At 29.2% G+C, this 128,893-nt stretch overlaps 10 protein-coding genes and 1 pseudogene across 22 annotated transcripts in view; 5 read left to right on the top strand and 6 right to left on the bottom strand.

The window, feature by feature from the left end:
* The first annotated feature begins 1,524 nt into the window (after positions 1 to 1,524).
* On the top strand, positions 1,525 to 5,393 carry LOC149889999 (proton-coupled amino acid transporter 1-like). Of its 2 annotated transcripts, none has more exons than XM_090086456.1 (10): positions 1,525 to 1,700; positions 2,815 to 2,868; positions 3,023 to 3,113; positions 3,203 to 3,291; positions 3,366 to 3,449; positions 3,639 to 3,723; positions 3,878 to 4,138; positions 4,462 to 4,628; positions 4,875 to 4,944; positions 5,018 to 5,393. In XM_090086456.1, exons 1-9 carry the CDS (start codon positions 1,567 to 1,569, stop codon positions 4,918 to 4,920), a joined length of 1,011 nt encoding a protein of 336 aa, XP_089942582.1. In that variant the 5' UTR covers positions 1,525 to 1,566; the 3' UTR covers positions 4,921 to 4,944; positions 5,018 to 5,393. The 2 variants fall into 2 exon arrangements, with proteins under 2 accessions (XP_089942582.1, XP_089942581.1); XM_090086455.1 differs by having other exon boundaries at positions 4,775 to 4,944.
* A 14,605-nt stretch (positions 5,394 to 19,998) lies between these two features.
* Positions 19,999 to 55,363, bottom strand: LOC145182863 (uncharacterized). Of its 6 annotated transcripts, XM_090086429.1 has the most exons (51): positions 55,113 to 55,363; positions 54,702 to 54,781; positions 49,786 to 49,875; positions 49,390 to 49,508; positions 46,708 to 46,761; positions 46,415 to 46,556; positions 46,228 to 46,295; positions 44,438 to 44,512; positions 43,927 to 43,978; positions 42,886 to 42,973; positions 42,394 to 42,523; positions 42,254 to 42,301; positions 41,399 to 41,470; positions 41,197 to 41,232; positions 40,691 to 40,726; positions 40,539 to 40,607; positions 40,337 to 40,451; positions 39,970 to 40,035; positions 38,731 to 39,132; positions 38,509 to 38,634; positions 37,404 to 37,565; positions 35,975 to 36,064; positions 35,215 to 35,337; positions 34,467 to 34,628; positions 34,220 to 34,381; positions 33,968 to 34,129; positions 33,726 to 33,887; positions 33,474 to 33,635; positions 31,098 to 31,259; positions 30,848 to 31,009; positions 30,598 to 30,759; positions 30,346 to 30,507; positions 30,094 to 30,255; positions 29,844 to 30,005; positions 29,603 to 29,764; positions 29,358 to 29,516; positions 28,025 to 28,183; positions 27,465 to 27,626; positions 27,220 to 27,378; positions 26,969 to 27,124; positions 26,693 to 26,851; positions 26,432 to 26,593; positions 25,526 to 26,299; positions 25,250 to 25,375; positions 24,772 to 24,975; positions 24,519 to 24,677; positions 21,328 to 21,444; positions 20,998 to 21,100; positions 20,679 to 20,749; positions 20,163 to 20,207; positions 19,999 to 20,073 (listed from the first exon to the last, which is right to left on the bottom strand). In XM_090086429.1, exons 1-51 carry the CDS (start codon positions 55,163 to 55,165, stop codon positions 20,039 to 20,041), a joined length of 6,990 nt encoding a protein of 2,329 aa, XP_089942555.1. In that variant the 5' UTR covers positions 55,166 to 55,363; the 3' UTR covers positions 19,999 to 20,038. The 6 variants fall into 6 exon arrangements, with proteins under 6 accessions (XP_089942555.1, XP_089942556.1, XP_089942557.1 ...); XM_090086430.1 differs by lacking the exon at positions 31,098 to 31,259; XM_090086431.1 differs by lacking the exon at positions 34,467 to 34,628 and having other exon boundaries at positions 55,113 to 55,362.
* A 4,902-nt stretch (positions 55,364 to 60,265) lies between these two features.
* LOC145182876 (pre-mRNA-splicing factor 38B-like) lies at positions 60,266 to 63,394 on the bottom strand. 2 transcript variants are annotated; one of them, XM_090086460.1, is made up of 4 exons: positions 62,967 to 63,394; positions 62,372 to 62,682; positions 61,583 to 61,883; positions 60,266 to 60,956 (listed from the first exon to the last, which is right to left on the bottom strand). In XM_090086460.1, exons 3-4 carry the CDS (start codon positions 61,824 to 61,826, stop codon positions 60,445 to 60,447), a joined length of 756 nt encoding a protein of 251 aa, XP_089942586.1. In that variant the 5' UTR covers positions 61,827 to 61,883; positions 62,372 to 62,682; positions 62,967 to 63,394; the 3' UTR covers positions 60,266 to 60,444. The 2 variants fall into 2 exon arrangements, with proteins under 2 accessions (XP_089942586.1, XP_089942585.1); XM_090086459.1 differs by having other exon boundaries at positions 62,472 to 62,682; positions 62,967 to 63,251.
* Positions 63,245 to 70,591, bottom strand: LOC145182870 (uncharacterized). 5 transcript variants are annotated; one of them, XR_016452231.1, is made up of 6 exons: positions 69,601 to 70,590; positions 69,193 to 69,352; positions 68,418 to 68,830; positions 67,953 to 68,073; positions 67,590 to 67,863; positions 63,245 to 63,394 (listed from the first exon to the last, which is right to left on the bottom strand). XR_016452231.1 is itself a non-coding variant. In XM_090086452.1 (4 exons), the coding sequence occupies exons 1-3, from the start codon at positions 70,517 to 70,519 to the stop codon at positions 67,593 to 67,595; spliced, it is 1,560 nt and encodes a 519-aa protein (XP_089942578.1). In that variant the 5' UTR covers positions 70,520 to 70,591; the 3' UTR covers positions 63,245 to 63,394; positions 67,590 to 67,592. The 5 variants fall into 5 exon arrangements, 3 of the variants coding, with proteins under 3 accessions (XP_089942578.1, XP_089942579.1, XP_079914267.2); XR_016452230.1 differs by lacking the exon at positions 63,245 to 63,394 and having other exon boundaries at positions 67,489 to 67,863; XM_090086452.1 differs by lacking the exon at positions 68,418 to 68,830 and having other exon boundaries at positions 67,590 to 68,073; positions 69,601 to 70,591.
* Positions 64,998 to 65,751, top strand: LOC149889998 (uncharacterized; annotated as a pseudogene).
* Positions 70,592 to 70,701: 110 nt separating the features above from the next.
* LOC145183198 (mitochondrial import receptor subunit TOM20 homolog) lies at positions 70,702 to 74,674 on the bottom strand. The gene is made up of 4 exons (XM_090086464.1): positions 74,445 to 74,674; positions 74,070 to 74,116; positions 71,286 to 71,534; positions 70,702 to 71,131 (listed from the first exon to the last, which is right to left on the bottom strand). The coding sequence occupies exons 1-4, from the start codon at positions 74,569 to 74,571 to the stop codon at positions 71,084 to 71,086; spliced, it is 471 nt and encodes a 156-aa protein (XP_089942590.1). The 5' UTR covers positions 74,572 to 74,674; the 3' UTR covers positions 70,702 to 71,083.
* A 12,017-nt stretch (positions 74,675 to 86,691) lies between these two features.
* LOC145182872 (serine/threonine-protein phosphatase 2A 56 kDa regulatory subunit epsilon isoform-like) lies at positions 86,692 to 97,822 on the top strand. Its single transcript, XM_090086457.1, has 13 exons — positions 86,692 to 88,129; positions 88,291 to 88,487; positions 89,883 to 89,984; positions 92,095 to 92,187; positions 92,620 to 92,750; positions 93,801 to 93,860; positions 94,173 to 94,281; positions 96,101 to 96,154; positions 96,260 to 96,310; positions 96,412 to 96,531; positions 96,641 to 96,768; positions 96,897 to 96,998; positions 97,319 to 97,822. The coding sequence occupies exons 1-13, from the start codon at positions 87,955 to 87,957 to the stop codon at positions 97,413 to 97,415; spliced, it is 1,419 nt and encodes a 472-aa protein (XP_089942583.1). The 5' UTR covers positions 86,692 to 87,954; the 3' UTR covers positions 97,416 to 97,822.
* A 9,267-nt stretch (positions 97,823 to 107,089) lies between these two features.
* On the top strand, positions 107,090 to 110,658 carry LOC145182878 (uncharacterized). 2 transcript variants are annotated; one of them, XM_090086463.1, is made up of 4 exons: positions 107,090 to 107,360; positions 108,195 to 108,533; positions 108,939 to 109,046; positions 109,945 to 110,658. In XM_090086463.1, exons 1-4 carry the CDS (start codon positions 107,193 to 107,195, stop codon positions 110,122 to 110,124), a joined length of 795 nt encoding a protein of 264 aa, XP_089942589.1. In that variant the 5' UTR covers positions 107,090 to 107,192; the 3' UTR covers positions 110,125 to 110,658. The 2 variants fall into 2 exon arrangements, with proteins under 2 accessions (XP_089942589.1, XP_079914276.2); XM_080058150.2 differs by lacking the exon at positions 107,090 to 107,360 and adding an exon at positions 107,778 to 108,011.
* A 999-nt stretch (positions 110,659 to 111,657) lies between these two features.
* Positions 111,658 to 115,974, bottom strand: LOC145182873 (protein phosphatase 1A-like). Its single transcript, XM_090086458.1, has 6 exons — positions 114,810 to 115,974; positions 114,350 to 114,427; positions 114,193 to 114,232; positions 113,595 to 113,700; positions 113,417 to 113,474; positions 111,658 to 112,192 (listed from the first exon to the last, which is right to left on the bottom strand). The coding sequence occupies exons 1-6, from the start codon at positions 115,719 to 115,721 to the stop codon at positions 112,088 to 112,090; spliced, it is 1,299 nt and encodes a 432-aa protein (XP_089942584.1). The 5' UTR covers positions 115,722 to 115,974; the 3' UTR covers positions 111,658 to 112,087.
* A 4,314-nt stretch (positions 115,975 to 120,288) lies between these two features.
* On the bottom strand, positions 120,289 to 126,289 carry LOC145182881 (large ribosomal subunit protein mL66-like). Its single transcript, XM_090086465.1, has 5 exons — positions 125,883 to 126,289; positions 125,595 to 125,713; positions 124,370 to 124,433; positions 123,599 to 123,658; positions 120,289 to 120,418 (listed from the first exon to the last, which is right to left on the bottom strand). Exons 1-5 carry the CDS (start codon positions 125,971 to 125,973, stop codon positions 120,318 to 120,320), a joined length of 435 nt encoding a protein of 144 aa, XP_089942591.1. The 5' UTR covers positions 125,974 to 126,289; the 3' UTR covers positions 120,289 to 120,317.
* A 2,586-nt stretch (positions 126,290 to 128,875) lies between these two features.
* Positions 128,876 to 128,893, top strand: part of LOC149889997 (uncharacterized) — an 896-nt gene continuing 878 nt past the window's right edge. Inside the window, exon 1 of the mRNA XM_090085208.1 lies at positions 128,876 to 128,893. This exon is cut by the window's right edge and continues 233 nt beyond it. The gene's annotated coding sequence lies outside the window, so the exon portion shown is untranslated.

Genomic DNA, 128,893 nt, shown 5'->3' with positions numbered 1-128,893 from the left:
TGAGTTGGCAATAGACCACTAGAGATTTGAATTAGAGACGGATGACATCAAAGCCATTCCGATAGAAGCAGAACGACCTTGATAATAATATCCCGTGGTGTGATCTAACAAAGTCCTATGCTTTAAGAATATCCTAATTTAAGAAATGACAACTTTCGTATATAAAAAATAAACATTTAAGAAAATTAAGTTAATAATTTTAACTAGATATCTAGTTAGTTAAATTTTTTTTCTCCAAATGTTTATTTTTTATATAAAAATTTTTCATTTCTTAAATTAGGATTTTTTTAAAGCATAGGACTTTGTTAGGTCACACCACAGTAATACATAAAGTTTTTAATTTAGGTGCATTAGAATAAAAACTGAAGAACAGAAATCTTTTTTTTAAAAAAAATGTGTGAGTGATGTAAAAATAAAATAATTCTTTTAATTGGTGGCTCCAATAACACTTTTTCTTTTAACTAGGTCTTATTAACGAGGCATCGAAGCCCATTCCAACTTATAACAGATAAAAACATTATATGATTTATTGCTGAACAAATCTACAACTGAAAAAAATCTTAATAAATAATGAATTGGTATTATTATTACTAGTCTGTTACACTCTCTAAAAGGAAATATAAAATAGTTATTTTCCCTGAAAAATACTATTATGTATGTTTTACCAGACAAATAAAGGAAATCAATAATTTTCAATTGAGAGGCACAATTACCACAGATCAGACAAAATGTTAAATTATTCCTATGTCTGTGAAGTTAATCAATCTACTATTATAAATATTTTGTTTTAAATTTGTAAAACGTATTTGTAATAAAGGTATAAATACAAACTTTATGTAAATGCAAAATTTTTAGGAAAAACGTAATAAATTCTAAAAGAAGGTCTGATATGTGGTAGGTGAGCTAATAGTTTGATCAAGGTTATTTTTACTTTATTATTTGAAGGACTCAACAAAAAGATGGTTTATCATATTTTCTAATTATTTTTTCCCCCTCATCTGGACTAGTTTATGTAAGCAGGTTTTGTTAAGGTAACGCAAACAGTTGTCGTGATTAAATAACTTTCGAAGTCTTAATGCTTCTGCTTCAAACAAAAACTAAAGAACTTTGCACGCGGTTTCTAAAATAGAAACTGTGAACAATATAAGACTAAAACCTTAGAATTACCAAAAAAAATCTTCCACTGATGCTCAGAGTCAAGAATTACAAATTATTAAAAAAGATCAAAATTATGAAATGAAATTTTTCAGTAAGATCTTGGTTTAAATTGCGTATCGACAAAAAAATCCATAATGGCGAAAATATTTCTACTGTAATATTGGTTGCAATTATTAATCGGCAAAAAAGGTAAATTAAATTTGGAAACTTGGATTTTTTTTCTCTTCTTTAATATGTTAGATATATGGATATTTAAACCGTTTAAATATGGTTGCCTTTTGTGCATTTTCAAGGGAGTGGGGGGGGGGGGCAAACCTTTTGAAGCGGTTTCGGTTGAACTTTTTTGAGCTGAATGTGCGTTACAAAAGTAACAGACATCAAGATTTTGGTTAATTTGCATGTTGTTAAATGGATAAAAACTGTACTGAAATTAACGGTTCGGCTCAACAAGAGTTTCCCTCAAAATCACCCAAGAATACATATAAAACACAAGCCACGTCGCATTCTGACGCTGCTTACAGCAATGATGTCTCAGGAGGAAGGTATTATCAATGTAATTTAAATGAAAGAGGTTTTGTTACCGAATAGATAAATGAGTAACCAGGCTCATTCACCAAGAGTCCTTCAATATAATTCTTGACGTTTTTGTCAAGTCTCTCGTGTATTTCTCGTGTATTCTCGTTATCTCTCGTGTATAATTTCAAGAGGGTGAATCTTTTACTAAAAAATAGTCGAGAAAAATATCTGTTTTAAATGTAGAAAAATTTAGAGTTGTATTGAGAGTAACATTAACTTTTCGGACTGTTTTAATTTCTTTTTGCGTTTCCGTAAAAAGGTTTTATGACGGGATCACTAAAATTGATAAAATACTTTCTGTCGCTCCAACTATATTCGATGATGTAATAACGAAAAGCTACAAAAGTAACGAAAAAAAAAAGTTCTATATTCGTCTTTTGAAATAAGTTTTGAAATAAGTTTTGAAATAAGTTTTGAAATAAGTTTTGAAATAAGTTTTGAAATTCGTCTTTTGAAATAGCTAAAAGTAATTTATATATTTGGACGTAGTCAAAAAAAATTCAATAAAAAAATATTCGATCAAAACATCCCATTTGTTTGATCGCTTAAATGATCTCTTAAAAATGATGTTTACTTAAATTCGTTAAATTTTCAAAAGTATAAAATATATTTTTGTATGACGATAAAGTTGTCGCACAAAAGACATTTTCTGTTATAAAGTCATAAAAGTTTTGTTTTGATAAACTTCTAATTTTTTAAAATAGAAAATTATATTTATCTTACGTTGATATAGAAGTTTGTATTTTACTAATGATATAACGAAAACGATAAATTATAACGAAATTATTCTTTATTTTACATCATAAGTTATACATTACACGCTACACATTATAATTTATACTTATTAACAATATATTATAACGAAAAAAAAATGATGCTGCTCAGTTGACATACCTTCTTTATGTATTTCATCTTTTTAAATGATCAAAAACAGCGCTCGTCGCCAAGCAAAAGTAGAACCTTTTTTACAAATAAAAAATACTTAACTTTTTTCAAATAATGTTTTGCTGTAGAAGTTGACGGAAGAGGAAAAACTATGACTACCTAGAACTTGTTTATCAGCTGTCGTAATATTTTTAGTCTTGGCGACACGACGGACAACACTGGATCAAAGAAAGAGAGCGAGCTTCTTGAGTATGTCTTTCTGTTATAAACTTTTTTTTGTTTATTCGTTTTTTGTTTTTAAAATCTAAAACTTAGCTCGCAACTCTTACAACATCATAGTTTGAACGTAACTCTTGTTAAACATAAGCTAAGCCCAAAATAATGTTAAATGTTTTTGCGAAAGGAAATGGCAGGTTGCGATGCATATCCTCAAAGGAAATATAGGAACAGGCATTCTTGGTCTACCTTCCGCCATTAAACATTCAGGTCTTCTTGTAAGTGATTTCTTGATTCCTTATCACATTTGCCTAGTAATGAATTAATTATATTTACGATTAACTGAAATACATTTTTCTTTATTCAGGTTGGACCTACTGTACTGGCCATCATCGCTGTCATCTCAGTTCATTGCATGCACTTAATTGTATTATGCAGTCGTTACTTAAGTCACAAGTGAGTAAACAAACTGAGAGGTTCGCTTTCTGAAACACTGAATAAATTTTTTTTTTTTGCGTTTTTGTTTTTAGGAACAAAGTGAAACATTATGATTACGGTGAGGTGGCCGAAGAAATATTTTCAGAATACGGTGAAAAGTCGAAGTATATCGCCAGGTAAGTCAGTACTAAAAATTCATTTTTAAACTTTCACGAAAAAATTTTTTTTGAGCAGATTTTTTGTAAATATAATTTTTTTGAAAGTTTTTAACTTGCATGCACATGCACAAAATGGAAGATGCGGTCTAATGAATTTCTATGCCGTAAAAAGTTTGTTAGATTACAAATTTCATTTACCACCTTTAGGTTAACGATTGATATTTTTCTTGTGCTGACGCAGCTTGGATTCTGCTGTGTTTACTTTTTGTTTGTTGCTGAAAATTTAGCTCAGGTTAGTAAATATCAAATAAAGTTTCACATTCTTTTTTAACTTTCTGTCAACGAAATAATAAACAATCCCACAGTGTAAAATATCCCTTAATACTAAATTTCCCGTAAAATTAAAGTTCTTTGTAAAACTAATTTAGCATCTTTATTGATTTCAGGTGTTTGGCATGTACGAAGTTCGCATTTGGGTGTTGATAGTTTTAGCACCAGTACTTCTGCTATCGTTCATCAGAAAGTTAAATTTCATTGCTTACTTGTCAACATTTGCAAACATTCTATGTTTTTTCGGACTGGTAGGAACTTTTCAATATCTACTATTTAACTTACAAAACCCAGCTATATATCCTGCTTCAAAACCAATCAGAGAATTTCCACTCTTTTTTGGAATCGCCCTATTTGCTTTTGAAGGTATTGGTGTGGTAAGTGCTTTTTACAAAGACGAAGTTTTAATCTGAAATTATTGTTTTATTATTATCAATGATGCTTATTGCTGTCGAGTGATGAGTATTGTTTACTGAATTATATGTTGTAAGTGTTGCCCGTATACAAAACTTTACAGATTTCCTGCAAGACAAGAAAAGTTTTAAATTCTTAATATATATATATATATATATATATATATATATATATATATATATATATATATATATATATATATATATATATATATATATATATATATATTAACACACACACGAAATTTAATAGTAATGGAACTAAGTATTGCAATTACTTTCTTTAGGTCCTTCCCATTGAGAATAAAATGCGAAAACGAGAAGATTTCTTTTGGGTTCTTGATACATCTATGGCAACAGTTGCAATACTCTATATGTCGATGGGTTTCTTTGGCTATGTTGCGTTTGGTGAAGAAATATTAGCCAGCGTTACTTTGAACTTACCAAAGTTACCGTAAGTAAAAGTAATACCTCGAGCAAATAATCTTAAGCAACCAAGACGATAAAATAATAAATCAAAAAAGTAGTTCTAATTACCGCCAAGTACAACGGCTTTTTCAATTTAAGAACAGTTATTCTAAAAGTTTTTTTTACTTTTAGATTTTATGTCATAGTAAAGTTAGCATACACACTTGCTATTTTTCTTACTTATTTCATACAATTTTATGTTCCCATGGAAATCCTTATACCACCTCTTCAGAGAGGAGCAGGCAAAAATTGCAAGCTGGCTTCTGATGCTTTTATAAGAGTGTCTATGGTGACTATTACATGTAAGATTTAAATTTTCTTTTTTAAATAATATAAAACTCAGTATTTTTAAGAACTAATTAGAACTTCTTTTAGGTGCATTGGCAATAAGCATTCCGCAACTCGATAACTTCATTTCACTTATTGGAGCGACAGTTGCTGCAGCATTAGCCCTAATTTTCCCTCCCATACTTTACATAAAGTGTTTTTGGAATGAAGACATCGGAAAATTTGAGATCATCAAAAATTTAACAATATCTTTGTTGGGGTTCATAGGAGCCATTACTGGCACCTATATCACCTGTGAAGCCATTATAGAGGGCTTTAAAAAATCAGAACAATTTAATGAGAGCAAGGGAGAGTTCTTCACGATTGTTATGAACAGTACTTTACCATGGATTTAGGTTTTACAGAAGTTTTAACAAAATTAACATGTACATTATATTTTTTAGAACAAGCGTTTTATAGTTTATCTATTGCGTTTATTCTCATTTCTCTTAATAGAGTACAAGTTTTTTTTTTCCATTTCTCTTAATACAGTACGAGTTGTAGTTGATTTGCTTTTATCAATAACAACATTGATCTCTTAGGTAACTGCTATGGAATGTAAAACAACATAAATGATAAAATTTTTTGTTAGATTTGCTGATAATTTTAACTATTTGGAAAATTTAATCCTTTTATTGCTTCTCGCGAAGATCTTCCCCATATCAATTATCTTATCAATTATCATATCTTCCTTCTGGTTAATGTTTTCTTTGGATTTTTGAGTACTAGCAACAATTAAATTTTTTTTAAGAGCTGATATATATAGGGAAAAGCCGGTTCCAGGACACAGACACTTTTCCATAGTTAATGATGCGTTGGTTAACGTTTTTCATGGATATTTTTCCTGTAGTTAAGGAATGATATCGTTTACCTTTGAATTAAAAAAAAATTCTTAAAATCCAAGATGTCTGTTCAATTTTCTTGCCTTGTTTTGTAATGTCCGATGGCAAGTGTGTGAATTCCGTCATCTAAGATAATTCTTTTGTCGTCGTTAGCGCTGAGTGCGACTTTGTTAATTTCTTCGGTGTAAACGTCATGTTGATGAGATCTGAAAACGTTCATGGTGGCAAGCTTTTCTTGTTTATTATTCAAGCAGTCACCACAAGGTATTGATAACTTCTTGAAAGTCAAGACCTTCATCCAATTTTTTTAAAACGTAAAGACACAAGTTACCGCAATAAGAGGTATTACCAAACTGAACTCTCTCGCTGTTATAATAAACCGTACTTTTTAAATAATCAATGAGCTCAATAAGAGGAGGCTGAGCATAAGAGTCAAAGCTGTATTTTTTGTCTCCGTCTTTATACCAACAGACCCAATGAAATCCATCTGTGCTAGAATCTCCCGTGTTGACAATTCCACATTCTTTTTTCATTGTCTTTTTTGGTAAATCATCCCTCACAAAAACACCTCGAAAGTTTTTCAATTTTAACTGTTTAGCAGCCTTTATCAATTGAAAGTTAGTTAAAGCCTCATTGGGTAAAACAATTCCTTCTACGTCAATCCATTGAAAGTCGATCATTTTTTTAATTTCTTAAAAAGTTTATCCGAATTTTTTAACAAGCGATTTTCATAGAATAGCACCTAAAAAGGGTATGCTATTAAAGGGTGAGTTAGGTCCGAGTAATAATCCAGCTCCAACAGATTGATAACCTTTTCCAGTTTTAATGAAGAGTCCATCACCGTGAACATTTTTAGTCCATGGGGTGATAAACAATCCTTCTCCACCTAAAGTTTTCATCTTCATTCCTTTTCCATTTTTGCTCATGTAAAAAAGACCTCGCCCAGCAATTTTATCAACCATAGCAGAGCCAGCAGAAGAACCTACACCTGCTAGCAATCCAGTAGCTAGAGCAGGAACTATTCTTGTGGCAAGAGTGCTACCTATCATACCTAATAATGGTAAAAGAGCTCCGATGAATCCGCCTTCAATGGTTGAGTTGTATGATAATTGTTTTCTGCTCAGTTTGAGTGTAACTCCTTTACCAGCTTCATACGCTTTTCTAATTTTGTTCAATTGCGCATTAGTGATAGCGAGAACATGTTTACCGTTCAAGTCTTGATGAGAAAGCTTAATGCTAGTATCGGTTTTATCATGCATGGCTTTTTTAATTTTATCAGATTGACTCTGCGAGATGTTAATTTTGATGTTTTGATAATTGCTCATTTTTTATGTATTAAAAATTATTTATTTCACTTCTCGAATATGATATCGTATTGTAATATCCTCTCCACAAAAATCAACCAAATCTCCATTCTGATCAATGATGCGAGTAACCATTGTTGAAATTTCAAACAGTTTAACAGGAAGATAAATCAAATGCATTGGTCTCTCGATGATTTTATAGCCTGGACTAACATTTGGATAAAAGGAGTAGATGCAATTGAGTTGGGTTCCATTAATATAGGATGATCCGATAACGTTGTTAACGATTCTGATGGTGTTAATGCTTGAAATTCTAACGATATGATCCGACTCGTATTCGGAATTGGAATTTAATTTTCTTTTAGTAAACCCTAAAACTGAAGAGATGCTATTCTTCACGTTAAAGTCAATCAAATAATTCAAACCAAGTTTAATGGTTGATTTTAAAGTATTAAGATTGATTCCAATTTGAAGGTTGTTTGGAGAGTAATTAATTTTATTTGCAATAATATAACTTCCACGTTGAGCTGTTTTTATTGTGTTTAAAATAGACCTTTGCAAATACTCATTGATGTCTTTAATGTCATAGCTTCCTGATGGAATGATAATGTTCTCCCAATGAGCTCCATTGTTCATGCTGTATTTGAAAGAATTGTTTTTACTGCTTACATTTGGAATGCTGTTGTAAGTCTCAAGACCGAGAAAAGCCATTTCATAACTTTTTCCTTCGTCAAAAACAATTTTATCCAAAAAATCAGTGGTGATAACACTTGATTTTCCATCTACATCGATGATTATACCTGTCATTTTTAAAATAAGAATTATTTTTTAAATTGTTTTAGAAAAATAAAAAATCGTCAAATCCGCTTCTGTACTTTCCCTCGTTCTTTTTCGAGGATAAATCGATGACAGCAAATCCGTGAGGTTCATTCCAGCAATGATTGCAAAAGGCTTTAAATTCTTCTATTTTCATATCGCTGGATACGTGATCTTGATAAATGTGGTTAATGTTTTTCGAGTCTTGATTAAAGAGACAAATAAAGTTAGCATTTTCTCTAATGGTATGTCTAGGTAGCATGAAATAGTTTTGAGCGAGGTAAAAGCAGTCAACGTTAGAGTGTCTTCCTCGGATGTAGTATTTTTCACACTTGTTTTGATTGGTTAATTGCAAATCGTCAAAGATCATTAAATTGTTTTTGGATGAATCAAGATCTTCTGGTTCAGGCACATCGTCAGCAGTTTCGAAAAATTGACATTCCATATCATCATTGTTGGAATATTTTTTTGAAAGATCGTAAATAACATCTTCATGGATTAAATTCAATTTTTCCATTTCGTCTTGTACATCATCCGTTAACAAATCAACAATATCCTTTTTAGGAAGTTTATTTTCGAATGATCTTTTGAGTATTTTGTATTCGGGTTGGAAAAGGGATTTTCCAAACACTTGTAAATGATTGTAGTCTAACCAGCCAGGTCTTAAAAGTAAATTGAGCAGCAGCGTCGTTTTACCATATCCAGACTTTCCAACGATGATTCCTCGAATGCTTCTCGGTAAAAGCTTGCTGTTGTTTCTTTTGGTTTTCCCAATTTTACACGACAGTTTCATCACTTCCATATTTTTTATATTAAAAAAGTTTTTATATGTTAAAATGTATTGCGTTAAGTGTAGAAGAGAGACTGAAACCATTCACTTGAAAAACGAGATCACAAAAAACAACAGACCTATGCTTAAAGGAACTTGCGTCATCTGCGGAACGATTAAATGCAAGTTTGTTTCTGCGCATGCGCTTAGCGGAGGAGATTTGGTGGAATCGATCAACAAACTCTCAAACAAAATAAAACTTCCATGGGCAAAGTTTCCAGGAGAAATGCACGTTCCAGGTATGAACTTTGCAGGGCCTGGTACCAATTTAGACAAAAGGCTCACTTCCACGGATATGTATCAAGAGTGGAGCAAACCGGTGGATAGAGTGGACAATGCTGCATATCACCACGATTTAGCTTACAAGTATTTTAACGACAAGCAAAACAGAAATTTAGCAGATCGAATGATGCTTGAAGAAATGGATTCTATACAAAATCCGACTCAGAGAGAAATAAGCGAGCGAAAAATCATCAAGCCTATCATCAAAGCCAAAGCCAAATTCGGATTAGGTGTGAGTGATTTGAAATGGACGGATCAACTTGCAGAGGAACTTCATAAACCGGTGATTCATCATTTTAAAAAAAGAAAAGTGATTGTGAACGGCATTGATGAGATATGGGCCGCTGATTTGGTGGATATGCAATCGTTTTCAAAATTCAACAACGGTGTAAAATATTTACTCATGGTGATCGACGTGTTTTCAAAGTATGGATGGATCGTTCCGTTAAAAAGCAAAACGGGTCTTGATGTAGCTATCGCTCTAAGCAAAATATTTGAGGAGAGAAAGTGTGTCAAAATGTGGGTAGATAAAGGAAAAGAGTTTTACAACAAGCACGTGAGAGCGTTGGGTGTGCAATTATACTCCACTGAAAATGAAGAAAAAAGTTCTGTTGTCGAGCGATGGAACAGAACGATGAAAGAGAGAATGTTTAAATATTTTTCAGCCAACAATACCAATAAATATATTGACGTATTAGATGAGATGGTGAAAAATTACAACAACACAAAGCACTCTTCTATCAAAATGACACCAGTTGAAGCTAGCGATGAAAAGAATAAAGGTAGGGTATGGTGGAATCTGTATGGAAAGGATCAAACATTACCAGCAAAACCAAAATTTTCCATAGGTGATCAAGTGAGGATCGTAAAAAAGAAGTCTCATTTTGAAAAAGGGTATACGCCGAGATGGACTGAAGAGGTTTTTACAGTGTCAAAAGTTCAGTATACGAATCCGCCCACGTATAAAATCTCTGACGCTAACGGTGAAGAAATTCAAGGCACCTTTTACGAGCAGGAGATGCAAAAGACACATCAAGACATATTCAGAATTGAAAAAATCATTCGCAAAACCAAGAGCAAGTCGTTAGTCAAATGGTTGGGATATCCAGACTCGTTTAATTCATGGGTAGATAGTAATGAATTGTTAAGTTTTCAAAAATGATCTAAAAATTTATTTTTAATATGTAAAATGCATGCTCCTCACAAGTTTTTTAGAAATGTTGTATCAGCAGAAGTTCACAGTTTGGATTTGCAATTAAAAATTTTGGAAGAGAGGGTTAGAGAGTTGGAGGAAAGAAGACCAAACAACATTATTATATCTACGAAAACGTTAGATCATCCACCTTATTTCAACGTTAATGAACAATATGAGATTTTTGCTCAGAAAGACATTAAATTTGCTGCTCTCTCACATACAATGATAGCTTTATCCATTGGGTTGAATTTGGAGAAAGGTATTGCAGTGATAACATTAATGAATAAAATTACTGATCAATTGAATTATAGAAAAAACGAAGTTATTATTTCAGAGTCTGTAGATGATGTTATTATGGATGTGAATAGTAACAGCAAACAGGACGTGATTGTTAAAAAAGGAGAAAAACTTTGCAAGATTAACTATATTGATTTAAAATAATTTTTTTTATTAATAAAAAATGGAAATATTGAATGAAAAACTTTATCCAGTTCTTCCATCAGCTCCTGTAGATGAAGGAGGACATGTTTATAGGCTTCAGAAAATAAGTGAGATTCAGAAAGAGATAGAGAGTGAAAAAGCAAAGAGAGTTCATCTGAGCAAAAAGTATCATCGCGTGTTTAGAATCATTTCGAATGTGGATAATACGATGCAAGTCTTATGCATTGCATTAGGTGCGACTGGAATAGGGCTTTTGTCTACGATTATTGCCAGTCCAGTAGCGATTGCGTGTGAAGGTGTGGCTATTGGAATGGGGTTTTTATCCATTGTAGGAGGACAAGTCAACAAAAAACTAGCATTAAAAGCGGAGAAGCATGAAAAGATCAAAGTGTTGGCAGAGTCGAAATTGAATACGATTAGCGAGCACATTTCCAAAGCGTTGATGGATGGAAAAATAAACGATTCAGAGTTTCAATTGATTCTTGATGAGCTTCAAAAATTTAAATCCTTGATGGAGGAAATACGAATCAAAACCAAAAAGGGAATAGATGAAGTTACTAAAGAAAACTTGATCCAAAAAGGACGAGAAGACGCGATTCAAACGTTTAACAATTTGTTTAAAAAAGGATCAACGTAGTCGTAAAACCAATTTATGTATTTTTTCCACGTATTTTAAGAAAGGATCAACGTAGTCGTAAAACCAATTTATGTATTTTTTTCCACGTATTTTAAAAAGATGTTTTTCTTTAAAATACAAGACCTGAATAAAAGGGATGAAATTGTGAAAGAAATTAATGACAGACGAAAGAGGATTTATCAGAACAGCGTGAATGACAAGATTTCAGATGCGAATTTTCAAGCTGATGTGAGCAAGCTATTTAAACCTATCATCGAGAGCAATGAAAAGATGATTAAAAGCCTGTCAGTCGATCAAAAAAAGAAAAGACCTTTCGAAGTGAACAAAGTTGGAGATAAAATGTACATTGGAAAAATGGAGGTTGAAATAGATGGAAATGATATCATTGTCGGTGAAGAAAAGTATAATGGAACAAAAGGTCTTTGGGAACTGATGACTGAATTAACAATACCAAAGAGCTATACCGATGAAGATTTGCAAAATTATGAAAAAATTTTAATGGACAGTGATGCTATAAGATCTGATTCGCAACCGCATAAACCGAAATCATCAAGAAGACCAAAGTATCAGCAACTTATTGCTCCTATTTGGGAAAAAATGATGCGTATTGAAAAAGGTAAAAAAGGTCGTGGTGTTATTATTCTTCCAAGCGATCCAAATGCTCTTGTGGAAAAGCTTGAATTGAGTATTGCTGCTTGGCATGCTGGGAATAAAGAATCAAGAAATGTAGCTGTTGCTATTTGCGATGAGCTGTTGAGACAAGGAGAGATTAATAAAGAGGAATATAAATCGTTAATGAAGGCTATTGATAAAATTATTTAAAAAAATTGTTTTATTTAAAAAATGCTCATTGTGAACAAAAGAAGATATGTGAAAAAGAACGTTGTTGGTGGAGGTGGTATTGTAGACATGATTAAAAGTTTCATAAAAAGAGCAGCTGCGTCAAGTGTTACAAAAGCAACAGTGAAAAATGCTGCAACAAGCAAAATTGGACAAGAAGCGATTACAGCTGCAAAATCTGCTGGGACAGAGTTAGCCCTTTCAGCCATTTCCACTGCTAGAGATGTGGCTATTGACAAAGGTAAAAAGACCATTGAGAAATTAAAGACTGGTTCATCTATTCAAAGTAAGAAAATATCCAAAAAGAACGCGATTCGAATTCAAGATCTGGTGAAAATAGGGCAGGGCATGAAAATAGTATGAAGATAGCATTCTGTTGCGATGGCTTGTTATAAACTTGCAATGTCTTGCAATGAGAGACATTTAAATGAATTAAATAATTTTTTTTATTATATAAAATGATAAGTACTGAGCGATTAAGAGTTACTGAGAACCCAGAGTATGATATTGGTATTGAAAAAGTTGATTTTTTTGAGCATCTTCCAACCAATCTCGATTTAAATTCTTCAGGCACGATTACTTTTGAGATTGACTGTCAATCGATTCAAACAATACCATCAGAGGCTTACATTCTTATTGAAGGAGTGTTGAAAAAGAGCGATGGAACCTTTTACAATGCTAAAGACAACATTGCACTGGTGAACAACGCTTTGATGTATTTGTTTAATGATGTGACTTATGACTTGTCAGGAGAGCAAGTGGAAAGAGTGATATATCCAGGTCCAGCCACCACCATACTTGGATTGATGAAATATCCTTATGGATTTCAGTTTGCTGATGGATTAAAACAGATGTGGTATATGGATACGTCAAATCTTGTTGAAAATGAAGGATTTAAAGTTAGACGAGATCATTTGTTTGCAGACACTACATCCGTTGGCGCTTTTTCGTTTAAAATTCCGTTGAAGCACATTTTTGGATTTTGCGAAACCTATGACAAAGTTGTTTATGGGTTTAGACATACCATCACCTTTACAAAGAAAGAATGTGATGATGCGATTTATAGAGCGGAGAGCGTTAGTGCAGGAATGATCAACCTTAAAAAATTCAGACTTTATATGCCTCGCGTTGAATTAGATATTTCGAAAAAGACTGATTTCATGAATTTAATAGCTCAAAAAATCCCTATTCAAGTGGCTTATAAATCAAACAAATGTGAAAGACAGCTTATTCCAGCCGGTCAAACAGAATTTACCTGGTCGCTTGGAAGAGTCACTGACAAAAGCATTCCAAGATTTATCTTGTTCGGACTTCAGACAAACAGAAATTCCAGTCAAACAGTTAATCCGTCACTATTCGACCATTGTGATGTTAGCAATTTTTACGTGACTGTTAATGGAATAAAGTATCCAAATTACAATTACGACTTGAATTTTGGAGAAAAGAGAGTGGTTATGGCTTATTCAGATGCGTTCTCTTTTGATGAAAAATATTACGGTACAAATGAACTTGTTTGTCAATCTGGGTTAAGCTTGCTTAAATATATAAAATTATATCCGTTGTTCTTTGTGGATATCAGCAAGCAAAAAGAAAGAATGACGTCGGAAACAGCTGAATTAGTGGTAAACCTTAAATTTCGAACTTCAACTATTGCAAATACCGTTATTTTTGCAGTGGTGATTTCTGACAAACTGCTTAAATTTGTTTCAGATGGAACTAACATGACTGCTGTTTATTAAGATGCCTTTTCAGGAAAAATTGAATTGACTTAAAAAAAAAAATCTTGGTATAATAAAATGAGATATACAACATCGTATTTGAAAAATTTGCTGAATGAAAACGGCGTTAGTAAAACAGCAGATGATTTAATAACGTTGATGATGCTTGCGGTTGAAAATAATTTGATCAGTAAAGATGAGATTTTAGAAAGAGCAAAAGAAAAAAAAGTAAAGCCTCCTCCAAAAGAAAAAAAACCTGTTGATCCAAAATGGGAATGGCTTAGTTTAGTTAAGAAAAAACCCATCACTGTGAGAATAACCAACATTGAAACGGGTGAGGTGGTAGAATACAAGTCTCTTTACAAAGCGATGGCAGGGACTGGACGTGGATGGAGATATTTAGAGCGTCGAGATGGAAAGGTGGATAATGGAATCAAGATTGAATTTTTAAATTCTGAAAAGCTTGAAAAACGTAAAAAGCAGCAAAATTGATTTTTTAACTTTTAACATGTTAAAAAATTGACTTAAATAAAATTCTTGGCATAAATAAAAAGATGGAAAGCATGCAAAAGGATGATCTTTTAAATGCCCTTGATGATAGCTTTGAGTCAACTTCTGATACGGCTAAATCAAAAAGTTTGCTTAAATTTCTAAAAAACATAAGAAAACTTCAAAGAAATGGTTGAAGTGGCACCTTTTGAAGAAGTGATCAGAAATATAAAAGAAGACATTTATCTGCGTAATAAATTCCTGATCGGAACAAATTGGAAACTAAATGCTAGCGGACGTAATAATTGTCGTAAAATCACTGAACATATTAGAGAGATTAAAAATATGTATTCACGTCTTTCTAAATAATTTTTTAATTCTTTTCGCGGGGAATTAAAAAACGGTAAAAACTTTTCGAAGAAGAAAATATGCTGAAAGTGTGCCAAGATTTAAAAAAATTGAATTGACTTAAAGAAAATCTTAGTATAATAAAAATGAGTATCTATTCTTCAAAACCAGAATTAATTGCTAAAGAGCGAAAACTTGAATGCATCGAAAAAAATTTTCTTTCCCTTAATAAAATGGGTGATAAAACTGATGCTAAAAAGCAAAAAGCTATAACTGTCGCCAAAGAGCGAAAAATTGAAAGCGACATAAAGAAAAATCTTTCCGTAATAAAAATGGAAAGTAAAACTGTGAAAGATCGAAAAGTATCAATGGCATCATTAAGAAGAGATGCTAAAGAAAGAGCTATAAAAGGCTATACCAGAATGAGTAAGGAAGAGCTTGTTGAGGCAATAAAAAACACAAGACCTAACATTGGTCAAACGTCTGTTAATGATCGAAAAGATCGAAATAAAATGACTGTAAAAGAATTAAGAGAGATGGCTAAAGGTCGTGATGGTATCAAAGGTGTCTCAAGAATGAGAAAGGCTGATCTCATTGCAGCTTTAAATATTACCATCATTGGATCTGGTCCTGCTCGTAGACGCACGACTGAGGCAAGACCGTTGCCTGTTAATGAAAGACCTACCGTGGTTAGGTTTGTTTAACCAGCTTTAAAAGTTTCTGTAAAGCCGACAAAAGTTTCTGTAAAGCCGACAAAAGTTTCTGTAAAGCCGACAAAAGTTTCTGTAAAGCCGACAAAAGTTTCTGTAAAGCCGACAAAAGTAAGGTTTGTTGTTGGTTCTGAAAGACCTGTGCCTGCTCCAAGACCAAGGTCTGACGACTTGATTTCATTCGAACCTTCTACTCTCTTGCAAAATAGGATGACAAGAGATGAACCCTCTATTCTTAACACACCAGTTATCGATTCAACAAACGTTATTACACCTAGACCGGTTCCAGCACCAAGACCTGGTTTATCAAGTCTGACAGCAGTTGCAAAAAGTGTGACGTCCTATGTTAAAACTAAGTTTAATGATATTAAAGAATGGATAGATCCTTACGTTCCTGAAGTAGTCAAGAATAAGGTAAGCGAATCAGTGAAACAAATCGATGAAAAAATAAAGTCTATCAAATCACTTGTATTAAAAACAGAGTATAAACAGCCAGTGTCAAAACCATTTACAGTAAAGTTTAAAATGACTGAACATTCTGCAGAGCGTGCTGCTAGACTATTTTCTTACGAGCCTTCTTCTCGATACCAAGACATTGTTCCTTTTTTTAACTTGGTGAGAGAGTCTGCCATTCAAACCATGGAAGGAGAAAGGAATACAAAAGTAAGAATTGTTTTAATCTGTGAAATGACTCGCGTAAGCATCTTAACAGGTGAAGAGACTACTCAGATGGCTCACTTTTCATCCAACTTGAAAATTATATTGGAGGGTACAGATGTAAGAACGGTTGTGAGTCAAATGGAAGAAAAAATCTTGGAGCGAAGCGCTAATTACAACAAGATGGGATCCAATTGCGTCTTGTCAAAGATTTTAAAAATGGATATCAGATTTATCGATTATGAACCTTTCAAGGGTTCTTCCTACATGGAGCTGTCTAACAAGTTGAAAAACAAAAATGCCATCATCAACATGGTAAACAAGGACGATCAATGTTTCAAGTGGTGCGTCACCAGAGCGCTTAACATGAAAAATACGCATAACGAAAGAATTGATAATGACTTGATTCTAAAATCAGAAGAGTTGAATTGGGAAGGAATGGAGTTTCCTTTAAAGGTGACTCAAGTCGAAAAGTTTGAGAAAAATAATCCTGACATCAGCGTGAACGTCTTTCACTACGAAATGAATAAACCTCAACCTATGCAAATATCCAAATTTCATGATCGAAAGCACTGTGTTGATTTGTTGTATATTTCAAACGAAGAAAACAGCCATTATTGCCTCATTAAAAATTTCAGTCGGTTTGCTAGTTCTTCAGCATCAAAACATCAACATAAAAGATATTTTTGCAGAAGGTGCATGCACGGCTATGACCAAGAAGAAAAGCTCCAAATTCATCGAGAATACTGCTATGATAACGCGCCTATGAGAATCGATCTTCCAAAAGAAGGGTCGACCCTTGAGTTTAAAAACTATAGCAAGTCCATGAGAGTTCCATACGTTGTATACGCAGACTTTGAAAGTTTCATCCAACCCTTCGAGGACATTAAGCAACATGGTAGTAAAGAGTCTCATACCAAAAAATACCAAAAGCATGTTCCAAGCTCCATCGTCTATTATATCAAATGCTAAGACGAAACCATTTACAAGGGAAAGCTTGAAACGTATACAGCAGAAAGTGATGATGACGACGCGGCTCAAAAATTTGTTACCATGCTTGAAGCTAACTTTATAGAGATTTGTTACGATAGTTATTCACGGCAAGAACAATGGAAGAATAATAGAATAGAGACGGATGAGGATAAAAAGAATTTTGAGGCTGCTACCCAATGTCACATTTGCAATAAATATCTTAATGGTGATAAAGTATGGGATCATTGCCATTTGACTGGAAAGTACCGTGGCGCTGCTCATAAGAAATGCAACTTGGATTATAAAATTCCAAAATTTATTCCCGTTGTCTTTCATAACTTGTCTGGCTATGACAGCCATTTGTTCATCAAGAGATTAGGTGGAAAAAAAGGAAAGATCACTTGTATACCCAACAATGAAGAAAAATATATCAGCTTCACAAAAAGCATCAAAGTGAGAGATTCTATTGATAAGAAAGGTAAACCAAAAATAGTGTATAGAGATTTACGGTTCGTTGACAGCTACAGGTTCATGTCAAGCCCTTTAAAAGATTTAACTGACAACCTTGTTAAAGATTTGTGTGAGGAGTGCTCAAAATTAGATCCAAAAACATGCAAAAAGGACTGTATGGTTAAGAAAGGTAAAAAATGCAAATGTAAAGACAATTGTGAAGATTGCGCTCATAGAAGATCTAAAAAAGGAGACATCATGTGCAAAAACTTAAATTCATTTCACAGCGGAGCAAAACGAGATTTGCTATTAAGAAAAGGCATTTACCCTTACGAATGGGTGGACTCCATTAAAAAATTCTCTGAAACACAATTGCCACCCAAAGAAGCCTTTTACTCTAAACTAGACGATAAACACATCAGCGATGAAGACTATGCACATGCTCAAAACGTTTGGAAGGTATTTGGATGTGAAACGTTTAAAGATTACCACGAGCTGTACAACATCTCAGACGTGCTCATTTTAGCTGATGTCTTTGAAAATTTCAGAGACACTTGCATAGAAAATTACGGTCTAGACCCTCTTTGGTATTACACCTCTCCTGGTTTGGCTTGGGACGCCATGTTAAAGGAAACTAAAATTAAATTGGGCTTAATAACCGATATTGACATGCTCAACATGATCCAAGAAGGAATACGCGGCGGAATATGCATGATCTCAAACCGACTTGGAAATGCGAACAACAAATACATGCAAGACTATGATCCTTCACAACCATCGAAATTCATTCAGTACTTAGACGCCAACAATTTATATGGATGGGCTATGTGCAAACCTCTTCCTGTTAGAGCATTCAAATGGATGACTGATGTTGAAAATTGGCGTAGCATACCGTGCATCCTTGAAGTCGATTTGACCTATCCTGAAGAGCTTCACGATTTACACAATGACTACCCTTTGGCTCCTGAAAGGTTAACCATTGGAAAAGTACCCAAGCTCGTTCCCAATTTAAACAACAAAGAAAAATACGTCGTTCATCACGAAAACCTAAAACTCTATGAACGATTGGGTTTAGTCATCACCAAAATTCATCGTGGCATCACCTTTGAAGAAGAACCCTTCATGAAAAAATACATTGAGCTCAACACAAATAAAAGAAAAGTCGCTAAAAACGACTTTGAAAAAGAATTCTTTAAACTCATGAACAACTCTGTCTTTGGGAAGACTATGGAGAATATTCTAAAGCATGTCGATATTAAACTGGTCACCACAAGAAAAGAAGCCTTAAAATTATCCAAAAAACCTCGATATAATCGGTACACCATTTTTGATGAAAAACTCATCGCAATTCATATGAAGAAAACACAAGTCACTTACGACAAACCCGTTTACTTAGGAATGAGCATCCTCGATTTGAGCAAAACTCTCATGTTTGAACACCACTATGACTATATCAAGCCTAAATACAACGATCGTGCAAAACTACTCATGACCGACACTGACTCGCTCATTTACGAAATCAAAACAGATGATTTTTACGAAGACATTGCTGGCGATGTACTTGAAAAATTTGACACGAGCGACTTTCCTAAAGATCATCCCGCCATTCAAAACGCTGGATTCAAAGTAGGCGAAAATAAAAAGATCATTGGCAAGTTCAAAGATGAAACCGGTGGAAAGCAAATCACGCAGTTTGTTGGTCTTCGACCCAAACTCTACTCTTACTACATCCCTGAAGAAATAGATGATCAAGAACATAAAAAATGCAAAGGTGTTAAGAAGTGCATTGTTAAAAATCACATCACTCATCAAGACTACTACGACTGCTTGAATAATAAACAAGAAAAGCTTGCCACCATGAACGTTTTCAGATCTCATCAACATGACGTTTACACCGAAGAAATTAACAAAGTCGCACTCAGCGCTAACGACGACAAAAGAATTATCTTAGATGACGGAATTCACACACTTGCCATCGGACATTACAAAACAAGGCAAGAAAATTGAACAGACATCTTGGATTTTAAGAATTTTTTTTTAATTCAAAGGTAAACGATATCATTCCTTAACTACAGGAAAAATATCCATGAAAAACGTTAACCAACGCATCATTAACTATGGAAAAGTGTCTGTGTCCTGGAACCGGCTTTTCCCTATATATGCTGATAAGTTTAAATTAGCTTTTAATATTCTCTTTACAGAAACAAAACATCTAACACGCAAAAAGTGGATGGGTCATCAGATGTTTCCCGAGTGCAATGGTTTTAGTATTCGAAAAGCAAATAAAATTTACAATGGGTCCAGTTCAATTTTTTAGTAGTAAAGATGGCAGCAATATTTTGTGATAAGTAACAATTATCGAAATATCAACAAATATAAACTCTAAACTTTTTTTCTTCAAAACTACTTGGTTTTTAGCCTTAGAAAATAAGTATAAAGTTTTTTTAAATTTTGGTGTTTCGATGAAATGTTTTAAAAAATTCATAAAAAAAACAACTGTACAACACTCGAACAAAATCTTCGAATAAAATTTCAAAATCTACTGCTGGTTACACTCAGCCTCGTCACCACCATCTAAATTATAAAAAAATAAATAAAACTAAATACAAAAACAGTCATTCAGAAATGGAGATGAAATAAAAGCTAAAATAATTACTGAATACCTTTCACAGAGCTGGAAAGTTTCTTTTTTGACTTTGGTCGTTCACCTAAACGTAAAAAAATAAAATCACCTGTTTACATATCGCGAGTTTTTAGGACTTGAAAACTATAACACTCTCTTAAGTTAGCAGTAAACCATATTCGATTACAATAACTAACACTATGTAAGAATAACTAACACTATGTAAGAATAATTGCTTTGGTAATCCTTTCTCAAAAAAAAAAAAAAAAAATCCTAATCATTTAGTCGAATCGTCTATGTGCTTTTTGAAAAAAGAAAATCAACACGAAATTAGTGCAATATCAAGCGTCCATTCGAACAGATGTTGGAATACATACAATAGTTTCGCTGCTAAGCTACAAACCCCCTCTAAGAGTCACTGTCTATTAGAGTCTGCAAAATACTTATCGATAGTCTACAGTTTTCTTGATAATAAAAGTTATAGAAGAAACTCTGAGTCTTGATTTTTGCTGAGAAAATTTCTAAAACTGACTAACTGTACATCATTTCATTATACCTTCTGATAACTCAGTGCTTTTACGTTTGTTGCTTTCAGATGGGTTCGGTGAGCAATTTTCTGTCATAGTGCTAAAAGAGAAAAAATTATAGTTAAGTATAACAATGTGTCAAAGATTTTTTTTTTGCAGTCCATGATTTCGCTAACATCAGCAAAATTATGTACTGCAAAGATAATAAACTTCCGTTGATTTATAGCAAGGCTTTTGATTAAAAAAAACCCAGCCTATATATATAATCCATGTTTCTGAAATATTTAGGATATTGTTAGAGTGAAAAATATATTTTACATGTAAAATATTTTCATTAAATTCACGTACGTAGCATCTTGAAGCACACTGAGGTTTTTAACTGATTTGCTTTTTGAAGAACATTTTTCTTCTAAACAATTTTTAGCAATACCTTTGTAATGTTGGTAGCGTTCTAAAGGAGAATTTTAGAAAAGTAAATACATGTAATAAAAAAGTTCTTACTAAACTCAGGTTAATCGAAAAAGATACTGAATCAGTTCTGCTAAATATCTTTTAAAAAGTACATAAATGTAGCACTATTTAAATAAGCTACTTTCAGCATGATAAGCAGCGTAGAAGATAAAACTCGAAAACGAATTCTTAATGTTATAACTTTTAACAGCATAAGCAATAGCTTACCAAACGAGCGAAGAAGATAAGAAGAAAGTTTCTCTATTTCAGTGTCTCGTTTTGAAATCTCGCTTTCTGCAACTGACTTCGTTTCCTTCAACGCGTTCTCAGCTAAGTTCATACGATCTAAAGTTGTTTAAAGGCTAATTTAAAATAATATAGGATCATCATAATGATTGTGACGGACACTGCTAAATAATGAAGAACATAGATTTAATCAAAATTAACAAAATGATAATAATAATAATAATAATAATAATAATAATAATAACAACAACAACAACAACAACAACAACAACAACAACAACAACAACAATAACTACAACAATAATAATGATAATGAGTCAGTAGATTTTTAACTATACTTAAATTTAACAGAACCGAGTGATGCCAATGGTACGTTACTACTTATAAAAATACTGCCAAAACAACAGATAGCGTTTGCAACAGTTTAATTAGAAAAATAGATTTAAATATTTAAAATTCTTAGCCACTTTAACAAACATTTGTGGGTCAATAATTGAATTTAATTGTAATTCAACAGTTATTTAAATGGTAAGTGAATTAAAGTCGATTAAAATTTTTCGTTTTTTTCACAACTTTGTTACTTTTATTTTAGCTAGTTTACTTTTTTTTTTCACTTTTAAAAAAAAAAATTTATAGAAAGAAAGCAGTTGCATTTTTATTGGAACATTATAAATTTTTATTTGGCTTTTATTTTATCATATTTACTATCGTATCTACATACATGCATGCATGCATTCATATATACACATATACATATATATACATATATATACATACATGTATATATATTTAGTTTTAAAGTATACTTTTCTTTTTAAGATTATCGTGTACATAATCTTGGAGATTCTTTTGGCTTAAAATGAAAGACAACATCTTACAAATAACTTTCATTCTCCTCTTAACAAAGCTGAGCTCTTTGTATGACACTCTTAACTAAGTGACTCTACTTATCGTTCGAATTTCTTGACGAATATTGTCCTTCAGCTCAGCAATAGTTCGGTGCTTCTTATCAAACACTCACTGCTTCAAATATCCCCATAAAAAGAAATCTGGGGCCGTCAGATCAGGGGAACTTGACGTTTAACGAAACTCCGCATTTCTGAAAAATATTCTTTCTCCGAAAATTTACCTTGCAGCTCCATACTCTATGGGGCTGAGTGAGCAGTTGCTTTATCTTACTGTCACAATATTCTAGGTGAGTTCTCATCAAAAACATCAGGAAACACAAAACTCTATAACATTTAGCGATATCTTTAGGCTTTAATCTTGAGCGTAATCTTAATATTATTCTCAAAGAAGTACGTACTAAGCACCCTTTCTGATATTAATCCCACGCCAAAATGTGACTTTGAGAGGTTGTAACTCTCGTTTATGAGTGACTCTAGGATTTTAGCTCCCCAAAATCTGGTATTTTCTTTATCTAAAAAAACCATTTAAGTGAAATTATCGTCTTCCACCAGTTTTTATTTTTAAACTTTTTTTTCATTAATACAGACAACAGTTTAGCCGTGTTTGACGATCCATCAACTTTAGCTCCTGTACTTGTATTGAAACATTTGAAGACCTCTTTGTATGCACCTCAAAGATCTGCAAGTGATTCTAAGCTCTTGAGAATAGCATCGAGTTAATATTGTTTGCTCTTCATCAGTGGTCTACTGTAGCTGAGCGTGGTTTTCCAGTCTGTGAAAGATCCTGGTCGGAAACTTTCTGTTAAAAATACCAAATTACGGCCAATATGGTTGGTTTTAACGGAAGATTTGCATGCTCTCTGAGTAAGAGAAATGGAGTGATGATGTTCAAAGTTATACTTTGAACATCATCACTCTATTATCACACAAAATAAGTTTTACATGTTTTTCTATGCCTAATTTACCCATAATTTATTTCCAAATTGTATATTTTAAAAATCTGAAAAAAAAAATATATATACATATACATTTTATATGTTTGATAATTAAGTATCTAAATCATAATATATTTTTAATCAATACTTTTAAATCTTTAAAATTTTAAGGCTTTAAAATCAGCTATAATACTTGTACTATTAAATAATTAATCAAAGGTAATTTCTGAGAAATGAACTTGATCAAGACTAACAAGTGATAAAAACATGTAAATATATAAAACCAGTCTTGGTCTGCTTAGGAGCTTCAATTGAATAAATCTAAAGCTCTTACGTCCCACAAATGTGTTGAAACCAAATGTGTAGATTTAAAAAGTTATTATTTTTTATTCTTCCAAACACTTTTTCGAACAGATTTTTTGATTTAATCTTACAGGTAGGGGGGCGAATTTACCTGACCCCATGTTAAGAGTCACAAATATGCTAATACTATTATTTTCAGTTAATATTTGGTAACCCTTTGTTTGCTTTAGTTGCTAAATACTGATTTTGGGTGGAAATTGATATTTCCTACAACAAGAAAGTAAATAAACTTATGGAGTCCATGTTTCACTTGAAATCATGCATCAATGATGCATTTCCTAAAAAGATTTCATATGGATAGAAATTTTGCTTAATAAAATTCCATCAAAAAAAGTATCTTGACAGAGTGTTCATTCTATGTATTAACTGCAGCCATCAGGAATTTTTCTGTTGCAAACAAAACAACAAAAGAAGTTTAGTGAGTGGTTTGTGACAAAGACAATGTGCCAAAGCCTTCACTGAGATACCTCAAGTGACACAACATTTTCTTTTCTGCACTTTAGTGGAAATCTATTAAACTAACTCTAGCTCCATTTTAGTTAAAAACTATTTGTTTAAATTTACATAATACAAAGAGAAAATGAAAATTTAGTAAAAAGCCTTCTAGAAATGATAAAGGTTAAAGGTTTCCCACTCTGAGTAAAACTTTACACCTAAAAATTCAACTTTAAACGACATCAATTTTATCTCTCCACCACGTCAGCTTTAGCAATTTTAAGGGTCAAATCTTGTGCACTAAAATTTTAAATGATGTTTTTTGAGTATTCATTATGCCAATTAGAAATTACTTGCAAAAAAAAATATTTATATTAACTATAACGCTAAATTTCCAATAATTAATACTGGTTGCTTCTCTTTATGATTTATAAACGTTTATTGTGAGGTTCAATTTTTTGCCAGAACTAAAAATCTACTTGCTTATATATCATTGAGAAAAAAAGTTATACTTAATGCTGGAATTACATACTGAATGCTTCTTTAAGTCCAGTTGTAATTCTTTCATTATCATGCCTCAAATTTTGAATTTCCTCAGCAAGTTTATCTTTCTCCTCTTTTACACATTTGATGATATCTGCACTCTCCTTGCTTGCAATCTCAAATTTTTTATCACTTTGATTTAGTAGAACTAAATAAACAAATCAAATTTTGAGAAAAACAATGAAAAAGATCAAAAATAACTAAAATACTCCTGCTGAAAAACACACAAAGATTATCCTTACCATTTAAATGTATATTTTCTTGTTGAAAACGATCAAGATGCAATTTTAAAACTCTCTTCCTTTCTTCTAAATATGATACTTGACTTTCAAGTTTTACTTTTGCTCTTTCAAGTGAAATACTGTGTTCTTCCCATTCTAACGTGGATGCATTACCACTAGGTTTTCGACAATCAGTCAGAATTTGATTAAGTCTTTTTAACTGAGCTTAAATTTTGAATTAAATAAGAAGTTAAGTGAAGAATTCTTTTAGTTTAATAAAAAATTCAATTTTCAAGTTATTCTTGTATCGCAAACTTGAAAATATTTATGTTTGAAAAGACAAAAATTTAAAAGCAAATCTTTTATTCATTAACTTAGAATAAATCATTATGATTAATAACATGATTAATAACATGATTAATCAACTCTAAATTTAAAAGATGAGATTTTTTAAAGAGATTTCTTGACATTTAGCAAACAGATTAATTGAATATCTTACACACGTATTCCTCATTTTTCTTCTTAAGTTGATCTATTTTTGCATTCTGTTCAATACGGTGGTCAGAATACACAGCAATATCTTTTTTGCGCAATTCCAGATGATGCTCAAGGTGAACGATTTTTTCTATAGAAATAACAATCATTTTTGTAATAAAAATCTAAGAAGATTTTTAGCTCAAGAATATTATTTAAGAAGCTCAAAAGATTTAAAACCAAGGCATAAGAGAACTTCTTTTCACCAAAAAGATGCTAAAGGTGCTAAAAATTTACTAACCTATTAAATCTTGCTTAGTTAAATTTTCAAACATAGACGTGATATGTGGCTGATTGTTGATTTGATGAAGTACTTGATTTTCTTTTTCACTGGCTAGCTGAAATTGCTGTGCTTGGTATGGTTCAATTTTTTTTTGATTTCTTAGCATTTCCTGAAACTCCTTATTTGTTTTTTTCAGAGATTGTTCAAGAACTAACTTAGTTTCTTCTAAATTATTCACTCTTTGCATAAGATCTTCATTATTTAACAAAACTTTGTCATAAGTTTGCAGTTTTTCATCAAGAGAAGTAATATTCTCCTTTAATTCTTTTACAAGCTTTTCTTTTTCATTTAAAACAATAATATTTTCAGATTCTTTACGTTCAAAATTCTTCTTAAGCTCTAAAATTTCTGCTTTTAGTTCTTTGTTAATTTCAGTTATTTGAACGTTTTCAACTTGTAAAGTTTTTAAATTTTGAATTAGGACTTCTGACTCAGCCTCCAACTGACCACTTCTCCTTTCATATGCAATTTGTGACAACTTACATTTTTTGGCACAATCTTCTTGCTCCTTCTTTAATGCCTCAATAAGGTCACTGTTTTTACTATAAGACAATTTTAGATCATTTTCTATTTCTGAGAGCTTCTTATTTAATAAATCAACCTCATCAGACAGATGCTTCTTTTCATTAAATGCCTCATTCTTCAATTCTAATAATTCTTGATTGACTTCAGTAAGCTTACAAATCCTCTTTTTGAGCTCGCTTACCTCTTCTACTAAACTTTTTTTTAAATCTAAAATTAGAAAAATGAAACATCAAACCATATTCTAAATAGCATTTCCAAATAATATTCAATCTTTAAAAATTGATTTTACATATTTTTTTTTTTTTTTTTTACAATCAAAACTTTAAATAAAAGAATCACCCAAGAGTTTTTTTCTTGCTAACTCCTCTTCCACTGTGTTAAACTGGTTAAGTTTTGATTTCAACTGTTCGTTCTCTTGAGTGAGTGTATCAATTTTCAATTGTGTCATATTTTTTTCCTCATGAAGAGATTCAACTTGCTCTCTTAAAATTTTCAACTCACCTAAGTAAATGATATGCACATTTTAAAAATCAAATTAAAAAAAAAAAAAAAAAAAAAAATTAGAATAAAAATTTAAAAATAAAAGCTTATATGTTTAACCTTTCAGGTTTTCCATTGCTAATTTTTTCTCAGATTTAAGCTTGTCAACCTTTGATTTCAATCCTTTGTTCTCTTGAGTGATAGTGTCAATCTTAGATAATGCAAAGTTTTTTTCTTCATAAAGTGAATTGATCTGTTGTCTTAAAAGGTCCAACTCATCTAAAATCATTCATTTTTATTATTGTGTTCAAATTTACAATAAGTCATTTGCATTCAAATTTGTAATAGCGCAACAAAACTTATTTGAGTCCATAAATTAAAACTCTATGCAAGAACCTGTTAATCTTTTCTTAACAAATGTCTCTTCAAACTCAAATTCCTCAACAGTTGCTTTCAATTGATTATTTTCTTGAATAAGAGAATCCATTTTTGATAGCACAAAGTTTTTTTCCTCATAATGAGAGTTCATTTGCTGTCTCAAAAGTTCCACATCTAAATTTAGACATTTAAAAAAAATTTATCAAACTTATAACCAATTGTAAAATAACATAACTGTTTTTTAAAAGCATGTAAAGAAAATTGCAAACCTGAACTTTTCTTTTGAAACTCATCTTTTATACTACTTAACTGATCAACTTCAGATTTCAATCTTTCATTTTCTTGAACAAGCATTTCAATTTTAGATAGAGCAATATTTTTTTCCCCATTAACAGAACTGATTTCTTGTCTTAAAAGTTCTAACTTATCTAAAAATTTCACAGCATTTTATAACTAGCTGCAAATTAAAGACAAACAAAAAGACTTAAAGTTATCAATTTAGATTGATGTCAACCTGGGGAGTATTTCTTGGTTATTTCCTCTTTTATAGAGTTCAACTGATCAACTTTTAATTTCAATCCTTCATTCTCCTGTACAAGCATCTCCATTTTAGAGAGTGTAGAATTCTTTTCCCCACAAAGTGAATCAATCTGTTGTTTTAAAAGGTCTAACTCATCTAAAAATAGGCTTCATTTGTTTTATTTGGAGTTAAAAATAGTATAACTGAGTTATGTGACATCTAGATAAAGAACAAACTTGAATTTTCCTTTTGAAATTTTTTTCTTATCATTTTAAACTGATCAACTTTTGATTTTAGCTCTTCATTTTTTTGTATGAGCATATCAACTTTAGATAAAGCAAAGTTCTTATCCTTACAAAGAGAATCTACATGCTTCCTTAAAAGTTCTAATTCATCTAAAAATTATTACAATCAATAATTTTTGTAAAAAATGTTATAATAAACAAAAATTATAATAAAAATATTTTATATCAAACTCACAGCAAACAAAACTTAGAAAATCAAGCTTTAATAAAACAAAGCGTTAATAAACAAAGCATTAATAAAACAAACACCTGAATTTTTTTTTATTAAACTTTCTTCAATGGTGCTAAACTGATCCACTTTTGATTTTAATCTTTCATTCTCTTGAATAAGCATATCAATTTTAGATAATGCAAAGACCTTTTCTTCATTAAGAGAGTTGATCTGCTGCCTTAAAAGTTCTAACTCTTCTAAATAAAAATATTAATAAAAATAACATCAGAATTCTAATAAAGTTTTGAAAAAAGTTAACTAATTTGCATACTTAAGTTTTTAAAGCAAGTGCTTTCCAAAAAAGTAGACATGTAAACAAATATGATATAGACATGAATTTATTTTTCTTTGAAAAAAATAAATAAATAAAAAAAAGTAAACATAATACTAAAACCCTAATTTTTGATAACTGTTAAGCATTACTACCATAATTAGTTACAAATTAATGTTACTATGAAAATGTCACGTAGGTAAGTTATTCAAATTGTTGAAAAATGAAGTTTTTGGGTGAAAACATCATTTAGGAAAAGTAAAACAAGAACAAAGAATATTTGTCTTTGAACAATCTTAAATCTATCTAATGAATGCATAATCAGTTGTTTTTTTTAATTTCAGTGACAGGATTTCAAGAGTAATCAGGTAGAAAAAGGTTTGCAACATGTCTCTTGCAAGGGCAAGACAGAAAGTTGAAGACAACTTTCTAATTAACAATGCCTTACCTTTAACAAAAAATTTAATTAAGACTTTTTTTAAAATTCAATTCAATTTAGATACTGAAATATTCAATGTAAAAGGCTAAGATAGATAATCCAATGAAATAAGATTCCAATATGAAATAAAGAAAAAAGCTTAAAGTTCAAAAAATAGTTTAAGGTATTTGAAAGACAATGGGTAAAGGAAAATTCAGCTGTAATATCACAACATAGTAACATAATAAACTATTTAAACTCTGGATTTTTTAGCAAAAATCTTTTGAAATCAGAATCAAGATGTCACAACTTGTTTCATCTTTTATGTGCATAAGTGTTTATGAAAAAAATATAACCCTACGGTGCAAGAGTAATAGCATGCAACTCTTATCAAAGACTATATATAAATATAGCATATACTACATTTAAAACCTGGGGAACTTTTATTTTTCAGTTCTTCTTTACTACAATTTAATAGGTCTACTTTTGATTTCAGTATTTCATTCTCTTGAACAAGAATATTAATCTTAGATTACACAGCTCTTTTCCACACAAAGAGAATCAATTTATTGTTTCAAAAGCTCTAACTCATCTAAAATTTAAAATCTAATATCAGATTTATCACAAATTTTAAAACAAAATAAAGAGTTTACAAAAGCACTATGCCAAATAAAATACAAACCTAATTTTATCTTTTGAAACTCTTCATCAATACAGCTGAACTGATCATCTTTTAATTTCAATCCTTCATTCTCTTGAACAAGGATTTCAATTTTAGATGTTGCAATATTTTTTTCCTCATTTAAAACAGCAATCTGTTGTCTCAAAAGTTCCAGCTCACCTAAAGGTTATGCAACATCATTTTATGATTTTAACCAAATTGGAAAAGAAACAATTTGTTTGACTCATTTTTAAAATGATACTAACTTGGTGAACTTTTCTCCTTTAACTCTTCTTCAATACATGTTAACTGATTCACCTTTAGTTTTAATTCTTCGTTCTGTTGAACAAGCATTTCAACTTTAGATACTGCAATGTTTTTTTCCTCATTTATAAAAGCAATCTGTTGTCTCAAAAGTTCCAGCTCGCCTAAAATAAAGACACTAACATACCATTTTAATCAAATTGGAGAAGAAATTTAAATTGTTCTTTTCAAAATCATACCAACCTGGACAATTTTTCTGTATTAACTCTTCTTCAATACAACTTAACTGGTTAACTTTTAGTTTCAACCCTTCATTCTCTTGAACAAGCATTTCAATTTTAGATACTGCAAGGTTTTTTTCTTCATTTATAAAAGAAATCTGTTGTCTCAAAAGTTCCAGCTCACCTAAAAATTACACGATAAAGTTATGACTTTAATCAAATTAAGAAAAAAATAATTTATTTGAAATTGTTATTTTTAAAATGGTGTCAACCTGAAGAATTCTTCTGTATAAACTCTTCTTCAATACAACTTAACTGGTTAACTTTTAGTTTCAATCCTTCATTCTCTTGAACAAGCATTTCAACTTTAGATAATAGAATGTTTTTTTCCTCATTTATAGAAGCAATTTGTTGTCTCAAAAGTTCCAGCTCACCTAAAAATTACACAAGAACCTTATATGACTTTAATCAAATTATAAAAGAAACAATTTGTTTGAAATTGTTATTTTTAAAATGGTACCAACCTGAAGAATTCTTCTGTATAAACTCTTCTTCAATACAACATAACTGGTTAACTTTTAGTTTCAATCCTTCATTCTCTTGAACAAGCATTTCAATTTTAGATACTGCAAGGTTTTTTTCCTCATTTATAAAAGCAATCTGTTGTCTCAAAAGTTCCAGCTCACCTAAAAATTACACAATAAACTTATATGACTTTAATTAAATTAGAAAAGAAACAATTTGTTTGAAGCTGTTATTTTTAAAATGGTATCAACCTGAAGAATTCTTCTGTATTAACTCTTCTTCAATGCAACTTAACTGATCAACCTTTAGTTTCAATCCTTCATTCTCTTGAACAAGCATTTCAACTTTAGATACTGCAAGGTTTTTTTCTTCATTTATGAAAGCAATCTGTTGTCTCAAAAGTTCCAGCTCACCTAAAAATTACACGATAAAGTTATGACTTTAATGAAATTAGGAAAAAAATAATTTATTTGAAATTGTTATTTTTAAAATGGTACCAACCTGAAGAATTCTTCTGTATTAACTCTTCTTCAATGCAACTTAACTGATCAACCTTTAGTTTCAATCCTTCATTCTCTTGAACAAGCATTTCAACTTTAGATACTGCAAGGTTTTTTTCTTCATTTATGAAAGCAATCTGTTGTCTCAAAAGTTCCAGCTCACCTAAAAATTACACAATAAAGTTATGACTTTAATGAAATTAGGAAAAAAATAATTTATTTGAAATTGTTATTTTTAAAATGGTACCAACCTGAAGAATTCTTCTGTATTAACTCTTCTTCAATGCAACTTAACTGATTAACTTTTAGTTTTAATACTTCATTCTCTTGAACAAGCATTTCAATTTTAGATAATAGAATGTTTTTTTCCTCGTTTATAGAAGCAATTTGTTGTCTCAAAAGTTCCAGCTCACCTAAAAATTACACAATAACATATCATTTTAACCAGGGGTGGTAGATTAATTGGTATTTTGAATTATTCAAATAACAATTATTTTTGAAAAATTAATCAATTATTTTTTGATTAAGTTTTAAAAACGAATTTTTATAATTAACAAAAAGTAGATTGCTACTCATAAAGGTTTTATTTCTCTTTTTTTTTCATCAGATATCCTCTTAAAAAACATAAGTTATTAATAGTATCATCATTTAAATTAGTTTGTAACTTAAACCAGCAACACTAAAACTTCTGTCTGCTTATATGTAAGATGGTCAAAGACTGAGCATGGCATTCTAAGTCTTTTATAAAAAGCATGACCTTTTTCCAGTGCTTTTAAGTCATTTCATGTTTAATACAAGCCGAAATTTCCTGAGGGGATAAATTATAAGTTAGCTCTTTAGCTCTTCCTATTAATGAAGTTGTAGAAGATATAATTTCTACTAGTTCTTCAGCTTTAGTTTTTTTTGCATTGGTTCCATATTAGAAGTGGATTCTAACTCAGATGCTGCTTCAACTTTTAGTTCACTTTTCCTTTGGTTTTCCTCATGTAGAAACAAACATATATTTTTCTTGCTGTTTTAGCAATTTCATTTTTATTTGGGTACTTTAAAAGATTATCTGATGATTCTGAATCTGATTTATAGTCACTTGGTTTATCTAAATAGCAAAGTAAACTAGCAATATTATAACTTCTTCTTTCATTAATTTTCTCAGAGACAACATTAAGTAAATTTTGACCTATATTAGTATTTTGCTCTCTAAGATTTTGTAGTAAAAACAAGATAATTTTATCAGATTTTATCAGATCACAGTCTCTATTCCCCAATGCCACAACACATAGCTCTAAAAAATCAAGAGCCTGAACAATATCAGAGATGTGTTTTATTTCTTCTTTTAAAATCAAATCTGTTCTGGATATATCCACAAGAGCTTTTTCAATAACATCTATTAATTCCAAGAATTGTTTTAACATACTGATTAGAGAATTCTATCTTGTTTTAATATCTAGAATAAACTTAAACTCTTTTTCTAATTCAGTTCCACAAATATTTTGAAGGGTATCATTTTTAAGTGGAGATTTTCTAAACATCTTGACTGTTTTATGAACTTTTGATATAAGAATACTATTGTCCTCATGAAACTGGATTCCCTTATCAACAGAGCTATCACTTATGTATTCCAGCATTCTTAATTGTCCTTATCATCATCAGGACCAGAATTAGCTTCTTCATTTTCATTAGCCTCATTATTGATTAGTTCTTCTTGAGCTGTTTATGTTGCTAAACTTTTTTTCTTATAAAGAATAACATACTGCAAGATGAATGTCATGGCAATAGCAAAGTTGGTGGATAACTCCCATTTCTTGTCCCATTTTCTACATAACTGAAACACTGTCAGTGACACATCCAAAGATATCCAATTCAATCTGAATTCATTCAACTTGTCAGTAACAATATAATTATTGTTCTTTCTGAAGGCATTGAACCTTTTATTCTAATCATTCAAAGACCATAGTGACATTTGTTTAAACAATGTACATAAAGACACATGTATCTTTTAGTTTGATAGTTTGACCTGAAGTCCATCAAGAGAAATTGAAAATCTTTCTCCATTTAATTTTCTTTGTTGAAGATTTTGAGCATTTTTCAACTTAAAGCTTTTGAGCAATTTTTAACATTTTTTATATATTTACTATTGGCCAAAGTTGCAAAAAAAATACAATCTACAGCTGTTAAACGAGCAAATACCTCTTCAGCTTTGTTACCTATTTTAATAAAGTAGGCAGCATTATGTTTGTGCTCTAAATGATAAACAAACTTGAAGTTGATGATTGGAGTTTAAGTTCAACTGAACAATCTTTGCACTTGAATATTGATTTCTCTTTATTTTCTGATAAAAATATGCTTCCAAACTTTAGAACAAATTTTTTCAGACTATGGGTGAACAGGCTATTTGTACTGCCGCACTGAAAATGTATTGTTTACATTTCTCAGCATTTCTCATGTAAAACTTAAAACCAGATAAAGGTATAAATAATTCCTGTTTGTTTTTTAATTCCACTTAAAAATTAATCTGTTAATGATTAATTAATTTTAATCAAATAATTGTTAGTCATTTAACACCCCTAATTTTAACAAAATAGGAAATAAATGATTTGTTAGAAAGTTATTTTTAAAATGCTACCAACCTGAAGAAGTTTTCTGTATTAACTCTTCTTCAATACAACTTAACTGGTTAACCTTTAGTTTCAATCCTTCATTCTCTTGAACAAGCATTTCAACTTTAGATACTGCAAGGTTTTTTTCTTCATTTATAAAAGAAATCTGTTGTCTCAAAAGTTCCAGCTCACCTAAAAATTACACAATAAACTTATATGACTTTAATCAAGTTAGGAAAAAAATAATTTGTTTGAAGTTGTTATATTTAAAACGGTACCAACCTGAAGAATTCTTCTGTATTAACTCTTCTTCAATACAACTTAGCTGATTAACTTTTAGTTTCAATCCTTCATTCTCTAGAACAAGCATTTCAACTTTAGATACTGCAAGGTTTTTTTCCTCATTTATAAAAGCAATCTGTTGTCTCAAAAGTTCCAGCTCGCCTAAAATAAAGACAATAACATACCATTTTAATCAAATTGGGAGAAGAAATTCAAATTGCGTTTTTCAAAGTGGTACCAACCTGAAGAATTCTTCTGTATTAACTCTTCTTCAATACAACTTAACTGGTTAACTTTTAGTTTCAATCCTTCATTCTCTTGAACAAGCATTTCAACTTTAGATACTGCAAGGTTTTTTTCCTCATTTATAAAAGCAATCTGTTGTCTCAAAAGTTCCAGCTCACCTAAAAATTACACAATAAACTTATATGACTTTAATCGAATTAGAAAAGAAATAATTTGTTTGAAGTTGTTCTTTTTAAAATGGCACCAACCTGAAGAAGTTTTCTGTATTAACTCTTCTTCAATACAACATAACTGGTTAACTTTTAGTTTCAATCCTTCATTCTCTTGAACAAGCATTTCAACTTTAGATACTGCAAGGTTTTTTTCTTCATTTATGAAAGCAATCTGTTGTCTCAAAAGTTCCAGCTCACCTAAAAATTACACAATAATATTTTGTAACAGAATTGAAAAAGTAAATGAGTTGTTTCAAACTATTAGTTTAAAAATAATACCAACTTGATAAAACTTTCTGAATTGGCTCTTCTTCAATACAACTTAACTGATCAACTTTTAACTTCAATCCTTCATTCTCTTGAATAAGAAACTCAATTTTACTTAAATCAAATTTTTTTTCCTCACAAAGAGAGTCAATCTGTTGTGCTGATTGTACCAACTGATCTAAAAACGCCTATTCTGAGTTAAAAAATATATCAAAATAAAACAATTTCTGAAATAAAAAAGTAGCACTGGGGTAAATAAATACCAGTAGGGAAAATAAAAAGCTTTTCAAACAAAAGAGTATTATATAAGTTAATGTTATAAGTCACCTGTTTTAATGCTAAGAAAATATTGAAATTTTTTTATTTCCATTGAAAGATAAAAACTGCCTTTTATGATACCTATAGTATCATAAGAATATCTATACAGATGATAGCTGATTTGACAATACCTATTACTTAGGAACTTTTTTTTGAAAAATTCTGTTTTTAGACTAGCTATACTGTACTTCAAGTAGCATTAGATTGTGCACCGAAATTTTCCCTTACATTTTGGTAGTTTATAAAGTCTTAAACTAAAAAACACATAATATTCAAACACGTAAGAAACAATTTCTGTGACTCTTTGATAAGCAACTAGCATTTGGCTACACTAACACTATCATAATTCTAACAGCAATAACTTATTATAATATTAATATTGGAAGTAATTTATTATAATATTAAAACAGGAACACTATAATTCTAACTGGAATACTTATTCTTACCCTGAAAACTTTTGCAATTTTTACAATCATGTAAGATTTTGTTTGCCTCCAATAAAGCCTGCTCAAGGTTAAATTTTTGCTCTTCTAGATTAAGGACTTGTTCATCCCAAAGTTTCTTTTGATCTAGTTTAATCAACAAATTCTTTAACAGTAACTAATAATATTGATAATGTAAATAATAGTAATATAAATAATAGTGATATAAATAATAATAATAATAATAATAATAATAATAATAATAATAATAATAATAATAATAATAATAATAATAATAATAATAATAATAATAATAACAATAATAATATTAATAATAATAATAATAGTAATAATATTAATAATAATAATAATAATAATAATAATAATAATAATAATAATAATAATAATAATAATAATAATAATAATAATAATAATAATAATAATAATAATAATAATAATATTAATAATAATAATAATAATAATAATAATATTAATAATAATAATAATAATAATAATAGTAATAATATTAATAATAATAATAATAATAATAATAATAATAATAATAATAATAATAATAATAATAATAATAATAATAATAATAATAATAATAATAATAATAATAATAATAATAATAATAATAATAATAATAACTACAACAACTACTACAACAACAACAACAACAACAACAACAACAACAATTATAATAATAAAACCTAATAATAACAAGCCTAATCTGTAAAGATAGAAAAGGAGAAATAACAAATAGTATAAAAGCTTTTATCACCTGCAAGAGCATGAACAAGCTCCTCATTTTTCAAATCAGATTTCTTTCTAAATTCTTCTAACTCAAGAAGTTTTGCATTCATATCAAAATCTAAATAAACATTTTAAATCAATAGAGAATAAAGCCATTTATAATACAAATAATTTATACTAAATATTTACTTAATATATAATGATATAAGACATCCCAGTTTCATGATTTATAACATATCTTTGAGTTAATTTACACACTTTGGAGCATCATATTTTTAAAACAAAATGCCCTGACACATCACAGCTTTATAATTTATGACATATCATATGAATAGTTTTAGGAAACAGTAATAAAGAAAACTAAATTTCAATATTCATATTGTAGTGGCACTTAAAATGCAGAAAAATTCACCAACAAAGTAGAAAAATGAAATTTACAAATATCAAATACACAAATATGAGAATTATATAAAAACAGAAAAATTTGGAAAAAAAAAAAAAAACAGAGAAGGTAATGATTAATTGGGTGTGAGAAAACTAGATATTTGACACAATTCAGCAATTCAAATTTATGAACTCCTCAAAATGGCACCAGCTAGTTTTTAAAAAATTATGCTTTCTGTTCAAACCCATGGAAAACTAGGATAGAACTATTTTAAAAATTATAGTTTTATGTACTAATTCTACACTACTGCAGAACTACAGTGGCTTCTGGTACCAATATTAGTTGAGTGATTGTTATAACATCTCCTAAGTAAAAAAATTTAAACAATGATGTGATGGAGACCTTCATAGTTAATAAAATTGTTAATCTTTTATATGTTTTTCCTGAATCATCTACTCATTTTCTCAGGTATATTGATTGATTCTGTAGATGACTGTAAGTCTACCTGTGCTACAAGTTTCTTGATGATGCCTCCAATATCATTACTTTTTCCATTTGATGTGGGAGAAAAACACCATTAAGCAGATACACTACAATTTTAATCATAGTGTAATGTGCCTTGTTTTTTTTTCAGTGGTATTTTTGAACTTTTAACATGATCAGGTGGATTAAAATGCTGCAAACATGCTGCTTACATTTTGATTACAAACGGGTGTTTTTGAAATTAGTTTATTTGTTGTGAAAAGTTTTTTAACAAAACCTATCTACTTAAAAAGCTATTGGGAACAAATAAATCTAAAGTTGGACTTCTCCCACTGATTGAACGTAAAACTTAAATAAATTTTGTTTGTTTCTCCATTGTTAAGGGATTTTGTGTTTACTTTAAAGAATCTATTTCTTCATCTACATAACTATTCAGCTTATTAACCTTTTTAATAGTAAATCTTGTTTCTTTTTTAGAAACATGTAAAGGTCACCAAAGAGAAGCCAGTCCAAAACTGAATAGCAAGAAAATGTAAGAAAAGAAAATTACCTCAAAAAGCAAGCTAAATATATAATTACTAAAACCAACCTGATAATTGCTTCTTTGCAAGTTCTTCTCCATGGGCAGTAAAGTGACTAATGTTTGATTTTAATTCTTTATTCTCTTGAATGAGTTTATCAATATCAACTTGAACATGGTTCTTTTCTTCATTAAGAGAATTTATTTTTTCATGTAAAAGGACCAATTCTCCTATTAAAAAAAAAAGTACATTTAATTTATTAGCTCAATTTAAAAACTCCACCCCCCCTTTTTTTTTGTCACCATTTTCAGTTTTTTTTTTTTTTTATTATATTGGTAGATTTTTAATGTATGTATGCATCTATTTCAACAAGCTTTATAATGACTACTAATGCATCAGAAAATATTATTAATAAGCTATTCAGAAGGGGTACTTGGTTGAACTGTTAATGACACAAAACTTAATTTTTTAGACTTCATACATACTACTACATTATATATTATAAAGTAGTTGTGTCCACCTTTCAAAACATAGAATTTAATGTTTAAAAAAAGAAAAGAATTTAATTTTTAAAGAACATTTCTTTTAATATTTAAAAAAAAAAAAAACAGAATTTAATGTTTAAAAAAACATAGAATTTAATTTTAAAAAAAAGCATTGAACTTAATGTTCAAAGAAACATAGAATTTAATATTTAAAAGGTGTTTTTTTTTTATTTCATTCATTTGTTTCATTTTTTTAAATTAATTTGATAATTTACACCATTTTTTGTTTTTGTGTTTTGTAAACTTTATATAATTTAAAGTAGCAAATGTAAGATTTCACTATGAACATGTTAGATGCATCTATAGATATGGTTAGTTAGCCTATTTATTTAGCCATTGATGTGTTGCATACATTATATTCAAGATATATATATACTCAAGATATATATATATATATATATTCAAGAACTGTTTGGCTGTAGATAAATCTAATAGTAGTATAGCTGTAATTATTAATTAAACTGTGCAATGTTTAAATCAATGAAATAATATTTTCCTAAAATTCCACATGAGAAACAAACCTGAACCCATTCCTTAACACATAAGTTACATCAATTAATCTAATGATAGATAAACATACCAGTTTTACAGAAACTAGCTCTTATAACATGAACAGAAATATTCTTACGCTGAAAATTTTCACAATTTTTACAATCTTGTGTTATCTTTTTGTTTGCCTCCAGTAAAGCTTGTTCAAGATTAAATTTTTGTTCTTCTAAACAAAGAACTTGTTCATTCCAAAGTTTCTTTTGATCTAAAATGTTGGTGAAACATTCAAAATAAAATTAACTTGACAAAAATTAAGTTAACAAAGCTCTAACAAACAAAAGTTAAATAATATCATCATCACCTGAAAGAGCATGAACTAGCTCCTCGTTTTCAAGTTCACATTTTCTCCTAGATTCTTCTAACTCAAGAGATTTTGCATTGACATCTTCTTTTAGGCGCTCTAGGAAATCTAAGTCTACCATATTTTCCTGCTGCTCTTGCAATGAAGCAACATCATCAATTAGTGAACTTATTTTACCATCTTTGGAACTAATTTCAGCTTGCAGCCTAACAATTTCATTAGAAAGAGCAACATTCTTTTCATTCATCTTACTATTCTCCTCTCGTAATGTTTGCACAACTTCATGTGGCTCTTGACTGATGATCATATCTCGCAACTTATTTTTTGTTGTCTCATATTGTATCTCTAATGCAGTGAGCTTTTCTTTCAATTCTTTATATTCAGAAGGCGAACAAGTTTGTGCTAAAGGTAAAAATCAAACACATTTGCAATCTGCTTTGCAACAATATTCAAACTGAACAGTTAAAATAAAATTAAACACGTGTACACCAACATAAGTTGGCAAGTATTTAAAACCAACTTCAAATCATGAATATTTGAGAAAGATTCTTCTAAAAGGTTCTTTAAAATAGAAAAGGGTTTTGGAGAAACAGATTGATTTTTTAAAAGAAACTTTTATTGGTACTTATTTTGTAAAAGGGGCCAAGAGTAAAATTTTAAAGTAAAAAGCTGATAATTTTCGATTATGTTGGTATAACTTCTTGAAAAAGCTTTTTAATGAGCTAACTAATTAACAAGTGCTTGCAGTGTATATATAAAAATAAAAGAGATTTGATTGTTAAGATATAGTTTATGCTATGTAATACCCTTATGAAAAACTTTAAAACTGCTCTTTTCATCATTATTAAATAAGAACATCATTCTCAGTTAAAAAAAACAATTTCTGAAAACACATTACTAAAAGAGGGGAGCTTTTTTCTTAAAACATTACTTGACAATTTCTTTAACTTAACAATGGGCTTTTAACAAAATATATAATAAATTTAATATAGAACTCATGAATATATCAAACAATAAAGAGAAAAAAAAGCACACACAAAAAAAAGAGTTCAGCTCATTTACTATTCAATTTATAAAAGTGTAAAAAAAAAAAAAAGACAACCAAAGAATATTGAAAAGGTTTGTTGCATTGTGAGTTTATTAACAGATAAAATTAGTAAGTCTTAAAAGAAAACACCCTTTTAGTGAAAATGGAAAACAGAATTTTTGCAACATGATAATGAAAAATGTAAAAAGTACCTTTATATTCTTCAAATTCTTGTTTAAGCAGCTGAAACTCAAGCTTTTCAAAAGAACCATCAAGAGCTTAAAAAGAAGCAAACAATAAATGAAAAATGAAAAAAAAGTACTTTGAAATCTTAATAAGTAAAGACATTTTGCTGTAAGACAACAAAATGACAAAATTAAATTTACAAAAACTTTTTCTATATTTATTAGCCTTTCTTATAAATAATAACTTTATTTTACAGAATCAACAAGATTATTCTAGAGTTTCCTTGAATTGTCTGTTTTTCCCTTCAAATAATAATTACTTTAAATATTTTTAAAAACATTTTTAGCCATTTAGAGAGTAAAACTTTTCATATTTTAAAAAACATCAACTAACCATCCATTTCAACATCTTCAGAAAGGAATTTATCTTCATTAGAGACTTCTCTTCCTCTTAACAATCCACCAGGACACCAAGTCAGTCTTCTCATATTATCTTTCTTAACCACATTCTATTTCAACAAAAAATAAGACATTAAAACCTAGTTATTTTTAATTGAGATTGGTTTCATAAACTGCTGCTAATACAATCTATCTACCTGAACACTTCTTCGCCCTGTGCAAACAATCTCTTTTAAGAGAATGGCTATGCGCTCTCTCTGTTCTTCCTAAGATAAAGTTTTTAGTGAAGTGTCATTATTTACATAACACATTAATTACAATTTTTAATAAAAGGTTCAAATAAACTTACGATCTTTTGCTGGTAAGAAGACTGCTCTGCAAGAATCTAAAAATTATGTATGTAATGTAATGCAAAAATGTATGTAATGTAATGCTATGTATGCATTGTAATGTAAAAATGTATGTAATGTAATGTAATGTTATGTTATGTATGTATGCATATGTGTATAAGAAAATTATGATAATTGTTTATAGACCTTACCCATGGAATTCAGAGACTTTGATTGAAATATGATGAAATAAATTGATTTAAATTCATTTCACAATTTCATTCAAATAAAGACTGAATTTTGCATTATTACAATAAATCTCTCCAATAAAATATTTTAAAAAATAACATGAAATAATTTCATTCACATAACTGTAAGTGTAGGGAAAGAATTTTAGGTAATAAAGAAGTAATATTAAACCTATTTTTCCCAACAAATCATTTCATTAAGAAGTCTTTTTTCTACTGATTTTTTAAAAAAAAAAAGGATTTAAAAAGTGTTACAAAAAAAAAAGCTTTAAACTCACTTTGTTTTTCTCTAAATGTGATATTCCTGTTTCCAACTGTAAAAAAAAGACATCTTTTTTAAGATGTAAAACTTTTCTACCTTTCTATAAACTTTTGTACCTCTCTTATAAACTTTTCTACCTTTCTATAAACTCTCTTATAAACTTTTCTACCTTTCTATAAACTCTCTTATAAACTTTGAGGGAAGTAATAAAAGTTTACATCAATAATTTTCTTCTTTAACAAATTTATCTCTGTCATCTGTTTGCGCATCATTGATTTATCATCAAGAACCTAGTAAAAAAACTTTTGAAATGTGTTTAGAAGAATAAACAAATCCCTAAGGCAACACAATATGATATATTGAAAAGTATTTGAATTAAAAAGACCAATCGAGAAAAAAAAAACAATTGTGAATATGAGGGTTAGCACACTAGGGTAATGGGCTAAGGTTAGATTTAAACAAAAATAGATTTGGCTGTATAAAAATAAACTGCTATGATGAAGTTTATTTACTTTCAACCATTTAATATTTTAAATAATTTTTAGTTCATTAAAAAATTATATTCATAGCTAGACTATTGTTAAAGCATGGTATATCCAAAGAATATTACACTTAGAATAAAATTCAATTGTTTAATATGTATTAACTTCTGCTTTAGCTTTAGTAGAGGTAGTTACTTTTGTTAATCTTTTTCAATAATTTTTCAAAATAGAATGCATGCTTCATAACTATCTAATCAAAAGCTTAGCTGAAGGCTTGTTTATTAACTTTTAAACAATTTTTTCATGGCGTTAAAATAACAGTTAATGAGTTTAAGATAACTATTTTGTTTATTTTGGTAAAATCATTTAAAGAAAATTTAAAATCAATTTTTAAGATTTTTTTTTTACAGCTTTGTTATTTTATCATATTATTTAATTCATATTTAATAACTAATTTATATATTTAACAAGTAATTTTTATATCGTTTAACTAAATTATATTTTGCTACTTTTTACTTCTAATTTACCTTTTGCAAAATTTCAAATCCATATAAAATGTTTAAAAAATTTATAAAGTGAAAATAAAAATACTTCATTGACAGTAGGTCTGTTTTTCACTTCTTTAGCTTGGGATGCAAACTAAGAAAAAAAATATTTTAAAACTCAAAATAAAGTTATTAAGCTTAGAAATTAGAAAAAGTAAATATTAATTGGCAAAATAAATTGCTTACCAATAATGTTTGCTGTGTTTCTTCTAAAACCACAGGTGAGATAGCACATATAATGCATGTCCGAGCATTTCCACCCAAAGACTTTTGTAATAAACGAGTGAGTTTAGAATCACGATAGGGAATATGACAACTATGAAACACAAAAATTTATATGTATATATGTATGTGTCTGGCTGTATGTCTGTAAGTCTTTCTGTCTGTCTGTCTGTCTCTCTGTCTGTCTCTCTGTCTGTCTGTCTCTCTGTCTGTCTCTCTGTCTGTCTGTCTCTCTGTCTGTATGCATGTATGTATGTATGTATGTATGTATGTATGTATGTATGTATGTATGTATGTATGTATGTATGTATGTATGTATGTATGTATGTATGTATGTATGTATGTATGTATGTATGTATGTATGTATGTATGTATGCATGTATGCATGTATGCATGTATGCATGTATGTATGCATGCACGCACGTATGTATCTATATGATACCATTCATATGATACCTTTTATCACCTTCACTGAGCTTCCTGATAACTACACCTAGTGACATCAGGCTAGTATTTATGAAGCTAGATTCCTTCAAACGAATGCCTTAATAGAAAAAAAAAAGTAAACTCCAAGAAAGATCAGTAATTGAGCTTAAAAAACTTAACCTACACAACAAAGCTCTAAACAACTGAATGAATTCAAATCAGCATGTCTCTTCTACTGCATAAACCTAAAACTATAGAGACAACTGATCTAAAAAAAAAGATCATGGGCAAGCGAAGTTTGCCAATTACAACAGAATATGGTAGTAGTGCATGGAGAGTAGTGACTGCTAATCTTTTTGTTTCAATGACTGCCTTAAAAAATTATCGGTGAAATTTTATGAAATTCCAAATCCATGATGAACAAGCCAAATGAATAAGCCTATAAACCTTAAAAAAAAAAAAAAATGACCACAGCATTGCTTTTTCCAACCGATGTAAATTCTGCAATAAATTCAAGAGTTAGTTTATAGAACAATGGACTAATGTAATGCGGAGTAACAAAACCACAAATAAAGATTTCACACATACTGAGAGATTGATTGTTTGACCTTAGTGGTCTAATTTATGTAGTAAAAACAATCAATGTGTTACAAATATCTAAGTGCGATGGAAATTATTATAGGGTTGTGCATAAATCTCACCAAAAAAGGATAGCTAATGTTCTGAAGATAAGAGAGATATGTTTAAATATTTAATTTGGCAAACTATGATCTCTATTCTCAAATTCATGTTAATGTTTACACACATATCTGGCAAATAAAAGATGCTTTCTTTGGATTTATTACTTTCTTATAAAATCATAATCATTTTAAAAATTGCTACACTTTTGAGACATACTGATAATTTGGACACTATGAGTAACTGTGGATATGAGATTTTACCAAACTTAAAAAAAGTAATAAACAGTTCTTATAATCTAAACAAACATTACTAACAGGTATAATGAATATAAAATTTAAGATAACATTGGTTAGAATTTTATTCAAAATTTTTTAAATTAAAATAAAGTACCTTGGGCTCCTGTTTGTCCTGCCCTTTCTGAACCAGCTAAATCAACGACATTCTGAATAAAGTAAACAAATTGAAATCTATATTTAATTCTGTAAATGTTATAACTAAAACTAAACATATAAACTTTTTAAAAAACTAAAAAATAACATGAATAGATTAAGACACAAAGTAGTTCTTGCTCTGCTTAAAAGCATTGCATAATGGTAATCTAGAAATAGAACCATTCAGAAAGATACATGATAAAGAAACTTTTAAAACATATAAAATAAAAACACAAGAGTAACTTTTTTTTTTTATCATAGAGAATATTTTTTGATGTGTAAGTGGTAAAACTTTTTTGTGTTTGTATAGTTGAACTTTTGAAGTTAAATTATATAATTCAATTATATAATTATATACTCCAACAAGAACATAACACTCACAAAGTTTACAATTTAAAATTCTTAGTTTTTTTACAATTTGTTAAAAAATGATTAAAAAGTTAATTAAAAAAGAAAAATCTGAATAATACCAGCTCAGCAGCGATGATGGTGCCATTAGTTTCCATACTGATATTAAGTTCTGAACTTTGTCTACTTTCAATCACCTAAATTACAAAATACAAAATATCAATAACTTTATTGATTGTTTGGTCTGATGGAATAATCTGATGATCTGATAACCTGATGGAAATAAAATTTTGGGCTGAGAAATTACTTTCAAATAAAATGAAATCCCCTAAAACTGTGTTCAAATTTTTTTTTTTTTTTCCTTTCCATTTTAACATCATTTGGTGCTAAATTTTTTTAAAGTAAATTTGTCTAAAGAAAAGAATACAACATTCATAAAAGGTTGATACTGCTTAAATAAAAAAAGACCATTGCAATTTTCTCCTGGAAAACAACTTTAAAAAATAGCTTTACGCATAAATAACTTAACATATATAAGGTTAAATAAGATTGCTTTGCTAAGTTTTGCTGCGGTGCTTTGTACTTGCACAGTGCTTTGCTAAGTTTTGCTGCGGTGCTTTGTACTTGCACAGTGCTTTGCTAAGTTTTGCTGTGAAATTCTGCTGGAGCTGCTTCTTTTTTTTTTTTTTTTTGGGGAGGGGAGGGGGGGGGGGAAGCAGACCTTTTTATACCTTTCTTTCTGAAGGAAATATGTTCTCTTTTCTTTCGATGATATCATAAGATCTTAATCTTGCTATATTCTCAATCCAAAAAGAACTTATTAACTAATTACTATTTTATTCTTATTTTGGGTTTTAAAAAAATCTTTTAGAACATTAACCAATCTTGTTATTCAAAACTGAAGTGAAAAAACATTTCAAGCAGTTTCTTTGATATAATCTTTTCTTTTTACAGGTAACTCATCTAATATTCTCTACATAGAATAAACAAAGAAATGAAATAGTTTATAAATGTCTCAACCAGATATAATTGTTACAGTTTTAGGGGCATCACATATTATATGCTACCTGCACTAACAAAAAAGATTTAAAAAAAGGAATTAAGCCTCCTCTATATTGTAAAGCCTATTCAATTGACAATAAGACTTATCAAGCTTGAATTATTTTTCGTAGTTTAAGCAATTATTAGAACATTAAAAATTTATTTTGAAAATCATTACTGTTAGGTCATTTTAGAAAAGCTGAATGAAAGTTAGGTTTAACCAAATTAGTTTTTTCATAATAATATCTAAGAAAGACATCCATAGGTTTCTAAAATATTACATTTAAAGATTTGTCACAGCAAACTTAAAATTATAAAGTAGTACTTGCTTTAAGTATGAGGTGACTATCCCACCATAAACTATTTGACAACTATGAGTTTGCTAAACACTTGAGTAAAAAGCTTTTATTACACAACTTGAGTAAGCTATGAATTAAAACAGTCTTATGTGTCCACAATATTTCTGCTACTAATTAAAATACTAATTTTAAATTAGTATTTTACTTGTATCATAGCAAAAAAGAATTACTTATTGATAGTCTGGATTATAGGTAAAGAAAAAAGCAATCTAAAGGAACAAATAGCATTTACTTGTTTTGAAAAGAGATTTGAGGTTTGGGAAACTTTAGGAAGTTTGGAAAGTTTTTGTAAGCAAGATTTACAAATAAGGGGAGAACAAAGAAAGTAAAAAAAAAATAAAATAAAACAAAGTATAATTTTTCCAGGATTTCCACAATATCCAAAATATCCAGGACAGTTGGAAAAGCTGCAATAACTTTATTTTGACCATAAAAGGTTAAAAGATATTATATTAATATATTATACTAATATATTATATTAATGTTATCATAAAAAAAAAAAAAAATCCTACCAGCCGAAAAATTAGATGAGAACGACTACTTCTTTCATTCATGTTTGTTATACCAACTTTTCGGTTGACTGAATAAAAAGTTTTTTAAATTTTTTCATATTTTATATACAACTTATTTATATCATATAGTACCATTCAATTGTCAGTGTAACATAAAAAAATTGACCCACAAAGAATAATTTCTTACTTATTCCTTTATGCACCAGTTCCATTGTGCTTTCATAGGATATCACTGTGTGAGTGGTAAGATTTTCCACCACAACATCATTTTCAGAATTAGTTAAAATCTTTATGCTTTCTTTTTTATTTGCTAAAAGATCCGTCATTTCCTAAAATGAAAATATAAGATAAATGGTAAACACTAATTTCTATTGGATGATGAACAATAGCATACTCTCTGCTGTTGAAACCAATAAACAACTTAAAATAACATATAAAAAAATAAGTATTTTAGAAAATTAACTTTTGTAAAAAACTTACTTCATTGTAAATTTCAATAAATGATGCACGAAGTAGAAATTCTCTGTCTGGTTGCTAAAAATTTAAATACCTGATAACAAACTAAAATTATAGAAACACAAATATTTTATCAATATCAACCCCCTTCCCCCTTCCCCTAAAAATAAAACACACACACACACACACAACATAGAGTGAGGAAAATGTTCCCATACATAAGGATATACATATAAAATCATCTGTATTATGTTTTCTTTAAATATTTCAAACTTAGTGCATTGTTATTTTTTGGTACTTTTTTTGAATATCTTTTGTGCTGCTTTGTTTTAGGTAAAGCATAATTTGTTTTAACAGAATAATAACTTTGATGTTTATACTTTTATAAAGGAACTTTTTCTGTACCCTGTAAACTTTTAATGCAAAAGATCTACATTTCACTCACATTTAAGAACTATATAAATTTGAAATACCTGTCATGTTGTTGAATAGTAACAAATTATTTTAAAAAATATTTATACTAACATTTGCATTAAAAAATCTGCATAAACTTAGAGTCTAAACAGAATTTAAACTAGGAACATCAGAATAAAAAAGCATTTGTTTATGAAATAACATTCTGAGCACATTTAGGTCCATACTATTTTGTTCTAATTATTTAGTATTTAGTAGCAAGATGAGTGTTACAGAAATAGAACAAAAAAAATTATCAAGGTTTTTTGTGATAAAAATCCAGAAGCCTTTAAGACAGACATTAACAAATACTTTATGAATCTAAAATTCAATCAATAATATTATTGTCAAGAGATTAACAATTTTGGGTAGAAAATCCCCAGCTACAAAACTTCTTATAAGACAAATAAGTTTACTGAATAACATAGATCTTTCCGTTTTTTACAGGTCCAGCGCATCAGGTTCTTATTAAGCTTTGTGGTCCAGACATACTTATCGGTTAGAATTATGTAACAAACAAAATAAATTTAATTTTGTGCAGATTTGTTTATGCAAACATAAATTTGAATATTATTCTGCAAATCTCAGGTGCAAAGAATTTTCTTTAATTCATCAGCAAACCTGTCAGTATTGACTTTAATGCACAATAAACAATAAAAGACATTATTTTAGCACTGCCTGTATTTAAACATACCTCCATAGTTAAGCAAAGACATTATGCTGCTAGTTTAATGTTTTATCAACAATATATAAGTCAAGGTGTATTTCCACAGATTTATATTTTCATCTTTTACCTTCTTAAAGAATGTTAGAATGGATCAAAAATATTCTTTAAGAAAAAAGATGAAAATATGAATCTGTGGAAATACACCTTGACTTGTACATTTTTTATAAAACATTAAACTATTTTTTAAGTTAAAAATAGGAAGTTAATTTATAAAGCCGGTTGACATATATACTAGTATATAAGGTAATTTTATTGATAAAATAAATTATGCATATAAATAGGGTTTAGGATAAATTAAATTATGCATATAAATAGGGCTCAAAGAAATGAAATCATAAGTTTTCTTTGCACCAGGCTTGAGATTTTCGGCCTTGACTCTGCGGGCTGAGTCCTGTTGCCATAAATAATTAAAATTTTTGTAATTGGCATCAATCCATGGTTTAACAACAGTTTTCAGAATTTCCAGGTACTTATTCTGGCCAATTTTGAGACTCTGAGGGAACCAGTAAGTAAGGCATTCACTTACCATCAGAGCCCACAACCCCAAGCATCATTGCTCATGCTGGTTGCTTCCTAGTATGAATGTGACACACCTCTGAAGGACTGAATGCAATAAACCTGCCATTTTGGGCATTTCTAGAATGGTCCTGGCCCTTAAGCTCCCTGACCCTGGACCCAGAAAACAGTAGCTCTAGATACACCTGCAGTCTCACAAATTTTTGGGATTAGCACTTGGGCGCTGAGCAAATTCAGGCCAAAAATTTTTTTATTTGTGATTGTTTTGATTCAAAGTTGTTTGAAATAACTGCCACCAAAAAAAAAATAAAAAACGCAGGAAATTTATTTTTGTGAAAAATATTAACAAATGGGAGTCTCAGATTTGGTGCTGCACCCTGTACTTTTCACATTCAAATGTGGAAAATGTCAAAAATTTAAACTTGAACTGACTTAGTAAACAAAATTCCTCTGTACAATTAGTTTCAGTTTCAACTGTAGATAGTAGCACTACTAAGCAAGGAGGAACTTCTACAATAATCTATTCTGATTAACAATTAAATGAAAAAAAACTTGAATAATTAACAATTAAATGAAAAAAAAAGAATAATTTTGGGAATCTTCTAGAATAAAGCAAAACTTGTAAGCATACTATTAGTAAACTTAAACTCTTTAAAGCAATTAAAGGCATTTGAACTTTAAAAGTAATTCTATATATAAATGTTAAACTTATTTACTGTATTTTTACTTCATTTTGCAAATAAATCCAAAAAAGTCAAATTTTCATTGATTCATCAGCAGACATGACAATATTGACTTTAATGCACAATAAACAATATAAAACAATTTTTTTGGCTGTGAGAAAACATATCTATGTGGTTTAGCAAAAAGAAATTTCAAAATACAAATTTAGTTTTTAAAATACACGTACATCAGGTTTTTATAATCAGATACATAGTCTCTTAAACATTTCCAGAATAAAAATTATTATCAAGACTGTTGTTAAAAATAAAATAAAATAAAAGCAGAACCTTGACAGTGTGATCAAAGACATCTTTGATTGCCAAAGGAAGTATGCCAAGCTCATTAGTATCTCCAAGAATAGTATGTGTTTTACCTGAAGCAGTCTGGCCATAAGCAAAAAGAGTTCCTAACAAAGAAAAATTATTCATTTTAAGAATGCTTGATAACACTTTTTGAAAAAGTTAAATCTTAAACAATACGTTATTAACAACTCATATGATGAATAAAATTGGTAAGAAATTTTAAATTGCAAGACGAGGAGAGTTGATTAAATGTATTGGTAAAGTAAAAAATGTGCATTTCTATTGAGTATAGTTTTAAGCTACTTGACAATGAAAAACAAAAGAAAACAAAGAAAAAAAACAAAAAAAAAACATAAAAATAACAGTTCACTGTTTCCTTACCATTTATACCACGCATAGCATTCTCAACTAAAGGCTTTCCGAGAACATCATAAATACTCTTTGTTGAAGAAGATGAATCAAAAACCTCATCTGAAAAAATAATGACCTATTCAATAAATGAAGATTTTTTTTTTGTTGTAATGAAAAAAAAAAAAAAAAAATTAAGTAATGCAACTAGCACATATTTACAAATACCTAACTGATAGACAACAGAAGTAATATTAGTTAAAAGTTAGGGGTATATTGATCTGTAAGTACATGAGATTAAGATGAATTTGACTAGATGCTAATTACAAATAGGAAATCAAAATATTTTTTCATATATAATTGTTTAAGTGTAAAACAGATTTTAAAAACTAGTGTGAGTGGAGTGGCAAGGCACTACAGTGGTTTTGGAATTTTTTAAGTTACTACTCTAGAAAATGTGTTTTTTTAAATGACAAAAAAATTTGATAAAGATTGTACTCATAGGGTGGTCCGCTTTAAATTTTTTAAAAAAAATGTTTACAAGGGTTTTTATCAGTGATAATATTTGATTTAAAAATGTTAGATACCAAAAATTACAAATTTAGGACAATTTTTAGATCCTTCACAAGAAATTGGAACTTTGAGTAATGGATTGCACAAGTGTTGTACAACATTTTTTAACAACTGTTACTGTTTCTTAGCATGTCTTTATCAACAACTAAGAAATAATTATATAAAATTTTATCAATTTATGAATATTTATACATATCACCACAAGAGATATTATGAAACTGCATATCATTTGATAATATGAAACTGCATTTAGTAAAATCATTTAGTCTTTCTCTTTATTCTCTTGAGACAATATTTGTTCCTAAATACATGCCACAATATAATAAGTATAAAGTGCTACAGCTTGATTAATCAAGTAAGCTTTAACTGTTTCTTCAGTTATTCAGTTGCAATGTTATAAACTTTATATACAAATGTCTCTATTAAAACAAAGAAGACAGAGATGGTACTTAGATCAGAAAAAAAAAAGTTTATTCGATCCAATACATATTCCAGTTGTTGCTATAAAGAGAAATATTACAGCTAAAAGAAGCAGACATTTAACTCCTTTAAATCATTGGAAAATGGTTTTTCCTTAGATAATTTTAAATGAGGAAGACTATTGTTGAATAGAGCTGTCTACAAAAGATTGTGTGTAATACAGAATGAAAAGGATCCAAGATCAGAAACAAGACTGATTTCAAATCAACTAATTGATGATATCCTTGAAAACTTTTGGTTACCTGCTCATATTCCAACAAGTCAATCAGGAAGGACTGTGTTGATTTGATTAGATTGTTCATTTGTTAGCCAAATGAGTCACTGAAAAAAATTCCTAAAACAAGAAGCAAAAAAGAATAGTAAAACAGAAAACTTAGTCTTTCAACACTATTTGATATATCTCACAAAGACATCTAACTATTGCTGAAACCTTCTGGTAATGCACATGGTCAACAATAACACCTCAAGTGGGCTCAATGGCAGGAGTAGAAAAAATACTTGCTGAAAAAGAGCAACCACCTTACACCAAATTGCTGCACCATGAAAGACAAAACAAAAAACAAGAATATGCTTTATTAAGAAGTAGCAGCTCAACTTAAAACCCTGTATTTTACTTAACCATCATGAAAATAATAAAGTTGATGATGGTTCTGATTTTTCTTCACAAGTTACTTAAAAATATGATGGAGATAAAAAAGATTCCCATAAAAGAAAAAACAAAGTATTAGTACAAATCTATAATAATGCTGGAAATTCAAAGAAGAAGGCTGTTAAAAAGAACATGTACATTAATTGATGGATCCAGTATCAGTCAATGACAACGACTACTTATTTTAGGAAATTCTTTAGCAGTGAGTGAAAATGTTTAAGGGAACTACTGGAAAGAAAGAAAAGCAACCTTTGTATCCAGGACCTCCCAAATTGCTTTGTACTTTGTATTAGCTAAACATTTCATCAGAAAATAGGAATAAATTTGAAGAATTCAAAGTTGCAAAAAAATGTATCTTTCCTGCATCAATGTTGCAGAGTGAGGTATCAAACTTATAGGAGACATCACACATTCGAGCTAGATTAGCTTCATATTCCTCAGAGATCTTTCTAAAATTTTACCTGCCTGTCAGCTTTCTATCTGCAAAAACATTTTTTTGGCATATAATCTTTGTTTTTATCCAATTGAGAGAGAACAACTTGCACAAATTATTGAAAAGCATTGAAACAGCTTCAAAGGAGCATATATCACTCAAAGAAACTAATTTAAAAGAATTTTCATTAAAAAAAAAATGACATTTCAGTAATACAATTAATTGTGGATTTACAAATATTTTAATAAAATCTTTTGTATGATATGTACAATAATTTAACCAAATTTTGAGGGATCATTGTCCATCCCACTGAAAAAGAAAAAAATTAATGGTTGAAAAAAATTTTACAACAATTTATTTAATTTTCCAATGTCTTATGCGTGATTTTTCAATCATGCACAAGACATTGGAAATAATTTTTGATACTTAACATAATTTTTGATATTTAACAACAAAACATCGGAAATAATTTTTGATATTTAACATTTTTTAGATCAAATCTAATCAGTAATAAAAAAAAAAAAAAAAAAACCTGTAAAAAATAAATAAAAAAGTTAAAAACAGACTACTACATTGTATTCAAGCATTCAGTTAAGGAAAAAAAACCATTACATGCAAGTTTTAGAAAAACATGCAAGCAACTTTCAATCAGGTTATTTGAGAAAGTGAGTTAACTTTTTCTTTTTTTTTTTTAATGAGTTAATTTAAAGCTTTACATTTATCCATATTTTCAAGTCTGTATTTTTTAATTTATTCTAAGGTTTTTCTGGATATGTGAAGCTTCAAATTTTATTGTTGGTTCTTATATTTAAAAACCATTCAATAAAATTCAATTTATTAAACTATTAATCAGTCTTCAGTAACTAAATCAGTAATAAGGTAGCAAGAATGAGTAATGTGGAATTTAGCATGCACCAATTCATAAATCTCATTTACAAGTTATCCAGAGCATCAGTCTTTACAACCAAGGTACATAGTAAAGCATTTTGCTCATTTTAATAAAGGCCTGTGAAATAAATGAGTATCTCTATTAATTCCAAAATAAACTTGAATGATAATTGTTTTTTTCAAAAATACAAAAGAGATAAACTCTTCTCTTGTGTCAACACATAAGAGCAGGTGGTAGTAATGTAGTACGAGGATTGCTAAATGAAAAACTTCAAGTTACAGGTTACAAAGTTGACAATTTCTTGGAGGTCAAAAGTTATGTTTACTGAAAAAATACTAATAAAAAGATTTCACACTACACTGTCTTATAAGCAAATATATTAGTATAATCAAAAAGTTCATATAATTCCTGTTTTAATATTCTTGCCAATAAAATTTTTTATAAATATTCTTAACATTAACTTATGTACATATATGCTTAATAAAATAGATATTTTTAAATTTAGATCATTTAGATAATTAAAGCTATAATGCGAATTGACAAAGTTGGTATTAGATTGTTAATTGAGACTTGTCGTCATAATCAGAAGTCTCCATCTGATGCTCACAAATTCATAACTACTGCCTGGGATGAGGATGCAACTTCCATTCAAGCAGTATGCAAGTACTATCAAAAGTATTCTACATCAAACATAAGTGATTATAGTCAGTTTTCAGATGAATTGAGGTCAGGTAGACCCAGTACCTCAACAACTATAGACAACATTGAGATCATTCAACAACTGCTTGATGAAGACAAATTTTTAACAATAAGCAAATTTGTGATGTTGTAAACATTTCTTTTGGTTCAGTTTATTCAATAATCACCAAAAAATTGATGAAAAGGTCAATTTGTTCCCAATGGATTCCATATGGCCTCACCTAAGCAAATCAACAAAATCGGGCTGAATTTGCGCATAAATTTCTGACCATCCTACGAGAAGAATTGAATGTTTAATGACGTCTAATTTTTGTGGATGAAAAGTGGATCTACAACAGATCGATTGGGTGCAAAAGCAGTAATCGCGCTTGGATTTCAAAGGGTGAAGAAGCTCTGAAATGTATCAGGAGATTACAATTTGATGCAAAAAGTATGGCAATTTGCGCTATCTCATTTGATGGCAAGGCCTATGTTGAGGTACTTCCAAATGGACAATCAGTCAATTCAGAAGTGTACATGCTTTTCCTATCAAATATGCATTATAATTTTGTCAACAAAGACATGAAAAGAGTAACATGGAACACAATGCTCCTTCAGCACAATAATGCCAGGCCACATGTGTCTGCTGCAGTCAGAGACTTTCTTGCTGAGAAAAAAGTCACCCATGTCATTCAACCTCCATATAGCCCCGACTTTAACTTGTTGGACAGATATGCTTTTTCTTCATTTGAATTTTATTGCAAGGATTTGGATTTTCAGACAAAGGAAGAGGTTCAAGAAGCTATGGAGACAAACTTAAGGTCACATTCACATGATCATATGCAACGGCAACTGGAAAAACTGAAAACAGATTTAAATGAGATTATTTTGAAGCATGGTGCCTACTTACGATCCACTCTTAATTTAATTGTTCTATGCTAATTCTTTGTTATAAAAAAAAATTGATTATATGAACTTTTTGTTTGACCCTAGTAGAATAATTCATCAGGTTCATCTACATCAAAAGAAAAATATATATGGATGACACTTTGTTAATGATTGGTATTAACAGTGGAGTTAGTTTCATAAAAACCTACTTATCTTTTATCTCTCTCAATGATCATGAAAGTAATCATGAAAAGTTTCTTTCATCAAACAATTTTTCATCATTTCAATAGCTCCCCGAGAAGATAAATTGTACGCTGTGGTAAGAAATATTGAATATTTGAACTAATAATTTTACTTACCAAAATAATACTCTTTTTCAGTGCTGTAAATTTTCTTTTTGTCTGCATGCCATAGACAATCTTGGCCACTTTGTATTTCTCTATGTAAAAAAAAAAAAAGCATAGCTATTGGTGAAAAGTTTTTCAGAAGCGCTTTTTCGCATTTGCCAAATTTTTAATCAGCTCTTAAAATAATTAATTTATTTGGTCTATTTTTTTATTTTAAACATAGAATTACTAACAACAATGTTAACATTTTTGTATTTTTAAATTTTTATTTAACACATCAATCAAATGTTAGTGAGAAGTTTTTTATTAGAATTCTAATTTCCAAAGCATTTTATCAAAACTTATTTGATATTTTCGATCACATAGACTTTATAGCTATTTAACATCAAAAAATGAGCTAAAACTAATTCTAACTTTACATACCTACGTATACGAGGTCTTATCCTAATTCCAACTTGAATATTCGTTGTATCCATTATTACATAGTCTCAGACAGGAACGTAAATAGCAAGCTAAATTTAACTAATAATTTGAGACTATCTGTCTAATATTTATAATAAGACCTAGAACTAGCTTTCTATACATATTAACTTAAAATTATTCAAGTGTATGTAAAAAAATTTTAGAGGGTTTTTAATCTGAAGGCGCTCAAAGATTAGCCATAACTTGAAATGGAAAAAATATTCGAATTAATTGTTAAAAATAGTTTTTAAAAGATGACTTTTAAAACTCGACAAAACTGTTTTGCCGATTTTTTTAAGGAAACTGAATTTGAAAGTGGTAGGAAAAAAGTGAAAGTGAAAGCTTTCATGGTCACAAAATCAATATATATTATATTACATTATATCATATTATATTATATCGTGTTGATAATTGATTAATTTTTCCAATATGAAATTATGCTAGCAATTGATTGGTACATAGATAATCTCATATTTCTTTGCACTGAAGTAATTTTCTGATGATCCCCCTGATATGAGTTTACAGCCAACTCTTGTATAAGCGGATTGAGACATGAATTTACGTCGCTCTCTGTAATGATATTTAAAAGAGAGTGAGTAATACAGGTATGGAGCCCTTACTAAGTTTCATAAACTTCGAGCGAGATATTTTCAATTAGTGTAAGCAGTGGCGTATCTAGGGTAGGGCAGGCAGGGCACGTGCCATGGGCGCCAGCCTGAAATGGGCGCAAAAGAGGCTTGGTTGCGATACAATAAGCAAGAATTATATAAAATAAATTAAGAAATTATATATCATATAAAATAAATATATTATATAAAATAAAGTTTGTGTCATCATTTATTAAAAAATTGTAATTAAGCACTTTATGTGGGGGAAGAGGGGCGCGAGATCGGTGTTTGCCCCAGGCGCTATTTACCCTAGGTACGCCACTGAGTGTAAGTTGGCTAAGGAGTATCTATCAGAGGCAAAAAGGTTTAAAAAGAATCAAAAAAGAATGCACAATAAGCAACTGAATCGAATTGATTGTAGCTAATTTGATAGCACAGCTCTTTTTCCTTTCAAAAAATTTAGCAATTACAATTTCTTGCCAGAAATTTCATGCATACGTATCAAATCTTTAAATTGCATTAAAATTAAAGTTCTTAAGAAATATTTTCAGCAGAAAACCAACTTGCTGAAGTTTACAACTTGGTTTTTTTTTTTTTAAGAAAAAAATAATTTATGAAGTTTAAGTAAACTATAAAATAACTGTTGAAGGTTTAGAAAATACTTTTATTTTTTAAATTGTTCGAATCTTTTAAATGTTTTAAAATTTCACTTTTCGTCATTTTTAATTTTTGTTTGGTTAAATTTTATACTAGTATATAAAATTTCAAAATTAAAGGCGCGATGCCCTATTATTTAGCTAATTTTTCCAAAATCTTCTGAGGCTAATGTATTAAACTGACAAGTAAATTCAGGTCCATTCACGATTAATCATGAATGGACCTGAATTAACGTGTTATACATTATCCTTAGAATTTACAACAATTAATGTTATACATTAGCCTTAGAATTTATAACTTTCTATTAGTTAATTGGCACATTCACTTTTTTTACTTGATTGCAAGATTGTGTGTATCGAATTGATATTTCTTGATACTAGGAAAGAATCGAGATATTTCTAATATTTCCATCTTCTCAAACTTTTCCTAATAGAAATAACTATTTCCTAATAAAAATTCAAGGAATGCGTGCAACAGTGTCGCATTTACACGAATAACTGAAAAAAAATTAAAATCAGTCATCCCGAAAAAATGATCAACAATAAATTAGCAAAATTGTGGTTATAGATACTTAGCAAAGATCCAAAACTAATTTCCAAATATTTAAACGAAATTTTAATTAACAAGTTACCCAATTTTATCATTTGTTAATTTCGTTTGTTCTATTACTTGACTGAAGTGCCTAATTAAAAAAAAAAAAAAAAGAAAATTTCTGAAATTTCTTACAAAAAAATTTGCACAAACAAGTAGAAGCTTTTCCCAAAACACATATTTAATAGTTACAAATGTGATTCTTACCCTTCAAACTCCTAATTTTTTTTTTTTTTAATTACCTATTACTAACTCCTTAATTAATTTACAAAAAAAGGCATAAAAAAGTGGTCTCAATAAAAAGTTAATCAAAAGTTTGTAAAATATATAATTTTTATTACTATTACTATTATTATTTATCATTATTACATTGAGTACAAAATACATAGAAATATAAGAAATCAATAAATTTTTTATGCACTTATTCACTTAAATGTTTTCAGCGTGTGGTACGTTTTTGAAACATTCTCCCGGATGGAGGCCATTATTTCTATCACAAGTTTCACAATAGAATGTTGTCTCTTTTCTCCCTCTCTGTATTTTCCGATCGGAACACACTATACAGTCTTTATGTTTCTTATGTGAAAAAATAAAGTGAGTTTTTCCATCCAAGCGCTGGATGGTGTTACTTTAGGACAAAGTTTTCTTATAAAACAACATGTTGCATATTGATCTGCAACATCCACTCCTCCCATGTTTTTATTGTAATCTAAGATGATGGTCGGCTTGTCGATTTCGTCTTCAGTGCCTCTTCCAGCTGTAGCTCTTCTCCTTCTCCTTGAGGACTGAGAAACTGAAGTATTCTTAATGCTAAACATCGTTACTACTTTCTTCTCTTGCCATGCCAGCACTAAACATTTGTTTTTTCTGTAAGCAATTTTTTGCCCAACAACTAGTTTAGGTTACTTTTTTGTCAGTCATTATGGTTCCAGTTAAAAAACAGCCAACTTTTAAAAGTTCTTCAGCTAAAGTTGGACTAGTGTAAAATTGATCTGTAAATATATGATAACCTTTGGCTTCAGGAATCGAGTTTTGTAAATTTTTGTAAAGTTGTAATACAATTCTGCTGGTAAAAGTTAGATCTGGTCTTATCAAGTTGTCGGTGGTAATTTTTTCATAGTATGGTACAAATGAATATATAACTGCTTTCAGAATCGGCCAACACATAAACTCGAAGCCCCCATTTTGTTGGTTTTTTGGGGTTGTATACGAGAAACGATATTTTTCCTTTGAAAGAAACAGTAGATTTGTCAATGGCCAAATTTTCTCTAGGTGTGTAGTGTTCCATAAACTTTGTGCTTAGGAAATCTAAATAGTTGCTTACTCTTTGTGATCTTATCCTCATCGTTTGATTGTCTGAAGCGATGGTTTCTAAATCTAGTGCCCAAAAAATTTGAAGAAAACTTCTTCGTGAAAATATTTTTTTAAAAAATATCATTTTCAAGTGAAATGATCTAGACCAATATGACTCTAAAGTTGGTATATTGACAATACCCATATTTATAACCACTCCAAGAAAGGCTCTCATTTCAGTCTCAGCAACATCCTTCCAGTTTTGCCAAATGGAATATTTGCTAAGTGTTTTTTCGCTTATTATTTTTGCAGCATAAGCATTATTCTGCTACTATTTTTTTAAACAAAGTTGGAGTAAAAAATAACTCAAAGAACTCACAAGGTGTCTTACTACTGGTTGGAAGTTTTGGTCCGGTAACATTATCACCAACTGAGAAGCCTGATGTGGGATGATTATTATTGTTTTCAGTAACGTCTATCCATGACTCTTGATTATCTTGGACAGTTGAAGATTGCTGTGTACTATCTGAATCCTCATCATCACTACTGATAAATCTTCTAACTTTTCTTCTTCTGATAATATTATCTTCATCGGAACCGTCATCAGCAGTAAATGAAAATTGTAGTGCAGGAGTACCATCTGTGTCATCTTCCAATAAACGAAGTTCACTGTCTCTTTCAACCATATATTCGTCATCATCACTTTCATATTCGTTGATGATTGACTGTTTTCTATTTACCCGGGGCATTTTTATTTAGTTAGGTATATAATAAAGCACCTCAAATAAATAAAATTATTACTAACACACATTAAAAAAAAGCTATATTTTCACCAAATTACAAAGTATTTTTTTCAAGACCGAACAATACGTGCTTTCGAGGCCACGAAAGACTTGTTACTAAATAAAATATTGGTGAAGATACGAGTACTATGTAGTAATCCAGGTACCTGAACATAAAAAAAACCTTTCTTAGGTTAATGTGTTAGAGAAAAATCCCTCGCTCCTTCCTATTGTTACGCAAGTACTTAAATACATCTCAACCAAATAACTGCGTACTGCATTTACAAGGTTAAAAATAATACGATTTTAAAAATTACCAAAAAGGCAAAACTTGACAAAATGTATGTATTTTGCGTGTTCGGAATATTCAGAATGAGATATATTAAGTATTTAAAAGAAAAAAAACTACATTTGATAATTTAAATTATTTTTAAAAATTGTGTTACTAAAATGTCGAGTCTAACTCGACATAGAAGTTGGTGTAAGAAATATTAAGTCGATCCACACTCGACAAAGGAGTGGAAAGGGTTAAATATGTAAACAAATAGCCAATAAAAACGGACGTTTAATGATAATTATTGTTATTATAAGATAAAAATTGTTAGAGAGTTCAGAAGACACAATTTGCCCCCCATATACACTCCAATGTTCTATCGTGCAAGCGCTCATGCCTTTGCATGTTACACTCTGCCGTCGGTGAGTTTTGTAATGGTTAATTATGTTTTTATTTTCCCATCTTATCAATCATCGTCTGGGCACATTTCGAGTTACTATTGCTTGTACCGAACGTAGTTTTGCTTAGATTAAGATCATACCATCTTACGCTCTGTTGCAACAGTACATGCAAACGAAATTAATCTTACACTTGATAGAAGTAAATAAACTTCCATATGGGAAAGGCGCCTAGATATTTTCGTTTCATATAGATACTCTTGTTTAGATTTTTTACGTAACTTACGGAGCATTGTAAGTAGAGCTTAAAGAACTTAGCCAACCATTTAGAATTTCTAACAAAAGAATTGTAAACTGTAGTCTTTTACTTTCACAATTATTTTTGATTAGTAACAGTTAGAATGTTTCTCTGGCCATGAAAACATGCTAGTGGTGGTAAGGTGGTGTTTTGAGAATGGTTAGGAATTTAATTCTCTTGGATTATACGTAAAAATTTAAAACGAACAACACCTCAAGAATATTCACAGAATAAAGAAACTTAAAAAATTCTATTTAACAGCCTTTAAGTTATTTTTATATGCAATGTTAGATTTATTTCTCGGGCGAGTTCTTGAGCATTGAATGATTTGACCAGATTAAGAGATTCTCTCCTCATCAGGATTAGTAAATATAATCGGTTATCTATTTCAGTTACTTATAGCGATCTCGACTTCTACTACGCTTTCTTGTTGATTTGTGATGCCGACTAGGCGACTTTTCTCTGGAAACGCGCCGCTCTTTTGAGGATTTGTGTTCTTTGTGATCCTTTGATGATCTTTTCTCAGGTCTTTCGTGATTATCACGATGTTCACTATGATGATCTCTGCTATGACGTTGCTGATCTCTATCTTGACTCGAGGTTCGAGACTTCTCACTACCTCTACGAGGTGATTTTTCGTCTCTTCTTCTACGCGCATGCTTTTCTGCTTCACCAAAACTAGGATCAGTTTTCTCATCAGTTTGTGAAGAGCGACGCTCTCTAGTCGTTTCTTTATTTTCGTCTGCATATACTTTACGATCGTCGCATAAATTGATAGCTTTAAGACTGGCTTCAATCTCCTTATGAATTGGAACAGGGATTCTCGGAAATAACGTACCATACCAGTCAAGCTTTAAAAGAAAGCTTCGAACAAGCTGACCAATAGTCATAGAACAACCTCCACCTATAAATTGAAGCATCAAAAGAGGTTTACATTCTCACATAAAATAAAGATATTTATATGGTTACAACTCATAATTTAAATACCAAGGAACTGAAATGCTCATTTTCAAATATGTGTTCCATTGATGATAAAATAACTTTACAATACGTTATTAAATCGTAGATGGGGCTTAAACCAAACTCTTTTGTTTTAATCTCAGAAAAAGCTTAAAAGATCATTATAGTAACATTAAAGCAATTGAATGGATGGGGAGGGGAGCTGTAGTCGCCCCAGCTCTACTCTCTTTTCTCACATGTGGTGATGAATTGGTCAGTTGATTCTATAGAGACAGACAAATTGGTAACTCAGTGTAAAATTATTTCAATGTACAGTTTCTGTAAAGTAATGGTAATATTGCTTCAGAAAAAGAGTGACTATTTCTGCATAACAGACATTAAAATTAGATTTTCAATTACACTTTGAAAAGGAAGATGTGTAGAACAACAGAAAACTTTGCTTTTTTAACTTTGAATACCTTAAATCAACCTTTACTTTATACAGAAATTTAAGATAAAAAATCAGATAAGAAACTTTAAGATCAAAACTAACTTTAAAAGTTGTCTGCAAAAAGTTGTTTGAAAACATACCTGCCTTTGGATCAATTTCTTCTTCATCCTCAAGATATGGCTCAAACCAATCCCAAAAAGTGTTTGGATGTTGACAATACCGAATAAACATAAAACCAATGCCACGGATGTAAGGAGAATCAGAATGATTTAATAAAACATAAACTTGTTTTTCGGTGAGTTTTAAAGTGAACAGTTTAAATAATAAACAGTAGCCACTTGACACAATACCTCCAGCACCAACACCCCTTACACCACCACACATTCCAACTTGACCGTGAGTCTTACGACTTCCTTTTTCCCATGGTTCAAGATGATCAACCTAAATGCAAAAACAAATTTTCAATAAAGATTAACATATCATATAGTAATGAAAAGTTATCACAACTTTTAAAAAGAAAATCAAATGATGGCAAGTGTAAGTAATCATGAGTAAAAATAAAATGGCTTTTTTAAGTTGTTTTTAACATGTTATATATATATATATATATATATATATATATATATATATATATATATATATATATATATATATATATATATATATATATATATATATATATATAACATGTTAAAACACTTATGTTCATATAGATTTCATTTAAAAAATCAAAGTATTTTTAGATTTAAATTAAGAACCAAAACATTTGTTTCTAATAAATGATACCCCTATATTTTGTCACCCATTTGACATTTGAAAAGGAAATGCGGTTAATTTAAAATACATCCCACATCTAACTTTCTAATCAATTACATACAATGGTAAAACTAACACGAACACAAAAATAATTATAAAGGGTGCCAAGATACATGAAGTAAAGGTTCCGATTTGATGATAGCCTTCCAGCATAACACTTCATGTCATGACCCCAAGGTCGACATGTTCTTTCTTGGGAAAGTACAAACTGACCTTGTAGTAGATTTCATCAACCACTTCATGAAACGTTTTCAACTTGAACAGTTCATTCTTGAAATAAGGACTTGATAAAATATTAGTTACTACCAAATTGTTGATGTTCATTGTTTGTACATTTCCCCATAGTGGCAGGGCGTTACCTTTCTTTTGACCTTGCTCATCTTCTTCATCAGACATGGTAAAATAAATAATTTCGAACGTTGCCCTGTAATTAAAGGTTATTTCATTTAAAAAACAGTTCAACAAAAAGTAACTACATAAGTGCATAAAAGAATATTAGTTAAAATTTTGTTTTTTAAAATAAGTTTGTTTTGATACTATACTTTATTTTAGCTCTTTTTGTTAAACACAAATATAGAGATTTTATTCAGGCTTGAATAAAAAAAAAAGGATAATGTTATAATGTAAAATAAAGGTACAGAAGAGTTATTTACTGAATACATAGACAGGTTTAGATTATTATTTAGAATTTAATCACTTGATATCTACCTATTTCATTCTTTTAAATTAATATCTAACGATTGACGACTAAAGACGGAGCACTCTATTTATTAGAATGTGTTCATACATAAACATATCTAGATATAGAACATGACATTTTAAAAAAATAAGACTCTGTGCTCAAAAGTTAAATAAAATTGCAGTTGTATGAATGAGTTTACACATCAGATTACTTTCTACGAAAAGAAATAAAATCAGTTAATCAACCGCTTTGTTCAGTAAAGAGGAACGGTAGCAGCGTAATAGTACAATAGTAGAGTTCTTAGCTTATATATCTATTGATGTTTAGTTGTTCCGCACCATATAGCATCCACAATGCAATTTGGCAAAAAAAAAAAAAAAAGAAGTCATGTTTCTTGTCAGAAGTAACTTCGCAATTTTTATCGGCCAAAATATTCTATCGACGGAGCTAACCTCTAAAAAATAAAAAAATTAATCTAAAAGTGACGGATTATTTACATTATTAACTCAAATCATCTTTGAGAGGTTATCTGTATATAATTTATTTAACCAAAATAACATAAGACAGTCAAGATTTATTTGCTGCCACGTTACTAATAGGTATAACACAATATATAATACGATACAAAACTGACTAATTCTGAGCATATTAATCATTCACATGCAAAGTTTGACTATAAGATTATTGAAAACTGTCTATTACTTAGGACTGGGTAATGTTTTTTGAAACTTTTTTTTTAAGTATTTACATTAAATTAACTTTAAATAATCTCTTATACATGAATATAGTAAACTACCTGGCAAAAAATTAACCCACTTCTTTAAAACCAGCTTTTACTTCGTAACTTTAAAATTAACTAATAGAAATTGATGGAACTTTTACAGTAGACAGTTTTTAGTAATACTTTCCCTACATATACCATCAAATAATGAGCTAAATTACATGAGCACTTAATTGAGTAGCCTTTTGCATTTAGGTGGTAACAAAACATTAAACTCGTAAAGATTTGGATTTTAAATTTAACTTCAATTTGAAATATGTGCAACCTTTAAAGGGTTATGTAGTTATAATATGAGGTATAAGATTTTTGTAAACTTAGTAACCAGGTTACTTATGTATGATTTCATTCCCTTAAAGCGCTTTTTTTGTAGTTATGCAAAATACAATATCTTAAGATTAAAAGATAAAGTTACAATAAAATTATTAACTTATATGCATGAGTTGTGCAACTTTAAGATTTGATAAAGTTTAGTTCATGAAAGTTGTCCATTTACAAATCGATAAATTTGTCTGAACTCTAAAAACATATGCATCCAGTTCATGACACTAGAACAACTCCCTCTTAAGTGTAGGATTTTTTTGATGATAAAATTTTAGAAGTATTGAATTACTCCTCTCTTGAGATAATACATTTTCTTTGTTTTAAAACTTGGATAAGAGAGACAATTTTCTCCCCCCCCCCCCCCTTATATTATTTTAAACAGTTGAACACATTAATTTTTAACAATATAAGATCTCAAACTTACATTTTGTTTATTGATTGTATATGTTTGTTATTAGAGCTTTAGTACTACCTTAAGAATAGTCTGATAACGAGTTGACAAGCTTAAACGTTGGTGCTCCAGATTTTCTCAATTTGCATCAAAAATACGGCTTTAAAAATCTTTTTTAAAGTACCGATCTAAATGGTCTCAAAGATATTTGATCGGAATAAGATTTGAACTTTTTGATTTTTCGAATATCAAAATTATCAGGCACGAATATCATTTGATTGGAATAGTTTTTGAAATGATTTTGCGATGAGTTTAAGATCATATTCTTGTTGAACTATTAAGGTGGAAAACCCCTCAGAAATATGAAACTTTTGAAAAAAAAAGTATTATTTTCTTATTTTGTGCAAAAATATTTTTAACCTTTACTAAAAAATAGTTCAAAATCCTATTTTTTTATATGAAAAATTTATGCTATCAAGTAAATTCTATTTTCCATTGTTCAAAACAACTTTAGTATAAAAACAGTTACTGGAAAGCTCATAAATATATAATAAATCTTCTACAATGGCTAAGGCTTGCAGAGTTAAACAAAGAGCTAAAAATAACAAAAGGAAAAAAATATTTAATGTAAAAAAGAACTTAGTTGTAAATAATGTTGATATGGATGTAAATATGGAACCGAAATTGTAGATATGAACATAAATGTTTCTACAAGTGTTGAAGATGTAAATGTAAATATGGAGAAACCAGTTGATTTTAACTTTATTAATTCTAATGAAATATGTGCTTCTGCTAGATAAATAAAAAAAATTTCGTCATCAAGACCAAAGTTATCTAGTAAATTAATTACTGCATACCGTTTTATAGATTTAGAAATACTAAATTCTGTAGTTTCTACCCTTAGATGTCCAGAATGCATGTCATCTAAGTTGTTTCTCTATGAAAATGAAAACAAGAGAAAAGTTCTAGCGTCTTGTCTTTATGTAAACTGCTGAGTATGTGATTATTCAAGAGAACTTTACACCTCAACATTAAATATTCAAAAAAGTTTTCATTTTAATACCAAGGCTGTGTATGCTATGAGATCATGTGGTCAAGGCTATTCTGGATTCTCAAGATTTGTCTCATTAATGGATATGTCTAAACCAATGACTGCTAATAATTATAATAAAATTGTTATAAATTTACTAATGCAGTAAAATCTGTAGCTGAAGACACTATGATGGATACTGCTCAAGAATTAAAAGACTTGAAGAGTAATCTTATGTTATATTCTATTCCAGACAATGTGCCCAATGTTATTGATATTGCAGTATAATATGGGAGCGTATACCAAAGGGTCATCATGTCTAGCTTACACATCTTCAATTTGGCACTTTTGATGCAGTTGTCCATTTTAACATTGGTAGACAAGCTAGTTTTAGTTTTAGAAAAATGAATTTAAGACCTAGAAAGTATTTGTTAGAAGGATGTAGGAAAATTAATCAAAAGGGATTATACTTAGCCATATATAAAAACACAGAACGAGCAAAGAAACGCAGACAAGTAATTCGTGGAAAAAAGAAGAGTCGATATGACAAATCTCTTGAAAAAGAGCAAAACCCATATCAAACTGGTGCATTTTAAGATTTAACTTTTTTTATTATATACAGATTTGCATATTTATTTACACTATTTTGAAATTTTTTATGTTAGCATTTTTAAAAGCTGTTTTTCTCAGATGAAGAGTTTTTAATACTCCGGCCAGCATATCTAAATAACTAAAATTGGTGTTAGGCTAAAACTTTAAGAACGAATTTGTTAATTTGTCTTCTGTGATTTAAGCGTGACATGTACTTCGGTCTAATATATTAGCCTATTAACAAATTATTATGAAAAATCTATCTCGCTCATATCACAGAACTACCTTGTTAGAACAAGTATGCAAAAAAGATTTTGTTAAAATTGGGTACATCTTTAGATACGTTGGCCGGGGTCTTTCACTGTTTTGGTGTTTTTGGCACCTGCTACAGCTACCATTTTACCCAAAAATTTTTTTTTTTTTGTTTTTTTCAGTTAATTTTGTTATTTACTTTATGAAGTTAAATTTATAAAATATTGATATTTAAGAAAAAAAAATTTTTCAGGGGTTTTCCACCTTAAAGAAGCATGTCATGTTCGGTAAGTGGAACCTTGTTAATGATTTTCTTGTTAACCTGATAAAAGTTACTGGTAAAATGGTGGAACGAATTGATCATTTCGCGAACAAACCAGTCCCAGACTATTACGTCGATGTTTTAGATGTTGGATGGCTAAAGATTGAGCAAATATTCTCTAGAATGACGACTCAGAAGTTAATGCTACTTGTATCATATGGAATAAAGTCAAAGATTTTTTTTCAAGGGTCAACTTTCTACTGTTTGTAATACTGGAAACTTCAGTATTCTAAAGTTTTGCTTTTTGCTGGTTCAATCACAAATTTTCAAACATTGCAAGTTGAAAGTGAAAAATGAAAGGACACATTAACGTTGTCTAAAATCTTTGGGGGAGAACGCGATCACTTCCTCTATCAGTTCCGACGACTCCTATTTTAATTGAAACAGCCAGTTCTCTTACACTTGTGATATCGTAACAAACGTTTATGCTACATGATTTTTTTAAGCAGAGCATTGTCATTTTTTAAAAAAAATACGCGGTAGAGTAAGAACAAAAGAAACTCTTCGTGCTCTAAATTAGTTGTTTAATATTGATTTTATTAATAACTTATCCAGCAGTCTTTTAGGTTATAAGATTTAATTTGAAATTATAACTTCCTATTTTTCTTCCTGAAAACTCTCCCTTGGAAGGTACATTTTAAGAATCGGATTTATTTTATAAAACTAAAGAAGCCATTTTATTGGTCGTTGGATAATCTATGAGTAATATACCTAATAGTTTTAGTTTCGTATGTTCCTAAAGCCTATTCTAAAAATCTTATGCTAAAGTAAAAATCATAATGTAGTTGAAAAAAATTAGAAAATCCAAAATCAAAACAGTAACAAAAAACCCAAACGTTTCCTTGAGTAAGAAGATAATATTTTTGTACAGGTACTTATTTCAACTTTTGTATTATTTCCAAAAGGTTTAAAAGGCTTAAAAAGTAACATAAGAAAGTATAAACCAATAGAAATATAGTACCAATCAACATTCGTAAAGATCTTCTACTTTTTCTAATAGATGCAATATGAGAACCACTTCCATTGAGAGTAAATTTTGGTTGCTCATGCGCTCAAGAGTTAGTCGCAATCTAATAAAACACGACATTGTCTTATCTAATTGAACAGATATTGGTTTATTGATTCCATCCCCCACATCTTCATCCGAAGAACTGTAGGTAACCAAAGGCACAACAGAGGTAGTTCTATCGACACGATTACTGGCTAATTCAGCTTCAGCTTCATTATACTTCTCACTGTCGTTAGTATTAATAGATCGAAGAAAAAAATCAAAATCGTCTATTATAAAGGTTAAATAAAGTTTGAAATAATTTATGAAATCAACCTCAACAGATATAAGCCAATCTAGCAATACAAGTTCGTCGTAGATTAAGCCATTTAATAACTGCCCAAACAGTAGGTGAGGGTTGATATGTTCGAATTTCTTTTGAGGTGTCTCCAACTTTCTGAAATGAAATAGGCAGTTTACTTTTAACAAAATAATTACTTAACGTTATACAGATAGAAACCTTTTTATGAAGATATACACTACCATCCATTAGTTTTGGTGAAAAGATTGATCAAAATGATATAGCGCTGTTGATGAGAATGATATTGTCATTTGTGTTATTGATAATTAAGATATTAATTTGTGTTGTTAATCAAGATGATATTATTGATAAGAAATTTGCTTAGAAAAAAATACTATAAATTGTTACAACTTCCAGGGAAAATAAATGTTTTAGCTTATAAATAGTTCTGTAATAAACTATAAAAAACAAATTTATTTTTCTTTAACAAAATTATCCACCTTTAGAAGCAATCACAGAACACGAGGCATTCCTTTCAAATCCAATTACATTTCATTTCATTTGTAGCAACCCCAAAAGACAATTTTGATTTGATACTCAAATACATCTGTCAAGGTTATCCCAAAGAATTTCAATAGGCCTTCAGTCTGGACTGGTGACCAAATCATGCTTTTCAGTGCCTTTTGCTTTTGCTTTGACAAAACAAACTTTTCTCAAACAGACGAAGGTAAAGCCAGAAATAATAATATGGGTGCCAGATGGATATTTGATTAATCAGTGATAATTTTATTCTGCAAACATGCCAGAGTTTATGGTTTTAGCCTACATTTTAGCTGATTCATTTAAAGTTGTCCAGGTCAAGTTAAACTTAGGTCTTTATGTTGTGCATATCCTCTGAGTATGTTAAACACCGCTAAAAAAAACCTTTCCAAAATGAATAATTTCATGCATACATCAACCTGGATTTCTTAAAGACACAATCACAGATTGTTTTTTGATTTTAAATGTGAATATTACACTTTTCTAGTGTTCAATTAAAACATAAAAACATTTAATTGTACTTATACTTTATATATCAATATGCTCAAAAAAAAAATTGAATAAAGAGCTACTTTTGCTTGCTTTAACCAATTTAAAACAAGGAGATCTTAGAGTTTAGTGTTTACAACATATGCAAAATTGTTTTAACAAATTGGCACCTAAAAAGAATTCATCAAACAATGTGGATGTGTTAATATTAATGGGTGGTAGTGTATTAGATATAAAAATGCATACCTATTTTTTGTAAATAAATAAAGCAGCAATTTTAAGATAAGAACTTGCTCATCATCTTGCTCCATAAAGACATTAATCAAATTACAAACCATTGTTGACTTCGAAGTCCTGAACTTAGATATTAAATTTAAGAAGTTTTTTAAGACCAGATCAATTTCATCTAGAGAAAAAGTAACAGAAGATTAAAATCACGAATTTGCAGAAAAAGTCTTATTTAATGATAGAATAAACCATTCAGATAAATCAATTACAAAAAAAATTGGAGAAGAATCAAAAATAATACATATATACCAAATATTTACAAAACAAAATTGCTTTGAAAGGTACTGGTGTATAATTTAAAAACAAATCAGGCTTTTCACCATAAATATTTCAAATAACAACATTAGAAGTAACAAAAATACTAACCAAAGTTGCTTTCATTTGCAAATTCAAATAACATAGTCTTTAATCCAAACAAAATCAACTTTCGAGCTGTGCTTTCATCAATACAAGACCAATTCTTTTCAATTAATGTTGATGTAAAATTGGACTCAACCACTTTAACATTGTCTATAAAATTATGCCTCAAATACCAACTGACATTCAGACAAAAGTTTTTTATAACTGGATCATAAAGTAGGATGTTCTCATCAGAAACTGCATGAACAACTTTAAAAAGTAATTTTATGACATACCTCCAAACTAAATGTTTTTTTTGTAGCAGTTCTTTATCATTATTGTTAACTAACCAGTGCACCAACTCAATAAGAGAGTCAACAATCAGATTTTTAAATGATTTAAATTCAAGATTTTGTAGATTTAAAGAATTCCATTCAACCTTGTGATAAATCTTAAAAAGCAAAATACAACTTTGTAGCACAGCCAACAATTCATTCAGATCAATGGTTTCTTTCAAACTTAAGAAAGATGTACATAAGTGACTCACTTTGTGGATACATTCTCTGTATGTATGAAAAAGTTGGTCAAATTTGGCAACTTCTGAACAATTTTTGAACTCATTTAATATTATTTTTAGAAAATGGCTACATAACTCAACATTTTTAAGTTCATCATAATTTATGTTAATAGATACTATAGATTCTGGATGACGTTGACAAATCATAGATATCAACTTCACAGCTGTGTATTTAACAAATAAGTCTTTATAATCTAAATACTGAACAGCCTGCTGAACAATCTTGGCTGAGTAGAAACTTTCCAGAAATAAATTGTTGTTTAAATAGCACGCAGGAATTTTTTCAAATATATCAATTGCGCTACTCAGATTTATTAGGAAATCTGTGTCTGCATTAATTTCATTCCAGCTCTTTAGAAAATCATCCATAACCTAGTTAATTATTCTTTTTTTTTTTCAAATAGCTATAAAAACAAATGCTTACAATTTATAAAACTAAATAATTCATTTAATCTTATGAAAGAATATAATATTTAACTTCTAACTCTTATTTCCATGAGCTATTGAATTTTTATTTTTTATTCTAAATTTGTATATTTAACAAAAACATATTTACTTCTACTATTCTTAAAGAAAATCTTAGAAATTTTTTACAAATGAACATTTTCCAAAAACTTCTCATAAAAAATATAAATATAAAGAACAATACAACATAATAAATACAATAACGAAAAAGAAAAGTCAGAATTTTTTTTTTTCTTTTTTTAATCCCTTTCATTCAACAAAACATCTGGAATTGATGTTGTTGATCTCAATCTCAATTTAAAGAGATATTACAAATAATAGCGAAATATCTAGTTTTTTCTACTTATAAGAATATATATTTTTAAAGACCAAACAACAGTAAACCAATTATGTAAATGTTGATGAACTTTTTTCTTTGACGCTTTTCCTTGTCAGTTAAATTTTACACAAACGTTGTTCAATATAGCATTAATCTAGACCATCATTGTCTTCAGTTACTTGAGCTGTTTGTGTTGGCTGTTAAACAGAAATAAAACTTCATAGTACAATAGATTACTGTATACAGAGTACAAAAGATTTGTTAATTTTTATTACATATATGTTCTCTTTACCGCAGAGAACTTAAACCATAATAGAATCCAATGACAATTTAGAAGTATAAAAACTCTACCTGCATTTTTTGCATATGCATAGCTCCATATAGAGCTATATTTTGAACAAGACTTTGGAACACATCAGGTGGTAAAGTTTGCTTGAAAACTTGTAACAGCTGTTGAGGTTGACCACAGACCACTATTGCATTTGTAAGATGTTTAACACAGTTTTCATAATCTTGAATAGAAAGACATTCTTCCCCTTTACTAACTTCATCAAGAAAAAACTTTTGTACAGCCTCTTGATCTTTCATATCAGGTAGGATCTAAAACAGTTTTTATTATTGAAATTAAACACAATAAACATAATAAAGATAAACTAAAACACTCCTCCAATCAAAACATTGAAGAAAATATTTAGATGAATTAGAAAAATATAAATGATTAAAAGAATGATTTGATATTTTCAATTATCTTTTCCCCTATTGAACTTTTTTGGGATGAATAACGCAGAAATGACAAAATAATAATGCATAACTAAGTAGAAAAAGTATGCAGGAGAAACATAAAAGTAAATGAACTGGAAACTTAGAATACTTTTATGTACCACAAATATCAAAGTAGGTTGTATCAGTTATAATAATACTAGAAAATTAAGCCAGTTAACAAATGTGCCATAAACTTGGATAGCTAATTCATAGCCAATCATATTAATACCATTACATCATGTTATATAAAGCTGTAAAAACAAATATTATTAAAATGATAATGGAACTGCTTACTAAAATTTCAAGATAACCAACCATCAACTTGGACAACAATCTTTTTTTTAATATTGTTTATCATTATTTCTTTCAAAGAAAAAACTTGATGGAACTTATCAATTAGGCAACAGTAACAACTTAAAGAATATAACTTTGCCATTTTTTGCCTTCATTTCCTTTAAAATGCGCAATTAAAATCAAGCAAGTAAGACCAATTAAATGTTATGAAGATGCAACCAATGTAATTAGATGAACCCAAGCTTCAGAGCAAGAATAAATAGAAAAAAAACAACAAATTATCACTTAACAGAGATAAAATCATAAATTGTCAAGTGGTAAAATAAACATCACTTAAGAAAGTTCTTACTTTTCTTTGTCTGCATCTTAAATTTTATAGCCATTTTTTTTAGTCTGCTACTGCTTTCTATAAGGGTATTTTCAAATACAACTGTTTACAAAAATACTTGCTATCTTGAAACAGTAAACTGCAGTTTTAAGAAATGCAGTTTATTTATATGTTCTCATAAAGATAGCACCAACTCAAAACACGACTAATGCATGACCTGCATTTGGTTGCAACCACTTCTCACACCTTTTGGTCCTAGTATAGGCTTAGTGGCTTTACCTCAAGATTCAGGAAGGGTGAAATCATTTGCTTATGAGAAAACATTATCAATAGAAAAACATATGCTTCCTGAACTCATATGTATTACTGCACTGTACAATTGTCCTTTCTTAGCATATCAATGATGCAGCTGACCCCTATCACCTTGTTAATGCTTTCATTCCTTTTTGACAATAACTTTTGAGGGTTGGTCTTAAAATGGTAAGATCTTTTAAAGATTACTATCAATTAAAGTATGCTCTGCCAGTATTCATTAAACATATGCTGCAATCAACCTAAAAATATTTTTCAAGCTCTTTCTCAGCTTCAAAATCAAATTTAGGAATATATCTAATATAGCAACCATGATTTCAAAATTTTCCTTTGAATGAAGTGCAACCTTACTCTTCCTATTGGGAAACCATATAGTTCCTTCTATGTGATAACTTACAGTTCACTGTTGAGTTGATTGAGCAAGTAAAATAAAATCTTTATCAAATAAATAGTTGTTCAAAAATTTAACATAAACAATATTCCAATAAGTTGAAAATAGACTGCTGAAATACAAAATGGTAGTGATATTAACTAAATACAAAGATATTGTGGACAGTAGCTATTAGCTTATAACAGCTATGATGTCTTTAGTTTAAAATCTAAGTTTTTAGTTATCCACCAACTATATAAAAGGCATTATATATAAATTGCTTTAGTATATATCAGCCATTTATACCAATTATACTAATAATACACTAAAGTAATCACATGAAATAAACTCAATTTTAAAAACACTGCAAATTTTAAAATATTTATACATAACATTTATAATATTTATAAATTCAAGTCAATCAAGAAACTTAGTTTTGTTGATGATAACCAATATTAGTAATAACCATTCAATTCTAGCCTATTTAGAAATAATGGAGTCCATTTTATTTGTGAATTTTTTTTCCATTTTCCATTATGCCATCAAATGACATTTTAGAAGTAAAGGGAGAAAACAGGCTACTGAGGTTTTATACTACAAGGTGAGCAAGATTGTTATACCCTGCAATGACATAATGTATTATTAGGTTAGTTGCAAGCAACAACATACATATTAATGGTACATATAACTTTAAAACATGACAGTTAATTCTGAATCTAAAATCATACTAAAAATTAGTTCAGACAAAAAGTTTGACAATAAAAACATTATTTAAAAAATGTGGTTCAAACAATTGGTTGTATTTATCAACAAAAAATACCAGCTGAAGTAAAAAAACTTAATTTAAAACAAATACAATTGATCTTATAAGAGCACTAATACTTTGAGCTTTTTAATAAAAATGATTTTAAAGAAATTCATGTGTGCATATATGATACCAAGTTTAATAATCTATGTTTACTAGATTGATAAGTAAAATATTTTAAATTGCAAAATGTATATTTTGAAAAAAAATTATTTATCTAATCTATTTATTTGTGTTTATTTACATAGATATAAATAAACTTACTGAACCAGAATTATCAGCTTCAGCAGCTTTTTGATTTCTTAAGCGACCTAAATATATGTTAAACAACTTATTAAAACAAATGTCAAAACTTATTCGTTTGGTTAACATAAGGACCAATAATGTATTAACACAAGAGGTAAAATATTTATTTCTAGTCAATCCATTTGCAACATTTCGTAATTAAGTTTCACAATTAAACAGATTGAAGTGTCGCTTATGGTATGTTAAAGATTTTAGTTTATAAATATTTACTTAATTTTTAGTAACAGAATAGGCATAAAAAAACATTGAAATGGAGTTTAAACCATAAAAATAAATGTAGGTACTGTGGAAGATGTGCGAATTAGAGTTTTAGGGTAAACGTTAGTAACTTACGTTCTTTTAATTTTTCTTTAAAGAGTGGATCACATCTACGCTTTCTGTCAAAGTACAGACAGTACCCAAGAAAGGAGACACCAGCAACTCCAGCTGCAAGGGTCGCAATTTGACTGTAAGTTGTCATGTTGATGAAGTATGATAGCTGAAGGACCTTGAGGAAGAATTAGTCCGCTGATCCAAAAGAATAAAAAACCGTTAGGACGGTTATTGTCGCGAACAGAGCGACGTCTATCTCCGTTGCACAAGTGAACCACTTTACACAATCAAGGTTGACAAAAGTCAGTTCAAAGATTCGACTAATCGGGGATATTTTCAGAATAACAATGCCTTACTGGTAACAACTTGAGGTATTAATAATGACAAATATTTCAGAGCGAAGAGTCATTTGTAGTTAAAGTGACGTTAAAATGTAACTTCATGTATGAAAAAATTTTAGTGACAATTTTACAGAACTTTAAATACCATTGAACAAGATTCTAAGAAAATAGCCATACTGTTACTAAGGTGGATTTTATTGTAAGAGGTAAGTTTATTTTTCATTTTATTCAAGAGAGAAACGATAAGTGTTTGAGTATGTTAAAATTGTAAAATCTTTTTTCGTTTTTAATCTTTCAACGTATACTTCTATTTGTACTCACATGTATCCAAACTAGATTTAAATCTGTATAGTCCTTAGCTGTACAATGGTTATATAATTTATAACCGCATCAATCCACAGTTTTTTATAATTTAATTTTTTTTAAATCGTGTGTGCTCTTTTTTAAAAACGAAGTTATTTGAAGAATAACTAATACATAATCAAGAAGTTATTTGAAGAATAACTGATACATAATCAACAAGAAAGAAGTTCTTACTTGTTAGATTTTAATTTACAAAAACTTTGTGTTACTGATATTCATAGAGATCTTTACATTTAAAAATTTCATGTAGTTTATTGAAAACCTCCGCAAAGTAGTCTGCCCATATGATAATGGGTCCTCTTTTAAGTGAAAACAAAAGTTGGTTAGAGTTAATTTGAGATAAGTGTAGGGGAACCTGTTGTACCTCTGGCCACTTTTTGCTTCCGAGCGGATTTTTTCTAGACTATTAATCAATTTAAACCGTTCAAAGTTTTTGTTATTCTCTTACATTTTGTGCAAAAATTATACTTTTGACTTTTTTCTCATTCAACCAAAAAGTATAATTTTTGAGCGTTTTAAAAAAGTAGTTAAAAGGTCAAAGGTACACCATGTACGTTGTACCTTTGACCGAGGTGTGTTGTTCTTTTGTCCATAATGTCATTAAGTAATTATGAATTATTTGGACTATTACAGCTTTGTTATATGTTATATAGAAATTTCTGACTAACCACATGTCAATGAAAGCTTATATAACCATTTTGTAAGCAATCAAAGCTGTCTAAAATGAATCCTAAAAATCAACCCTTACAACTTAGGCTTTCCGTTAATCTTTACATGTAAGAGCAATAACGAACAGTACATCTGATAAATTTGATGAAAATTTTTATAAAAGCGGGCTCTTAAAGTTCGCAAAAATTCAAATCGCAATATGAACTAGTCAAAGGTACAACGACCTAGGGTTAGAAATAATCATATAAACTTTTCCATAACAAAAAAAAGATGTTGGTTGATGTTAATAATAACATACATTAACCAAACAACTACTTATGACAATCTATCCTTAACATAATGTTTTACGGTAAAAAGAGTCGACATGGACTAATGTTTCAAATGGCACTTCACGATTTTGGAAAATGATTATAGTAGACCTACAGGACGGAGTGACTAAAGGTGCAACGTGGTCAAAGGTACGAGAGGTTCCCCTATATCACACCTGTCCTTTCTCGTTGTCTGGAGGAAGTCGTCCTCAAGGGCAGGCTAAAAAGAACTTTGAAGATTCATCCTTTAAAATCAAAAAGAACAAGTGAAATTGCGAAGTATCACTGAGCTGATCATAGCTCCTGAAGTAGCGAATCGTTCTTTGGGTCACAGAAACCTAGCTACTTTAACTAGAAAAAGTTCGGAATTATGAGACAAAAAGAATTCAATTGACGTGATTTGTGGTTGCAGACAGTTGAATTCGACGACGAACCATTAGTTTATTTCGTCGATTCTGAATGTACTTGTCATTCTTACAAACAGACGCGAAAGTGGTCATTACTTACCGCGACTGCTAAAATGATGAATAATGAAAACACTGCGGTTTTGTTTACTTTTCTCATGCGGATTAGTTTCTTTGAGTGCTTGTTACACATTCGTTTGAAAAATAAAAAAATTGTCAAGTTAGAAGTGATGAAGATAAACCTAGTGTACAACAAAATTCAGAAAAAATCAACCAAAAATTTAAAAACGTATGGAGCTCATTTAAGACAAACCTTAACTAGGTTTAGGGAACACAGGAAACACAATTAGCAGGTTCTTTATGAAGCAGGAGTTAATTGGCGAGATTACGTGATCAGGCATTGATTTCATTTAAAGCTTCAGTATTTTATTAACATTATCTCCAGCTATGGTATTAATTGAATTGAGTTTGAAAAACTTTGTTCTCAGACCAAAACTCTGAATCTGAATCTTTATTCATGGTATTATATGCCTGTTAGTGTGCACAAAATTCTTGTACATAAATCGGAAGTTACTAAAACCTGCATTCTTTCATTCGGGCAACTCTTGGAAGGGTCTCAAGAAGCCCTCATATACATACAGTAGCGTGCAAAAGTTTATAAACAACTAAATTTTTCAATTTTTTTATCATAACTTTTTGATTTTTCACTGAAAATGAATGGAATTTTCAACAATTGTTCCTATAATGTGATTACATAAAAAAATGATAACTTATAATGGAATGGAGAAATTCAAACTTCATTGAAAACATAATCGTCCAAAAGTTTATAAACAAATGAAAAAATTCAAAAAAGAGATATTATTTCTAATTCCTTTGGATAGCCTCTAGATTTTAATATTGCTTAAAAACAACAACGTATAGAGTCAACAAAATTGGTAAGAATATCTCTTGGGATATTTGCCCAACAATCCGTAAGCATCTGGAATAAGTCATTTTTGTTGGTCGGTTTTTCGCCTTTCAATTGGCGATCGAATTGTTCCCAAAGATGTTCTATTGGATTTAAATCTGGGTTTTGAGAAGGCCAAACCGAATTAGGGATTTTTTTCAAATTAAAAAAAGTTTTAAAGAACTTGCACGGTGCTTTAGATTGTTGTCTTGATGGAAAATCCAACCACGAGGCATTTTGTCCTTTCCATGGGGTAGCATAACATTCTTGATTATATATAAATATACATTCTGATCCATTATGCCTTCTCAACGATGAAGTGGACCAATAGAATAACGACTGAAAGATCCCCAAACTATTATATTGCTATCACCACGTTTAACTGTTGGCATTTAATACCTATGAGCAAATCTTTCATCTTTCGGACGCCTCATGTTCTTAATACCACTGCTACTAAACATACAAAGTTTTGATATGTCACTGAATAATACTTTCAACCATTCTTTTGAAGTCCAATCCAAACGATCTTTTGCAATTCTCATTTGGACTGAGCGATTATTTTATAATATTAATGGTTTCTTGGCAGGACAATGACTCAACAAATTATGCTGACGCAGGCGATGTTTTGTAGTATCTACGCTGCACTTAACAACATAATTATTATTCAAAATGCTATTTAATTCGACTGCACTTCTGCGGGAATCTTGTCTTGATTTTTTTACCAAAGTTCTATCTTGATGTTCTGTAGTTATCTTTGGCCAGGACGTACGCTAATTGTTGATTTGTCAAACTATAAAGCTCAAAAATTTGCTTAAAAGGAATCCTTCTTTACAGCACGTATTATTGAAATTTTCTTTTCTTTTAACAATTCCTTTGACTTTCCCATTGTTTTTTTAAGTTAAATATTATCTCTAGTAAATTAATTTTAATATAAATACATTTTTTTTTGATGAAATTTTGATTTTTTTAATGGGGGATCGAACTGTTTATAAACTTTTGCACAATTATGTTTACAAAAAAATTTGAGTTACTCCCTTTTATATATATATATATATATACACTGTGGAAATTAGGGGCACCAACCCACACCCTCCTAAATGTTTTTTAGTAATGTTTATGTCCCCATTTTTATTTTTGCTTCCAGCAGTTTACAGATTGATAACAAAGTTTAAATGAAATTAATAACAATTATAAATAAATAAATACAAAGCATACTCTTCAAGATTTAGAAATTGACTCTCCTTGAGCCTCAATCACAGCCTCCAAGTTTAGGTGTTGTTTGATACAAGTACCTGCTTGAACTTATCTTATGCGGAGAAATCCAATGGATTCAAGTCAATGGTGGCCACAAATTTTTCTTAGAATTGGTATTGTATTTCAGCCAGTCTTGGAGTAAGTTTGTTGAATGACAGGGGCCATTTTGTGGTCGTTTGAAGCAACCAAGTCAAAGGTCATAACCTGGTTAAGGTGTTTATCTGATTTATTGTTTTATTATCATCAGAGACGTCTTCAACCTTTAAGCTAGAGATTTACTTGCTTTTTCTGCTGATATGAACCTGGTTTATGGTGAAATATTTCTCAAAGAAAATTTTTAGCTCAAGATTTGGGTCAAGCACGAACTTTGATAACCCATCTTACAGTCTTTTCATACAAATTCATTGTCCTAATGATTTTGAAGGGATTCCACTTGATGTCTTCACCCTGGGCACGAAGGCTTTGGTAGCAACTTGAAATTGACATTACTTCTGGGTTTTCTTTTAAGATTGTCATTGCTAACCAGACACTTTGTGATGATGCAAAGAGTCTTTCTTGATACTTTAAATGTCTTCACAATTTTTTTAAACCGAAGTGAAGGATCTATACTACTTGTTTACAGTTTTCCTCTTGGATTTTTAAATGGTAATTTTTAAGCAAAACGTAATGTTTACATGTTGTAGACTTCAGTCGTTGAAAATACTGAAAATTAATAGTTTTAGAAGTAATCATATTTATCACTCAACCTGGCTATATAAACTTCAATGGGTTAATTACCGCGTTGTATACGGGAAGTAACTTCGTGTTCTTGCCCCTTAAAATCCAAAAGACCCTTTTTTGGCTTCTAAATATATTATTTAGTAAAATGCTCAGACATCAAGTACACAATATTGCATAAAAGGGGTTTTAATGAAAATATAAAAATGAATTCAGCAGTATACACCATGTAATTAAGGTCCAAAGGTGTATATTTTATTCATAACTAGTATTATTTTTATCAAATTGTATCAAATTTAACCAAAAATACAATCCGTTAGACTCTAAAGTTACATTTAAATGTGCAAATCTTTAACCGAATGCCCTAAAAAGGTATGTTTTTTAGAAGTTGCAGCTTGCAGACTTTAATAGTACTTATCTTTGAGTTTCGCAATTTAAAAGGTTTGGTTATCAGATTGTTAAAATAGGAATTTTTTTTTTCTTTCTGAGTTAAAAGATTTGATTATTTTTAAATCGCGTGTTGAATTATTAAGCTATAGATTCTTTAAGTTAAAAAAAACGCATTATTATTGATTAGTTTGTATCATCACATATATTAAAAGAGGATATTATATTAGATGGGCTTTGCATTTATTTACGACAGATAAATCCTTATGAAACAGAAACCAGAAATAAAAAATATACACCTACAAATACATGTATATGTTTATGCGTATTAAAGTACCCCTCCACATTGTAGTGATAGACGTCAATATTATAAAATGTCTAAATCTTCGTATTTATCAAAAATTAAACGAACTAAAAAATCAGACTGAACTCCTATGAACAGCAAAAAAGTATATGGGCTTTACACGCTTCCTAAACGATAGTTTAAACAAAACGGTTTTTGGCAAAAAAAAATTTGTACCCACTACCTGTATTCATATTTAATTTCATTTGCTCTTCGAAAACCAAACTTTAGTGGCAAAAAATTTATTTAACTCCAAATAATAAAATGAATCTTTTGGTAAACCATTAAGCATGTTAAAATTGCTACGTCTTACTTAGTTATAAACAGTTTTTTGTCTGAACTTTTTTTTATTCTGATTTATAATTTAACGTGAAAAATATTTCTGTTCGTTTTCTTTCTAGAGCAGTGAAGTAATGGTTTTAATTTTCTATTCTTGGAATTTTGCACATCGAGCCTTTTGATGCAGATCGAGTTTATTGAGCACATGATTTTCGTTTTTGAGTAACCGTAGGTATTTTCAATCAATTGTAGGTTTAAAAAAATATAACCTCTCTGTATAGCTTGTCAGGTAAATAGTATAACTACTCGTATAAATCTATAGCTGATTTATCTGAGCTTTTTATGTACCGTTGGATTTTAATCCTTCACTAAATACAGGTTTTTTGTAAAGAATTTGTTTTTCCAAAAGCTTCTCAGTGTGTTTCTCATTTTAGGCAATCTGCATATAACAACACACGGCCGTGCAACTGCACTGTAAGACATTATTATCACAATAATCTGTTTTACATAAACTTTTTTTAAAGGTCCGCACGAAATGCAGAAATACAGGTAAAACGAACATATTGCTAATGGTAGACAAAATATCAAGATAACCATGGAAATTGCAAACAAGTTTGAAACGATTTTTAGTTCATAGTAGCCGATCCCGAACCTGAACTTGTGTATTTTTTCACTTTCCATTGTAAGATTTGTTGTTCTCCGGATATTATTTTTCAAAGAACAAAATGTAAGTGTGTCAACTGTTGCTACTCCAGGAACGACAGTGTAAGTTGGTAAAGAAAATTGTCTAATGCTCGTCGACTCAGACCATGACGAAGATACACTTATTGCTTCCTTTTCGTTTTGACGAAGTGCAATACAATTGTTTGACGGTTTTAAATTAAGCCAATATGATATAACAGTAAGAAATATGACGGACAGCGCGGGAAAGATCACAATTATTGATAGTAAAAGCAGCACCAAATCAACGCGTAATGCCAACGACAATAAACCAAATGTTAATTCAAAGCACCAACAAAAGTAAATAAAGCTTATTTGGCTTTTTATTGATATAACTTTATACTTTTCAGGATATTTTAAAAATATTAACCGGTCGAAATTTAATAAAGCCGAAAAAACTATAGCAGCACTGCACAAAAATATTCCGGTTACATTGTGAATTTTCGATAACACTTCATAATGCCAGCTATCAACATTATAAATAGCCATTACAATGGTTGACGAGTTAATTAAAAGACCAAAACTCAAGTCAGCTACTGCTATATTCATCACTATTGTGTAAAACTTTGATTTCAATGGACGGCTAATTATTACTGCCTGAAGTAACAGAAAATTTGATATTCCACCAATCATTAACGCAATAGTGTGTAGAAGAACTACAAGAATCATACTCGGTTTTGTCATAAACAAAACCAACTATCGGGTTGAAGAGAAAAACATTGATTTTTTTTGTTGTTCTTGTTTTTTTTTGTTTTGAAATCAAAATTACTCGAATTAGAAAAATTACTTGAATTATCTCCAACTAAGCCAATTGTTTAGTCTGATTAGACTTTCTAAGTGCACAACTTCAAAACTTGTTACTTGATTTCCATTGTTGGTTTTCTTCGTCTTGATAAGCTATTCAAACGGAGTCATTCTCTTTCAAAACACCAGCTGTTTTTTAAAACGATTATCCATAAATAACGATGGAAAAAACTGTATTGATAACCTAACATGATTTATTAATTAATATATTTTCTTTTATTTTTTGCAACTTGATAAATAACGCAGTTTTTATTTCTTTAAATGCTTTATATTTCGACCACTAATAAAACTCACGTTTTAAGCTCCGTCTTTTTTCATATGCTCTAACAAATTTTATCAGCCTCTTTTTCTTTTCTAAAGCATCTAAAAACACAATTTAAAAGCACTTCTTTAGTTAGCATTGAGAATCTAACGGAAATAGGCGTCAGTTGCTGAGAAGAAATAATCGGTTTCGTGGCTGTGAAGTCATAATTAAGCGAACCTACTCCTTTTTAAGGTTAAAATTAGGTCCCCTTCAGTTTATAAACTAAAATTCATGTTAAACAGAGATTAGTAAAACACGAATTTTTATTTTTATTTGTTAAAAAATGCCAAATGGATTAGACAAGCTTCAAACCAACATAAAAAATACCCCGTGACTACGTGTACTACATTTAATTTGTTTGTTACTACTACATTTCAAAGCATTTTTGTTGTTGATTTGGAAAAGAAAATTAGTTTTAAAATGAATAAAATAGCAGTTCGCGATGCTTCAAAAATTGGATTCATTTTGTAAAATATAAAGTTTGATAAAATGCGTCAGTCAAATCAAAAAATCAAGAAAAACGTGGAAGAAGTTCAAAGAATCTAGAAAAAAGTCAACAAACCAAACCATCATCGGCGCTATGGTATTTGAAAAAAAAACAAAAAAAAAAACATGGTTTTCCTTTTCGTTTTTGTTTTTATTTCAATCATCAGGTGCTAAAGAAGCATATTGATCCTTCTTTGTCCTTATATTTACTATCTATATATAAGGGCGGAAAGTTTGAAGATTTTGTTAGAGATTCGTGACATTTTAACGCCATCAAGATAAACAAAGCAGAAAAACGTTCTTCTCAAACCTAATACTTTCAAGATGGCGAATGGAAGTTGTATTTTAAAATCTATTATTCATACGTGGAAAATGGAAGTAAAGATTTTCCTTTTAACTCAAAAGTTATAGATTGTTATTAAAACTGCATATCAGCGATATATATCTTTTTCATTTGTATTTCATAATTATGTTTTTAATTTTGACTAATGTAAACATAATTTTAAAAAAGTCTTAATCTTCCATCCAAAAAAAAAAGAACCCTTTTTGTGAGGGATTTCACAACCTATTTATTGGCAGCGTTAACTAAAGAATTGCGTAAGGAATTTTTTTTTTTTATCAATGTTACTTTTGCATTAATTGTGGATAAAACAAAAAATGTAGGGACTATAAGAAACATCCTATGATTTAAAGTTATTGAATTCACTAAATATAATAATCTCAGTAATCGTAACACTATTTCCTTCCCATTCCTAACTATGTTTCCAGGACTTCGTTTGAAGCTCAGAAAAAGTTATATTTAGCAAGCGTGTTTATTAGACTATTAGTCCTGAGAACAAGGTTGGACTATTACACACTACCCACAAAAATTATTTTTACATTTAAATTCATGAAAACATCTGCCAACTTTTTAGTTTTATTGACGCCGTCAAATGAAGGTTGATAAATTTTAAGATGCGCTTTTATGGAGCATAAAAAAAAAACAAAAAAAAAAACAACATTCAAACTTTTTAGCTTGTTGTCAAATTAAACAAACTTTAAAACTTTAATGTTTTTAAAGTTGTGAGCAACCCTGGGTTCAATGTTGATGTTCCTACCAACAAAAAACTGCGATGAAACTGAACCATTTAAAAACAATAAAATTCGCATACAATCTCAAAATGCTTTCAATCAATATTAAAATTTAATTTCCCATAACTAAAAAGTTAACATTTCGCAATTCAGATAAGATCATTTTTAAGAAATATTTCAATTTGATTGCAAAACAGTGCAGTAGTTATATACATATAAATGCGCGTGCACAAGTGTGTGTTTTGCTCAGATTTCCACTTCTTTTAGTTTTTACTGTTTCTTATTGACTCAATTTAAAAAATGAAAATGTAGAAGTAAAATTGTACTTTTGTTATTTGACTTTTTTTTTTATACATCTGTATAAAACAGTTTAATAACAAAATTATTTCTAGACACACATACACAGAGACATATAGAAGCTAAGTTTAATGGAAAAATCTGTTTTGTCAGCAAAATCTTGCTACAATGATTTGAAAGAGGAAAATCGTTACTTTTCACAATCACAAGGAGATTATATAGTCTAATTAAAATTATAATCCGCGAAAAAAACTATTTTGGGGCTTCTAACTCAGAGAGACCCCACCAGGTTGGGAGAGGGAAGATTTTACACTGGCCTCCTCAATGATTGATCTTTAAGTTCTATAATCTAGTAAATTACTTGAAAATTCAATAATCACAGAGAGAAATTTCGCTAAACTTTTTTTCGAATAACTCTTTTAGACTCAATATATATAAAATTTTCTTTAAATGATGACGATGAGTTTATATAAACTTGAATTTGTCTGTATATAACAAAGTTACATAAACATCTTTAATAAAAACGCGCTGTCCATTACAACAAAAAATAAATAATTCTCTAATCCCCTAATTTATGATTTCGTCACATACTGGCAAGTTTAAAAAAAAAAATTTAAATCTGCAATGAATGTTTTATAAAAATATTATTCAAAATTCTTTTTTCGTTGCAGATTTTAAAAATGCACAGATAATGAATAATTAAGTTAGCTAACAGCGGATAAATTAAGGCAATTAATGTTGCATAATTAGGATAGATAATAATTATATAATTTACGTATATGAAAATGAAATTCTTCTCTGCTTGCACTTTGCAAAGAAGGTCCTAACAATTATATCAATATCAGGTGTAGGGGTGAGGTGTGGATGGTAGTGTGGTTCATTGATCTGTTAATCTACTCGCGATGTCATGCAGTTGGTCGTGAAAAAAAATCTTTTAAAATACAGACTTTTCTTCTAGACATTAAACTTACGGCTCTTTGTCTCTTTTTAATACACTGATGGGGAGACAAAAAAAGATTTTATCTTTTCTTTTGTTCCTTCAATTTGGTTTTTTCTCTCCTTTTTTGTAGTTGCGGAAACCACTAAACAGTCGTTTTCGAAGGATTTAAACTAAAAACCTCCTTATTTATCCAGCGACGGAAACATGAAATGGAAACTTCCTTATTTCCTACAGGAGATCCCTCACCTGTGAGAGATAAGAAACTTAGAGAAATTTCCTGTTATCAGCTTCTTCTTCCACTTTACATATAAAACTACTTGCTCAAAATATCTTTGAAAAATTTTTTACAAATTTCTTTTTGGTAAAACTCGTTCAGTGTAGAAGTTGAGTATTTCACCGTTTTTAAATTTAGTCGAAATTGATCAAGTCAAAAAAAATATTCTAAAAAAACAGGGAAATTTTTATTTATTTTCAATCACTTTAATAATCATTTAAATGATTCAATTTTATATAGAAGAAAGTGGTTAGTGTCATCAACGAACACCATTAAATGCGTTAATTATTCAGTGGAGATAGAAATGAATAAAAATTGATAAGAATTAATCTTTTTTTACATTAATTTTCTAAGTAAATCATTTAAGTGAGAATTCCATTAATTTCGTGTACATGGTCTAGAGTATCATATGCCTTCACAACATAACTTCAAAAAATTATGTAATTCAATGTTTCATGATAACTACTTTCTTTATTTTAATATTTTAGCTATTTTCATCATTTAATTTGCCATAAAACTTTTAACGTAAAAGTTTCCCCCCTCTATTTCCGCAGTTAATTCTTATACTTTACTAAAAAATCGTTTGGTCAATAAAACTTGCTAAAGACCAGAAGGTTTCTTTAAGTTTCTCCTTTTTTTTTTTTTTTTGCTCGTAAATTAAATGCTTATAATCTTAATTATAGTGGATTGTTTTCAAACTTAAAATCTGAAAACTTTTGTTCTAAATATATTGAAGTATTAGTAAGCATACGTAGTAAATGATGTTAACATGATTTTTTATTCATTTAGATAAAAACACACCGCCTTGAAAAGTTTTATTAGGGAGTTAATTCTTAATAATGCAGGAGTCTTATTATCTCCACTATGGGCTGCAACTACTGTTGATTCAAAATGACCTCCTCTTTGGAAATAGATATTCGAAAGAAGAATTTTGTATACATAAAAGCAATTCTGTCTAATGGCTTTTTAAAGAGTTACTGTTTTTATATGTACTTTATCTTTTTTAAATTGTGTGTGACCTAAAATAGATGATAAAATTTTTTTCCTTCGAAAAAACTTTCAAAGCAATGTGATAAAAAGTTTAAAATTTTATTCCTAATTGCAAGTGTGAAAATAACATACCTGGTAGATTATTATTAATAGTTGTAATATTTGTCCAAATTTTACTTTTTATGTAGTTATGTGCATAAAAATAATCAAGTTATGAAATTATAAACCTATAATTACATTATATAAACAAGTTATGTAATAGGTAGTAATATATATTTATAAATACACAATCTATAATACATTTATATAAAAAATATATATGTATATCTATATAAACATATTTAAACACATGTTTATAATTATACATATTCTTACACTTTTATGTGGCAAGTAAAGCTGTATTACCCTCTGTTAATGACAAATTATAGTGAGGATAGTTTTGGTTGCTATATACCTACTATAATTAGGTCAGTTATTAAAAGAAGGCAGCTGGTATATCAAAATGGTTTGTTCCTTATACCTATTGAATATTTGTTTGTTTCTGAGAAATACAAATGTTAATTGCAAATCGGAACTTTTTTTCTTTTGTTTACACTTGGCACTTGTGTGAATGCTTTGGACATTAATATGTAAATTTATGTTAATTCAACAAGTGCCAAAAATTTTTTCATTTACATAAATAAATACTTCCAGAATGTTTATTATATCTGTAAAAGAGATCTTAAAGGAAAAAATCATGTAATTTTATTTTATTGTTTAATATTGTCTACTAATGTAGTATGTAAATTAATAATCTTTTTATAGAAGTTGTGGCATTGTTTTCTTCTTGGGATAAAATAAAAAATAAAAGAATTGATTTTTTAAAATGAATACTGCTTGACATATCAAAAAATAATCTTAAAGACTAAATACATTTAGTAGTGTTGATCAAAGTTTGGTTATTTATTCTCTCAATGTCATAACAGAAAACATAAATATAACAAAATAAACATCTTTTTAGATGCAAGTGTTGTCTATACATGCCCATACATGTTGATGACTTGTGGCACTTTGTTTATTTTCTCTGTGTCATTACAGACTTAATAAATTACAAATTAAATTTATTTTTGAATGCAAGTATTGCTCTACACATGTCATTGACTTCTGAGGCTTTGTTTACTATCTCTGTATCATTACAAAATATATTATATTGGAATTCCTTCCCACTCTTACAACTTACACATTTAAGAAATATTACTATGTTCAATGTTAATTTGCAATTAATGTTCAAGTTTAAAATTGATTTTCAAATAAAATTCATTTTGCTATAAATACAAATCTATTCCTGCTAACATAGAAAATATAGAAAGATTTTAACAATTTTAAGAACAATACTTTTTTAAAATTTAAATCCCATTTTTAAGAACTCAAATTTTCTTTTTATAAAGTTAGTAAAAAGAATACTCGTTTTATTCTTACTAATGTTTATAAATTTTTAAAATATATGTTTTTTGTTTTTGTAACACATTTTTCACAAGTTTTAAATAATATAGTGTTTAAAGGTGCTGATTTTCCTTTTTTTAAAAAAAACTTTAGATACTCAATACATGAATAAACAAATACTGGGTTTTTAACCTGTGTGCTAACTTTACACCATGCCACATGGAGCTCCAGCTATCCAGCCGAATAGTAAGGAGGCTAACTCTATTGATCCGTTCACCAGAAAATCTTCTGTTAAAAAAATAGTCAAAAATCAAAAAAAACAACAAGGTTCATCTAGATTTAAAACAACACCTGTAACTGAATTACAGCCTCTCACATTGCTTAAAGGTATTATATATTTGATTTCTGACCTAAAGTGTTTTCATGTTTATTTCTATTTAATTAATCTAAATACTTTAGGCACTTAAAAAAATTATTCCTAGAAAACACTGTAATATAAGAACATGAATTGTGAATTATCCTAATTTGTATGCATGCATTTGTTTCAGATGCTCCTTCACAAGAGAGGCAGGACTTGTTCATTAAAAAATTACAGCAGTGTTGCATAGTTTTTGACTTTATGGATCCTGTTGGCGATTTGAGAGGTAAAGAAGTAAAGCGAGGAACATTAAATGAGTTGGTTGATTATATTACATCTGAACGAGGAGTATTAACTGAACCTGTCTACCCTGAAATTGTGAGAATGGTAAGTGTTTTTTGTTGACAAATTTAAAAATATTTTACATTTATGTATGTATATGTGCATGTATATATATTCTATTTTCCAGTTCTTTTAGAATATCTTATGATAACCAATTTGGGTTGCATTTTAATGTAACCTATTTGAGTTCTCTTGATAACTCTTAAGCACATTACCAACTTGAGTTTACATTTTAATATTACCAATTTGAGTTCTCATGATAACTCTTAAGCACATTACTTGAATTTCATTATTTGAAAATTTAATTATTTTTAAAATGTACAAAAATTTGTTTCTCTTTTTGTAGAATTAATTCTATTTTAAGCTTTACTTCTTCACCAATTATAACTGCTTGCCAAAAACCTGATTTTAATGGTGTTGAAAAATTGATTCCATCTTTGGTTAGGCTACAACATACAAATGCAGCTTTGTTGTTTGAAAAAGACTTTCATCATCATCTTAGTTGAATGTGATGTAGAAATCTTTATCTGGTAGTGTCCCTTTCTCCTTTACAAACTTTGTCAGTACTGTTGTAAGATTTTTTAGATCTGTTGATAATTAGTTGTCTTAGGAATGATATTATCAATGATTTCATTCCCAGTAATGTTTAATGTCATTCCTTTTATTGACATTAAGTATGGTATTTAGGTATTTAGTCACTTTTGGTCTAGTTTGCGAAATACTTGGCTTTCACACCCTCTTAGAGGGATGAAATTTTTCTCCTTTTTTTCTTGTAGACTTCAATCAAACTTAATAAATTTGATATTGTTAGCTTCATCAAAATTGAAAACCAACATTTTTAGACAAGTATGCTCATCAGTTATCATACTCATTTTGCTTTTTTCACCTTTGTATCTTCCAAAAGTGAATGGTATTGACCAGTACTGTTTCATTTTGGTGGAAGTTAAGTATAACTGCCTTGTGTTGCAGTTATGGGTATTTCTTGTCTTCTTGTTGCTTCAATAGAAAGATTTGTGCTCATGTTTCCACATTTTTTCCACAATCCTTTCACTCTTATAAATCATGATGATAACAATATTAAACTACAACCCCTGAAAATAGAACAATATTTAATTCACTTAACAAAAGCAGTGACTGATGGATTATTCAAGTCTTAATTATGATATGTTAATACTTCAATGTCATTTTTAACTATAAATGTTTTGGTGTGGGATGACTTTGTTAAAAAACAATTTTAAATAATGTGATTTAGGTAATCAGAACATAAAAGCTCATTTGTGATAAAAAAAAAAATTTGATATTACCATGTATGTGTATGTATTTATACATTTAAAATTAATGAGTTGCCTAATGTGAAGACATGGCAGTGAATGCTGCAATACAAATACTGGTGATTAGCACATTTTAGTTTTAATATTTGTTAATTTGCTCTTTTTTCAGGTTGCCAATAACTGCTTTAGAACACTACCACCTTCAGACAATCCTGATTTTGATCCTGAGGAGGATGAGCCTACTCTTGAAGCTTCATGGCCACATCTTCAGGTTTTGATTTTTTAGAAATTAAAATATTATTTAAATTCACAATACTGTTTAGTTGTATTTATACTGTTCCTATTAAATAAGTCTTATTTGTTTGCTATTTCTTGTTTGTTTCTTTCTCACCTCTCATTTCCCTCTTCTTCTCTTTCTTCTTTTCTCATTTTTTATTTGTTACTGCAGTTGTTGTGGTTCTAGAAGTAAATTTTGCAGTTTTTTTCTAACATCATCGTAACAACAAACTGTAAATTTTTATTATTCTATTTATAATTCCTGTGTAACATGAAGATGTTCCAAAAATGATTCTAGCTCATCAAAGTCGAATTCTAGTTTTAATTGTAAATAAAATTATGTTTAGCATCTCATCATTCCATAAAACAATCTAAACAGTTATTTCAAGATTGGTACTAGATATTTTTGGTAATTTGACTTTTAAAAACAACCTCCAAAAAGTAAAGTTATTAGTTAAGATGTTTTACCTTTTTTGTGGTTGTTTTAACGATGATCAAAGTTGATGATGAACCTTAAGAAGATTACTTGCACAAGATGTGCACCCTAAAGATGAATGTACAGTTTAGTAGTTTTAGATTCTGGAAGTGTTGTGGTTATTCATATTATTACTTGACTATTTTAGAAGGTGGAAAATCTAAAAATCAATGTTAAAAGTCTCAACTCAGGGTGATTTTAGGCCAGTCTGAGAAAATTAAATTTTTTTTTTTTTTTTTTTTTCGTGTTATTTTTGTTTAAATGCTTGTGATGTTTTCCCCTTGCAGGATTAAACACATTAAGAATTTAGCATTAAGTATACAGATTTCAAAGGCCGTTATTTTTTTTTGCAGAAACAGCTAATAATAGATAAAAATATACAGGTAAATATAAACATTTATATTTAATAAAAAAAAAGAATATTTTTTCTAAATATAAATGTTTATATTTACCTATTATAAAGTGCTTTAATTGAACTTGAGGTTCCAAAATATTCCATGCTTTTTGAGAATATTGCTCAGAAAATCCTTTTCTTGCTTCACCAACCAAACTCTTCTCATGGAAAAAATCAGACAGTTCACAAGATTTTCTGTAAAAGTATCTTTCTTCAACATGAATGTGAAAAAACTGGCAACAAAAAGTACTTTTTAAATACTACAAATAAATATCTAGTCCAAATATGTATTCACTCAATTCAATTAACACCCTTGTTGTTGCTTTCATACTAGCTAATATGAAAGTAGCAACAGGCATACTTTTAAATCCATTGAAATACAAAAAATCCTAAAAAGTAAAATGTCTACAATTTTGATTATAAATCACTTCCCTCATACCCCTCATTTTCAGCTAATTGTTTAAGGCCTTCAGTAACTTCTTTTTTTGCACCTCCTCTTTCTTCAATTCTGGCCTTACAAAGATACAATTTTATTAAATGAGTAAGTAAAGACCCAGCAGTATCAAAAGTAAGCTTTGAAAAAAAATCCTACAAATAAGTTGAGACAGCTGAAAGAAAAGAAGATGATTTAATCTCTGAAGTATTTCAAAGTTTTTTTGCTCTTAAATGTTAACAGTTTTTAAAGATATTTCCAAGTGTTTTAAAATCCAAAATAGTAAGAATGAAACTAAAAGTAGTTGAATTGTAGTCTGTAGAACAGAAAGCTTAACAGAGTTAATCAAACAGAAGCAGTGGTTTTAGAATTGGTTCAAGTTTGTTAAAGTATTAACATTTATTGAAAATAAAACAATTTGACAAATAACTGTCTACTTTTTAATTCAATTATAATTATATTATTATATCCAACATAATTAACATCAGCAAATTATGTTTTGACAAAATACTAACATTACTAACAATTTTGAGAATTGTTGATTTACTTCCTAAATTAGCTAGGTACACATTTTCCTAATCTCTTACTTCCATAGTAAGAATTACACCCATAATAGTCGTTATTTTGTAGAAAATGATTCAAACTATTAACAGTCTTATTTATGGAACTGTTAGGGTAAAACACATTCACTATTTAAGTTTTTATACTCCCTTGTAAAGATTGTATGTAAATCAAGGCTACTTTTATTATTATTTTTTGTAAAAAATAGGTTCATTTTTTGTATAATAGTAATTACCTTTCAGGTCGTGTTCGAATTCTTTTTAAGAGTCCTAGAGTCTCCCGAGTTTCAACCAACAATTGCAAAGAAATTTATAGATCAAAAGTTTGTTTTACAAGTATGTAAATTGTTTTTCATAACACTTTTTAAAAAACTAGTCAGATACAAAAACCATGTAAATCTGATAACTTGATAATTTAAATTTGATGTACAACTAATTAGATGCTGATTGTTTTCCAACTGCAACAGGTTTCTCAAATATTTTAGACATTTCTTTACATTCTTTCTCATTCTTAGTTGTAAACTAACTTGCTATCTTAAACACCTTTATTCTAAAAAACCAACTATACTTTCAAAATTTTAAATATATGAGAAAAAAATTTAAATTGTTGAAATATTTTTTGTCAGACAAAATTTTTTACATTAAAAAATTTAAAACATTAACATTTTTACATTATGTATTCAAAGTTGTAATTACTGTCTTCTTGTATTAACTCTTGTATTTCTTATGGAGAAAAGCATGTTCTGAATGTTTTGAATTTGTGTTTAGTTACTAGAATTGTTTGATAGTGAAGATCCAAGAGAAAGAGAATTTTTAAAGACAGTATTACACAGAATATATGGAAAGTTCCTTGGACTTCGAGCTTACATCAGAAAACAAATAAATCACATGTTTCTCAAGTAAGATTATTATCCAAAGCACTGTAGACAAAAACTTCTATTTTTCTACCATTTTATTTTGAGTTCAGACTAGAAAATAAAGTGCTGATCATTTTTGGTTCTTGTTTAACCTTTTGTTTTATATAGCAGCATTATACATACAATACTGCTGAATACATTGATATTTTTAATAGAAGTTTTAAAATACTAACAATGATGTAACTATCTTGAGTTACATATTTTTATTGACTTTTTTTATTTATAATTTTGAACCTTAAAATTTCTTTTTTAAAGTGTTTTAAAATCTCTCTGGTATAAAATAAAACTTAACTTAAATAGAATTAGTATTTTTATTCACTGGTGAAATACTTTTCTTATTAGATACCCAGAACTCTAAGACAAGCTAATGTGCAATTTTTCTTTAAAAAATGAATTAAATATAGTTGTTGGTTTGCAAAAAATGAAAGGCTCAGTTAAACTGATTTATTTAACTGAAAGGGTCAGTTAAATAAATCTATTTTCTTTCATATGTTGTTCTGTGAAAGGTTTCAAGAAATGTTTATAGTTTTATATTGCAAAATCTATATTGTTATAATTATAATTTCAGCTTTTAAATAATTTAAACCTGCAGTCTGTAATTTGTAGGTCTGTGTAAATTTAGGTGCTCATCAAAGTTTCTATTTTTTGTTTTTATGTTTTTGTTTAATATTTTTTACAAAATTTAAAATGCTAAATAAAAATTTAAGTTGCATTAAAATACAAATAAACAATTTGTTTTTTGCAATACAATTACATATCCATCATTCTTTATCTTACTAATATTACATTTATCAACAGAGCAACATTTTTTTCCGCCCAATTTGCCAACGTTTAGAACAAAATAAGATGGAGTTTTTTGATGACCATACATTTGGTAATAAAACAAGTTCGAACAAAATATAAATATATACCAAAATTTACCAAAATAGTAATGTAATTTTTTAACATTACTAATTTTTTGAGGCTAATTTATTAAAAAATTTGAACATGTTCTTGTTTAAGTAGTTTTTTGTTGTTTTTTTTCCTCTTCAGATTTATATATGAAACAGAGCATTTCAGTGGTGTTGGAGAATTATTAGAAATATTAGGAAGGTTAGGCAATTTTTTATTGTACATTTATGGTAATATATGTTTGCAGCTCTAAATGTTTTTTTTTTTTTTACAAATTGTATCAGTACTATAGATTTGAGTATATAAAGTTGTAAACAGGTGACTAAATTTTTATCTTACTAGAGGAAATTTTTGTTTGCATTGTGGGGTTTGTTATATATATATATTTTTTTACAGTTAAACATATTTAGAACTCAAAGATTGTAAGAGTTTCAGGGATGTTTTTTATTTTTTCAGCCTTGAAACTTCTAATAATTTACTTCTAAATGTTTTTTAAAATGCTGTTATTTTTAGTATTATCAATGGATTTGCATTACCATTAAAAGCAGAACACAAACAGTTTTTATTAAAAGTATTAATACCGCTTCATAAAGCAAGATGTCTTTCACTGTACCATGCACAGGTTTAACTTTTTAATATCTATTCTTTTGCATACAAAAATGGAAATAAATATCATTTACACTACTGACAAAAAGTTTGAGATAGGTGGCAAATTAATAGAAAATTCCTTCAAATAAGTATAGGTTTGAATATTTTTATAAAAAAGTGGTTATACAATACTTTTTTGTTATTATAACCTCTAAAGCAACTTTCAAAATAAAATTAAACTTAATAGAATTAGTAGCTAGGTATTATATCCTTTTTATCTTTAAATCATATTTTTGATTCTTTGAATTATCCATCTCGATTTTTAATAGCGGCTCTGCATATTGTAAGCATCCTGTTAATTAATTTTCATAATGCTACAGGTTGTATTTCACTCCAGGAAGTTTGGAAGATATTCCAAAGATTGTTTGATGATGACAGCTGCTTTTGTGTTACTTTTCTCTCCAATTCCTCCCACAGCAGCTCTATTAGATTCAAATCCAAAGACTGAGGTGTTCACTCCATAAATTTTAAGATTTTTTGTTGCTGCAGCTCTTCAAAACACTGTTACAAATTTTGCTTGTATGTTTGGGGTTGTTATCTTGCATGAAAATGCACTGTTGAGCAAATAATTGCTCTCCAGAAGGAACTGCTATAATTTCTAATATGTCCTTGTAACCTTCTTTTGTCATAGTTCCTTCTATTTTGTGTAGGATTCCAACGTTTTCACCTCCAAAACATCTCCCAAACAGTCACTGAACCTCCACCATGTTTAACTGTAGGTTCACAACACTTTTCAGAGTGTCTTTCTCCAGGAAATTGTCTAACGAATACTCTGTGTTTGGAACCAAATATTTCAAATTTTGACTGATTGGTCCAAACAATTTGATTTCACTCTTCAGTTGTTTAATTTAAATGTAGTTTTGTCCAATTTAATTGCTTAATTTTGTTAACTTGACACAATAGTGACTTTCTAGCTGCCATTCTAGCAAGAAGTCTGAATTTCTTTAAATGATTCTTTACCATGGATGTGCTAACCAGTACTTCATTAAATTGGTTGTACTGCGCTCTTATCTTTTCAGCTGCAAGTTTTCTTTCTGTCAATGATATGTTTTTAATTTCTCAGTCTTGAACTCTTGTTGTCTTCCTTGACCTTACTGATCGTTTCTTACTTTTATGTGATCCACTTTGCTGGAACTGTTGTAAAGTTCTCTGTGTGCAGCATCAAGAAACCTCTAACTTTTTTGCAATTTAGATTTGGGGATAGTCTTCTTCTGCATAAATAAGTATTCTTTCTCTGTCACAGTAAATTCCTTTCTTTTACCCATTTACTTTGGGATTTAAAATTTTTTAGTATGAAAACAAATTCTAAAAATTTCTAACTTAAAAAATAGTCACATTAATACATTTAAAAGAAAAACGAATAGCATATAAATATTAACTGAACATTAAAAATACTTCTAAAATTTTGCAAACTATAGTTAACTCTGGGTTTCAATGAAAAGATACAGCAACGTTGTTCCTATTATTCTCCTACTGTGTAAGCATGTATTATTTGTGCTTATTCTTAGACTGCTAAAATAAGCAGATAAAGAACTCAAAACTCACACATCAGTAGTCATAACATCATTGTTTATGATAAATCACAATATCAATGCAATTCAAATTTTGTAAGCAAAATATTGAGATAATGTTATCAAAAAAACAATATAATGCAATATACCAATATAATACAATAGTAATAAAATATAACAATATAATACAATATAACAAAAAAACATTGTAATACACTATCTACATATACTGCCTCAAACTTTTTGTCAGTAGGGTACATCTTCTAATACCTTCTTTTATAGCTGGCATACTGTGTGGTGCAGTTTTTAGAGAAAGACTCAACACTTACTGAACCGGTGAGTTTTCAATGAGCAAATTTAGTTGTTTTTCTTTATCTTTTCATTATTTCTACTTAAACAATTTTTAATCAACTAACTTTCTTGAAATTTTCCCTTTTTTAGGTGATAATGGGTTTGTTAAAGTATTGGCCAAAAACATGTAGTCAAAAAGAGGTGGTTTGCCCATTCCTTATTTTTCCATAAGGTCTATAAACCTTTTATTACTGAGTTTTCAGCCGAGAAGTTGCATTACTATAAATTAATGTTTACTTTAGGTGATGTTTTTGGGTGAAATTGAAGAAATATTAGATGCCATTGAAGCAAGTCAGTTTCAAAAAGTTATGGAACCACTTTTTAAAAAGATAGCTAAATGTGTCTCAAGTCCCCATTTTCAGGTAACTTTAAATGTATTTATCTGTTAATTAAATGATTATGTAAGTACAAATAAAAATGTCAAGTTTACTGGTCTTTGATAATTGAATACTTTTTATGGATTTAAAATAGGTAGCTGAAAGAGCTCTTTACTTCTGGAACAATGAGTATATAATGAGTTTAATTGATGAAAACTCAGCAGTTATACTTCCAATCATGTTCTCGTGCTTGTACCGAATTTCTAAAGATCACTGGAATCAGTATGTATATTTACTTTATATGAATATAGGTTGTAGTTATGTTATGCAATCCACTAGGCTAATCGTAAAGTAGCAATCATTTAGGTTATACTTTTATATGCTCACAAATATTTTACATTTTATTGTAGGACTATTGTGGCGCTTGTTTATAATGTGTTAAAATCGTTTATGGAGATGAATAGCAAGCTATTTGATGACCTTACATCATCTTATAAAGCTGACAGACAAAAGTAATTTTTTTTTTTTTAAATCGTAAATTATCATTATCATTTTTTTTTTTTTTTTTTGTATCTATTTGAAAGTTTCAAACTAAATGTTTTTTTTTTTTGCCATTTTTTTTTGCAAGTTTTTCATTCATCTGGGTTCAGGCTATTTTTAATTCGATAAAGTTTTTTCAAAGCCATTATAAAATACATTCTTCTAAAACATAACATTTTTATCCTGTCATTTTTTATACAGAAAGGCCGACATCTTATCACGTTAATGTTCTTGATAAAGGCCCTTCTTTAGTGTTTATGACATAATTAAGATTTCACTTTGTTTTAATTAGGGAGAAGAAGAAAGAAAGAGATCGGGATGATTTGTGGAAACGCCTTGACAAACTCAAATTAGAAAAGACTGGCAATAACAGTGAGCCTGGAACTTAACGTAACTTCTTTATTTAGAAAATTGTTGTGCTCGTTTGCGTCAGTAATAGGCGTCACAAGATTGTTTCCAAATCGATTGTACATTAGCATATTCGTTTTCTAAAGAATGAACATTTAATTTAATATCTCTAATTTTGTACAACTTATCTTCGTGCTTCTAGTTTTGTACATTCTATCGAGACAACTTCCTTAATATTAAAAATAATATAATACCGATGGACGCCATTTTATTCCAATTATAAAAGTATAATCACTATTTTTTATATCAATCTACTCTCTGAAGCAAGAGAAGCATAAAATCACGACTTAATTTTGTACATAGCATCGATTAGGCTATATACTCAATTATTTTTTATTTGCATATCAGTTGTATTGTATGGTGGTCGAAAAATAAGCCAAGTTTATGATTACGTTGTCATTGTTAACTAGAAGGTTACTATGAAGTGTCTTTTTTTTTTTAACTAGATTTTTGAAGTAAAAATTTTTTCGATTTTTTTTTTTTTTTTTTTTTTTTTTTCGCATAAGTAAAAAAAATTATGCAGCATACAAGTTAGAAAAAGAGAGGGGAGAGAGACGTGGAACGGTAATCATCATTTCAAGTTTCAAAGCTCCTTAACTATTTTCTAAATACTCCATAAAAATCTCTAAATTCTCTAAATTCTGACCAAACACGTACGCCAATAATTGGCTTTATTATTTGTTTACGGCTTTTGAAAACAAACGCCTGTTGAAAAATCTATATTTTTGAGTTGTTAAAATAGTTTTTCCGTAATAGCTTAATAACTTTATTTACCATTAGACACCTAATAAAATGATGGGTTTTTCAACAAACAACACATCTTATCCTTCCTTGTCTCCCACAACTTACACTCTTAAACTGTGTTATTCTTGACAGATATCCCCGTTATCTTATTTTACTCTCTAGCTCCGAATCTTAGGGCAAAAGTTAAAAAAATTTCACAACCGCCAATCTTCGGTAGGAATTTTACGTTATTGCGTTATATTTTTATATACTCAATCAGAATGCGAATATTTTTTCCTTGTAACTTTTACAGGTGTTTTGCCGAATATTTTTTTATATTGCGATCTTTTTAACTCGGTTTTTTCAAAAAAAAATTTTGGCAAGAACTACGCCAATTTCGTGTTTTCTTTTCTCAGGTACCTAAACCTTATTTCTCTATAATAAAGTAATTATGAAAGTATACAATTGTTATGTCTACATAATATCATGCATAATATTATGTGAATTTGTACACAGTTAGTGTGCAGTAGCAACTAACTGTGCACAAATTCAATTCACACCATTATTTTTAGTGTGCAGTAGCAACTGATTGTGCACAAATTCACACAATTTATGCATGTGTTGTTTTGAGTCGTAAATTAGTAACTGTTTAAACTATTTAACTCTTTTTTTTTTTAATGCTATTTATAACTACAACTTATAGCACTATAAATGAACATTACCAACATTTCTATAAACAAAAACATATACCGGTAATTACCAAAGAACAGGTATGTAATATACAACATGATATTCCTTTAATAAATTGGTAAATCACATAATCATCTACGCTATCGTATATTCTATGTTTTACTGGATATCATTAAAAGAATGCCTAACAAAAAATTGCACCCAATAAAATCTCAAATATAGCACCACACCATAAACGATGATTTGAGATACTTATGGTATTTTAAGGCAAAACAACAAATCGGAAATCTTTGTCATAATTTATAATAAATATATTGCATGCAGTATTAAAATCTCTATTGCTTATTTTAATCCTTACGTAGCCTCGTGGTTAGTATCGCACTAAAGCTTTTCAGGGGCCTGGGGTTGTTTTAAAGCAGGGGAGCCCTTTTGAGGCAAGTGATTTAGGATTTTTATTACACTCTCATACAAAAAAACGAAAGGCCATGTCAGGTCTCAAATATGAAAACTAAATAAGTAAAAACTACCTCCACTGCACATGATATATTTAAAGCAATTTAACTTATATTTTATTTATCATTAATTTAAGAGCGGGTAAATTCATTTCTTTAAAATAAGATGAAACTTTGAATCGGGGCCCCCGAAACTGTGGGACCCAGAGTTATAGCCCCACCTAATCTCCCTTAATTCAGTATTGCTCCCGATACATTTCATACAAAAAAACTAAACCACGGTACTTAATCTAATTTTTTTTTTTTTTTTGCCCATTATCTGATATAGGGGAACCTGTTGTACCTCTGACCACTTTTTGTTTCCGGGCGTTTTTTTGCTCGACGGTTGAATCAATTTATACCATTCAAAGTTAATGTTATTCTCTTATATTTTGCGCAAAAATTATGCTTTTGACTTTTTTCTCATTCAACCAATAAGTATCATTTTTGAGCGTTTTTAAAAAAGTACTCAAATAGTCAATGGTACAACATGTACGTTGTACCTTTGACCGAGGTGTGTTGTTCCTTTGACCGTAATGTTATTAATAAGTTCTTATGAATTATTTGGACTTTTAATAAGTAATCATGACATATTACAGCTTTGCTATATGTTATAAAGAAATTTCTAGCCAACCACATGTCAATAAATGCTTATATAAAACCATTTTGTAAGAAATTAAAGACACAGCCGCAGCAAGTTATAACCAAAAAACATTTTTTGATGGTCTAAAGTAAAATTTTGTTTCTTGTCACTTTTATATTACAATTTCAAGTAAAACGTTTTGTTGTAATTCAATTTATTAATTTTGCTTTGAAAAATAACTACTAACTGCAGCATTACATAAGTCTCCCTTAGTTTGGATTTTTTGATACATTTTGTTTTGTATCTAGTCTTGTACAAAGGGTCATTCATTGTCCTTGTACTTAGGGCCGTGTTTTAAAGTAACACCTACGGTCATAATCCTTATGATTTTGCTTTTTTGTTTTTTTGTAGTAAATAAAAGAAAATGACATCAATTATCAGTACTATTTCGATTTAGTCACATTTTTTTCAGTTGGATGCTATTTACATGGGACGGTTCGGGTTAAGATTGGAAACTTCAAATGTGATTGAATTGTACAAAATGTTTTTAATTAAGTTGTTACTCTCTTTTAGATAATTTAAGAGCAAAAATATATTTCTATAACTTGCTATACTTGCAATTAGAAATGAACTCATTGTACCTAAGTTTACCGATTTTAAAACCCTTTTACTTGGCGGAGTTTTATATTTTAAGTAATTATGTCGATATCAATAGGAAGTAATTTGTATGATATGATCATACAAAAAATCTGGCCCTAAGTAGATTAATATCCCCTAAATAGGTTTTTAACTTAGAAACCTCTTAAAACCCAACCAAAACTATTTTTAGTTGTCAGATTCATTTAGATTTGACCATAATGCTTTTTAGAGGAAATCTTTTAATGCAGACAATGAAAAATATGAAAATAAAATATATTATATTAAAAAACATTACTGTACAGTAAAAGATGTCAGATCAACATCAAACATAAGATACTGGCGTCTAGATGATCCATGACCAACACTTGGTGATGGAACTTTCATTATAATATCTTCAAGTTCTACATCATAAACATTGTCATCTTCTCGTATAAATTTATTGTCTCCTGATTTCTTAAGATACTTAACTTTGTAAACTAAACCAACAACTTCAATAACTTCTGCCACATAATGTCTAGAGTATTTCTTTTCACTTAACTTGACAAGTAAGAAACTTCCTGAAACAATTTCACTATTTTCTGATTCATTGTCAAGTATATTTATTCCAAAATCAATTTCATCAAAACTTTCATTAGTTAAACTTGTGTCAGAATGTTGATTAAAAATAATCTGTTTTGCCATGGATTTTATTTGTCTTGAAAAAGGTTTTTGACATTGTTCATTATTAGATTTTGAATGTAAAATAACTTTCATTTCAGGTGTATCAGTTAAAATGCGTGATTTTCCCTTACGTCTTTTTGAAATAGCTGCCTTTCTTAATTTGGCTTTTGGGTGAGGTCGTATTATTTCAGGTGAAACAATTTCCAATGTTGATGGTAAATTGCCAGGAGTGGTTTCAACCTCATTGCTATCATTAGAAATGCAAGTTTCAGTATCCACTATTGGCCTATCAGTAACAGTTGCAGCTAAGAAGTCAATATCAGTAAAAATATTTTCATTAAAGGGAAAAAACCCAGTACATTTAAAACTGTTAACAATATTAATCGGTACAAAAGCATGAGGATAAGCTTGACCAACAAGGTAAGATATATCATAAATTGTAACTGGTTTACCAGCATTTCCTGGTGATATCATCCAATTATTCATGGCATTATTATAAAATATTTTAAATGGACCAAAAACACCACGATCAAGGGGTTGCATTTTGTGGGTTGTGTGAGGATGAAATGTCATTAAAATTATGCCCGATCTTTTAGCTAATTCAATAATAGAAATGTTAACATGACTTTCATGGTTATCCATTAACAAAAGAACTGGTTTTTCTACCGAAGGTCGTACATTACTAATAAAATGCTCAAGAAACTGCAGAAAAATGACTTCATTTGACCATCCAGACTTATTAGCTGCTCCTACACTTCCAGGAGGAGCACCATTCAACATGTAGTCCTTAAATTTTGCACGCGGAAATACAAGTAATGGTGGAATGCTACTTCCAGTAGCATTAATGGCTGCAATCATTGTTACATTATTGCCTCGTTCTGCACTAGTCATACTTCCTATTTGCTTTTTGCCCTTTGGGGCTAGGATTTTTGGTGGTACATGAACTGTGGTAATTCCTGTTTCATCGCAATTCCAAATGTTTGATGGCTCAAAATGATAACGTTCTAAAACATTTCTATAATTTTTAAACACAATTCTTACAGTTTCTTTATTGAATGCAGAAGATCTACCAAGACTTGTTGGCTGCGGTTTACGTAGGGATAACTTATCATTATATCTTTTCCGAAAATCTCGTAGCCATTGTTCACCAGCACATTTATTCTTTATCCATGAAGTTTCAATTTTTTTATGGTTTGCTAAAGCATACTCATATGCAAAGAATCTGATTTGCTTTAATGTAAGCCCATAATGCATATTTGCAGCATCTGCCAAGTATTTTACCAAAATTAATTCTTCTTTTGTTGAGAATACTTTTTTTGGTTTCTTATGTGAATATGAATACTGGGTTCTTCCAGATTTTTTAAACTGCTTTAACTGATATATCAAAGTTGATTTTTTAATGTTGCAATGTCTTGCTGCTTTACTTAGACTCATTTTTTGTTGAAGAACAAAATTCACTGCATCAAACATATCCTTCTCGCAAATCTTCTTACGAAAAACACCAACCTTACTCCTTGGCATTTTAAGATTAAAACATATTAACAGAAATGATTATATATTTATTTGTTCTTACTTCCTTATTGCTGTACAGAAATCAAGTACAACTATATAATCAACTTAATTATCAAGCTGCTACAGCTGCCAACTAACTTAATTATTAAAACTGATTATCAAGCATTATAAGTACATAAAAATATACATTCCAATAATGGATTGTGTGTCAAGTGTAAAATTTACTCTTATTTATCAATAAATTAAATAAAACAATGCATAAGATATAGAAATATATAAAAATATAATTTGTTAATATTATTTTATCACTTATATTATATTTAAAACTTTCAAAATACCAGCAAGAAAGTAATAGTACGCTTTTCGCTGATTTTTACATGCAAGAGTACAGCTGTCTGATAAATTTGATGAAAAATTTCATAAAAGTGTCCTCTTTAAGTTCGCAAAAAATTAAAGCGCAGTACAAACCAGTCAAAGGTACAACGTCCTACGCTGGTCAAAGGTACATGAGATGGGTTTCTTCAACAATTATCATCTCAAACCCCATTTAGGGTTAGAAATAATTATTTAAACTTTTCCATAATAAAAAAAAGATGTTGGTTAATGTAAGTAATATCATAAATTAGCCAAACAACTATTTATGACAGTTTTGTTATTAAAATAAGATAAACATAAATATTTACTTTTTAAGAGCTAAAACTAATAATTTCTTGTGGATCAACACAATCTTCCCCAACCATGATATTTTAAGGTAAAAAGAGTCGTCATGGACTAATATTTCAAATGGCACTTCAATTTTTTGCAAAATGATAATAGTCGGCCAATATGACAGAGTGACTAAAGGTACAACGTGGTCAAAGGAACAACAGGTTCCCCTATTATAAGAACATTTGCTTAAAAAAAAACAAAAAAGATTACCAAGCAGAAAAACGCAATTTTCAGGAAAAAAAAATTAAGTTTGTGGTTTTAAATTTTGCCTTCTCAATTAAAGAATATACTGAAGGTCGCGGAATGGAAAGAAAGCTGAGAAACCGAGAATGAGGTCCGTCAAATTTAAAATTTGATCAAAAAGTGATCAAGCGATCTATGCAAACTCAGAGTGCTCCGTTCGGGTTATCGAAAAAAACTGGTGTTCTCTAGTCGACAATAAAAGAAGTCAAAAAGAGATACAGCTACAGATATACAGGAAACAAAAATTCCCTGGAAGATTCCAACAACAATTCAGAGAGCGCCAAAAACGCTTTTAAAAACTGCTGTCGTTTCAAAACTCAGCCATTTTTCTTGAACGGAAACATGAACTCCGAAATTTACCTGAAAGAATGTTTAAAAAGAATATTATGCCTATAATCCGAAAGCATGATGATTCACCTGTCTTCAGGTCTGATCTTCCATCTTGTCTTTACTAAAGAAGGGTAATGGAATTGTATCAAGCAAACTGCGTCGATTTTGTCCCAAAAAGCAAAAATTCAGCAAAAGTGCCACAAACTTCAACTGATTGAAAAATTTTGGACAAGCATGAGACGTGAGCTGCGTAAGAAGGGCGAAATTGCTGCAGGTATCAATCAATTCAGCCGAAGTTGGGGTGTGGCATCATAAAGTTTTTCAAAAAATGTCGTCCAAGAGCTCATGCATTGTCAGTGCTAATTTGAAAAAATATCTTAAAAATGTTATTTTCTAAAAGGTTTACTGTAATTGGAGATAAATTTGTTTTAAAACAATAAAAAAAAAAAATTTGATTAAAAGTGGTTCTCGAAAAATGGAAAAAGAAAAGGTTTAACTTATAAATAGAAAGTAGAAATTCTTTATGAACAAGATCATAATTCACTGTTTTTCATTCTGATTTTCATTTTTTTCAGATAATTCCATTTTCATTTGTAAATCCATTTAAATATAATTTCCATTATTGCTTTCCATTCTCAAGCAATTCCATTCCTATTTCAAATTTCATTTCATATGAACTTTCGTTTCTAATTTCCATTTCTCTAAAAATGCTAATTTCAAACTCCATTACTATTGAAAATATCACTGCCTTAATCTGCCCTTCTTTCACTCTTGGGTTTCATCTGTGGACTGTTTTGTGTTTTTTAACAGCTAGTGCTAATGGAGGATTTTAAAAAAAAAAGAATTTTTTCAAACCAACTCAAAATGTTGAATTTGCTAGTTATGTCAATAAGTTAGATAAACGTCTTTACACAGTATTGCTTTTTTGTTTATGAAATTCTTCCTATTGGCTAGACAGTATTCAGAATCTTTCAAGTTAGTCAGAGGTATGTCAGAGATTTGGGAAATTGGATTTGGTTGACCACCCTATAGATTAAGTACTAAAAGTGATTATATTAAATGTTTATTATAATTTTGGATTCTTTAAATACTATTAAATATTATTTAGAATAACCATTTAATAATTTGCCTTTTCTCTTCTCTCAGTAGTGTACCAAAATGATTAAATCATTAGTCGACACATGTTAGAAATTCTCATCACGGCACAATCAAAATAAATACATTAGTTTTCCTTAGAGTAATCGTAATAGAATTAAGCCTCTGCTTCTTAAAAAAAAAATTTAAACAAAAAATTACAAGACTCTGTCTTGTAATTTTCCGATACCAAACAGTTTTTTTCTTGATTGAAATATTTTGAAAAAAAAAAAAAACATCTTGAAATATAAAAAACTTAAAGTTTTCTTGATATCTTGAAAAAATCAAGACAAGAATTAAAAAGTTTTGAAATTAGTCTTAAAATGATTTTTTTCCAAACGCTGATGCTTAGTATTAATCGTGTAAACCTAGTAGTTTGTTAAACAAATCTTTATAATCGGTGCTATCCAAAATATCGAGCGTGTGTAATTGTCGAAACCGTGCTTTATCTTCACGATTAACCAACAAAGTATGTATTCATATTTTGACAAATGCCTATTACCCGATTTTTTAAATCGTACGATTGTCTGTGCTTTTGTAAATACTCATCAAATGTTAATTTCTGTTTAGTTTATATTTGTTCATTCATTATATTAACATAACGCAGCAACGTTCAGTAATTTGAGAAGATCAATCTTTTAAAACTATTTATTTATCATCTAAAGTAAAGTTGTGGTCAAAAATTTGTTTCGAAATAACTGCGAGTAAATGTTGCACGAAGTCGGAAATATAAGATCAGTAAAACTCGTCCTTAACTTTATGTATAAAACTCTTTTTAAAGATAACGCCTCGAATAATATTTTTGATAACCTTATTCGCACTTTAAATCCAAAGATTGTTTTCAACCATCTTTTAGCAACATTTCAACAATATTTCAACAATACGGCCAGTGCTGATCTTTATTTATATTTTGAGAGATAAAAAAATTCGGATATTGGTTTCAATTTTACAAACAATAATCCTGTAGTCTTCATCAGAAAGTTTTTGGAACTTAATTTCTTCTCCCATTTCTTGCTATTGTTAAATGAAGGTTCCAAACCCATAGCAAGCATCGAGTCAGAAGGCATATTTGTACGAGCACCATCATTAATACCAATGAACCAATGACTGTGTTTTAGCCATAGCAAATAGGTTCCTGTCATTAATAAGTAAATGATTCCGCAAACCAACTTTTTTAAAATTCCATTGCAAGAGTACGATATAAAGAAATAACAATAATATTTTACCACAAGAAAAAATCTATTTACTTCTTTTTAGCAAAAAGCGAAACAAAAACTTAAGTGAATTGAAGCAGGAAAAATAAATTTTTGCTGATGTTGCAAAATCAAACAAGATTGCGGACAAAATCAAACAAGTTGCCTTCCTAGATACCATCCTGTTCAACGGGAAAAAAAAGAAGATATTTTGCAGAACATACGTGTGTGCTTCGTTTTAATGTATCGAGAAACTGTTCTTCTCTTCGTTTCAAACCATTTTCTTGGTTTTAACCCATCGGGCATTTCTTGTTTTTTTTTCATACGAGAAAAAATACCAGCCTAATGCAAATAAATAATATGAGTCACATAAAACATCGTTATTTAATTTTTATTCTCGCCCTTATGAACACATTAATTTTTTAAATAAAGTTGATTTGTTTCATGTAGCATGCTGAAAATAGATTGCGGACACAAATTATCTCTTTTTTTTCTTAAAATGTTTCTTATTTTAATGTTGTTCATTCAAAAAGTTTTTTTTTTTTAAATTTGAAAAAGTGCTATAAGATGCTAAATTTATGAATGATGATAATTGTCTTAGAAACAAAAACATTCGCTTTTGTTCGTTTATAAAAATATTTACTATTACTATGCAAACGTTAATCGTTTCTTTACGTAAAAGTGACGCAAAACATTATTTTTCAAGTATTCCGTCATAAACAAAGTTTCTAATTGGCTAATTTGTTTTTCGGTAAAGTATTTATTAAGCTTATTCATAACGAACGTATAACTCATCAGACGAGTCATCAACGAACTTTAACGACAAAAAACGAAAACTTCATTAAATTTGTGATGAATTTTTTAATGCAACAAGAAGTACCTAATCTAGATCTAGGTAATTTTGATATTTACGAAGAATATACGATGTATGAAACTTCGCTATCCAAGTTTGGCACTCCAAATACATATGTAAAACATTTGGAAGAAGAAGAAGATAGCTGCTGTTTTTACAAAAAGAAAGTAAGTCACCTAGAACTTCATATGTTAAACTATGTATCTATATATATATATATATATATATATATATATATATATATATATATATATATATATATATATATATATATATATATATATATATATAGGTATATACATACATACATATATATATATATATATGCATGCATACATAGACACACAGATATGTATTCGTTGTTCAGTCTGTTTTATTTAATGCGAAGTTAATAAATTACTAAAAATAAATACAAATAAAATGTTTTCAAAATTTAATCTTCTGGTGTTCACTTTACAAAAGTTATTTTTAACGTCAGTAAGTGCTCGCTTTATGTAATAGTGAAAAGTGATATAAGCTATTTAAATAAAATCGGGGGGTAAAAAAACGTCCTAAAAAAGGAATCAGGAAACGTGACTTAGCGCAATGAAGTGTGCTTGTAATTGGAGGGGCTAAAATATATAGCACAGCAAATACTCATTTTTATTGAAAGTCATTATTTTTGTAATAAAAAAGATTACTAATAAAAAGATACCATGGTTGTTGGAGAGTATATGGAAAATGGCACTGAAGCTTCTTATACACGTTCCAGACTTACGTTACCTCTCAATAATAAACGTAGATTAACGCATTGGGGAAGCTTTTCCTCACCCGACGAGGTTCTTTTTTTAAAAAATGATTAGAGCTTTTTTAAAAGAATGAAAAATTGCAAATTATAATGTTCTTATGTAATAATTGATGTGTATGTAGGTGTACGATGTGTGTGCGCGCGCTCGTTTGTGTGTGCGTACGTATGAATAAAACTATATATAGACATTATTTTCTTTGATTTATTTTGTTAGACTACTCCAATTCAATCGTCTGTTCAAGTTCCATTTAATGAATTCTCGTTTTCACCGAGTTTTCATGATGCAACTGTGCCTTCCTCGATGACGTTCTCTCCATCGAATGCATTTGTGACAAACAGAATTTCAAGCACTGGTAGATTTCCTGAATCCCCAGTAAGCTCGAACTACTCGATTTCACCTTTGGATTCTCCTAATCAGCCATATAATGCAGAGGATTTTCTCAGCTATATTAATGGAAACACAACTTTTATGTCAAGACACCAACAGGAAAACGATTACCTTTATGTCTATAACGACTTCTTATCAGAAAGGAGAAGGAAACACGACGATCAGGTAAAATATAACATTTCGGAAAAGGGAAAAAAGATCCCTTATTTTAAAAAGCTTTTTGTTTTTTTATTTTGTTTTACGGAGGATTTAAAAGTGAATTCATTCAAATTTACTCATGTCAAATAACGTCTAAACGTCACGTTTAAATTCCTAAGTGTTATTAAAAATGGTATTATTGCCAAGTACTTGCAAAAATTCGCTATTGTTGTAGCTTATACGTTGATAAGGAAATTCAACAAGAAGCCAACTCTATACGTCAATGTGTTAATCCTCTTTAGAACTTGGAAAAAGAAAATATAAATAAATTAGTAAAGCCGCGCCATTTAAATAATATAAACTCTTTAATAGGTAACCATCGATGGTAATTATTTCTACATTTTTGTGAATTTACTGTGTTTTATCTTGTAGATTTCATACGAAGAATATGAAAAACGACGTTTGAGAAGAGAAAGAAATAAACAAGCGGCATTAAGATGCAGAACGAGGCGTAGAGAGAGAATTGACGCGTTAGAGCAGGTATTTGTTATACAACTTGTTGACCAAAATAGCTCTGCCGTTAAACACTATATCAATAAGATTAACTGAACTTTATTTGCTGCCAGCAATAAAATGTGCTCAACCCCCCGTCTATAAGATAAAAATCATCAGATAATTGAATCAAAAAAACATTTTGTTAAAAACATCTGAATAAAAATCTGTCAATAATTTTAAATGTTTTGATGTTTGACACAAACGATATTTTTGCCGGTTTCACTGATGTAATTGCGCAAATATGCGCACCAAATAAAGTCGATGCTGTTTGAATTGCAGTTCTTGCTTTTTGTTTGCCACTGGCCATTCATTTCTAACGAGAGCAGAAACAGTAAGCAAACAGTCTTACAAGAAAGACACCGATCTTCTTCTAATCCTTTATCCACTTATCTACTAGCTAGCAGTTTCAATTTCAAATTTTTTTTCTAATGAAAGCTTTGCACCCTAAATTTCTGACAGTGAAGCCTACCAACATTTTTGTCTGCATCATTGTAAAGCATTTAAACTCTTTAAATCGATATTTTATCTGCTGGCTTTTTATGTCTATGTAAACATTGTTAATGTAAATATATATTTATAAAAATGTTATTTTAGACATCAAACTTTGTTTATCAATCAATTTTAAAATAGCTTAAGAATTGTTTTTTATAGATATAGTTTTATACTATACAAACTTATTATGATTATATATATATATATATATATATATATATATATATATATATATATATATATATATATATATATATATATATATATATATATCCTAGCATATCAAATCATAATAACTTTATGTAGTATCATATAAATATTTTATATATATTATTTAAAATATTACGAAAATATTTTCTCACACCATAATATTTTCTTATTTTTGTTCCAGGAAACAGCAGGGATCGAACAAGACAATTTCAAAGTGAAAAATGAAATCGCTAAACTAGAAAGACAAGTGAGCGAAATGCAAAAGTTGCTTAGAGACCATAAATGTGAGAAACACACGGTATGTAACAACTCCTCACTGCCACAATACAGCAAAATGCACATAAAGGACGAACTAGTATAATTATTCTTGAAGTACTTTATGGAGCGGGAAAATGGAAGTTAGGTATTAATCTCAGAAGCCTGCGTTTAAAATAAATCGTTCCTGTTTGAACTATTTATAAATATCAAACTAAAAATAACTCTACAACCTAAAGTTTAAAAATGGAAAGAATTAGTAAAAGATAATCTTGGTGATTTTTACATTCAAATATGTTACTTCAAGACATAAAAAAAAACACAGGCTTTTCTTCGAAAGAAATTTGCTCGATAGCTTAATATTTATTGCCAAACTTCCCTTGGTTACGCTTGCCATGGCACGTTTTCATTGAGAATTTTAGAATATTTTTTTTTAAAAAAAAGGATATTTGTTTACTGAGTATTTAATTGTTATTTTAACAAATATAGATTTTTAACTTTATTTTTGAGTTAAATGTCTTTTTATAACTTATTTTGAATTTTATCTTGAATTTTATACTATTTAATAGATTTGATCATATTGGGAAATATTCTTGGAAATGGGGGCGTGTTATCACAATAAATATTACAAAATACTTGATTGGACATTTTCTGTTGGGTGTAGCTAGCATAAATTTAGTTAGATTTCCAGGGTTAATGTTATAAAACAAATATATACGAATTTACGCGATTTTTCACATGATTCTCGGAAAAAAATATCAAAATCGATGCTAAAATTGATAAACAGTTTTGTCGTTGTTTAAAAATCTAAGGTTTGCGTCATTAAGAACTTGTGATTTTCTTTTACAATCACGAAGATATTTTCCTTGTATGATAATTTTTTAACATTCTCACAAAATTCGTGTTGTGTTATAATGTTTTCGTATTAGTGCAATCGTGTTATAGTGCTACGAAGGCGTTCGTTTTGTTACATTTACACCCGGTCAACAAAGTTCTCTAAATTCTTTTGACTGTTTTCAGACTGGTTGACATGTGAAACAATATTATTGCATCGTATACTCAACACAGACTTTTAAAAAAGAATATAATCATAATATATTTTTAACGTCTATAGGATATACTTGTTTTTACTCAGGTTAAAAAAATTTCTGTACGACTTTATTCCTTATTTTAAGAAACTTCTGAGAAAATAAAAACTCATTTTAGTGTTTTAAAAAATATTAATCCGAAATCAAAAAAGATTAGATCATTAATAAAAAAAAAAAAAGCAATATGTATACTAAATATAAAGTTACATGTCCTAAAAACAAGTTCACAATAAAAGCAAGTATATCTCTGATTAATTTTTTAATCAAATTTTTCTTTTTTTAATATCTTTATCATATTAAGGTAATATTATTAGAATTTTAAAATAAAGCTTTGGTTTAAAAACTTTGTAATTATTATAATTTAAACAATTTAACATCAGGAATCAAAACTTGCAGATTATCAGATAAAAAAAAAAAGAGCAATTAAACTTGCAGAAACATTTGGGAAAAAAAAACAAACTTTAATCTTATTTGTGCTAAGATTCTGGACTTCTTAAAATCTTATTAACAACTTTATAAATGGGAACATTCTACACTTAATATTATTTGAATCATCTAAGTATATCTATTCTAACATCTGCGAACAGCAATTAATTACAATTACAATTGACACTAAATTTGTATGCTTGATACTAGTAACCAAAAAGAAGTTATTCTCCTCATTTAAAATAAAACAACAAAAATTCAACAAATTCAACAATATCTACAGCTTCTTCGATACCGTTACAATAAAGTTATATATCGATTTACAGCTAGTAAGAAACCTATAATACAATCAAAGTATTTTTTTTATTTAAAAATTGACAGGATATCACTTCAGTTATGGGTACAGCACAAAAAATTTGCGTCGATTTAAAAGTTTTTCTCTCGTACAAATAGACAACCAAAGGCTTATAAAGTTCTTTCGTACAAACAGACTTTCAAGCAAATGAAGTCTGGAAAAAAACAATAAAGAAAAACTTAGAATGAAAATATTTTATTTTACGGCTGAATATCACCTTCTTGATCAATAATTATGTCATTCGAATCTGAAGCGAAACTTCTGATCATGTTTATGGGAACTGAGCCTAACATTCCAAATCGACCCTAAATAAAGAATATATCTTAGTGACAAAGAAAAAATCTTATTTTGTTAAAATTAGCATTTTAGTTATCAATGTTAAAATTAAGTATTTTATCTGAATACCCTTAGCATGAAAGCAGAAAGTTACATGCTAACTTAAGTATTTCTCTGTAATCTGCCTAATTAATTTAAATTGTTACAACGAAGACTAATTATAATTTAAAAATATTTGAGTGAGAATATTTGTTTTTAAAAAGAACACATTTAAAAAATGCATGCTTTCAAAAGATGTGCAGTATGATTTTTGTGTTGATAATTTTTTTTTAAGATCCATAAAAAATGATAACCAATTAAGATAAATTCCAAATACCAATTCTCCCACTACCAAAACGCAACCTTGGTATAAGAAACCAATTACTTTACTTTTCAAAATTGCTTTTCAGACTTGCTTTCTCTATTTATTATTTCAAAGTTACTAAAAACTCACAAAGTATTACTTGGGTCCATTTTTCCATGAACCAAGCATTTTCTTACACCAACATTGGTTTTCTAATGGTTGCATCATCACCAACTATTTTGTTAATTCCAACTTCAAATTTAAAAAAAACTTTTAAATGTGTTTAACAAATTATTAAATAACTTAACTAAATAATTTCTAAACATCAAATTAATATGAAATTGCTGTCATTTTAAAAACAATTGAATGCAATTCATATAATTATGTTATGACAGTTTTTATGAATTTATTTATAAAAAAAAAAAACAGCTAAAAAACGATGTGCTCTATAAAGCCATTAAACAAATTTCAAAGATCAATTTATATAAAATATTTATTTTATATATATACATACATACATACAATTTTTGCACACAGCTGATATTTATATAATATCAGCTGTGTGCAAAAATTGTATGTATGTATGTATGTATGTATGTATGTATGTATGTATGTATGTATGTATGTATGTATGTATGTATGTATGTATGTATGTATGTATGTATGTATGTATGTGTGTGTGTGTGTCTGTATGTATGTATGTGTGTGTGTATGTATGTATGTATGTATGTATGTATGTATGTATGTATGTATGTATGTATGTATGTATGTATGTATGTATGTATGTATGTATGTATGTATGTATGTATGTATGTATGTATGTATGTATATATGTATGGATGGATGCATGTATGTATGTATGGATGCATGTATGTATGTACACAAACTCATGTTTTGCTGATTTACTAACCTCATCTTTGTCTCTATTTGGTAGCAATTCATCCAACCGTTTTTCAATTAAGCACACTCTGAAATGTAATTTAACAAAATCTTACAACAAAGCATTACAACACTTTTTACATTCTTACAAGAAGAACAGCATTCACTAATATGGACCTATAACTCAAATCCAACTGAAAGAAACATACTTGGCTTGTATTCCACCTCCAGGTGGTAAATTTTCAAAAGGAATACTCTTCAGTTCTTCTATTATACCAGACAAGGTTGTTCTATCACCTTGTACTTTCACAATTTCTATTTAAAAATAAAAGTCAGAAAAAATTATGGTGTTTAGTCATTTCCAAATTTTCATCAAAATTTTATATTTTAAACTTTGATCAAACTTTTAGGCTATTATAAAAATAACAACCAAATAATAGTAATATTAAAACAGGGTAGAATAGAGATAATTGTACTCAAACAGGTAAAACATAAAAAATGATTTAATTTTTTTCTTTCATGCAATACAATGATGAATCCAAAAAATGAAAATATTTAAGGTGTTTTAAGGTGACAGTTTTTATGATAAATTAATATATAGTATAGTAAAATGAAACAATTCTCTATAATATGAACCTAATTTAGACTAAAGGTTTAAGTTCAATAAATGTATTTAACAATTTTAAAAGAACTAATAGAAACAGTAATAAAAATGTAACTAAAATTAAAAAAGTATTTTGCAAATATACTTTTAAACTTTTATTCAAAGTATATTTACATAAGATAAATATTATTCATTATCTATACCATCTATTTTTTCTGTGATTATCTTTTCTAGCTCTTCTTCCTAAAAAAAAAAACTTTGTTTTTTAAAAAATTATATACAACTTTTTTCTGTTAAGCCATTAAAAAGTTACAATTTTTAACAGGTACATATTGAAAAATTACAAATTTAAATATGAACCTTTTCAACTGCTTCAGGAGACAGCTGAGGAGCAGCTGGAAATACAACTAGGATTGCACTCATGTTATCTCGACTTCCCTGAAAATGGAAAAGATTACTTTTCCAAATGCCTTTTTACTTTTTTTATTTAAAAACATTCCTTAAACTATTAAGTACTGCATAGTCAAGAGCTTTTAAATTTTGAAGTTGTGTGAATGTATGACCTTATTACATTTGCATAACAAAATATAAACATCAGACTATTTTTAATCAGAGCAATTTCAAAAGGTTAATGAAACAAGCCTACAAAATTTTCATTCTTACAAAATGTTTTAAAATATTTAAACTATAGAAACCAGGTTGGAAAAATAACTGGGTTGGAAAAAATTGAATCCTGCCTTGAAAATCTTGTTTGTTATAATCATAAAATTAATCTTAGTTATAATCTGTGTTCTATTTATACTCATAGCTAAAACTTTACCTTAGCTAAACATGTTTCTAGAAGTTCTTCGCAAACTTTTTCTAAACACTGGTGAACTTTTAGTCTAGCTCGTATATAATCAACCACTTCTTCATTAGACATGACATCCCAAACACCATCACAGGCAATAATCAAAAACTCATCTTCACTACAACGTTGGACAGTTATTATATCTGGTTCTGGAGAAACTAATTGCTCTGTTTGAGAAAAACCTGCAACATTTTTGTAATCATAATCACCGAGTGCTCTTGAAACTGCCAATGAACCATTAACTCTTTGAACTATAACAGTTCCACCAGCATTCTCAATACGAAGTTTTTCTTTTTCACAATAAGGTTTATGGTCTTGTGTGGCTATTTTAACACTTTTATTGCTACAAAGAACAGCTCTAGAGTCCCCACAATTAGCAATTAGTATATTATCCTCAGTAATAAATGCAGCTACAGCTGTAGTTCCACTTTTATCTTCTCCTGTTGTAAACTTTGGTAGCTCTCTCATATTTTTATCTAATGCTAAAAAACCTTCAACAATCTTAGCTTTAAATTTTTCTATATCTTCTAAGGAATGTAAATAAGAACTATCACCATCACTTTTAGTACCATTTTCTGAACTTTTTGCACCACTATTTACTGATTCACAGTTATTTTCATTTCCAGTTGGCGAACATAAGTCCAGTATTGTATTTGCTAGGTTTTGTGATGAGTACTTGCTAACAAAGTCACCAGCATGACCATCAAAAACTGCAAAATAAGAACAATTTTTAAATTTAGGACTCAGTTCTACTCTAATGGAGTGTGCATCTTCCATTTCAACACGCCAGCCCTGCATTGAACATAATGCATATCGGAGACCATTACCCTCACCAGCTTCTAATTCTTTCTCTTTTTTAGGTTTATCCAAAAACACACCCATTAAAGAAGTTGTTCGTTGACAGGAACTTTAGAGAAATATTTTCACAAACTTGCCATATTGAAAATTCTTAGACAACTATGATGTCATTTAACATTGAGATTCACGCGCGCGTGCTTGATTTTTTTCCCATAGGAGGTCTGTCCATTTTTATGCTGGTCGCCTCTTTCTTTAAGTAAAACTTCCAAAAGTGCGGGATGGAGTTAAGAGTGCCAATATGCTCACTGTAGTCATTAGCATTAATGTAAAAAAATTCATAATAATATTCCAAAAAATTCCGGAGATATTAAATTTACAAATAATACTATTCGAACATGCATTTATGGTACCTTTTCCATATTATGATCTTTTGTTAATAAATAATGATTAGTGATAAATAAAAAACCTAAAAAATTGTACAAAACATTCTTCAGAGTTCATACAAAGCAAAAACATCAAGAATGAAAATAGCTAAAATTTGACCTCAACTTGTATTTTACTGATTTTCTCGTAACTTATTAACCGTACTTATGATACCTTTTCTCCCAACCGGTCACATTTATTCTTTCTTTTTTTTTTCGGTACTTTTTGCTTATGATGTACAAAACGTTATAGACTGTTAGAAGGGTAATCCTTTAGGACAAGGTTTGTATCATAAAATTCATTAATCTATTTTCTCTATTTGCAACCTAAACTTTACTCTTTAGACAAACCCTATTTACTTGTTTCTCATCACGATCAATAAAAAATTTGTAAAAATCATTTGGAAATTCAGAGTCGTTGAATCAGCGGGGAAAAGTGTTTGTTTTGTTTATCAGAAGTTCAACCAAAAAATATCAAAGTTAAAACTGACATCTCGCTTTGATTTTTTGGTGAGTTGTTCTTTTGATGCATTCAGTAAAACATTTCTTTAGTTTAAGTATTCAACGTTTTTTTAGTCTACAATGTCTGAATATGGTGTTGATATTTGGATTCTGTATTTGGATTTTTTACATTACCTTCGATTGTTTCTTGTTTAGACAACAATTGAGAAATAACTTTGTACATTGTACACATGGGGAGTTGCACGTTGCTATAAAAGTGTAATGCCAAGTGAATTTACATACAATAACCTTTTATTAAAAATAATAAAAAATAAAAGTTAAAAAGAGTTCTAACTTTTTCAGAACATCGGTGCATAGTACGGCATTTTGTTTTTACCTTAATACCGAATAATAACGAGTAATGAAGTAAAAAACTTCTATATCATTTATTTGAAATATTATTCTCAATCCGTTATCAAAATGAACTACTCAAGACCATCGTGTGACTATGACAACAGTTGTGAACAGCTCACAAATTTACCACTAAAAGCCAACCACATGGCCGTTGAAACGGAAGGGACTGGAAGAGAACTTCCATTTCCCGCTTCTTTAAACTCAATCTAATTGTTTAAAACCTGTATAACTAGCGAGTATAACAAACGACAAAAAAATTTATCTTATAATGAAAGGAAATTTGTATTACATGAGAATATCAAGAATTTGTATCAGAACTTTATCTTACTCTTTCATACCCATAGTACCCATTATGCATGTCTTATTGCTGCCTATCGTTAATTTACCTGAGTTTTCAAGGTTGCGCTAATTAGTGCGTGTTTTTTTGCTTGAAGGCACGATGCAAAATTGCATAAAGACATGACGTAAATAAAGAACTGCACAAACGGATGATTTTTGGGTGACATAATTATCGGCGGAATCTATAGGCTGTTTTTTTTTTTTTTTTGCACGATTAGAAAGACTTCCTCTTTTTTTTATAACGTTAGAACTCATTACACTGCAGATTTCTGTTATTTAACGGTCTTTGGTTTTTTGATTTGTATTTTGGCTGATGATTACCGTTAGATATGATAAATTAAGTTCCACAAAGAGTTTTTCTTTTTATAACTCTTTTAATAACGATAAGCAATTGTCACTGTGTTTCTCCACTTTAAGATTGGGTTCAACGGCTTTGGACCGAAGTCTAAAATGATATCTCAATCGTGATATTCATGTTTTTCGTTAGTTTCATTTGCTTTAAAATTAGAAAACAAAATCAAGAATACACGCTTGTGATTCTTTCAAGATTTGGCAAGCTCAGAAACTATTGCATAGTTAATTGTTTTTTATTCCCATTTAAGGCAGAAATCCCTTACTCGTGGAACTTTATGATTGGTTTGTCCTCTAATTTTAACTTCCAAATTACTTTATCAATATGTATATATGAAATTTGATTAATTTATCACCTCATCATAAGAGTGTCGTAAATATTTGTCAATTATATTTTTTTTGACCTAAAAAAAAATGCTCTAAAACTCAAAACAAAAATACATCTAACACCAACAACTTATTTTTATGATGATTTGTAAATTTTTGAATTTTTTTGGCTTGAAATAGAATTATTACTATAGAAACTGGTTTCAATATGAAGTTTATTTAAATCGTTAACAGCGGAAAAATAATATCCCCCAAAAAAATCAACAATATATTCGAGGTAACTTCAAGAGTAAATGCTTTGTTTACACTAGAAGGGGAATAGTGCAAAAAAAACTATAGTTAATTTCAATTTTTTTTCCCCAGAACTTTTCTATTGTTCAGTAAGTTTTCAAGTAGGGTAGGGCGGGGCTAGTTGAGCATAGGGGCAAGTTGGGCAACTAAAATATCTCAAAAACTAAGCATCAAATGGCAAAACATCTAATGGATGAAAGATAGGTTTATATAATGGTCAAGTAAGATGCACGGGTACTTTTTCGATTTTGGACTAAAGAAGTAAAAAAAATTTTTTTGCTACTTTTCTCTTAGATTCTTAAAAAAACATTTATCTGACATCACTTAAGTGTTGATATTTTATCCATTTATTTGACTTTCGATTATACTTAGCCATTTTTACTGACATTAAAGCTACTACTCCTGTTTTGTTTTTAAATGTTGCTCTTCCCCTATTCGACCGGGACACGTCATTCGGACACAGTGTCCGTCAGCGCTGTAAAATTCTTATTTCAACAGCTCCGTAAGATTATGAGTAAGATCGTTATCCTCCTTATCCTTAGAGTCCCAAAACACATTGAGCTCAGTTGCCTTAGTTACTAGTTGCGCTACAATGAAGCTGTATAATACAAATCCGCAAGGTTAGAATTATTTTGTTCTATCTCCAAGTTTAAACGTTGGGAGAAAGTTTTTGATTTTTTTTAAAAGTAAAAGTTATTTAAAATTTTAGCTTTAATTTTTTAAAAATAATAATTTATGCTTTAAACAATTTATGTTTAAGCAAATTATATAGAAAAAATTTATCAAATAAAGCGTTTTCTCCCAACTTTTAAAATGGGACATAGAACAAAATAATTCTAACCTCGCGAATTTACTACAGTAAATTCCAGAAACGAAATACTTCCTCTCAAAAAACCGTAGCAACCGAAACTTGTTATTTACCCCCAGTTTCAGTTTTGTGACTAAGCAATAATTAAGTATTAATAAATCATTAATTACTTAAAAAATAATCATTGATGGGTTTTATACTTTTTAAAAAATTTTTTGTAAACAATTACAGCTAAATATCATGCCAAGTTGAAATGGACAAACATATAACATTTACGTCAAGTCGGACATCTAGTGCTATAAGCCACAGTGATATGTCAAGCCGGTCTAATAGTGAAATGAGCCAGAGGAGTGATGAAGAGGAGATAATGCTTGACACCTCCAGCCAGGGAGATGCCCAGTTTTCCTGTGATAGCACTGTAAAGCCTCAAACTCCAAGCCAGAGAGACAGCCAGCTTCCCCTAGGCAACATAGTCAGCCTGTGGCAAGCTGGTAAAAAAATCAAAAAAAGCTTTTAAATTTTTATTAAGATATCTGACTATCGGAATATCGATTATCGGGCGGGATATGTAGGAAAACTATAGGACTATCGATAGAGGATTAGGAACTCAAACTATCGGACTCAAAAAAATAGCGGTTACCTAGCTGACGCTAATTGTCAAATATTCTAACAATTTTAGAATTCTTGCCGAACATGCAGACTTAGGAACCCGGCCCGGACAACGGTAAAACAGCGACTCACTTTCGGTGTCACACGAAATTGTCAACAGGAAGAATCTTATTAGAATCAATAAATAAATTTAGTTGCAAAAAATCCGGCATATTATTTAACAATGTTTTTGATAAAATTTTGTGAGAAATCGATTCGGGAACATCCCAGAGACAATTTTTCAAAAACTTTTCTTCCAGCCAAAATTTAGTTGAATATCATTATTTCAGGCCAGTCACCTCACCTTCGGAATTTTCAACTTATATTGCGTTCACACAGGTCAGTGTTTCAGTTTAATATTATCTTCAGTGAACTAGAAGATAACATTTTCGTTTTCTAGCCTTCCTCTCATCACATTACAACATCTATGTTTTTATGAGGCTATGGCTAAGATAAGGAGATTTTTAGGAAACAACTTATCATCGTTTGTAAATTCCTCTCTATATCCATTTAGTTTATAACAACTATTCGTTGAAAAAAATGTTTATAAAAAACGAAAAATGGCCACAAGGAATTTCAAAAATGACTTAATTCAAAAAGGATATTGAAGTCTGATTTTGTAGTGAATATATTTCAAAACTATATCCAAGATTTGTAAGTTCTTTTTTTGAGTGACTTCGACTTCAATCCGTACTCGGGTGGCGGCCCTCCATCCTTCGGAACAATTCGTGGTAGTAATCCTATAGTAAAAATTATCGCAAAAATTATCAATTAAAAAGTTTGTTTTTTAAAAAATATTTCTCGTTCCTTTTCATTTTCAAATTTTAATTATAAGTAGGGGGGACCAGGGCTAGTTGGCTACAGCTTTAGTTTCGGTGCATTTCTGGGTGAACTTTTTTGAGGATATCAAATTGCACTTCAAAAAAATATGAATTTGGGAAGCATATTCAAGTGTCAAACATTAGGAAAAAAAAAAAAGGTCTTCGAAAAAGAAAAAAATGTGCCAAATCACCCCGGTCCGGGGTAAGTTGCCTATACTCTCAGGGTAAGTTGGCACACCATATAAAAAGAGACAAGCTTAGCAACATTAAGCATCTATTTCAAGCGCATCTTTTTTATGAAATGTCTTGATAATTTTTATCCAACAATATTTTTTTAATTAACTTTTATTGCCCTTAAGTCGATCAAATAGACTTTTCTTCTATAAAAATAGCATCAACAGCTTTTTTTATAACATTTTAAAAATTTACAGGCCTGTCTACTTTCCTTTTATAATCTCTCATGTCTGTAGATCTGTAGTGTTATAAAACGTTAGTGAATTTACAGCCAATGCGAAAAGTTGTAAGTTGGCACATGTTGCCAACGAGCCTCGCGATCATTATGCCAACTAACCCCAAAAACGCGAAATATTGAGAAACACAAAATGTGGCTGGTTAGAGTGAACCATACAACACCTAGATCTATTCAAGTTCACTTGTAGCTGATGTTATTGCTTCTTAAAATTGAAAAAGTAATATAGTTACAAAAGTTACAAAATTAGTAAAAAAACAAAAATCGCTATAACTTCTTTGCGCATGCGCTTATAGCCCTGATACAACACTGAAAGATGAATTAGTTAAGTGGGAAGGTTCCATGTGAATTTTGGAAATTTCTGGTGGAAAATTCCAAAGTTAAACGCAGTGTGTCAACTTACCTCTGTAGCCAACTAACCCTGGTCTCCCCTAATGGCTCGAATAAAACAAAAACAAAACGTTTTAATGTCATCTTATTTCGTTTTCTTTTTTTTTTCCCCGTAAAAGTGAAACTCTATCAAGACGTAATTTTGTGAAAAGTATGACAATATAAACAGCTGGTTTATATTGTCTTATTTTTGAATTCCGTTTTGAACTTTACCGTTACCTTAAACTGGACACCCAACAATCAACAGCAGCAATCAACATGCTGCAAGTTTTATTGTCTGCTAGTCTTCAATCAAATAAAACATAAAATTTAATATAATTTAATATTAAGTAAACCATAAGATGATATTTTACGTGCCAATACAGGATAAGTCAAAGGTCATTATTAAAGTGTTATTCACCAATAATAATGCATAAAGTGTTTTTTTTTTATAAAATACAGAACATAAGTAATGTTGAATAGAATTACTTTTTTTTTTTTTAACTTATATTTAAAAAGAAAAGTGTTAGTTTTGCAGATGTTGGAGCTTTAATGTCAGTTAGTCATAATTGCCTTAAGTTTTCCCTAAATTCTAACCTTTCAAAAGCCTTGAAAAAATGAATCAGAAAATTCATTTAACAACTTCAGGCATTACAAATACTTGAAGGGCTTTACAAAAAAAATTATATCATGGTATTTCTGTCTAGACCAAACACAATTCTATAACAGCTCTCAGAGCTTGATCACATAACATGTGATGGACTGACATCATATGATGGACATCAGTCTTAATTTAAATCCTGACTAAAACTATAATGAATGGTTCAACCTTCAGTTCCATCCAACCCAGTTAATCTTCACTAGGCCTTCTAAAAGTTGAAGCTTTTTTATGGTTCAGTGGACCTAGTCAATTTGAAAAAAAAAAAAAAAAAAAAAAAAAAAAAAAAAAATTTTCTAACATTACTTGGTAAAAGAAAAAAAAGGATTTTAAAGTTTTAAGAAGATTTTATAAATTTGAATCACCCATAGAAGAATATATTATTAAACTTAAATATTTTGGTAAATATATTTACCATCTAGTGTTAAAATATTTTTGAAAATTTAAATTTCATGTAATATAGGTGGTACACATTTTTAAAACTTCAGTTGTTATTAACTTATAATAGAAAAATTTGGCTGTATAAAGTTGTACAACATGAAAACCTAACTTGTTTTATGACTACTTTATACAGTCCCATTTACGCTGCATTTAACTCAAGTGATAAAGGAAAATAATTTAATGCAGCTAAAATGCCTAAAAAAGTTCTTATTGAGTAAAATTAATTTAGCATTACTAATACAATAATACAGTGAACAGTGTTTTAACAAGTCATCAATAGTCACTTTAATGTTTCATTTTATTGGTATTTAAAAGCAGTTATAAGTTATACAATTATTGGAAATTCCTACTAAAGTAGTCTTTTTGTTAAGAACCTATACACTTATCATGAAATGCACATAAATACATTTATCATAAAATAGACATCAATTGGGCTCAGCCAGTTTTATAAACGTTTTAGTTTTAAGGATAAATATTAAAATACATCCATATAATTGTTCATATTCATAGCAAAACACTTAAAGTTTTTCTTTCATAAGAATAAATTTTAACTTGTAAGCAAAACATGGTTTGTTATATAGATATGGACCAAAATATGAAAAATGGAGCTGATATATAAAATTACCTGTTGCTTTTGTGCTCTATTTGTGTTATTTTCAATGATGTTTTTTTTAAAGATGGAACAAAACCAAGTTTGTATTTAAACTCGAGAGAGATTTTTTGGTAAATGTGAATTTTTGGTAAATTTGATAGATATTTAATCTTGTTAAAAATTATCTATAACTAATCTGGTTTTTAAAAAAATAACATTTTATAAGCATGTTTCAGACAATAGAGAGGATTCAACTTAGTTTTGTGTACACTTGGGCATATGATATTGGTATATACAAGAAAAGTTTTGTTTGTAAAAAACTAAAGTAGTTCAAAAATTTATTGGGATATCATAGGTCTTGTTTTTAAAGTAGACATGTTTTTTTATTTTGTTATTATTTTTATTTTATATTTTTATTGAGTATTTTTTATATGGACGTTCCAAGACTTTTATTTAAAAATACCCTAAGGAATCTGGCATTTTTAATTACGACAAGGCCTTAAGCTGATACTTTCTGAAAAAAATTATTTTATGAATGTAAATTAAATACAAAATAAATAGTTTACTTACCAAGTCTTCTGGCAATATGAATGGCTTTAAAGACTGCTCTATGTTGCTTTTTACAAACACCTAACATTTATTGGCAGATATGAAAATAAATTTAAATGCATTTTTCATTATATAGTCATTCTATTTTAAAATTATCAAAAAAATTGTGTTTCATATATATAGTTAAAACTTTTTTTTAAAATCCTTAATTTCTGTGGAACCTATTGATCACTAAACAGTGGGCTGGAAAAGAGAGTCAAGGCTGTGTGCTCAAAGTTCCAGACCAAGATTGAAACTTTGACTGCAACTGATGGAGGTTAGATTTATTAAATATTGTAAAACCTTTTTGTTTGTAGAATTTTTGTCTGGTTTCAAAAATAAAATTCCAGAAAATTTTAAAATTGTCATTTTTTGCAATGAAATGGATAAATGAGATTTTCATCAAAATTCACAAGTCTGGATTTATGCTGATTTTGTTTGTTTCATAGTGGACCTATAAAACAAACAAAAAATCACTTTTTGTTTGTAGAAAATTTGTAGAAAGTTTTAAAAACCTGAAATTTAGAAACTTGTAGAAAAGCGTGATTGTAAAAATTGATGTCTTCGTACATTTAAAATGTTAATGCTAAAACTTTGCTCTTAAAGCATAGATTTGCTATATATATGAATTTGGAATAAGAAAAAAAAACATTCCCAAATTGATTTGGGTGAATTAAAATGGAATGATTTTATAGTACACTTCATTCAATATTTCCAATAAATTAATGTCTTGAAAATATTCAACTCACACACCAGTTACTCTTCTATTTATCATGTAGCCTTCAGGTGTCATGAATTGTGATAAAAACAATACATCCTAAAATAGCATTAAAAATTACTTTAATTTATTGTAAAAATGTTAAAAATATTTAAATTCATTTTCACACATGTTAATGGATACACTCATACAATACATGTAAGGCATGCATAATTCATATATACTAACACAAAAAAATTGTTTTAATAAAACTTTGAATAAAATAAAATATAATAAAATGTATAAAAACATCTTATATTAATTTGCAACACATCAGCAGATTTAACTTTCTATAAAGAAGGTGGGATTTAGATATCTGCTTACACACTTTACTATAGGTCCATGCCATGCCAAATGGACTTAAACAGTTGGAAATAAAAAGTTGAAAATCTTAAACTTTTTAAATTTTGTAGGATTGTTTATTTATTTAAGGTGAGCAAGTTCTGAAACTTTCAGCTCAAAATCTTGATTGGCTCCTGAAATATAATCATTTAAATTTTACAGCTTTTCTCTAAAATGGTGAAATTAATACAATGATTTTAAAACCTTCAAATTTCATAATTTATTTAAACTCTATGCATGTTTTAACAAATTTATATTTCAATATTTAAGCTATAATATAAGCTATAATAGAACTGTTTATGTGCAAAAAAAAAAGAAGGTCTCTTAGGCAAAATCTTTTATTTCCTGTGTATCTTGTCACAAAATTAGGATACTTTTTTTTTAATGATTTTTTTTTTCCTGTTAATTAAACATAAATCTACTGTAAATAGTATGGAGGGGGTCTTCTCTAACTACGTTCATTACAGATTTTCAAAAAGTTCAGTCATTTGTAATTAGACGCTATGTATTATCTTCAAAAAGTAAATCATTTGTGTTAAAAAGTGAAGCTTATGACTTAACTGTTTTAAAGCTATGTATTAAAACTGTATATGAACAACTCTAAAATATATTTGACTTATTATTTTATTCTTTTAACTAATTTTTTGGAGTATTTTCCAGTTTAACATAAAATTACACTTATTTATCATTCTTGTATTTCATCATTTAACTTTCTTCTATTCTATATATTTTTTCTTCAAGGATTATTCCACATTAAGTTATGAAGCTTGAAGGTCTTGAGAAAACAAGCTTTAAAATTAGTGGCACATAATCCACTTGGCATGGAATTACAAAATATTGCTAGGTTTTAGTAATACATAATCTGGTTTTTTATCTTACATGAACTTTAAACTTTATTCCACGACTGCAAATAGGGCAACCTTTATTTTCTGGAATATTCTCTTTTGTCAATTGTGAGGCTTTTAGATAATCAGACGATATTTTATTAGGTAAAGTCACTAAAGTAAATAAATCAATGCAATTAATTAACTTATGCATGTGGATATGTGTATATATTTATCATGCAGTACTGATACAATATTTAAAAAAATGATAATAATTACCTAAATGAAGTATTATATAAAAACTACAAACATTTACATACATTTATATATCAATTTCACATACCAACTTGTGGTGGTGCAACAGACAGATCTCTCAACAACAATTTAGGAAGAGTTGAAATAGTTTTAAATTTCTTTATTAATAAAAGTATCATTTTTAACTAAATAAAAACTACTAAGGTTGCAATATATTGATTTTATAAAAATAATGTTTTTATGTATCATGTTTATTTTTCATAGCATACATAGTATTCGGCATAAAATTATTACGTTTTATATAGGACAAAATAAAGTTATCTTTAAAGCACTTGGTATAAATTGAATTTTCAATTTGCTGATCCCCTTTTAAATTTCTTAATTTTGATTACATAAAAACATTCTACTCTAAAAGTTTTTTTTTTTTTTTTTTTTCTCTTACAGGTTCTATTATAAGCTTTTCAGGTTATACACTTTATATGCATAACAAAATGTATATTTTCCAGGTTATTTTACATACATAATCAGCGTGATTAAAGTTAAATTCTTAGTTGAGAATTTACGGAACAGAAAATATATATTAAAAAAGAATTTAAAAAAGTTCCCTATTAAGGTTTCGAGTAAAGTTCCAAGTTAAAATGTCAAAAAAAAGTCCGTATAGTCACTGATATTTTAATGATATAAAGCTTTAGAGGTTTTAAGAAGCCTTTCCGTAGTTAAATTTAGTTTTCAGCAGATAATCACATTCCACTTCTAATAATCAGTTGCTCTACATAAGAGCAACTGATTATTAGAAGTGGTAAACATGATCTAAGTTAGCCAGAACAAATGTGACAGCAAAATCAGACAACTTGACGAAAAATGATAAGCCAGCTTATTAACATTTTTAGAACAAGTTATCTTTAAGCTTTCTAAACCACTTTTAAAATTTAAGAAAAGTTATTCCAATCAGTATTTATAGACATAAATTGTTTTTTTCGGAGATCACAATCTTTTAATTCTTTTTATATATCGAAATCAGTTTTTTACATGTTTTAATTTATTTTTTTCACCAACTTTATATATCAAACTTAATGTTTCTGTAAAAATGACAAAATTGATAAATAAAAAATTATTTAGTAAATTGAGCAAGTTATCTGATTTTGTCGTGGAGGGTCAAAAATATCAAGCTCTGTTGTTTACTTTATTTGAATTTGAAGCGTAAACTGGGTGACTTGAAAATTATCATAAATAACCTGGTCAGCGCTGCAAAGTCAGAAAGGTGAAAAAAGGCAAATATTATATGAACATTAAATTTAAACGTGATATATCAATACAAGCGTTTTTGGGTCAGAAAATTTAAATTTCTTATCAGAAATAAACTTTGCGCGTACTGAAGACGCGTATTACTCGCGCGTAGGATTGTCAGTGTCATTTACGCACGCAAATAATGATTTAAATAAAAACTTTGGATCCCTCAATCCCAAATACCATATAATAGAACACCACGTATTTTTTAAATCAATTTTACGTGTATCTAAAGCGTGTATGTGTTTTAGTTTTTTACGCGCACAAAGATTAATTTAAATTAAAAAATTTGGGCTCCTCAAACCAAAACGCGCACATATACCAATTAAAATAAAAAAGTTTGGATTCAAAAAACCAAAATGCCTTGTCATCTTATCAGAAACATCTGCTTCAACTCCTCTACAGAGTAGAGGAGTGAAGCAGATGTTTCTGTCAAAACTTCACCCTCAGGATAAAATTTCTGTCTTTTCATTCTTAATTTCATGAAATGAAGGATAAATTATGGATATTCTGTATTATGGATAAATTCCTGATGAATTTGATACGTTCTGTTAATTTGATGTATTCTGTTAATTTGATATGTTCTGATGAATTTGATATCTTCATCAAAAAGACCACAATTAATTTTTATTGAAAAACTAATCTCCATGCTTTTAACTATACTATGATTTGTAGCATTTTTTATGACAACAACAAAATCTTTCTTGGATCTCCAGAGGGTTTTCTTATTGAAGCTAATGTCAATTCTTCAACAGGATGTTCAGCCAATTTGGCAACTTTAAGCAAGATAATATTTAATACTTAAGTGAGTAAACTTCTATTTGAATCGGTTTGAATTCAATTGATTTATTACCTTATTACCTTAGATCTTTTGCTTCTCTTACTTAAATCTTCCCATTTCAATTTATTCAATTCACTTTTATAGTCAATTTCACAAGATTTGTGTCGGTTTGCTGGCTTACGATTCTTTCTCTAAGTTGGAAATACATCAAAATTCTGAGCACTTCACACACTAGCAGATGTATAATCTCTGCCATCACTTTTTGATCTTTCTACAAGAACTGATGTATGGATGGTAGGTGATCCATCAATCTCATGGTCATCAGGTTCTGCAGAATCGTTATTGTCAAGAGAAAAGCAATCAATAGGCAGCTGGTTGACAGCTCTTCATCTACTGGTTACAGTAGATGAAGGACTGTCAACCAGCTGCCTATTGATTTAACTAATCAAAGTTAAAAAGTTTTTAGCGCCAACCGGCAACTGAGCGCCCATACATCGTCGTTGCCTCACAATACATTTCATGGGAGGTTTTTAGTGTGCTTCTCTAGCAGCCCGCGGCTTGGATTAGGAAAGAAAAGTGTTGGGTTCCAAGATAATGCGTATATTGTAGACAAAAAAATACGCCATTTATAAGTACTTTAAATACGAGGTTTGATGTTTCCTTGTCGTAAAATCTTTCATAAAACTTATACAAAAACGTTTTGCATGCCTGTTATCAAATACGCATTCAAAGTTTGCGCTCAAAATAATTTGTTTTTAAAACATCTTAACCTACTCTAAATGCGTATCTAATACGCATTATATATGTTTTTGTGCCGACTAAGTTCTGTTCTTCTCATAATAGCTACTAAAGGATGTCGAGATCCTTCTGATATGTTTTGCTATGTCTATGGATATTATATTGGCAAAAAGCAGGTATTACAGAAGATCGTGAAAGGTAACATATCATGGATAGTGTACGAAAAATATTTTGGAATGCCAATGGGTTATCAGGATAAACCATGGGCCCCTCATGTGATATGTTGAACCTGT

The sequence above is a fragment of the Hydra viridissima genome, unplaced genomic scaffold (assembly GCF_058129835.1).
Source record: "Hydra viridissima isolate aposymbiotic clone 2 unplaced genomic scaffold, HvirCarnegie_v1 scaffold_4, whole genome shotgun sequence".
In the NCBI taxonomy this organism is placed as follows: domain Eukaryota; kingdom Metazoa; phylum Cnidaria; class Hydrozoa; order Anthoathecata; family Hydridae; genus Hydra; species Hydra viridissima.
This window is presented reverse-complemented; position numbering and strand designations above follow the sequence as displayed.

Excerpts from the sequence above, each read along its gene's own strand:
- LOC149889999 (XM_090086455.1), top strand. The coding sequence starts at position 1,567 with ATGGATAAAAACTGTACTGAAATTAACGGTTCGGCTCAACAAGAGTTT. Across the intron at positions 3,450-3,638 it reads AAGTCGAAGTATATCGCCAG|GTTAACGATTGATATTTTTC; the intron begins GTAAGTCAGTAC and ends TACCACCTTTAG. Across the intron at positions 4,945-5,017 it reads GTCTATGGTGACTATTACAT|GTGCATTGGCAATAAGCATT; the intron begins GTAAGATTTAAA and ends AACTTCTTTTAG.
- LOC145182863 (XM_090086429.1), bottom strand. The coding sequence starts at position 55,165 with ATGGATACAACGAATATTCAAGTTGGAATTAGGATAAGACCTCGTATA. Across the intron at positions 46,557-46,707 it reads TTATTGAAATTTACAATGAA|GAAATGACGGATCTTTTAGC; the intron begins GTAAGTTTTTTA and ends TTTTCATTTTAG. Across the intron at positions 27,627-28,024 it reads TTTAATAAAAAAAAATTCAG|ATGAGTTAGACCTTTTAAAA; the intron begins GTGTTTGTTTTA and ends GCCTATTTTTAG.
- LOC145182876 (XM_090086459.1), bottom strand. The coding sequence starts at position 62,654 with ATGTCTGATGAAGAAGATGAGCAAGGTCAAAAGAAAGGTAACGCCCTG. Across the intron at positions 61,884-62,471 it reads TTGATGAAATCTACTACAAG|GTTGATCATCTTGAACCATG; the intron begins GTCAGTTTGTAC and ends TTTTGCATTTAG. Across the intron at positions 60,957-61,582 it reads AGAAATTGATCCAAAGGCAG|GTGGAGGTTGTTCTATGACT; the intron begins GTATGTTTTCAA and ends TTCAATTTATAG.
- LOC145182870 (XM_090086452.1), bottom strand. The coding sequence starts at position 70,519 with ATGGATGATTTTCTAAAGAGCTGGAATGAAATTAATGCAGACACAGAT. Across the intron at positions 69,353-69,600 it reads TGCAAATGAAAGCAACTTTG|ATGAAATTGATCTGGTCTTA; the intron begins GTTAGTATTTTT and ends CTTTTTCTCTAG. Across the intron at positions 68,074-69,192 it reads TATTTATTTACAAAAAATAG|AAAGTTGGAGACACCTCAAA; the intron begins GTATGCATTTTT and ends ATTTCATTTCAG.
- LOC145183198 (XM_090086464.1), bottom strand. The coding sequence starts at position 74,571 with ATGACAACTTACAGTCAAATTGCGACCCTTGCAGCTGGAGTTGCTGGT. Across the intron at positions 74,117-74,444 it reads TAAAGAAAAATTAAAAGAAC|GTCGCTTAAGAAATCAAAAA; the intron begins GTAAGTTACTAA and ends ACATATATTTAG. Across the intron at positions 71,132-71,285 it reads TGCATATGCAAAAAATGCAG|CCAACACAAACAGCTCAAGT; the intron begins GTAGAGTTTTTA and ends TCTGTTTAACAG.
- LOC145182872 (XM_090086457.1), top strand. The coding sequence starts at position 87,955 with ATGCCACATGGAGCTCCAGCTATCCAGCCGAATAGTAAGGAGGCTAAC. Across the intron at positions 88,130-88,290 it reads GCCTCTCACATTGCTTAAAG|ATGCTCCTTCACAAGAGAGG; the intron begins GTATTATATATT and ends CATTTGTTTCAG. Across the intron at positions 93,861-94,172 it reads TTATTAGAAATATTAGGAAG|TATTATCAATGGATTTGCAT; the intron begins GTTAGGCAATTT and ends TGTTATTTTTAG.
- LOC145182878 (XM_090086463.1), top strand. The coding sequence starts at position 107,193 with ATGAATTTTTTAATGCAACAAGAAGTACCTAATCTAGATCTAGGTAAT. Across the intron at positions 108,534-108,938 it reads GAAGGAAACACGACGATCAG|ATTTCATACGAAGAATATGA; the intron begins GTAAAATATAAC and ends TTTATCTTGTAG. Across the intron at positions 109,047-109,944 it reads GAATTGACGCGTTAGAGCAG|GAAACAGCAGGGATCGAACA; the intron begins GTATTTGTTATA and ends TTTTTGTTCCAG.
- LOC145182873 (XM_090086458.1), bottom strand. The coding sequence starts at position 115,721 with ATGGGTGTGTTTTTGGATAAACCTAAAAAAGAGAAAGAATTAGAAGCT. Across the intron at positions 114,428-114,809 it reads TAGAAACATGTTTAGCTAAG|GGAAGTCGAGATAACATGAG; the intron begins GTAAAGTTTTAG and ends TTCCATTTTCAG. Across the intron at positions 113,475-113,594 it reads GGAGGTGGAATACAAGCCAA|AGTGTGCTTAATTGAAAAAC; the intron begins GTATGTTTCTTT and ends ATTACATTTCAG.
- LOC145182881 (XM_090086465.1), bottom strand. The coding sequence starts at position 125,973 with ATGATACTTTTATTAATAAAGAAATTTAAAACTATTTCAACTCTTCCT. Across the intron at positions 123,659-124,369 it reads GATAAATAGAAGAGTAACTG|GTGTTTGTAAAAAGCAACAT; the intron begins GTGTGTGAGTTG and ends AATAAATGTTAG. Across the intron at positions 120,419-123,598 it reads TCATATTGCCAGAAGACTTG|GATTACTACCACGAATTGTT; the intron begins GTAAGTAAACTA and ends TTTTTACTATAG.